Below are 139,831 nucleotides of genomic sequence, written 5' to 3' on the forward strand. Positions count from 1 at the left end.
ATATTGAACGTTGAGCCTATATTGGTGATAAATCACTTCCTCTATCAAAGTTTTTTCAGCTTTGTCACTTCCTCATACCCGTAACAATGAATCATTGTTGTCAAAGCTTAGTAGTTACACCGGACGAAATTTGTCGTTGTAAATAGGGGGTCGCGGATTGCCTTTCGATGATTATCAATCTTGCATGGTCGGTCATCTTCATCTTCAAAAGCGAGAAACATGACGAGATCGATGATTTGTCTAAAGGGAGGATCTGTTCTACATTTTTTATGTTAAACTTAGGATTTCTTGTTATATGTATACTTATCCATGAATCAACACATCCTTCTCGTCTCCGACAAATTCTGAGTAATAACGAAAGTATCGACGATTATGTTGTCATAGGAAAATTGGTATTTGAAATTAGAGTCATAATAGGGTGTTGTTATTTGCTAAACTATCTCGGTGCCGATTTGAATTTTTGGTTATTGGCTGCTGATTTTCTTTTCGGTCTAAATGCAATATGTTTGTCTATTGTTTTGACGAGTATGAATTTTGGACTAGTTGCTGTTATTGCAGGGCTAATCATGTCTTTTGGTATAAGTACGAAAACTCTTGTTGGATATATGTGCGGGATATTTTTTGGAGAACTAATTTGTACGTTGAAAGTCTTTTTCGAATGAAGAGATCAAATATTGAAAGAAGCGGAACTTCAGAATATAAGATGAGAGAACACCCAAATACGAGTACAGATCGGTGGTTTACAACAACCACCACAAATTTTTCGAGTTTTAAATTATTTTATCAACACAGATCCTAATTTTAAAACAAATATTAAGTAGAGATAAATGCTAAATTTAACCCTAACGTTTTAAAGAAATTACACATTTAGTTATAACTTACGAAATGATACAAATTTAACTATAGATTTTCCAAACAATATCAATTATAACAATACTTGTCACGATCCGTGTCTAAATTTAACTATAGATTTTTCAAAAGATATTCTCCAAAGACTGGACGCCTTGCCTAGTACAACTTTTGTTCAAAGGGGTACGTGTACCATAGAGTAGCTGACACGTGTCTTGATGGAAACCCGTTGGTGATAGAATTCGAGAAAGGGGACTAGGTATTATGTCACGTCAAACAGCAAAAAAAACTGTGTTATTCAATTAGACTTTAAGTGTCTTTTTCGTCTTCATGTCACCTCTGAAAATTATGTTACTGTACAAGAGAAAAAAGAGTTAAACTTTAATGTTAAATTCAGTAAAGTTAAATGACCATGGGTGTAATTTACCCCAATAAAAAAACGAAAGCTAGGGACTAATAATGATTTTTACATTTATTATTATATATAAATCTCTCCCCACTCTTGTTCATCGTCTACAAGTTTCTTCATCTCTTTCAAAGTTTTTCTAAGATTTATCACTTCCTCTATCAAAGTTTTTTCAGCTTTGTCACTTTCTCATACCCGTAACAATGAATTATTGTTGTCAAACCTTAGTAGTTACACCAGACGAAAATCGTCGTTGTAAACAGGGGGTCGCGGATTGCCTTTCGATGATTATCAATCTTGTATGGTCGCTCATCTTCATCTTCAAAAGCGAGAAATATGACGAGATAGATAGTTTGTCTAAAGGGAGGATTTGTTCTACATTTTTTATGTTAAACTTAGGATTTCTTATTATATGTATACTTATCAATGAATCAATACATCATTCTCGTCTCCGAATTTTTTTTAGTAATAACGAAACTATCGACGGTTATGTTGTCATATGAAAATTGGTATTTGAAATTTGAGTCATAATAGGGTTTGTTATTTGCTAAACTATCTCGATGCCGGTTTGAATTTTTGGTTATTGGCTTCTTGTTTTCTTTTCGGTCTAAATGCAATATGTTTGTCTACTGTTTTGACGAGTATGAATTTTGGACTAGTTGCTGCTATTGCGGGGCTAATCATGTCTTTTGGTATAAGTACGAAAGCTCTTGTTGGATATATGTGCGGGATATTTTTTGGAGGACTAATTGATACGTTGAAAGTCTTTTTCTAATGGAGAGATCAAATATTAAAAGAAGCGGAAGTTCAGAATATTAGATGAGAGAACACCCAAATGCGAGTACAGATCGGTGGTTTACAACAACCATCACAAATATTTTGAGTTTTAAACTATTACAAATATTTTAATTGCTAGAAAATTGATTTTTGACAAGAACATTAGCAACAGATCGGAGTTGTTACGAAAACTACATAGTTGCAAAAAAATAAATTTGGCAACAATTTGGTTCGTTGCCAAAAATAAATTTTCTTATAGTATATAGAAGCTTTTATCGAATTGCATTAGAAATTAATTAAGTGGCTTTTATTTTATGCAGTCCCTAGATGCTTTGGTGGGTGTTTAGTAGGTGTGACGCTTTTGGACAGAAGCACGAATAAATTTGGATGTCTTTTTCGTCTTCATGTCACCTCTGAAAAATTGTGTTACTGTACAAGAGAAAAAAGAGTTAAACTTTAATGTTAAATTCAGTAAAGCTAAATGACCATGGGTGTAATTTACCCCAATAAAAAAACGAAAGCTAGGGACTAATAATGATTTTTACATTTATTATTATATATATATCTCTCACTCTTGTTCATCGTCTACAAGTTTCTTCATCTCTTTCAAAGTTTTTCTAAGATTTATCACTTCCTCTGTCAAATTTTTTCAGCTTTGTCATTTCCTCATACCCGTAACAATTAATCATTATTATCAAAGCTTAGTAGTTACACCGGACGAAATTCATCGTTGTAAACAGCGGGTTGCAGATTGCCTTTCGATGATTATCAATCTTGCATGTTCGCTCATCTTCATCTTCAAAAGCGAGAAATAGGATGAGATAGATGGTTTGTCTAAAGGGATGATCTGTTCTACATTTTTTATGTTAAACTTAAGATTTCTTGTATATATATACTTATCCATGAATCAACACATCCTTCTTGTCTCCGAAAAATTCTGAGTAATAACGAAAGTATCGACGGTTATGTTGTCATAGGAAAAATGGTATTTGAAATTGGAGTCATAATAGTGTGTTGTTATTTGCTAAACTATCTCGATGCCGGTTTGAATTTTTGGTTATTGGCTGCTGGTTTTCTTTTCGGTATAAATGCAATATGTTTGTCTATTGTTTTGACGAGTATGAAACTTAGACTAGTTGCTGCTATTGCGAGACTAATCATGTCTTTTGGTATAAGTAGGAAAACTCTTATTGGATATATGTGCCGTAAATTTTTTGGACTAATTTGTACGTTGAAAGTCTTTTTTGAATAGAGAGATCAAATATTGAAAGAAGCGGAACTTCCGAATATGAGATGCAAGAACACCCAAATGCGAGTACAGATCGGTGGTTTACAACAACCACCACAAATTTTTCAAGTTTCAAACCATTACAAATATTTTAATTGCTAGAAAATTGCTTTTTGACAAGAACATTAGCAACAGATCGAAAGTTGTTACGAAAACTACATTGTTGATAAAAAATAATTTGGGCAACAATTTGGTTCGTTGCTAAAAATAAATTTTCTTATAGTATATAGAAGCTTTTATGGAATTGCATTAGAAATTAATTAAGTAGCTTTTATTTTATGCAGTCCCTGGATTCCTTGGTGGGTGTTTCGTAGGTGTGACGCTTTTGGACAGAAGCACGAATAAATTTGGATGTCTTTTTTGTTTTCATGTCACATCTGAAAAATTGTTTTACTGTACAAGAGAAAAAAGAGTTAAACTTTAATGTTAAATTCAGTAAAGCTAAATGACCATTGGTGTAATTTACCCAAATAAAAAAACAAAAGCTAGGGACTAATAATGATTTTTACATTTATTATTATATATATCTCTCTCACTCTTGTTCATCGTCTACAAGTTTCTTCATCTCTTTCAAAGTTTTTCTAAGATTTATCACTTCCTCTATCAAAGTTTTTTCAGCTTTGTCATTTCCTCATACCCGTAACAATTAATCATTATTGTGAAAGCTTAGTAGTTACACCGGACGAAATTCATCATTGTAAACAGGGGGTCGCAGATTGCCTTTCGATGATTATCAATCTTGCATGGTCGCTCATCTTCATCTTTAAAAGCGAGAAATATGATAAGATAGATGGTTTGTCTAAAGGGAGGTTTTGTTCTACATTTTTTTATGTTAAACTTAAGATTTCTTGTATATGTATACTTATCCATGAATCAACACTTCCTTCTTGTCACCGAAAAATTCTGACGTATTGACGGTTATGTTGTCATAGGAAAATTGGTATTTGAAATTGGAGTCATAATAGGGTGTTGTTATTTGCTAAATTATCTCGACGCCGGTTTGAATTTTTGGTTATTGGCTGCTGGTTTTCCTTTCGGTATAAATGCAATATGTTTGTCTATTGTTTTGACGAGTATGAAACTTGGACTAGTTGCTGCTATTGCGGGACTAATCATGTCTTTTGGTATAAGTACGAAAACTTTTATTGGATATATGTGACGCAAATTTTTTGGAGGACTAATTTGTACGTTGAAAGTATTTTTCTAATAGAGAGATCAAATATTGAAAGAAGCGAACTTCAGAATATGAGATGCAAGAACACCCAAATTCGAGTACAGATCGGTGGTTTACAACAACCACCACAAATTTTTCGAGTTTCAAACTATTACAAATATTTTAATTGCTAGAAAATTGCTTTTTGACAAGAACATTAGCAACAGATCGGAAGTTGCTACGAAAACTACATTGTTGCAAAAAAATAATTTGGGCAACAATTTGGTTCGTTGGCAAAAATAAATTTTCTTATAGTATATAGAAGCTTTTATGAAATTGCATTAGAAATTAATTAAGTGACTTTTATTTTATACAGTCCCTAAATGCTTTGGTGCGTGTTTCGTAGGTGTGACGCTTTTGGACAGAAGCACGAATAAATTTGGATGTGTTTTTTGTCTTCATGTCACCTCTGAAATATTGTTTTACTGTACAAGAGAAAAAAGAGTTAAACTTTAATGTTAAATTCAGTAAAGTTAAATGACCATGGGTGTAATTTATCCCAATAAAAAAAACGAAAGCTAGAGACTAATAATGATTTTTACATTTATTATTATATATAAATCTCTCCCCACTCTTGTTCATCGTCTACAAATTTTTTCATCTCTTTCAAAGTTTTTCTAAGATTTATCACTTCCTCTATCAAAGTTTTTTTCAGCTTTGTCACTTCCTCATACATGTAACAATGAATCATTGTTGTGAAAGCTTAGTAGTTACACCGGACGAAATTCATCGTTGTAAACAGGGGGACGCGGATTGCCTTTCGATGATTATCAATATTACATGGTCGCTCATTTTCATCTTCAAAAGCGAGAAATATGATGAGATAGATGGTTTGTCTAAAGGGAGGATATGTTCTACATTTTTTTATGTTAAACTTAGGATTTCTTGTTTATGTATACTTATCCATGAATCAACACATCCTTCTTGTCTCCAAAAAATTCTGACGTATTGACGGTTATGTTGTCATAGGAAAATTGGTATTTGAAATTGGAATCATAATAGGGTGCTGTTATTTGCTAAACTATCTCGATGCCGGTTTGAATTTTTTGTTATTGGCTGCTGGTTTTCTTTTCGGTATAAATGCAATATGTTTGTCTATTGTTTTGATGACTATAAATTTTGGACTAGTTGCTGCTATTGCGGGACTAATCATGTCTTTTGGTATAAGTATGAAAACTCTTATTGGATATATCTGCCGCAAATTTTTTGGAGGACTAATTTGTACGTTGAAAGTCTTTTTCGAATAAAGAGATCAAATATTGAAAGAACCGGAACTTCAGAATATGAGATGCAAGTATACCCAAATGCGAGTACAGATCGGTGGTTTACAATAACCACCACAAATTTTTCAAGTTTCAAACCATTACAAATATTTGAATTGCTAGAAAATTGCTTTTTGACAAGAACATTAGCAACAGATCGGAAGTTGTTACGAAAACTACATTGTTGCAAAAAAATAATTTGGGCAACAATTTGGTTCGTTGCCAAAAATAAATATTCTTATAGTATATAGAAGCTTTTATAGAATTGCATTAGAAATTAATTAAGTGGCTTTTATTTTATGCAGTCACTGTATGCTTTGGTAGGTGTTTCGTAGGTGTGACGCTTTTGGACAGAAGCACGAATAAATTTGGTTGTCTTTTTCGTTTTCATGTCACCTCTGAAAAATTGTTTTACTGTATAAAAGAAAAAAGAGTTAAACTTTATAGTTAAATTCAGTAAAGTTAAAAGATCATGGGTGTAATTTACCCGAATAAAAAAATGAAAGCTAGGGACTTATAATGATTTTGTTATTTGAAATTTGAGTCATAATAGGATGTTATTTGCTAAACTATCTCGATGCTAGTTCGAATTTTTGGTTATTGGCTGTTGGGTTCTTTTCGGTCTAAATGCAATATATTTGTCTATTGTTTTGGCGAGTATGAACTTTGGACTAGTTTCTGCTATTACGGGGCTAATCATGTCTTTTGGTATAAGTACGATAACTCTTGTTGGATATATGTGAGGAATATTTTTTGGATGACTAATTTGTACGTTGAAAGTCTTTTTTGAATGGAGAGATCAAATATTGAAAGAAGCGGAACTTCAGAATATGAGATGCAAGATTACCCAAATGCGAGTACAGATCGGTGGTTTACAACAACCACCACAAATTTTTCGAGTTTTAAATTGTTTTATCAACACAGATCCTAATTTTAAAACAAATATTAAGTAGGGATAAATGCTAAATTTAACCCTAACGTTCTAAAGAAATTATACATATAGTTATAACTTACGAAATGATACAAATTTAACTATAGATTTTCCTAACAATATCAATTATAACAATACTTGTCACGATCCGTGTCTAAATTTAACTATAGATTTTCTAAAAAAATATTCTCCAAAGACTGGACGCCTTGCCTAGTACAACTTTTGTTGAAAGGGGTACGTCTACCGTAGAGTAACGACACGTGTCTTGATGGAAACCCGTTGGTGATAGAATTCGAGAAAGGGAACTAGGTATTATGTCACGTCAAACAGCAAAAAAACTGTGTTATTAAATTAGATTTTGAGTGTCTTTTTTGTCTTAATGTCACCTCTGAAAAATTGTGTTACTGTACAAGAGAAAAAAGAGTTAAACTTTAATGTTAAATTCAGTAAAGTTAAATGACTATGGGTGTAATTTACCCCCAATAAAATAACGAAAGCTAGGGGACTAATAATGATTTTTACATTTAGTATTATATATATCTCTCTAACTCTGGTTCATCGTCTACAAGTTTCTTCATCTCTTTCAAAGTTTTTCTAAGATTTGTTGGTAAATGTGTGCTCATTTATTAATCAACTCATCACTTTTGTCTCCGACAAATTTTGAGTAATAATTAAAATATAAACGAATAGGTTGCTATAAAAAGATTCGTAATTGAAGTTGTACTCATAATAGGGTGTTGTTCTTTGCTAAATTATTTTCGTGTCGGTTTGAATTTTTGGTCATTGGCTGCTAGTTTTCTTTTTAGTCTAAATGCAATATGTTTGTCTATTGTTATGACGAGTATGAATTTTGGACTAATTACTGCTATTGCGGTGCCAATCATGTCTTTTGGTATAAGTATGTAGATTATTAATGGATATATATGTAGTATATTTTTTGAAGGTGTAATTTGTGGATTGAGAATATTTTTCGAGTGTAGACATCAGATGTTGAAAGAAATTTAACTTAAGGATATAAAACAAGAGAACACCCGAATGCGACTACATATCAGTGGTTTACAACAACCACCACAAGTTCAACAATAGGTATTTATTTATTTTTATTTTTTTAGGAAAAAAAGATCTATTTTTTTTGTTATAGTAAATTTAAGGTTAATATAGATTATCTATTATATTATTTTAAACCATTACATATGTTTTAATTGTTATATGTATTCTCATTTATGAATCAACACATCACTATGGTCTCCGACAAATTATGAGTACATATCTTGTTTAATTATCTACAAATTTCATTATCACTTACTCATTATCTCAATCAAAGTTTTTCTCAGATTTATCGTAATAATATATTATCTTCAAGTTCAAAATTTGGTGGATACATCAGACGATATTCGTCAATCGAAAAGGTGGTTCGTGGCTTTCTTTTTCATTAATATTAATCTTGCGTGGTCGCTAATTTTCGTATACAAAATCACAAAATATAACGAAAAAGATGGTTGGTTTAGAGTCAGGATCTATTTTGCATTTTTTTCTATAAAAAATTTGTTAATACATGTATGCTCATTTATAAATTAACTTATCACTCTTGTCTTTAACAATTTTTGAGTAACTATGAAAATATAGACGGTTATGTTGATATAAGAAGATTCGTATGTAAAGCTGGACTCATAATAGGGTGCTGTTATTTGGAAAATCATGTCGGTGCTGGTTTGAATTTTTGGTTATTGTCTGCTAGTTTTCTTTTTGGTCTGAATGCAATATATTTGTCTATTATTATGACGAGTATTGATTTTGGACTAATTATTGTTATTGTGGGGCTAATCATGTATCTTGATATAAGTACGTAAACTGTTGTTGGATATATATATGGGATATTTGTTGGAGGAGTAATTTGTGGATTGAGAAGTGTAGAGATCAGATATTGCAAGAAATTTAACTTAAAGATATAAGACAAGAGAACACCCGAATGTGAGCATAGATCGGTGATTTACAACAACCACCACAAGTTCAACAATATGTATTTATTTATTTTTATTTTTTTACAGAAGAAAAGTTTTATTTTTTTTTGTTATAGTAAATTGAGTGTTAATATGGTGTATCTATTATATTATTTTAAACTATTACATATGTTTTAATTGGTTTTGGTTTCCGACAAATTTTGAGTATATATCTTGTTTCATTATCTACAAATTTCATTATCACTATTAACGTTTTTCTTAGATTTATCACTTTCTCATTATCTTTATCAAAGTTTTTCTCAGATTTACCGTAATAATGTATAATCTACAAGTTCAAAACTTGGTAGACATATCGGACGATATTCGTCAATTTAAAGGGGTTCGTGGCTTTTTTCCATTATTATTAATCTTGCATGGTCACTAATTTTTGTCTACAAAAGCACAAAATATGACTATAAAGATAGTTGGTTTAAAGTCTGGATCTGTTTTGCATTTTTCCTATAAACTTATGTATGCTTATTTATGAATCAAGTTATTACTCTTTTCTCCGACAAATTCTGACTAATAATGAAAGTATAGACAGTTATGTTGATATAAGAAGATTCGTATTTGAAGTTGGACTAATAATAGGGTGTTGTTGTTTGCTAAATTATCTTGGTGACGGTTTGAATTTTTGGTTATTGGCTGTTAATTTTCTTTTTGGTCTATGCAATATGTTTGTTTATTGTTATGACGAATATGAATTTTGGACTAATTGCTGCTATTGCGGGGGTAATCATGTCTTTTGGTATAAGTACGTAGATTATTGTTGGATATATGTGTGAGATTTTTTTGGAGTAATTTGTGGATTGAGAATCTTTTTCGAGTGGAGAGATCAGATTTTGAAACCCGAATGCGAGCACAGATCAGTGGTTTACCACAACCACCACAAGTTCAATAATAGATATTAATTTAATTTTTTTTTACAAAAAAAATTGATTAAAAGTATTGGTTTTCTTTTTGTTATATTAAATTGAGTGTTAAAAAACTGTATTTATTATATTATTTTAAACTATTATAATGCTTTAATTGCTGTTATAAGGATTGAAATTCTGTGCTCACAATATTAAAAGGTAAATTACATATGTGGTGTACAATATTTATCTATTATCACATTTTGCACACAAAAGTGTACAACCTTTTAGTGACCTCCCACTAAAGTTTACAACTAGTAATTATGACGGTCAACGCGGGTCAAACTGCCAAATCATCACTTTTCAACTCATTTCTTTAAAAAAAAATAGGACCCATTAAATATATAATTACACTCTCACCCTTAAATAATTATCTTCATATTCATATATCTAACTAATCTCTCTCCTCCATTTTTACACTTCTTTCTCTCTCTTTCATTTGTATCACCCTCTCTCTCCTCTAGTTCCACACTCCTTTCTCTCTCTCTTTCATTTGTATTACCCTCTCTCTCTAAATAAAATATCCCCTCTCTCTAAACTAAATATCCATGGCTAAATATGAAAAAGCAAAAAAAAATTCAATCACAACTAATAATTTTCTTCATTTCAAAGCTACAAATGACGCAATCGACACGCATTAGATTTCTTCATTTTAGAGATTTCTTAAAGGAGTGATTTTGATTTAATTAATCAAGACATAACCAAGTCAATGATGACATTTCTGCTTCCAAAAGTTATTCCTTTGCTAAAAAAACATCAAGCAAGAAGACAAAAGTCATTAGCTCTTCAGAAAAATTTCCTCCTGCTACAATTGAAAAAAATACCGAATATGGCTTCTTTGTGGAGGCTCAGTCTCCTAGTGTTGATTCGGTTGTACAAGGTATTGAATATACTAGGCATATTACTCTTGATAAATTTGATAATGGTCGATAGAAAAGTGTCTTCGGGCATATTACTCATCGATTTTATTGAAAACCAAGAGAAGAAGCGAGTCGGGAAGGCGATCAAAGTGGTCGATAGAAAGCGTCTCCGGCTCAAGGTAGATCCTGGAAGTCGGATCTAGAAGTTTGATTTGGGCAAAATCGAGAGCTAATTAAGAAAAGAAATAGAAAGATCTAGGTGAAGAGTAGATCTCAATTGTTATGACGAATATGAATTTTGGACTAATTGCTGCTATTGCGGGTCTAATCATGTCTCTTTGTATAAATACGTAGACTATTGTTGGATATATGTGTGAGATTTTTTTTGGAGTAATTTGTGGATTGAGAATCTTTTTCGAGTGGAGAGATAATATTTTGAAAGAAATTAAACTTCAAGATATAAGACAAGAGAACAACTGAATGCGAGCATAGATCAGTGGTTTACAACAACCACCACAAGTTCAACAATAGGTATTTATTTAATTTTTTTTACAAAAAAAAATTGATTAAAACTATTGGTTTTCTTTTTGTATAATAAATTGAGTGTTAATAAACTGTATTTATTATATTTTTTTAAACTATTATAAATGTTTTAATTGTTGTTATAATAATTGAAATTCAGTGGTCACAATATTAAATTGAGTAAATTTCAATGGCCATGGGTGCAATTTACCTTAATAAAAATAAACAAAACATATTATTATTATTATTATTATTATATATCTTGTTTTATCATTTAGAAATTTAATTATCACTTCCTCATTATCTTTATTAACGTTTTTCTTAGATTTATCACTTTCTCATTATCTCTATCAACATTTTTTTCAGATTTACCGTAACAATGTATCATCTACAAGTTCAAACTTGGTAGCTACATCGGGCGATATTCGTCAATGTAAAAAGGGGGTCGTGGCTTTCCTTTCCATTATTATTAATCTTGCATTGTCGCTGATTTTCGTCTACAAAAGCACGAAATATGACGAAAAAGATGGTTGGTTTAAAGTCAGGATATGTTTTGCATTTTTTTCTATAAACTTAGGATTTGTTGGTACATGTATGCTCATTTATGAATCAACTCATCTCTCTTATCTTTGACAAATTCTGAGTAATAATGAAAGTATAGACAGTTATGTTGCTATAAGAAGATTCGTATTTGAAGCTGGACTCATAATAGGGTGTTGTTGTTTGCTAAATTATCTCGGTGCCGGTTTGAATTTTCGGTTATTGGTTGTTAGTTTTCTTTTTGGTCTAAATGCAATATGTTTGTCTATTGTTATGACGCGTATGATTTTTGGACTAATTGCTACTATTGCGGGGCTAATCATATCTCTTGGTATAAGTATGTAGACTATTGTTGGATATATGTGTGAGATATTTTTTGGAGGAGTAATTTGTGGATTGAGAATCTTTTTCGAGTGGAGAGATTAGATATTGAAAGAAATTGAAATTCAGGATATAAGATAAGAGAGCGCTCAAATGCAAGCATAGATTGGTGGTTTACAACAACCACCACAAGTTCAACAATAGATATTCATTTAATTTTTTTTAGAAAAAAAAAATTGATTAAAGTATTGGTTTTTTTTGTTACAATAAATTGAGTGTTAATAAACTGTATTTGTTATATTATTTTAAACTATTATAAATGTTTTAATTGCTAGAAAATTGCATTTTGGCAACAACATTAGCAACAGACATTCTCGGAGCATCTCCAACCATTATCCCCATAATTTCATTCCCTATCCCCAATTCTCAATTTTTTATTCTCTAATCCGTATTGTTTCTCCAACACAATAATATAATTTTTTCCCTAAAAAAATTATCTTCTTTATTCCATTTCACATATAATATTTATTAATATTATAATACATTTTACAAACATTTTTATCATTAATTATTAACTTTATCAATTTAGGCTAAAAATAATTCTAAAAATCTTATATATAAATCAAAAAAAACTTATACATTAAAATGTAAAATACACAGAATATAATAATTGCTAATTTCATTTTTTAATTAATATTAGGAAACACTTACACATTAAACCAAAATAGAACTGGAAACAAACATAGAATAACGCGTACACATTAACAGAACTTGAAATATAAACCAACATAAAAATAAGACATCGATCATCGTTCACAAAGTTAAGTTAATTTTTACCTAATTGGCTGAATTAGAATGTTCCTCCCAAAGATGTTCTATTAGTGCATTACGAAGTTCGAAATGTTCTTTTTGATCTGTGATCTGTCGATGATGCTCGACGAATTCATTGAAGTGAGTATTATAATTTGGTCTCATTTGAATGTTTGAAGTTGTTTCATCTATCAATACGTCGATAAGTGCCTTTATATCACGTTCATCCTCAACTATCATATTATGCAGGATAATGCCAGTTCACATCACATCTTGAAGAACATTTTTCTTCCAAAATTACATTGGGTTACGAATAATTGCAAACCATGGCTGCAATACACCGAATGCATGCTCCACATCTTTCCGACAAGATTCTTGTTTCTTTGCAAAATGTTTCATCTTTAGAGTCTATGGATCCCAAATTGTTTGAACCAAAGTTGACCATTTGGGATAAATTCCATCAGTTAAATAATACCCCATATGGTATCTTTGTGTTGAATAGTGTAATGCACTAGAGGAGCAATACCATTAGCTCGATTGGAGAATAGGTGAGAGGACTCCAACACATTTACGCCATTATTCGTCTAAGCATACCAAAATATGCATGACATATCCATAAATCATAATCAGCAACTTCTTCTAGAATAATTGTTAGTGATCTAGAACGTGCACTATATTGCCCATGCCAAGCTGTAGGACAATTTTTCCATTGCCAATGGATGCAATCTAAACTGCCCAACATTCCAGGAAAACCATGAGATTTACCAATATGAAGCAATCGAGCAATATCGTTGGCATTTGGAGATATGAGATACTTCTTTGAGAAAATCTCCATAACAGAACGACAAAGTTTCTTAAAGCTTTCAATTACCGTTGACTCAGCAATTTTACAGTATTCACTGGCAGCATCGGCTATAATACCATATGCCAAGATTCTCATTGCAGCAGTTACTTTTTGAATAGATGACAAGCCAACTCGACCTACAACATCAGTACATTGTTGAAAGTAAACATTATATTGTAACTGCATCTATGATACTTTCGAAAAGAGTTCGAGACATTTTGAACCTTCTCCGGAAAGTGTTAGCATCAAAACGTGGATTACTACTAAAGTAATCGGTATACATATTTTGGTGTGCTTCTTCATGATTACGGCTGACAACTCGATGACCTACCACAGAGCCAATATAAGATGTTTCACTACTTTGACCCTTCAATTCATTGCTAACTTGTTGATTTTGCATAAATCGATCATGAAATATTTGATCTTCTTTCTCCATTGCATCGTAAGAAAATAGATAATCTTCAAGATTGTAATCCATGGAGTTATCTATTTATCTTATGGAGAAAGTCTGAATAAAATTCTTATGGAGTTATCCATTTATATAGGGAAGTCTTATGCATTATTGCAATTTTGGAGCCTTGTGCGTTATTAAGAGTGTGGTAGTGGGTTACACTGTAGCGTGCCATGGGTATTATTACAATTCTAGAGCCTGGATCTCTGTGGGTTCAGGTCCTCATGAGTAAGTATAAGTGTCAGTTGTATTTCGATGCCAGCATCAAACAGGGGAATTCGCACTCGCCGCTCTAGCGAGCCCTTCTGCAAGTGAGGGATGATGTTGTTGTTGGCATAAAATGGCACGTTGGTAAGGGCTCGAAAGTTCAGTTTTGGACTGACGCGTGGATTGGAGACATTGGCTTGCTTAAAGCTTTCACTACAGGCATCATTAGCAGTGCAGATTTGAACTTGAAAGTGAGAGATATGGTAGACAGCCATGGGAACTAGAATTTGGAAGCCTTTGTGGATCTCTTGCCTACTGCCTCTAATCTTCAGATTGCCGCCGCCCTACCCCCTAGGGATGAGCGTAGTGAGGACTACTACTTCTGGATTAGCACTTCGAATGGGAGTTTCAGTATTAGCTCGGTTTATACCCTCCAAGAGGAGTCCTTTGGTTCCATTCTCTCCACGGATTGGAAGTGGATATGGAGTTGGCCGGGTCCCCAACAGATTAGATGCTTCCTCTGGATGGTTCAGAAGGGAAGGATTCTTACCAATGTTGAAAGATGTCGTAGGCACCTCTCCCTCTCTAGCTCGTGCTCTATCTGTGAGCTTGGCGATGAAGATATAATCCATGTTCTTCAGGATTGCCCAGGGGCGCATATGGTCTGGCTCCATTTCCTCAGCCCAATGTGTTGAAACACCTTTCTACATGATTTTGATTTGACAAAATTATTTAACAAGAATTAAATCTCCATGATAAAAAATATTACAACACATTAAATTTAAATGCTTTGATTTATACTAATGTGTTTGTTCAATGTTGAGTTATTTAATTCATAAGACATTAAGTTGAATGGCCCAAAGGCCCACAAGAGAAAGGCAATCCCAAGTCAACGAATCAAAGCCTCTCGGCCCAAGCAGATCAAAACGCAGTTCGTACTGAGTAAAACGCAAGCCCAACAATGAGAAGGATCGAGAAGCCTTCGACCAAAAGCTTCAAGACAAAGCTGCTGAGTTGAGCGATAAGAAATTCAGGTCAGCGGCTAACCTGAATAAACTTGAGGACAAAGTATTTCTACTTTGGGTAAAGTTCAGAAGACGCAAAAAGCTGTCTGGAAGACTTTACCATAAATGTGGAGACATTCTATTTTGTCTGACAGAAAGCTGCTGAGCACTGCCGCAGACAGAAGATACTAGAATTTGAATGGCCGAGGACACTGAGCACGTACTGGGTGAAAGCGACAGGAAGACGTTTCCCTCCAATGGTTATTTCGAAATTCGAAATTACCGGTGCATCAAGTGTCACTGTAAATAGGCCACTCAAACGCTTCATTCTATGCAGATCTTCAATCAAGTCGAAACGCTGTCTAAATTGATATTCGAAGTTTTGTGAGAAAAGCAAAGCAAATCTTACACCAATTCCAATTCCGTGTAAAAGTCTAGAGTGATCTAAATCATCTAAAGTGTCTTAGCAATTGTTGTTTAGGACAAACAAACACTTATCATTTCTAGAAGTATAGAAAGGAGAAGCTGAGTACTCGGTCATAGTACTCAGCGATAGAAATAGGAGTGAGTAGAGGAAAAGAGGAAGGTGCTCTTGTATACTCAGCTTTCTATTGTAAAAGGTTTGTGCTCTACCTTTAAAGAGCTCAGTAGAGGATTCTAAAAAGCTCGGAAGGAATTCCGGGGACTAGACGTAGGCGGAGAGGCCGAACCAGGATACGTCTGCTGAGTAATATCTTTCTAACCCTTATCTCCTTAAATTATTGCTTGCTATAACATTGCTTAGTTAAACGCTAAAAAGAACATAAGCTGAGTTGAGTGAACTAAGAAGCTGAGTTCAGGAATAGACTCAAGTGCTATTTCCTGACTCAAGGATAGATTCAGGCTTAGTCACCAGTTGACTAAGCTTGTATCTAAAACTGACTCAGTTTCACCGTGCTAAAAGACTTTGAAAATGTCTAAGTTAAAAATTAACAGTCAGCCATACGTGAATTTTTTTAAATAGTTCCTAACCCCCCCCCCCCCTTGGAACTAATATTGTCACGTTACACAGGACAAACAAGTGGTATCAGAGCTTAACAACTCACTGAACAAGATATAACTATCTTGAGCTGATCCCCACAATGGCTGAGAACAACACTCGTTTCCTCCCAGGAAATCAGACAACTCAGATTCTTCCTGAGGGATTGTCCATTACTAGGCCTCCTCTGTTCTTCGGGTCTAACTATACCTTTTGGAAGAATAGAATGAAAAACTTCATTCAGGCAACAAACATGAGTGCATGGCTTTCCATAGTCTAAGGCCCATTTGTTCTTGTTGACGGACAAACGTCCGTCAAAGCTGAGGCTAAGTGGTCAGTGGATGACCTCAAGAAACTGTAAAATCATGCCTCTGCTATAAACATGCTTCACTGTGCGTTAGATGCTGCAGAGTATAATAAAATCTCAAGTTGCGAGTCAGCACAGGAGATATGGAAAAAGCTGGAGATCATCTATGAAGGAACCAGTAAGGTCAAGGAATACAAGGTGAACCAACACATGATGTTGTACGAGTTGTTCGAGATGAATAATGGTGAAGGTATTTCTGACATGAACTCAAGGTTCACCAACATTATTAACGAACTCAAGAGGCTCGGTAAGAACTTCACTGAGGAAGAGCAAGTGAAGAAGATATTAAGGATTCTTCCCCAAAGCTGGCAAGCGAAGAAGACAGCCATTGAGGAAGCCTGATGCACCTCACGGTGTTCGGTACCACAAGGCTCACTAAGGGATAAGTGTACCTCGTCGTTATCAAGTAATAAAATTCTGGAAAAGTCCAGGTATCATCCACAGGATTTATTTCTGCAAGTATCGGATTACTTGGTTTCGGGTGTTATATAGACTTAGGGGGTTTTGAGTTTGGTTTTTCTAAGTTAATCTACTCCTAGGTTGAATTATACTATTCCTAGCTAAGTTATTTGATTCTAACTAAGTTATTCTACGCCTAATTAAGTTACTCTACCCCTAATTAAGTTAAACTACTCCTAAGTGATCTTTTACCAATGCGATTACACAAAGGAACATGAAGGGATACGATGATAATGAAAATAGGTTGTTTAGATAACGGATTTAAAACCTAATCTAAGTCACTTGTGTCCGAGGCGATTAACCCGACCTATCCTCCTAAAGTCCCTAGTTCGTGATTCCCTTGTAAGGCCGAAACTAGCTCTAAGGCTCAGCAATTTGGGCTTAATCTTCTATAGTGTCGTCAATCCTATAGGCACTGACTAGGTCAGATTCAGCTCGCAATATGTGCCAACTTAATTTTGGGATTATCGAATGAGTTAAACCAATCAGACAAAGCGTAATACAAAGATTAAAGCAATAAAACAATTGAAGAAACAAAACTATAATATATATCAAAGATGAAAAGTATTGTCACGAAGTTACAATGAGCCTAGGATTCATAACATGTATCAGAGGCTAGACAGAATATAAAAGAAGAAAAATCCCTTTCAGGGAACCTGTCTACCAATGCAGGCGTCTTCCTAGGACTTAAGGATGGAGCTTGAGCAATCCTCGGTGAGCGGATCTTCGGAGGTGTCTTCAATGGAGGTTTGAAGGATATGGAGGAGGTGGAGAGGATTTCTCAAGGTGAAAAGCTAAGGAAATTACAAAGATAAAAGATGATCATAATTCCTAGCAAATGGAACTATTTATAATGAAAAACTAAAACTTATTCCTAATGGAAAACTAATTAATAAAAAGCTTTCCTAATGAAAGACTAATTAATAAAAAGCTTTCCTACCGAAAGACTAATTAATAAAAACCTATTCTAATGGAAAAATAACTCTCCAATTATTATCTAATAAAAACTAATTTATCTTTGGGGATAAAATATCTAATTAATTAAATACAAAAAGCCCAAAGATAATCCCTAAAAATCTGCCAAAATATTCTGCATGACTTTTATTTGAATTTGATGCGCCGAGTGGGTCCTTGATTCTGATCCTTAAAAATCTCCATGTTTATCTCTAAAAATCTGCACATAATCTCATAAAATATTATTTAGATAATTCACCCAAAATTAATTAATTATTCTACCAAAAATCCTTTTTAATTACCAAGTCAAATTTGATTTATTTTTGGTAGGTTAATTTCTTAATTTTGGGTACAGATAAAGCTCAAAATAACAAATAGAGATTAATTTATTAAAAGTGACAAAGTATTTGACATAAGTTAGGAATATTTAATAAAAAGCTAAAAAGTAATTTAAAAACCTAAAATTGACAAAACAATAATAAATTGCTATTAAAGTAAATAAAAAGGAAATAAAAGATACAAAATAGTTCCTAAAACCGTACTAAAAGATAGGGGTTTTTGACCCCTATCAAAGCCCAAGACCTAACCACCTACAAGTATGATGAGCTCATCGGATCTCTGCTGACCCATGAGATATCGATGAAGAACTTTGAGGTGAAAGAAAAAGCTGAGGACAAGAAGCAAAAGTCTTTTGTCATGAAAGCTGACTCCACTGATGGTGACTCATCTGATGATGAAGAAATGGCCATGTTCACAAGAAAGATGAAGAAGTTGTTCCTCAAGAATGACAAGTACAGCAGAAAGCCATTCAAGAAATATGACAAATACAAAGCTGAGTGAAGCGATAGCAAATACAAGAATGAAAGCGCAAAGCCTATCACATGCTTTGAATGTCATCAAACTGGCCATATCAAGTTAAGTTGTCCTACTCTAAAGAAGGACAAGAAAAGTGGGAGAAAAGAAATGGTGGCCACATGGAGCGATAGCGATGAATCATCCTCATCTAGAGCTGAAGCCATTGAGTCAGCAAACATCTGTTTCATGGCAGATGAGGCTGCTGACCTTTGTCCTTCTGAGCAAGCTGACTCATTATGTGCATCCGATAATGAGGAACAACCAACTGAGGTAACAACTCTACCTTTGCTTAGAAACGAAATGATTAATTCCCTGAGTGATCTTTACACTTGTCAAAAAGTGTAACAAGAAAGTACGAGCACTCATTCGGTGATGTGATAAGATTGAAGAGATCAAACTGAGTGATCTCCGCCATCTTCTCCAGGACAATACTAGGCAAGACGAGAACTTACAAATCATGCATAAGTATGTCACTGAGGTCCAATCAGATTCTAAGAAACTGAGAAAGGACATCACATCTATCCAAAACCAACTAAAGGTTCCAAATAAGAAGAGTTTCCATCATTACGCTGAGTACTCAGGTACTAGTCAATGGAAATGGACTCCCCAACGAAATGTCCAATGTGACTTTTGTGGGAAGAAAAGCCACACTACTAAGGTATGTTGGCATGCTCAGCACAATGGTGTTGACCCACCAATAAGGCGTCCACAAAGAAAGGTCCATTGTGACTTGTGTGGTAAGACTGGCCACACCACCAATGTGTGCCATCATAAAATGAAATATGATGTATCACCTGCTGTGCCTAACAAACGAGGACCCAAAAAGACTTGGGTACCTAACAAACGAGGTGTGCGAAGAAGTCAAAATTGTGGTACATTGACAGCGCATGCTCGAGGCATATGACAGGTGATGAAACTCAGTTCATCACACTTGAGCTTAAACGAGGAGGAAGCGGTTGTTCTGTCATTAGGCTTCGTACCTCTGTGATCTTTGACTTTAGTCGAACTACATCCTCTATACCTATCATGGTAAACAACGTAAGTTTTGGAGACAACAAAAAGGGTAAGATAGTAAGGTCAGGAACCGTTGGTGGTAATTCTACTATTGAGTCAGTCTCCCTTGTCAGAGGACTTGAATATAACCTACCGAGCGTAGCTCAACTGTGCGATAGCGGTAAAAAGGTTATATTCGATGCCACTGGATGTAAAATACTCTAGGGGAAAACGAATGAATTGATTTTAACCGCCCCTCGTGTTGACAATGTCTTTATGCTGAATTTAGAAAAGAAATTTTCAAAAAATATATGCTTAGTATCAAAGGAAGAAAATTCATGGCTTTGGCACAAGAGACTTGGTCATGTAAGCATGGACCTCCTGGCCAAATTAGCAAGAAAGCAATTAGTTGAGGGATTGCCCGAACTTAAGTTCGAAAAGGATCAATTGTGCAATGCTTGTCAGCAAGGAAAACAAACCAAAAAATCTTTTCACATTAAAACATCGTCCCAACTAAGCGTCCACTAGAGTTGCTACACTTGGATCTCTTCGAACCAGTCCAGCCGATGAGCTTGGGTGGTAGGAGATTTTAATTGGTCATTGTAGATGACTTTTCTCGGTACACTTGGATCATCTTACTGAGTAGCAAGGATGAGACCTTTGAGACATTTTCAACATTAGTTAGAAAACTTGAAAATGATAAAGACCTAAAACTAGCTCACATCCGAAGTGATAATGGTGGAGAATTCAAAAACCAACAGTTTGTTGAGTTCTGTGAAGCCAGCGGCATTGACCATAACTTCTCTGCTCCTAGAACTCCTCAACAGAATGGGGTAGTTGAACGGAAGAACAGAACCTTGGTTGAATAGCTAGGACAATGCTGAGTGAGAATAGGCTTCCAAAATACTTTTGGGGTGAAGCTGTCAACACACCCTGTTATATACTCAATAGGGCTCTAGTTAGACCCATATTGAAGAAAACTCCCTACGAACTTTGGAAAGGACGAAAACCCAACATTGGATACTTTCGTTCCTTTGGATGTAAATGTTTTATTTTAAATACTAAAGACAACCTTGCTAAGTTTGATTCAAAAGCTGATGAAGCTATCTTTTTAGGCTACTCAACAAACAGCAAAGCATATAGAGTTTTCAATAAACGAACTCAGGTCTTAGAAGAGTCAGTACACATTGAGTTCGATGAAACTAACCCTGCAGGGAAGGTCAGTCAACCGACTGAGGATGATCCATACTCAGCAGATGCTGACCAAAGTGGAGCCGCTGAGTTACCACTTCAAGGGTTGACCAAAGGTAAAAACGACACTCAAATTATTTTCACTGACCAATCCATACCTGCAGAGATTGTTGAAACACAACCAGCTCAAGACATCACACTATTGAAAGAAATCAGAATCCCAAGAGGACACTTTGAAAGTTCCATTCTCGATGCTGCTGAGAATACCCTGATGATAAGGAATCAACTCAGAAGATACCTCATCAATGTAGGCTTTGTCTCAGTTCTGGAACCAAAGAATTTTTCAGAAGCTGAGAACGATGAGTTCTGGATGGGTGCAATGCAAGAAGAGCTTGATCAGTTTAAAAGAAATGAAGTTTGGGATGAACAAGGGAATGTAGTCAGAAACAAAACAAGACTTGTAGCTCAAGGCTACAGTCAGTAGGAAGGTATTGACTACAGTGAGACCTTCGCACCAGTGGCAAGGCTTGAAGTAATTAGAATATTATGCGCATATGCCAGTTTCATGAATTTTAAATTGTTTCAAATGGATGTTAAGAGTGCATTTCTTAATGGAGTTATAAATGAGGAAGTCTATGTTAATCAGCCTCTAGGGTTTGATGATCCTAAATTTCCAAACCATGTTTATAAACTCAAAAAGGCTCTATACGGTCTCAAGCAAGCAACATGTGCTTGGTATGAGAGGTTGGCCAATTTCCTGCTGACTAGAAATTATGTCAGAGGCAAAGATGATACAACCTTATTCATTAAGAGAAAGGGTAAAGACACCCTGCTGGCTCAAATATATGTTGGTGACATCATTTTTGGTGCTACTAATGAATCTATGTGCAAGGAGTTTAGTAAGCAGATGCAGACTGGGTTTGAAATGTCAATGATGGGAGAACTCAACTTCTTCCTTGGACTTCAAATCAAACAAGGAAAGAATGGCATCTTCAACAGTCAAACGAAGTATGCTAAGGAGATATTGAAGAAATATGAACTTGAAAACTGTAAGCCAATATCTACCCCAATGGGCACTGACACTGTCCTCTATGTTGATGAAAGTGGTAAGTCAGTAGATAGCAAATTATATCGAGATATGATTGGCTCTTTACTTTACTTAACAGCTAGTAGACCTGACATTCAGTTCTCAGTATGTTATTGTGCTAGATATCAATCTAACCCTAAGGAATCTCACAACATAGCTGTAAAAAGAATCCTTAGATATTTGCAAGGCTCGGTGAATGCAGGTTTATGGTATCCCAACACTCATGATTTTACACTTCTCGAATACACTGATGCTGACTATGGACGAGACAAGCTGGAGCGAAAAAGCAATTCAGGAGGATGTCATTTCCTTGGAAGTTGTCTTGTGTCTTGGTTCAGTAAGAAGCAGTCGTCAGCAGCCTTGTCAACCACTGAAGCTGAGTAGATTACTGCTGAAAGCTGTGTTGCCCAAGTCCTTTGGATCAAACAACAGCTAGAAGATTATGGTGTTCAGACCAAAATGATTAAAGTCAAATGTGACAACAAAAGTGCCATTGACTTATCAAAGAACCCAATCCAGCACAGCAGAATGAAGCATGTCAGCATAAGGCATCACTTCATCAGAGACCATGTACTCAAAGGTGAGATCAAGCTGACCTATGTCCCAACGGATGAGAAGCTTGCCGATATCTTCACCAAGCCGCTGGCTCGTGAGCAATTCAACATACTTAGAGAAGCTATCGGTATGTTTAATCCTCTTCAATAAATTCTAAGTATAATTCATGCTGAGTGATTTGTTACATGCTGAATTGCTATGCATGCTGAGTGCTTTTACCATACAAAGTTATAAAACTGACTTATACACTTAGCAATTGAACTGCTGAGTAACTACGTTGCTGAGTAAAGCAACTTGCACAATTAGGGTTTGCACGCGTATTTAAGTAGCCTCTAGGATGACATAAGCGTCATCATTAGTAAAACCACGCATCGTTTCTCGCAATTAATGTTAGTAATGACTGACTATCGATGGTTCAAATTCCCACTGTTCTTCCCGACCTATCAAATCAACACCTACCGGCTATAAATAGTGAAAGATTTCTCACTATTCACTTTCTACGCTTGATTTTCGCACTCTCTCTCTCTCTCTCTCAAATCTCAAACTCTTCGACAAATTCCTAAGAACTTTTCAAGAACATCATGTATGATTCCCAGAACCTCTCCGATGATCAGTACGAAGACAACCGATCATATATCAATCCTGGCTCTCCTCCTGAGCAGGAGTATGATGAAACCTCAGAAGAAGAGGCTCAAACTGGTCATGGTCGGCACGATAAACCCATGGATGAAGTCAGCATCCTTGGAATTGACCCAAGCACCGAACACTCAACTCCTTCAAAGAAGAAGAAGAAGGAAAATGGTAAGAAACCTAAGGAGAAAACCTTTTAATCTGTGTTCTCAGATGTTGAGGGCCTCGATGTCATCGCTTCACGATGGTTCTCTAAGAGCTTCGTCGAAGTTGAGAAACCCTACAGGGACTAGGGCTGTAAACGAGCCGAGCCGAGCCGAGCTTTGGCCTACTCGAGCTCGGCTCGGTAGTTTCTTATCGAGCTCGAGCCGAGCTTCGAGCTCGGCTCATTTAGCAGCTCGATTGTTCACGAGCTGCTCACGAGCCGAGCTCGTTTAACGAGCTCACGAGCCGACAAATGGAGAACTGAGATGAGAGAAGAGCACTGAATCGGAGGGTACAGTCCAGCGGAAATAGAGATCGCGGAGTTAGTCGGCAAGAGAACGACAACACACGGAGTGTGACTGTGAAATTAGAGACGGAGAACGAGATACAGAGAATGCTGGACGGAGTATTAAGAAGACGGTCCGACGAAAAGCGATTGCGATACGAACTGTAATTCGCGAAGAAGAAAGAGAAGAGGAAGAGGTGGCTGGCTGGGGTTTAGTCTTTAGATAAGAGGAAAAGAAGGGGAGGCGGCAGCATAGAGTAGAGATGGAATGAAAATTGAACCCTATCTTTCTAATTATTATGGGCCTATCTTTCTAATTATTATGGGCCAAGGCTGATGTTTCTAATTAATTCTATATGGGCCTTAAGTTATAATTTTTATTATATTTAAATTATCATTTTCATTGTATTTAAATATAATTTATATTATTCACGAGCTTTTATCGAGCTTGTTCACGAGCCTCTAATCGAGCTTGCTCGCGAGCTTTCGAGCCGAGCTTTCGAGCCGAGCTTTGGTCTGTTCAAGCTCGGCTCGTTTATAAACCGAGCCTGAAAATCGTGTTCACGAACGGCTCGTTTACAAATCGAGCCGAGCCGAGCCGAGCTTTTATCGAGCCGAACGCCGAGCTGCTCATGAGCGGCTCGGCTCATTTACAGCCCTAACAAGGACTGGATATCTAAGAACGGATGGACCAAACTCTTTTCTCTCAACGGCCTAACTTACCCAAGACTAGTGACTGAGTTCTACTCAAACTTGCTAGTTACAAAAGACGATGTTGATTTCATGGTCACATATGTAAACAAAAAGAAAATCATCATCGACCCCTCATACCTGTCCACTCTTTTAGACCCAAAGGCGGAAGGAGCTGAATTAAGAAAAACCAATGACTATAAACGAGTCAAGTACACAGTTGAGTTCTGTAAGCCAGAAGGTCACGTCGGTGAAGTTTCATGCACTTCACTAAGTCAGCATCAATGACAAGCCCACTACATCCTGACCAACTACTTGTTTCCAAAGGTCAATGCCACATCCTCTGCATCCAACTTCGAGCAGAGCTTCCTATGGCACATGCTAAACTACAAACCTCTAAACATGCCTGTGTTTTTTATCGGAGTATTTCAATGAAGCACTAGAGCTCTTCAGATGGGGTCACTCATCACCGCGATCCTCAAGGATTATCAGATCAGCTTCAAAGGTGAAGAAAGCGTAGTAGGGACATAAATCACCGTTGAAATCCTAGCTGGACTTGCACACAATCTTCCTTTCAAATCCAAATCAAAGAAAGGAAAGGAAAACTGTGATAGAAGATGAAGAGTGTTGGTCCCTTATAACGTTACAAGTATATTTCCAAGGGGGGGTTAGGAACTATTTAAACTTTTTGAATTTGGGGCAGACTTCTTTTCTTAAAAGAAAAGGTTCTTAACAGCGGCGCTGAGTAAACAGCAAGATACTGGCTTAGTCAACGGGTGACTAGGTCAGTTTCTTAACTTGAGTCAGGATATAGAACTTAGAGTCTATTCCTGAGCTCAGATGTTCGATGCGCACAACTTAGCTTGACCTCTTTACTTGGTCAGTTTTTGGTTATTTAAGCAAGCAATATATATAAGGAGTTTAAGGTAAGAAATACGTTACTCAGCAGATTTATCCAGGTTCAGCTTCTAAGCCTACGTCCTGTCCCCGGAACACGTTCCGAGCTTTTGAATCCTCTACTGAGCTCTTTAAAGGTAGAGCCTCAAACCTTTTACAAACTTAGCAACTGAGTATAACAAGAGTACCTTCCTCTATACCTCTACTCAATCCTAATCTCTTGCTGAGTACTATAACCGAGTACTCAGCCTCTCCTTTCTAATCTCTAGAAATGATAAGTGTCTGTCCTAAACAATGATTGCTAAGACACCTTAGATGATTGAATAATCACTCTAGACTTTTACACAAAAGATATGAAATTTAGTGTAAGATTGCTTTGCTTTTTGCTTGCAGAACTTGCGTAGAAATTTGGTCAGCGTAATGGCTTGATCAAGTTCTGTCTTCTGTCCTCGATCAGCTTTTGGTCAGCTCGGCAGAATGTCTCTCCTTTTATGGTAAAGTCAACTGGACAGCATACTGTGTCATCTGAACTTTACCCAAAGTGGAAACACTTTGTCTGGAAGTTTTCCTTAGCCAGCTGCTGTCTTGTACGGTTTGTCGAATCAACTTAGCAGCTTCGTTCCGAAGTTGTTCCCTGAAGGTCTTCTAGATCCTTCTTCCGCTGAGTTGCGTTTTGTCCATAACGACAATGTTTTGACATACGCGGGCCGAGTTGTCTTGAACCGTTTGACTTGGGCTTTGACTCTTGTATTGGGCTTGGGCCTTTTAATCCTTGTGTCTTATAAACAATTTAACTCAACATTGAACAAACACATTAGTAGAATAAATCAAAACATTTAAACTTAGTGTGTTTTAGAATATTATACTTAAACAATTTTGTCAAATCAAAATTATGTGGAAAGGTGTTTCAACAAACTCCCCCATTTTGATGTTGGCAAAACTATTCAGCGAAGAACTCAGTATTGAGCCCCCCCATGATATTTGACCTAATATTCTTAGTAAACTCCCCCGTAAGGGTTGAGCTACTGACTTAGTTTTACTCTAAACATTTAAAGGTTTTAATCGAGTAAGTCTAAGGTCAGTTTTCAGATATAGGTCAGCTCATGGATCATATTCTATCTTACTCAGTGTTTAAGCGGAAATTATAGCATTCAGAGAGCGCTGAGTAATTTGTTGTTCAATGAGTTTTATAAGACGATGTTTTATAAACATTCAAGTCAATGTCAAACATGTTATCAGCATTGGGTTCAATCAATAAATTTTATAAGCCTTTAAACATAGCTAATTTAATTGAAGATACATAATGACATATTACACAGCGTCGTATAAAAACAATTCATAACTCAGAGTTTGAACAGAAGATGCAAGTATTGATATTTAATATAGGTAGTCAGCGTTTACAAACAAAAGTTCAAGACAGGCATAGAAACTACATACTTAGCCTATACTGAGCTAGCCTATATCTATTTATTTCTCTTCTGTTTGGACTGACTAGACTCATGCTGTGTTCTCGCTTGTTCTTTCTCCCCCGTTTTGTCATCATCGGGAGGAGGAATCCTAAAGGCGTCGGTTAAGACGGCTCTGGTCAGTTCTGTGGACAGCGCTTTAAGTCTATCGGCGCTTTCATTGACACCATCAAAGATAGCCACTCCATTATCTGAGACCTCGGAGGGTATATTAAGTTCAGCAGCGCTGATCATGCTGACTATGAAAGCTTGAGATTTACCGACCCAAGTAAGTGCATCAGTCAGACCAGCAACGACTTGATGGAATGTTTTGAGTAGGGAGGTGTCATAGTATTGACGCTGAACATTGCTGTGACGTATGTGGTTGAAGGTTTGTCTGGTGATAGACAGCATTTCATTTTGCTTTATAGCGTCAGTATCCATCTCTAGCTTGTTCAGATTCAGCAATCGAACGGCCTCACCAATTTGCTCCACTGAGCACTGAGAATAAGAGACCATTTGCTCATTGGTTTTGATTTGCTCGGTGTGAAGCTGAGCAAAGAGCATTTTAACTTCATCAGAAGTAGCATAGCGTGTGTTCGCAGCTGACAAAGTCTGAACTTGTTGTTGAAGAGCATTTAGATGTTGAACTGTTGTCAGCTGGATCTCAGCCAGCTTTGCGATGGAATCCTGCTTAGCTTGCTGTGCTTGAAAAGTAATGATGACATTCAGCAAATCCTTGAATCCCTTAACTTCGTTGAGAAGCTAAGTGACTTGGGAAAGCTGAGTTGTCTCAATAGTGGAGGAGCCAGCAGCAAGAGGAGTAGTTTGTTGAAGGTCTTTGATCAATGCTTGCATTGAGTCGATTATTCTTTTGCCAGACTCAGTGGCATTTAAGTAGTTTTGAGATCCTTCATTAAGTTGTCCAGTGACATCAGTATGACCGGTTGGAAGAGGAGTGAGAGGAATGACATGGTCAGTGACTGGAGTTTTGTTTTCAATTTGCACTCGATTAGATTGGGAAAGAGTTTGATCGGCAGAGATGTTGAGTATAGAGGAAGTAATCTGGATGTTGTCGGTGCTAACTGAGGCAGGAATGTTCTGAGTCAGCACAGTACTTGGATTGACAGCATCGACGGGAATTGATTCCACTTGACTCGTAGAATTTGCGGAAGCATTCAAGTCAGCATGTTCCCTTTGTGAAGAAACAGAGGCTTGCTTTTCTAGAGAAGCCGGTGGAGTAGAGGATGGTTGCTTTCTGAAAAATTTCAGCTTAACTGCAGAAGGGTCCTTGGTCGGCTTTTGAATAACAAAGTCAGGAAGAGTTGGTTGTTGAACAGGAATGTCAATGACTATCTTCTGACTTGCCTTAACCAATCTTCTTCTGCGAGGAGGAGTGTCAGCTTGAATAGACTCTCCTGAGTGAGATGGAGAAGTTTCTTCTTGTTCAGCATTAAGCTAGTCAGCTTGCTCATGTACTTGATCAACATTGTGTTGGTCATGTTCTTGTTCTTCTCCAGCAGCCAACTCAGTATTGGCTTGCTCAGCTTCAACCTCACTGGTTGTCTCCTCATTATCCTCAGCGTCATCCTGACCGCTGGCCTCTTCTTCTTCTTCATCTGAACTGTCACCATCTAACTCTTCCTCAACTTGTGCAATGAACTGATCGTCCAGATGCACCTCATCTTCTTGATGCTCAGCTATAGTTCCTAGACACTGTGTGTAGTGAGAGTCACCAGGCACAACAACGTCAGTAGGGATATCATCAATGGGAGTCAGTGAAGAAGACTTCTGCTTCTTTTGAGGTTGCTCATCAGCATCTTGTCTTTCCTCAATTTCAGGCTCGTCTTGCCTGCTCCTTTTCTCAGCTGACTTAGGTCTCTCCTGACCTAGTTCAGCAACTGACTTAGGCTTCTTTGCCTTAGGCTCAGCCTTCTTTGAAGGGGTCTCAACAGCTTTCCTCTTGCAGGAAGCTGGAGCCTTAGTTCTTCTCTCTTTCTTCGGGACAGCTGTTTCCTCAGCTTGTTGTTCACCAGCAACAGCAGTTTTTCCTTTCTTCAGAGGCTAATTGAACTTCAAATCCCTTAGCGAAGCTGCTGTGATTTCAGATCCTCTAGCTTTAACTTCATCAGTTAGGTCTATTTGATGATCAATGAAAATCCTGGTGATGAGCGAGCCCAGCCTGAGAGTTCCAGTGCTCCTCAGGAACCCAATAATTAGGAATACTGGCATGTTGATCGGTTTGTATGTCAGCATATGCCATATGAAGCATTGCTCAAAATTTGTTGCTGAGGTGGTGCAGTTAATCTTTGGATAAATGAAGTAGGTCAACAGATAGTGAGCCATCTTTTGATGCTGGCCCATAGAGGAACTAGAGACTTCTCCTGAGTGGCCTTCAGGTTTACAGAAGGTGACTTCGTACCCAGTACCGTCATGATCTCTAGATCTTCTTAGATTTGCTCCTTTATTTTTCAACTTCAGCAAATTCGCCAAATAGGTGGGATTGATGAAAATCGTTTTCCCCCTTACTACTGTTGCCAGATAGTCCTGGTTATCATCAGCGACTTGGAGGTTCTTGTAGAATTCCCTTACTAGGTCAGGATAGGTGTGATCCCTAATAGAGAACAGCTCGGTCCATCCATTTTGCGATATCCATTCGCAGAAGGGTTGCTCAGAAGTCACGAAGTTCTCAGAGACCCATCGTGAGAAGTCCACCTTCCATTTTCTAATATTATCAAAAACCTTGGTATAGGTTCTGATTTTGGTCGGTTTTTCTTTGGAGGAGGTAGCTTGCCCAGTTTTTCTTTTACTCGGCGTAGAGACCTTGGTGGTTTCAGGCACATAAGTTTGCTTGGAGGGTTCATCAGAGCTGGTCTTAGGGTGACCGGCACCGGAGATGTTGACGGAAACTTTAGTCATAGTTTCAGAACAAGTTTGGGAAGATTTGAGAGTTTTTAGAGAGAAAGCTTTGCCTTAGAATTCGGTAGGTGTAAAGAAAATAAGGAATGGGGATTTACCCATTATTTATAGCGGTGAAGTGTGGATCTTATCGAATCCATATGTCAGTTTTGCCTTGGGATTGTCAACCGACAAAGATCCTAGCTTTTATGACACATTCGGCGCATACGTCATCCTAGTGGCTATTCGCGTGCTTAAGCATTTAATGCAATGGATCTAACACTCAGCGTTTAGAATACTAAGCGTTTTGGATTCTGAGTGGTCAGTAGTATATGACAGGATGATTTCCCAGTTTAAGATTTACTATTCGGTGTGCATATTAACTCAGTATTGATGTGTATTCTGTTTTAAGTACTCAGCATAACAATCACTCAGCATGCATTTGCGTAAATCATTCAGCATAGTAATTCACTCAGCATAAATTTACATTTTAGAACAGGAATTTACTAAAGAGGATTAAACATACCAATGGCTTCTCTCAGTATGCTGAACTGTTCACGAGCCAGTGGCTTTGTGAAGATATCCGCAAGCTGCTCATCTGTTGGGACGTAGGTCAGCTTTATCTCACCTTTGAGTACATGGTCTCTAATGAAGTGATGCCTTATGCTGACATGCTTCATTCTGCTGTGTTGAATTGGGTTCTTTGATAGATCAATTACACTTTTATTATCGCATTTGACCTCAATTGTCTTTGTTTGAACATCATGGTCTTCAAGTTGTTGCTTAATCCATAGGACTTGAGCAACACAATGACCAGCAGCAATGTACTCAGCTTCAGTGGTAGACAAGGCTACTGACGCCTGCTTCTTGCTAAACCAAGATATAAGACAGCTTCCTAAGAAATGACATCCTCCAGAGGTGCTTTTTCATTCTAGCTTGTCTCGACCATAGTCAGCGTCAGTGTATCCAACGAGTGTAAAGCCATGTGTGTTGGGATACCATAAACCTGCGTTCACTGAGCTTTGCAAGTATCTAAGGATTCTTTTTACAGCTATGTAATGAGATTCCTTAGGGTTAGATTGATATCTAGCACAGTAGCATACTGAGAACTGAATGTCCGATCTACTGGCTGTTAAGTAAAGTAGAGAGCCTATCATACCTCGATACAATTTGCTGTCTACTGACTTACCATTCTCGTCAGCGCAGAGGATAGTGTCAGTGCCCATAGGAGTGGATATTGGCTTGCAATTTTCCAAGTCATATTTCTTTAATATCTCCTTGGCATATTTAGCTTGACTGATGAAGATGCCATTCTTTCCTTGTTTTATTTGAAGTCCGAGGAAGAAGTTGAGTTCTCCCATCATCGACATTTCAAACTCAGTCTGCATTTGTTTACTAAATTCCTTGCCATTGATTCGTTAGTTGCACCAAATATTATATCATCAACATAAATTTGAGCCAGCAGGGTATCTTTACCCTTTCTCTTAATGAATAAGGTTGTATCAGCTTTGCCCCTGACATAATTTCTAGTCAGCAGGAAACTGGTCAGCCTCTCATACCAAGCACGTGGTGCTTGGTTGAGGCCGTACAGAGCCTTTTTGAGTTTATAAACGTGGTTTGGGAATTTTGGATCCTCAAACCCTGGAGGTTGATTAACATAAACTTCCTCATTTATAACTCCATTAAGAAATGCACTCTTAACATCCATTTGGAATAATTTAAAGTTCATGTAAGATGCATATGCACATAAGATCCTAATAGCTTCTAGCCTTGCCACTGGGGCAAAGGTCTCACCATAGTCAATACCTTCTTGCTGACTGTAGCCCTGAGCTATAAGCCTTGCTTTGTTCCTGACTATATTTCCTTGCTCATCCAGTTTGTTGCGGAAGACCCACCTTGTTCCAATGGTCTTCTGACTCCTTGGATGTGGCACTAGCTCCCATACATCGTTTCTTCTGAATTGGTCGAGTTCCTCTTGCATTGCGCTCATCCAGAATTCATCTTCCTCAGCATCAGCGAAGTTCTTAGGTTCCTGAACTGAGACAAAGGCTACATTGCTGAGGTACCTCCTGAGTTGATTCCTCGTCATCAGGGTATTCCCAGCAGAATCAAGGATTGCACTCTCTGAGTGCCCTCTTGGAATCCTTATCTCTTTAGGTAGATTTATGTCTTGTGCTGTCTGTGTTTCAACAATCTCTGCAGAAGTAGACTGGTCAGTGAAAACAATCTTAGGTTCACTCTTACTCTTGGTCAGCCTTTTAGTAAATGACTCAGCAGCTGGTTCTTGGTCAGCGGTTACTGAGTGTGGATCATCCTCGGTCCGTGGCTGGTATCTACCTGCAGGGTTAGTCTCGTCGAACTCAACATGTACTGACTCTTCTAAAACTTGAGTTCGTTTATTGAAAACTCTGTATGCTTTGCTGTTTGTTGAGTAGCCTAAAAAGATAGCCTCATCAGCTTTTGAGTCAAATTTTGCTAAGCTATCTTTGGTATTCAAAATAAAACATTTACAGCCAAAGGCACGAAAGTATCCAATGTTGGGCTTTCGTCCTTTCCAAAGTTCATAGGGGGTTTTCTTTAATATAGGTCTAACTAGAGCCCTATTAAGAATATAGCATGTTGTGTTAACAGCCTCTCCCCAAAAATACTTTGGAAGCCTATGCTCATCCAGCATTGTCCTGGCTATTTCAACCAGAGTTCTGTTCTTCCTTTCAACAACCCCATTTTGTTGAGGTGTTCTAGGAGCAGAAAAATTGTGGTCAATGTCGCTGGCTTCACAGAATTCAACAAACTTTTGGTTTTTGAATTCTCCACCATTATCACTTCGGATGTGAGCCAATTTTAGGTCTTTATCATTTTCAATTTTTCTTACCAAATTTGAAAATTTCTCAAAGGTCTCATCCTTGCTACTCAGCAAGATGACCCAAGTGTACCGAGAGAAGTCATCTACAATGACCAAGGAAAATCTTCTTCCACCCAGACTCAGTGGCTGGACTGGACCGAAGAGATCCAAGTGTAGTAACTCTAACGGACGCTTAGTTGAGACAATACTTTTGCTGTGAAAAGATTGTTTGGTTTGTTTTCCAGCTTGGCAAGCGTGGCATAATTGACCTTTTTCAAATTTAAGTTCAAGCAGTCCCTCAACCAATTGCTTTCTTGCTAATTTGGCCAGGAGGTCCATGCTTACATGACCAAGTCTCATGTGCCATAGCCAGGAATTTTCTTCCTTTGATACTAAGCGTACAGTTTTTGAAAACTTTTTCTCTAAGTCTAGCATAAAGACATTATCTATGCGAGGGGCAGTTAAAATTAACTCATTTGATTTACCCTCGTATATTTTACATCCAGTAGCATCAAATATAAATTTTCTCCCATTGTCATATAGCTGAGCTACGCTGAGTAAGTTATATTTGAGTCCGCTGACTAGGGAGACTGGCTCAATAGTAGGATTAACTCCGATGGTTCATGACCCTACTATCTTACCCTTTTTGTTGTCTCCAAAACTTACACTTCCTCCTCGTTTACGCTCAAACGTGATGAACTGAGTTTCATCACCAGTCATATGCCTTGAGCATGCGCTGTCAATATACCACATCTTTGACTTCTCAGCACATCTCAGGCTTACCTGTATTATAACTAGTTACTTTTAGGTACCCAATTCTTTTTGGGTCCTTGCTTGTTAGGTGCAACAGGTAAAGCATCATATTTTATTTTATGGCGACATACTTGGACAGTATGGCCATTCTTTCCACAGACGTCACAGCTGACCTTCTGTTTAGGTTGTCTCACCGACTGGTCAGCACCCCAGTGCTGAGCATGCCAGCACACCTTTGTGGTGTGACCTTTCTTCCCACAGAAGTCACACTGGACCTTCCGCTGGGGATTCCATCTCTGCTGAGTACCGTGGTACTGAGTTCTCAGAGGAATGTTTCTTTTATTTGGAACCTTTAATTGGTTCTGGATAGTTGAGACGTCCTTTCTTAGTTTCTTTGAAACTGATTGGACTTCAGAGACAGACTCATGTATGATCTTCATGTTATCATGCAAAGTTGAGTTGTCCTGAAGAAGGTATCTGAGGTCACTCAGCTTGACCTTTTCAACCTCGTCACAGCGCCTGCCGAGTGCTCTAATTTTCTTATTACACTTTTTGACAAGTGTATAGAGATCACTCAGAGCATTACCCATTTAGTTTCTGAGCTGGGAAAGTGATATTACCTCATTTGATTGCTCCTCATCGTCAGATGCAATGGAGGGGTCAGCATGCTCAGAGACGCACGGCTCAGCAAGTTCGTCAGCCATGAAGCATATCTTCGCTGACTCGGTGGCCTCAGCTTCTGTTGATGAAGACTCATCACTGTCGCTCCATGTAGCCACCATTGCTTTTTTACCGTTCTTCTTATCTTTCCTCAGCGTGGGGCAACTTGACTTTATATGGCCAGTTTGATGACATTCAAAGCATGTAATGGGTTTTGAGTTGTCTTTCTTGTATTTGCTGTCGCTGGAGTCAGCTTTATACTTATCAAACTTTCTGTAAGGCTTCTTAGAATATTTGTCATTCTTCCTGAAGAGCCTTTTCATCTTCCTTGTGAACATAGCCATCTCCTCGTCATCTGTTGAGCTCCCATCAGTGGAGTCAGCTTTCATGACAAGAGACTTCTGCTTCTTGTCTTCAGATTTTTCCTTCACCTCGAAGTTTTTCATAGATATCTCATGGGTCAGCAACGAGCTGATGAGTTCGTCATATTTGTAGGTGGTTAAATCCTGAGCTTCCTCAATAGCGGTCTTCTTTGCTTGCCAGTCTTTAGGAAGACTCCTGAGTATCTTTTTGACTTGTTCTTCCTCAGTGAAGATCTTCCCAAGTCTCTTGAGTTCATTGATGATGTTGGTAAACCTTGCATTCATGTCAGATATGCCCTCATCATTGTTCATCTCGAACAGCTCGTACAGTCTCATCTGCTGGTTCACCTTGGACTCCTTTACTTTATTGGTTCCTTCGTAGGTGACCTCCAGCTTCTTCCAGATCTCTTGCGCCGACTCACAACCTGAAATTTTATTATATTCTACAGCATCGAGCGCACAGTGAAGCATATTAATAGCCGAAGCGTGATTTTGAAGCTTCTTGAGATCATCCTCTGTCCATTTGGCCTCAGCTTTTACAACTGTTTGGCCAGCCACAACTTCGACAGGTACAAATGGGCCTTGCACTATAGATAGCCAGGCACTCATATTTGTAGCCTGAATGAAATTTTTCATCCTATTCTTCTAGAAGGTATAGTTAGACCCGAAGAATAGGGGAGGCCGAGTGATGGACAGCCCCTCAGGCAATATCTGAGTTGTTTGGTTTCCTGGGAGAAACCGAGTACTGTTTTCACCCATAGTGGGGATCAGCTCAAGGTTGTTAAACCTTTTACAGTTAGCTTTTAAGCTCTGATACCACTTGGTGGTCCCTTATAACGTTACAAGTATAGTTCCAAGGGGGGGGGGGTTAGGAACTATTTAAACTTTTTGAATTTGGGGCAGACTTCTTTTCTTAAGAGAAAAGGTTTTTAACAGCGGTGCTGAGTAAACAGTAAGATACTGGCTTAGTCAACTGGTTACTAGGTCAGTTTCTTAACTTGACTCAAGATATAGCACTTAGAGTCTATTCCTGAGCTCAGATGTTTGATGCGCACAACTCAGCTTGACCTCTTTACTTGGTCAGTTTTTGGTTATTTAAGAAAGAAATATATATAAGGAGTTTAAGGTAAGAAATACGTTACTCAGCAGATTTATCCAGGTTCGGCTTCTAAGCCTACGTCTTGTCCCCGGAACACATTCCGAGCTTTCGAATCCTCTACTGAGCTCTTTAAAGGTAGAGCCTCAAACCTTTTACAAACTTAGCAACTGAGTATAACAAGAGTACCTTCCTCTATACCTCTAATCAATCCTAATCTCTTGCTGAGTACTATAACCGAGTACTCAGCCTCTCCTTTCTAATCTCTAGGAATGATAAGTGTTTGTCCTAAACAATGATTGCTAAGACACCTTAGATGATTGAATAATCACTCTAGACTTTTACACAAAATATATGAAATTTAGTGTAAGATTGCTTTGCTTGCAGAACTTGCGTAGAAATTTGGTCAGCGTAATGGCTTGATCAAGTTCTGTGTTGAATGAAGCTTCTGATGGCACTATTTATAGAGACGTCTTGAGGCATCGATCATTTTGAATTTCGAAATAACCGTTGGAGGGAAACGACTTCCTGTCGTTGTCATCCTGACTTGCTTAGAGCTCTCGGCCAATCAGATTTGAGTATCTTCTGTCCTCGGTCAGCTTTTGGTCAGCTCAGCAGAATGTCTCTCCTTTTATGGTAAAGGCAACTGGACAGCATACTGTGTCGTCTGAACTTTACCCAAAGTGGAAACACTTTGTCTAGAAGTTTTCCTTAGCCAGCTGCTGTTTTGTACGCTTTGTCGAATCAACTCAGCAGCTTCATTCCGAAGTTGTTCCCTGAAGGTCTTCTAGATCCTTCTTCCGCTGAGTTACGTTTTGTCCATAACGACAACGTTTTGACATACGCGGGCCGAGTTGTCTTGAACCGTTTGACTTGGGCTTTGACTCTTGTATTGGGCTTGGGCCTTTTAATCCTTGTGTCTTATAAACAATTTAACTCAACATTGAACAAACACATTAGTAGAATAAATCAAAACATTTAAACTTAGTGTGTTTTAGAATATTATACTTAAACAATTTTGTCAAATCAAAATTATGTGGAAAGGTGTTTCAACAAAGAGGACATTGAGCTGCCCAGTAAAGGGAAAAAGAGAAAAGCAGACACGTTAGCTGCACAGAAAGCTTAGCCGATAATCCAGACTGCCAAAAAAATTAAAGTGGTACTGGCCAAACCCTCTCCTGCTGAGTCAGCTAAGAAGAAATCTGAGCCTGCTAAGGTCTCTCAAAAACGACCTGCTATCCAAGAGATTGAGGATGAACCAGAGGACACTGGGAAACCCCTAGAGAGGAAGAAGGCTTCTGGAGTTACACCATTGAATGCAACTCCTTTGGATTTTGCTGTTCCAGACAAATCCTTCTTCCTGCGAGCTCAGGAACCTGATAAAAGTGGACAAACTCCCATTAGTCAGTAGAATAAGCCTGTCTCTGTTGAGAAGACAACGAAGACTGTACCGAGCAACTCAACTACCAAAGAACCGGCCACTGTGCCTGAAACTGAGTCCCCAATTGTTGACACCACAACTATTGAGTCTGAGGACGTCCATCTTGATACCTCTCCTAAGTCAACAAACACCATCTCTGCTGACCAAACCCCTTCTCCAAAAGTATCCAAAGACGGCGGTGATAAACGATTCAAAAGGAAGTCACGCAAACCACCTGTGTTCGATGTACTAGACGACTCCCCTCTGCGTGATCCTATTGTCAACTTGACTGCACTGGAGTTCAACTTCTTCTTCAAACCAATTGCAAAGCCCACACCAATCAAGGAAAAACAAGCCTCTGTTTCTCGCAGTCAGGAACATGCCAAAGCTGACGCTCTTCAAGGTCAGAAGTCTGCCGACACCGCTGCTCATGCCTCAACTGAGCAAATGATCGAAGAACATACTGTTCAAGAGAATGAACAAGTATGTGAGAAAACTCCTGCTTAGGACAACCTCGAGCCGACTCCTCCATAAGTCCATACTTAGCTCCAGAATGATACTCAGCAGGTAGATAATGCTACTGCACCACTTAATCCTCCTACTAAGCAGCCAGTCAGCACCTGCTGCTGGCCTCAACACTGAGTCTGCCACTCCCATTTCTCAACCTTCACTTAATCAAGAGGGCACCTCCATTCCTGATGAGCAATCAAATATCCCAACACCTGCTGCCAACTAGAATTCAGTTCCTGAGAATCCATCAGCTGACCCCTTGCGCTTCCTAACTACTTCCCATTTTGAAAAAAAAATCTACAAGCTGCTCAAGAACTGATCGCAGACATCCAACGCACTCATGCCTCTGATGTTGAGTGTCATTCTGCTAAGCCTACTCAACTAAGCACCATAATGCAACTTCTGACTGAACTCAAAAGTCTTAAGGAGATTTTGTGTGTGCTAACCGATATGGTCGCTCAGCAGCCAAAGCAGGAGTTTGCTACAAAGATGGCTAACCTTCATCTGCACATGGTGCACCACATGGATACCATTGAAGGAAAGCTGAATGCCTTATCTGCTGTAAACTCCGGTGTAGCTCAGTCAGCCCAAGTAGCTCAAGTCTTCACTGAGCTGACTGCAACTAGAGACTTGGTTTCCTCTTCCTCTCAATGTACTATAGAGCAAATCGCTGAAGCTATTCGCATGCTCAGCCTATCCAGAGAAGAGACGCAAACTAACCAGGCAAAATCATCTGAAATCTTCCAACTCGCCAAGTCTACTTATCAGCATGTCACACATCAATCCAATCAGCACCATCACTATGATGTTGCACTGCTCAGGATGTATCATCAGTCCTATGCCAAAATGACGGACTCCATTACCTGGATGGGCAAGTCACTTGAGTTCATACTCAGTGTCATCAGCTCTCATATGAATATTCCGGCATCCAATATGGCTGGTGGTATCCAAGTTTTTGAGGGACTTAAACACAGCACGAGCCAACTCCAATAGTATTCAACACTGCTAACTCGTGCTGTTGATCAAGGGAAGTTTTATGCTGCTGTCCCTCAGCCCATTGATGCTGGCAAAAAGGGGGAGAAAAACAAACATCCGGTAGACGGAACTCAGAAGAAGAATCATCCTGGTTCTACTTCTGATGTCCATCCCAGCATGCAACCTCAGCACCAAGATACAACGAAGTCCAGTCAGCAAACCAAGCCCAAATCGAACCAAGTTTCTGTCAACATTAGGCGATAGATATTTTAACTTGTGTAAACTTAGTATTTGCTGATGACATGTTTCTTGCTTAGCTGAGTTAATATATTATCGTATCTTCTTCTAAACAACTGTGTCATCTGTTTATCGCTGTATGCTTATCTGTTGTGTTAATCTAGATTCATGTCCTTTCTCACATGTCTTCTTATTTAAATCTCCTTAAACAAAGTAACTGGAGCTTGTGAACATAAAAAAAAATTAATCAAGTACTTGGCCACTGAGTAAAACTACTCAGCCCCAACTAATTCACTCAGCCTACTCTGATATCTGAACTTAATCTTCCGCTTAACTTAATATCAAAACTGAGTAAAGTGAAAATGTTCCAAGTACTGACCTTACTCTAAAATTGACCTTAGACTTACTTGATTAAACCTTGAAATGTTTAAAGTAAAACTAAGTCAGTAGTTCAACCCTTACGGGGGAGAATCTTAAGAAGTTAAGAAAAGGTCAACCATCATGGGGGAGTTCAACACTGAGTTCCTTATTGAATATTTTTGCCAACATTTAAAATGGGGGAGTTTGTTGAAACACCTTTCTACATGATTTTGATTTGACAAAATTATTTAACAAGAATTAAATCTCCATGATAAAAATATTCCAACATATTAAATTTAAATGCTTTGATTTATACTAATGTGTTTGTTCAATGTTGAGTTATTTAATTCATAAGACATTAAGTTGAATGGCCCAAAGTCCCATAAGAGAAAGTCAAGCCCAAGTCAATGAATCAAAGCCTCTCGGCCCAAGCAGATCAAAACGCAGTTTGTACTGAGTAAAACGCAAGCCCAGCAATGAGAAGGATCGAGAAGCCTTCGACCAAAAGCTTCAAGACGAAGCTGCTGAGTTGAGCGACAAGAAAGTCAGGTCAGCAGCTGACCTGAATAAACTTGAAGACAAAGTATTTCTACTTTGGGTAAAGTTCAGAAGACGCAGAAAGCTATCTGGAAGACTTTACTATAAATGTGGAGACATTTTGTTTTGTCTGACGGAAAGCTGCTGAGCACTGTCGAAGATAAAAGATACAAGAATTTGATTGGCCGAGGACGCTAAGCACGTACTAAGTGAAAGCGACAGGAAGCCGTTTCCCTCCAACGGTTATTTCGAAATTATTGGTGCATCAAGTTTCACTATAAATAGGCCACTCAAACGCTTCATTCTATTTGAGATCTTCAATCAAGTCGAAACGCTGAACAAATTGATATTCGAAGTTCTGTGAGAAAAGCAAAGCAAATCTTACACCAATTCCAATTCTGTGTAAAAGTCTAGAGTGATCTAAATCATCTAAAGTGTCTTAGAAATTGTTGTTTAGGACAAACAAACACTTATCATTTCTAGAAGTATAGAAAGGAGAAGCTGAGTACTCGGTCACAGTACTCAGTGGTAGAAATAGGAGTGAGTAGAGGAAAAGATGAAGGTACTCTTGTATACTCAGCTTTCTATTGTAAAAGGTTTGTGCTATACCTTTAAAGAGCTCAGTAGAGGATTCTAAAAAGCTCGAAAGGAATTTCGGGGACTGGACGTAGGCGGATAGGCCGAACCAGGATACGTCTGCTGAGTAATATCTTTCTAACCCTTATCTCCTTAAATTATTGCTTGCTATAACATTGCCTAGTTAAACGCTAAAAAGAACATAAGCTGAGTTGAGTGAACTAAGAAGCTGAGTTCAGGAATAGACTCAAGTGCTATTTCCTGACTCAATGATAGATTCAGACTTAGTCACCTGTTGACTAAACTTGTATCTAAAACTTACTCAGTTTCACAGTGCTAAAAGACTTTGAAAAAGTCGAAGTTAAAAATTAACAGTCAGCCATACGTGAAATTTTTTAACTAGTTCCTACCCCCCCCCTTTTGGAACTAATATTGTCACGTTACACGGGACCAACACAATGCAGTTTGCGTTCTTTACTCAGGAAGCTATGGAATCGTGGTTTTTGTCGAATCTGTAGGGGTCATCTCAGGAAAGGGGCGCCAACCGGAACGTCCTTTTTGGGATCATCTGCTGGTTCCTCTGGCGTAACAGGAATGCTGAGATCTTTGAATAGGTGTCGAAGACTTGTGGTGAGCTCTACAATCAAATTAGAGCCTTTTGGCTGGAGGTTCAGCGGGCCAATGAAAGAGTGCGGATGTTAGCCCAATGTCGTCGCCAGCCTAGAGTCGAGCAGCTGATCTCGTGGAGGCCTCCAAGCTCAACGTTGATGGAGCTTTCAAAGGCCCCTTTTTTCGTGCTGTTGCGGGGGGCCTGATCAAGGATCATTCTAGGACTTGGTGGCTAGTTTTGCAAAGAACATTGGCAACTGCTCTATCACTAAGGCGGAGCTTTGGGGGTTGTTTGAGGGGCTAGTGCTTGCCTGGTCTTTGGGGTTGCGGTGGGTGGAAGTTGATTCTGACAGCCTAATAGCCATTGGCATGGTCCAAGGCAATGATCGAAGCCCAAATGAGCTTAAGAACTTGATCGATGCTATTAAAGAACTGATAAGCCATGACTGGATTGTCGCCATCTCCCACACGTATCGTGAAGGCAACAAATGTGCCGACAGAATGGCCAATCTGGTCTATAATCTTCCCCTGGGGTTACACCTTTTTTAGCAGCCCCCTGGGGCTCTTTTGGAGTTTCTACAGCAAGATACCCTGGGAGTTTCTTTCTCTAGGTTGTGTCCTTCATAGCCTTATCTGGCTACTCTTCCTAATAAAAAAAAATTAATATACATTATTTATAATACAATAGACTCAAATATAAAATAATTATACATACAAATAAACACTAAAACTAAAATATCCAATTATCAATTAATACTACATACAAATAAATCCCTAAAATAAAATACAACTAAATATATTTTTAATATATATATATATATATATATAATAAAAAAATAAAATTATATTAAAATAATGGTTCCCCATTAAACGGGAAACCATTTTTCTTCCCTTCTTATGGGGAAGAATCAGCGTCTTAAGAAGGGAACAACCCTCCCTATATCAGCATTTCCAATGCTCCAAATGGGGAGCGTCGGTGATGCTTATAACAATTAGAAGTTGTTGCAAAATCTATATCGTTATCAAAAATATTTTTGAGAACGACTTTGTTCGTTGCTAAAAATAAATTTTCTTATAGTATATATAAGCTTTTATGAAATTGTATTAGAAATTAATCAAGTGATGTTTATTTTATGCAATCTCTAGATGCTTTGATGTGTGTTTTGTAGGTGTGAAACATTTGGAGAGAAGCGTGGATGGATTTTGACATTTCGATGTGTAGATACCCATTTTATCCGGGGTAAATTTTTATTTTTTTTATAATTTTACCCTTCATAAATATTTATATTAAATGTATTTACTAGATATGCCGATATTTTGCTATATTTAGTATTTATATTAGGATATTAATTTGAAAGAATGTTACTTATGGTCATATCGAATGTGATTCGAACCCATAACATCATTGGTCATAGATAACCTCTCAATCACTATGTTTTTAGTTGAATATTAATGAGATAATATTTAATTTTTATTTTATATAGTTATATTCAAAATGTAAACATATACAACCTAGTTATAATAATTAATTTTTAGTTTTTTTTTTTTGAGAAATAATTAATTTTTAGTTATAAGCCTTAGTTAAGTAATAAAAAATTAATAATAAAAACCTCCATGCTAATTGAGGTTTATATTAGAAACTTTTTGGGTTAATATACATATTTGTCCCTGTGTTTTCGCGGAAAAACAGATTTATCCTTAAATCAAATAAACCCTCAAAACTATCTTTGAATTTTCCATAAACATGCAATTATATCCTAATCTGACGGACCTGCTAAATGACGATGACATCAAACCTTATTGTCTCCAAAAAAAATTAGATGACGACAATCAAAATTCATTTGGTTTTTTATTGTTTTCTATTGCTATTGCTTTTGGATTAATTAGGAGGTTTAGACGCCGTTTTATTAGGTTGATTGAGCTTTTATGAAAATGAATTTTGACCAATCTGTTATTCTAACTTGCTTTTAATCGAAATTGAATGTGCATATTTTTTTCTATTTGTGATTGATTGTTCTTTTCTGAAGTTTTTCTGGAGACAAGCATGTTTGATGTGAACGCCGTTTAACAGCTCTGTTAGATTAGGGTATAATTGCAGGTTTATGGAAAATTCAGGGATAGTTTTGTGGGTTTATTTGATTTAAGGGCAAATCTGTTTTTCCGAGAAAACATAAGGGCAAATATGTGTATTAACCCAAACTTTTAATTAACTTGTTGGTAGGATTAAAATGAAAAAAATTGGGAAATTTACATATAAATTCATATTTGAAAAACTATTTACAAATATATGAAGTCCTAATTTTGATTTATGTCAAACTAATAAAATCATTACTTTTAATCTATTTTAAGAATAAGAGTTTATAAATGATGGGTCTAAGATATATTGTTTAGAATTTAGAATTTATGAATTAGAGTTTAGAATTTTAAATTATGATGTAAAAGCATACTTTATTTGTTATATATAAAAAAAATAATTATATATTCAAAATTAAATTTACTAATCTGATTTAGTTGTAATTTTGTATTAGTTGTAATTTTGTAGTTAATTATGATATTTATGTAACTAACAAAAAAAAATGGAACTTCATTAATAAGCTTATATTTTTTTTACAATTAATAGCCCAAAAGACCAGTACAAGAAATCCAACACAATTAATAGAAGATAGAGTAAATTTTTTCAGGTGGCCAAGCAATTGACAGAAAATTCTTGGCGGCCAAGTAGTTGACACATCACACTACTCGGCCTCTAACATATTGTTTGATAACCTATCTAACATATTGTTTGATAACCTATTTAATGACTTAAATTAAAATAGGGAAAAGTACAAAAATAAACCTTGTGGTTTGGCCTATTTTCGAACTGCACCCTTGTGGTTTAAAAGTTTACAAACTGATACCTTGAGGTTCATTCCGTTAGCAAACACAGGCTAAATGGACTAACGGTGTTAAAAGTCAAAGGAAAAAGAGTTAAATTGGTCCTTATATTTATTTATTTTATAAATTAATCATTTTTATTATCTAATTATGACAAACAAACCCCAAAATAAAAAATAAAAATCAATTACACCATCTTTTTCATTTTTTTTTATTTTTCTTCTCCACTTCCTCTCCTCTTTTTCTCTCTCTTCTCTCTCTCATCTTTTCTAATTTCTCTCCAAAATCAACTGACTTAAAAGATATAAAATCAACCCAATATTCTCTCCTCTTCTGTTCTTTCTCCTTGCTGCTCTCCTCTTTTCTGTTGTCCATGCTCTCCGCCTTTCTATATTTAGTTCCTATTACTTTGGTATAAATAATTCTATTTTACTTTTTATTTTTTCAATTTCCTCCCTTCTACGGACACAGCATTTTCTGGACTCAGAATCTCGCGGTGAGTTCCTAAGCTCCGATGTGTTCTTTCGTTTTCTTGTGGGTCAGAAATTGGAGGTAAAACGGAAAGGGCTGAAAAAATCCTAGAAATGTTATTCAGTAATTTGTTTCTTTTCATGGTTTCGTAAAAGAGGCTTTTATTGCATGTGTTTATAAATTATTATTTTGAATATACCAATGAACAATACCATGCAGATTTTATTGAAGGAATTACCGATTACTGATTTTGTTTTGGTCTGTTCTTGTCTGCGAAATTTGAGATTGTTTGTAATTTGCAAGTTTAAGATGGTTTTGGTGATAAACTGTAGTAGGCGAAGGGCTGAGGGGTAGGATCAGAGTCCAGTGTTGGCCATGGCTGTGATTTCTTCCTTCATCACCAGTAAATGGGCTGATTTAGTTCAAAAGTAGCTAGACAATTTCCTGGACACGAGGACCCAATTGCTCTTGCTTCTCTCTGGGGTGCACCAGCTAGCATAGTTTCATGCTATCCGGTCAAGAAGAGATGTTTGTCAAGTTTAAAATCAACCCATTTTGAATATTGGGTTAATTTTAATGTTCAATCTTTAATTCAATTGATTGTAAAGATAAATTAAAAAAGATGAGAGAGAGAAGAGAGAGAAAAAGAGGAGAGGTAGAGAAGGAAAAAAATAAAAAATTAAGAGAGATGGAGAAGATAGTATATTTGATTTTTATTTTATATTTTGGGGTTTTTTTGTGATAATTAGATAATAGATGGGATTAATTTATAAAATAAATAAATATAAGGACCAAATTAACTCTTTCCCCCTTTGACTTTTAACACCGTTAGTCAATTTGGCCTGTGTTTGCTAACGGAATGAACCTCAAGGTACCACTTTGCAAACTCTTAAACCACATGGATGCAGTTCGAAAATGGGCCAAACCACAATGTTTATTTTTGTACTTTTCCCATTAAAATATTAAGCACTTATTAATTTAAGTGTGTTTAATAACAATTATTTCTACCACTTAAATTAGTAAATTAAGTTAAAAATCGCGTATTTTGGTAAGTCAAAATATTTAACTTAACACTTTAAATTAAATATTATAAACTGATATTTTTATAATAATTAAATTACTCAATATTTTCGGTACTTAAAATTCAGTATTTATTTTTTCAGTTTTATCAAACATCACCTAAGTTTGGCCGGCTCCATCTCTTTTTCTCCATCCCTTTTGTTTTCTTCTTCTTCTTATCTTCATCTTTCCATTTTAAGTTTTCCTTTATTGAAGGAGTTGAGAATTTCTTGGAAAGGATCTATGCTATACGCACTATCCAGAATTCTTTAAACAAGAACAGAACCCTTAGATGAAGGTAAGGATATGCTATATTCATACAAATCACCTAAGAATTTCTAAGCTCTGTATCAGCCATTCATTCTTTGAGCATCACCAAGTTATCATTACTTTAACGGGGTGTTTGTTAGAAGGGATATACGAGGTGTGATAGAGATAAAAAAAAACACGAGATAAGTTATTCCGTGTTTGTTTGATAGATAGAAGAGTGAGACGGATGAGGGATAAGCTTCTTATCCCTCAAATCCTATACCCATGAGGGGGTGGTATAAGGAGGTAGGATAAGCTCCTGCGATTTTAATATGATGGAAAAGTTCATCTTATCCCTCAAATTAATGTTATGTAGTTTAAATAAAGTTAAAATAGTAGAGTGTATTATTTTATCTCTATTTCTATTCCACATATCAAACATTGAATAATAATTACTATCCCTATTCCTATCCCTAAAACATTGAATAATAATTACTATCCCTATTCCTATCCCTATAGAATAGGGAACGTTCGTTCAGGATTTCTAAGCTCGGTATCAGCCATTCATTCTTCAAACATCACCAAGTTATCATTGCTTTAAGAGATAAACAAGTTCAAAATTCGTTTTAAATTGTTTCAAATATCAATTTGTCTTTATAAACTCTTTTTCCCTCTTGCTTAAAACCTAAATCCATTTGGATCAGGTTTTGATACAATCAAAATCATTAAGATTAATTAACACAAGTTCAAAAATCATTATGTTAATTTTTACTAATGATCACAAATAGACCTATCCACGGGCCCGGGTACCCGCCCAGCCCGACCCATAGACAGGTCTAATCACAAATAGGGCCGGCCCTGGGCATAGGTCCGGGGTGCGGCCGCCTAGGGCCCAAGACTAAAAGGACCCAAAAATTTTAATTTTATTGAATATATACTATTTTTTTTATATAAATTTAGTTATAATACCTACTAGATCTAAAAATTGATGAAATAATATGATATTTTTAGGTTTAAAATGGGTCCAAATTTTTATTTTTAGATTTTTTTAGTACAATTTTTTTTTATTAAGTACCCATTATATCCTATTTCGCGTGGGTCCCTAAAATGTCAGAACCCAGCAATTAGATACAAGAATAATATAATCTAACTTAAACAACAAAGAAAAAGGTATTGGTTATCTTCTTCTACCTTCAGGATGTGTTTTCCACAAAAAAAAATGAAAAATTCTAGATCTGCGAAATCAGAAACCAGATTAGTAGGCAGGAAATGGGAAAGAGATATGTACCAGAAAAAAGATAAAATAAGGAGAGCAGATCTGAAATAATAAAAAAAAAATCAGAATCAATACATCTGGAAGAAACCGAGAAGGAGAAAGGCAAATCGCAGAGAAGATAACCGAAAAGGAAAAGAAATAGAACCTTATCGGAGTTTGACTCGCCGACAATCTGGAACCACGGTGAATGGATAGCGAGATGATGATACAAAATGAACGAATCGCCGCCGAGGGAGGTCGCCGGAAAGACCAGGGAAAATTACACTGAAATTCATCATTTAAAAAACTATTTACAACTATATTATCTAATAATTTTAGGTTAGATTAAACTAATAAAATCAGTATTTTTAGAGGGCGTTTGGTTCGCACATGAAATCAAGAAAGAAAAACAATGAGAAAGGAATGGAATGAATCTGAATTACTTCTCTGTTTGTTTCGGTTCTACAAAGAGAATGATATACTCATGATTCCCATTGTGGCTGTTTGATCTCAAATGAGGAAATAAACTAGAGTTGTATTTTTAATAATAATTTCTATACATACATGTGTCTAAAGAATGGTACGGTGTACTACGCGTCCCCGCTGAGCGAGGGTCCGGGGAGGGGTCCCACCACAAGGGTGTATTGGGGGCATGCCTTCCTCTGTCAATTTTTGACAAGAGACCGCTCCTAAGACTCAAATAATATGATAAATATTCTATTTTAAAAATAAAATAATTATTTTAAAATAATTAGAAATAAATGCTAAAACCGAATAATATGATAAAAGAAAAATATTTGTCAAAAATATTTTTCAGAATAAACAATAAAAAAAATAAGTATAAGGATCAAAAGTTAGATTAGTATAGGAATAAAAAAAATATAAAAAAATATAAGAATCAAAATAAAAATAAAAAAGTAAAAATTAGTCAAAAATATTTGGTGAGAATAAATAAATAATATATATATATATATATATATATATATATATATATTTTGATAAAATAGTAGATATCATTTCATTAGATAAAGAAGTTCAGAGATACAGATACATGAAAAATGAGGAATACAACCTCATACCCATACAGGCTAGTGCCAGTACAAGATCCATTACAGGAAGAAAAAAGACTACAATTAGTAATAAAAGCCATTAAAGGTAGAAACAATACAAAGAAACTAGAAACCATATACTCTTTGAAAGTTGAATCTCGTTGAAATACTGCTGCAATCCGTTCTTCATCCTTCAAACTCTTCCGGTCAATCGGATCTGAATCCGTTTCTGTTGTGCAACCACGCAGATCTATAGATCTACGGATAAGATAAATCTTTTCCCCTTGTGCTAAAACCGAAACAAGGATAAAAGATAGAAATATGGCTAACAGATGTAGATCTGACGAAAAAAACTTCAAAAAAGTAATAGATTTCAAACCAACTAAAGTTACAAAACTAAGAAAATGCAAATCTAAAACATAGATGGGAGGAGGAAGAAGGAAGACATGCTTCCTTCTTCCTCCTTGGGATAGATCCGGTTAGAAAGAAGTTAGGAGAAAAGTAAGGAAAAGATGAAAGAAAGAAGAAAAGAAAAAAGAAAATGGAGATGAACTTTGAAGAAGAGGGAAGAAAGGAGAGAAGTGAGAACTTCTCACACTAGAAAGGTATAAATAATAAATATATATATAAGTATATGTTGAACTACGCTTCGAACGATCAATCAACCACACAGATAAACAAAGTTCACAAAGATCACAGATTGGATCTTGAAACAACAATCAAAAGAATACACACAGAATTTACCCTGGTTCGGCTTAACTGCCTACATCCAGCAACTTCACTAATCAATGGAGATTACAACAAGATTGAAACAGTTTCCTCTCAAGAAACCCTCGTGTTTTCCCAACCCCCAACTCAGTATATCACAGTGTACACTAATGACTTAGTCTAAGAATAATCTCTCGTGTAAAACTACTTCCCAACCCAGACCTTTTATAGCCTTTACAAGATTGTGAAAATACCCAAAATATCCTTACTCAAAATGTACTAACTCAGCAAGACCTACTGACCAGTGGTAACACAGCAAGACCATGTTGTCCTGAACACAACACGAACATGTTGACCTGTATTAACACCTCAGTACCATGCTGACCACAGCCATGCTGACTTGATAACTCAGCATTATACCGACTTATTGAATTACTCATGCTGACTTGATTACTTACAATCATGCTGACTGGTTGGCTTACAATTATGCTGATTTGATAACTCAGCACCATTCTTGTAACGACGACTTACAATGCTGACTTGTTGACTCAGCATTATCAGCAAGTGATAGAAAACAACGACTTACAATCTCCACCTTGTCTTTCTAATCACTCCATCAACTAGTGAAGAAAATACACTCAAGGATCACTGACCAACCTAACCAGTTTCAAGCAATGTTCAAATTTATTACTTGAAACAGATTTGGTCAACATGTCGGCTGGGTTATCCTCAGTTCCTACTTTCACCACCTGAAAAGTACCAGTGCTAATCACATCCCTGACGAAATGCATTCTCACATCTATGTGTTTGGATTGCTCGTGAAATACTTGGTGTTTTGACAGATGTATAGCTCCTTGGCTATCACAGTAAATCTTCAAACCATCAATCTGTGTCACTCCAAGTTCTGTTAAGACTCCTCTCAGCCACATTGCTTCCTTTACTGCCTCTGTGACGGCAATAAACTCAGCCTCGGTTGTTGACAGAGTCACAACTGACTGTAGACTTGCCCTCCAACTTATTATTGTTCCAAACACAGTGAATACGTACCTGGTTTGGGATTTTCTGGTGTCAATGCTACCAGCATAATCAGAATCAACAAAACCTGCTACATCATCCACTAGGGCTTCAGCTCCACCATAACTCAAACCTTTACTCAGTGAGCCTTTGACATACCTCAGCACCCACTTCACCGCTGACCAATGTGCTCTTCCTGGATTTGCCATGAACCTGCTGATGAGACTCACAGCATGAGCCAAATCTGGACGTGTACAGACCATCGCGTACATTAGACAGCCTACAACACTAGAATATGGCACCCTCTCCATGTCTTCCTTTTCCTCATCAGTTTGAGGACTTTGCTTACTGCTCAGTTTGAAGTGACTTGCAAGTGGAGTGAGAACGGCCTTTGAATTCGTCATACCAAAACGTTCTAACACCTTGCTCAGATAAACTGACTGACTTAGGAACAACTTCTTTCTTCCTCTGTCTCGAGAAATTTGCATCCCTAAAATTTTCCGTGCTGACCCGAGATCCTTCATCTCAAACCGTGTGTTTAGTTGTGCCTTTAACTGATTTATGGCTGCTTTGTTGTGACAAGCTATAAGCATGTCATCAACATATAACAAGAGATAAATCTTAGAGCCATCACTAAGGTCTCTACTATACACACACCAGTCATAACTAGACCTATGAAAGTCCTGACTTATCATAAACTCATCGAACTTCATGTACCACTGTCTAGGGGACTGTTTCAGACCATATAGAGACTTCTTAAGCAAACATACCCGCTGGTCTTTATCTCCTATTTCAAAACCCTCTGGTTGTTGCATATATATGACCTCATCCAGGTTTCCATGAAGAAAGGATGTTTTGACATCTAACTGTTCTAATTCTAGATCAAAACGAGCTACAAGAGAGAGAATAATCCTTATAGACCTATGTTTAACAACCGGTGAATAGATTTCATTAAAGTCTATACCTTCCTGCTGAGTAAACCCTTTGGCCACCAACCTAGCTTTAAACCTAGGTTTCTCTACACCAGGTATCCCTTCCTTTCTTTTAAACACCCACCTTGAACTGACCAACTTCTTATTAGGAGGTTTATCTACCAAAATCCAAGTTTCATTTTTATCAAGGGATTTTATCTCATCCTTCATAGCGTTAAGCCACTGTTCCTTGTCAACCGAATTCACAGCTTCCCTATAGGTTACAGGTTCAGATTCTTGTACTTCCTTAGCAACACTAAATGCATAAGCTACAAGGTCCTCAAAACCATATCTAACCGGGGCCCTAGGGACTCTTCTTTCTCGGTCTCTAACAAGTCTATAGCTTTGACTGGACTCAGTAGAATTACCATCACTGACTTCTTGCTCGGTTTTACGGGTGTTTTCACTATTTTCTTCAAGCTCCACCTCATTCTTAACACTCTCAAGGTTTTGAATGGACTCAGGACTACTCGGTTCTAACTGAGTTTTCTCTTGGTTTTTCTGATAAGGAAAATCCATCTCATTGAACACAACATTTCTGCTGACTATGGATTTCTTATAACCAGGTTCTAGGCACCACAACTTATAGCCCTTGACTCCTATAGGGTAGCCTATAAAAACACATCTTAGAGCCCGAGGTTCTAATTTTCCCTGTCTAACGTGTGCAAAAGCTGAACAACCAAACACTCTAAGTTTTTCATAATCCTCAGGGTGATCAGACCACATTTGCATAGGTGTTTTAAAACCTATAGCAGATGATGGGCACCTATTGATCAGGTAACACGCAGTTTGCACTGCTTCAGCCCAGAAAGACTTTGGGAGACTGGATTGGATTAACATGCACCTAACTCTTTCTAGGATAGTCCTATTATACCACTCTGCTAGGCCATTCTACTGTGGAGTTCCAGGAACGGTATGATGTTTGGTTATACCTGACTTCTTGCACAAAGTGATGAAATCTTTATCAAGAAACTCCAAACCATTGTCGGTTCTCAACCTTTTGATTTTCTTTCCTGTTTGGTTTTCCACTAACACTTTCCAATCCTTGAACGTTTGCAAAGCCTCATTCTTATGAGCTAGAATATAAACCCATACTCTTCTAGAGTAATCATCAATAAGGGTCATAAAATAGGTCCTCCCACCATGAGACTTAGTTCTTGTTGGCCCCCATAGGTCAGAGTGAATGTACTCAAGAATGTCCTGGGTTCTATGTATTGCTGACTTAGGAAACTTGACTTTACTTGACTTCCCTAAGACACAGTTCTCACAGAAATCTATCTTTCCTATGTGATCTTTACCAAAACAACCCTGCTTCCTAAGTTCATGTAAACCAACTTCACTCACGTGACCTAGTCTAAGGTGCCAAAGATTGGTTCTATCAGTTTTAGACTCGGTGAGATTTGCTGTAGAGACTAACACAGTACTACCTAAGAGTGTGTATAGGCCATTACTCATGGTACCTTTCATAACAACTAAAGATCCTCTAGCTATTCTTATGATACCCCCTTCGGCTCTATAATTGTATCCTTGTTTATCAAGCGTACCCAAAGAAATTAAATTTCTTTTCAGTTCTGGCACATACCTCACACCGGTCATAATCTTTTCTTGACCATCGAACATCTTCAGCCTGATGGAGCCTTGACCCAGTACCTTGCACAACTTGTTGTTGCCTAGAAGAACCTTCCCACCTTCCTCTTGAAAGTCTTCGAACCACGTCCTGTTGGGAGTCATATGGAACGTACATCCGCTGTCCAAGATCCAGTCAGTGTTTGGATCTTTATCAGTGACAGCAAGGACCTCAGCGCTCTCATAACCTTCTTCTACCACAGCGGCTTCGCCTTGATCTTTAGGCTGACCTTGACTATTCTTCCTCTCAGGACAGTTTTTCCTGAAATGTCCTTCCTTATGGCAGTGAAAACACTTGTAGACCTTGCCTTCTTTATTGCTTGAGGATGGAGTTTTGGACTTTTTCCCGTTCTTGTTCTTTGGCTTGTGAGAGTCCTTTTTCTCAGACCTTCCACGAACAAGCAATCCTTCTGCAGCTTCAGTGTTGGTGCTGGCCTCAATCTGTTTTGACTTTAGAGCCATAAGAACTTCTTCCAGACTTAGTGTTTCTCTAGCGTACTTCATGGTTTCAACGAAATGACTGAAAGACTGGGGTAAAGAATTCAAGATCATTATGGCCTGATCTTCATCTTCAATCTTTACCTCTATGTTTTCTAGGTCAATTATGATCTTTGAGAAATCATCAAGATAGTCTTCAACTGGCTTGTCCTCGTTCATCTTGAAGCCGAAATGCTTTCCCTTAAGATAAACCCGATTGGTGAGTGTCTTCGTCATGTACAACTGTTCAAGCTTGAGCCAAACCCCAGCAGCTGAGGTTTCCTTCGAGACTTCTCTCAGCACCTTATCGCCAAGATACAGGACGATCGTACTGTAAGCCAATTCAAGAAGATCTTCTTTCTCCTCCTTCGTCATTGTCGCCGGAAGTTCTTTCTCGCCCTTCAGAGCCTTCGCAACCTTCATTTGAACCAAGATTGCTTTCATCCTCTGTCTCCATAGAGCAAAATCTCCCTTACCATTGAAACGCTCGATCTCGATCTTTGTAAAACCCATTGCTCTGTTCTTGATTGGCTCTGATACCAATTGTTGAACTACGCTTCGAACGATCAATCAACCACACAGATAAACAAAGTTCACAAAGATCACAGATTGGATCTTGAAACAACAATCAAAAGAATACACACAGAATTTAGAGGTGGCAATTTCTGACACGAAAACACGATTACAGAGCCAACCCGACTGACACGACACGATTGACACGGAAATCATTTTTCTAGCATTTATAACGTATAAAACCATATGGAACATAAAAATGAGATAACACGATTTTGACACGAAACACGAAATTGCCACCTCTTAACAGAATTTACCCTGGTTCGGCTTAACTGCCTACATCCAGCAACTTCACTAATCAATGGAGATTACAACAAGATTGAAACAGTTTCCTCTCAAGAAACCCTCGTGTTTTCCCAACCCCCAACTCAGTATATCACAGTGTACACTAATGACTTAGTCTAAGAATAATCTCTCGTGTAAAACTACTTCCCAACCCAGACCTTTTATAGCCTTTACAAGATTGTGAAAATACCCAAAATATCCTTACTCAAAATGTACTAACTCAGCAAGACCTACTGACCAGTGGTAACACAGCAAGACCATGTTGTCCTGAACACAGCACGAACATGTTGACCTGTATTAACACCTCAGTACCATGCTGACCACAGCCATGCTGACTTGATAACTCAGCATTATACCGACTTGTTGAATTACTCATGCTGACTTGATTACTTACAATCATGCTGACTGGTTGGCTTACAATTATGCTGATTTGATAACTCAGCACCATTCTTGTAACGACGACTTACAATGCTGACTTGTTGACTCAGCATTATCAGCAAGTGATAGAAAACAACGACTTACAGTATAAAGATCAAAAGTGAAATTAATTCAAAGATTAAAAAAGTAAAAATAAATAAATATATAGACCAAAATAAAAATTAAAAACAAAATAGAGACTAAAATGAAATTTTATAAGGAGAATAGATGTTTAAATTAGTGAGAGATGGGGGAATGGGAATGGAAAACCTTAGGAGGTTGGGGGGAACGAGATTAGAGGAGTTATGGGTAAATCCAAAACTAAAAGAGAGTAAAAGGAATGATTGAATTGATAAAACAAACACCAACAAAAAGAATGAAACCTCCTCATTCTCTTACCCTTACCTGAAACCTCCAAAACAAACGGCCCCTTAATATATTTTAAGGATTATAATTTATAAATTAGAAGTCTCGAATATATTTTCTAGGGTTTGTTATTTCTGAATTGGGGTCTAGAATTTTTAAATTATAATGTAAAATCATAATATATAGAGAATAATGACATATTAAGAATTAAGTTTGATGATATGACTTAGTTGTAATTTTATACTTAATTATAATATTCATGTATTTGACCCGGAGGGAAAAGATTAGGAAAATGGATGGGTTAAGTTAGTTGATTGGGCTTTAATTACACTCGGCCTGAATTTATTATGGACTTTTATAATTCACTACAAAATTACATCTAAATCATATCATCAAACTTAATTCTCAATATGTCGTTTTTTCTATATATACCAAATAAAATATGTTTTTACACCTAATTTAAAAAGTTTAAATTCCAATTCATAAATCCTAAACTCTTAACAATATATTCTAGACTTATAATTTATAAACTTTACTCTTTACAAATAATAATTTTATTATTTGACATAATTCAAAATTATGATTTGATATAGTTGTAAATAATTTTTTAAAAGTGAATTTCGATGTAAATTTCCCATTTATTTATATATATTCCTCTCATTTTTTTTATGTTATTATTATTTTTTTTTTCTTGATAAATAATAGTATGTTTTTATTATTACTACTACTTATCTATGAAAATTAATTAATAAAACTAACATTTCCCAAAAATAAAATCTCCTACTAATTATAGTTAATATTTCAATTCTAAACATAGATAATTACTGTGACGTTATAAAGGTAACAACAAACTTTTTGTAAATAATTTTTTTTTGAAAGATTGTAAATAAATTATTAATTTGTTATTTTAAAGTGTAAAATATAATAAATTTCGAAAAAATTGTAATTGTTAATTATTTGCATAAACTTGTCCAACTTATATCTTTACAGAGAGCGTTTGGTATTCTATTGGGACAAAGATAAAGATAAATGGTTAGGATAAGGATACAAATATGATAGTCAAGAATTATTATTCAATATTTGGTATGTGGGATAGAGATATGGATATGGATAAAATAATACATTTTACTATTTTAATCTTATTTAAACTACATAACATTAATTTGAGGGATAAGACGGACTTTTCCATCCTATTAAAATCGCAGGAGCTTATCCCACCTCGTTATACCACCCCCCTCTTGTGTATAGGATTTGAGGGATAAGAGACTTATCCCTCGTCTGTCTCACTTTTCTATCTCACAAACAAACACGAGATAACTTATCTCGTATTTTTTTATCCCTATCCCACCTCTTATATCCCTCCTAACAAACACCCCGTTATGTTTTAGAGGTATAAAGATGGTGGAAATAGATTAATTAATACGTGAATGATTCAATTCGTACACCTATGTCACAGGGGTATGAAAAGCAGTCAAAATAAAATTAATCGAAACGAACGACTCAGTTCGTACGCCTATGTCACAGGGGTATGAAAAGCGGTTAAAATAAAATTAATCGAAATGAAATGGTCTAATTCGTAAGTCTATGTCATAGGGGTATGAATAGACAAAAAAAATTAATTAAAATGAAACGACCCAATTTATACGCCTATGTCATAGGAGTATGAAATGGGTCAAATTAAATGATCCAAACTTGTACGCTTTTATTATAAAAAAATATAAATTAAAGAGAAATGAATCAGATAAATCAAATAAGCTTAATTCAAAGATCACATTTGTTAGTACCAATTTTGGGCAGGGTAGAGTGATCACTCAAGGTTTTCTTCCCTACATGTAACCGACAAACGAACCTACAATCTCAATTTCGCAGACATCCCTTATCCATTAAAATCTACCCAATTTCGGTATCCAATCACGACTTAACTTTGATTGGTGGCGACTCTAAAAAATAGTTTTAAAACATGGAACTACTATTAATCAACAAAATTTTAACGCCCGATGCCTGCGCTCGGAAGAATCCAGTTGCGACACAGTGTATACTTCGATAAGAATTGTCACTAGATACCCATCAAAGCATTAAGAAGTTTTTCCAGGTCCGCACAAAGCAAATCGGGAATGAGAAATAAGCTCATCATATAGGAAGGCAGTGCTTGTAAGATCGACTTAATCATGATCTCTTTTCCTGCTTTAGAGAGAACCTTTGACCTCCAATTATTAATTTTCTTCCTCAAGGAACTATCAAGATATCTAAAGATATTGATTTTTTCCCTCCCGATGAGTGATGGAAGGCCTAGATATTTTTCAGGTTCAAATGTTATTGGAATCTGTAACTTGGTGCTCAGTTCAAGACATAGTTGCGTGTCACAATTCCTGCTAAAAGAGATGGACGATTTATTGAAGTTTATATTTTGGCCAAAAGCTTTTTCATACTTAGACAAGGAAGAAATAATTGGATCACATTCAAGGTGGGAAGCCCGAAAAAACAGATAACTGTTGTCTTCAAAAAAAAAAAAACAAATGTGAGATAGGAGGAGCCCTTTAGGCAACCTTACAGCTATGAATAGCTCCACTTGCCTCCAATTTAGATAGTGATAAAGACAGTCCCTCTACACATAGTATGGAGAGATATGGAGAGATTGGATCACCTTGCCAGAGGCCAATGACGGGATAATAGGTTCAAGGACAATACTGCCTCCAACTATATGATGCCAAGTTGTGCTGACACATTGCATTATTAGATGAACCCAACGAGCATGAAAACCTAGTTGGATCATCATCTTTTTGAGGAATCCTCATTCCACTCTATTATATACTTTCGACATATCAAGTTTCATTAAGGCATAACCGACTTTACCTTGTGTTTTCCTCTTCATATAATGATTGACTTCAAAAGCCAGCATGACGTTGTCAGATATAAGTCTCCCCTTTATAAAAGCACTTTGTGTGTCAGAGATTATAGCAGGGAGTAGAAGCTTCAATTGATTAACAATATCTTTTGATAGAATCTTGTAGATTACGTTGCATAAAATGATGGGTCGAAGGTCTGTTACCAACTCCGATTTAGAGATCTTTAGAATAAGCATCAGGTTTGTTTCACTAATATCTTTTGGGAAGACTCTCAAATTAAGCCATTCTAGGAAAGAAGCAGTAACCTTTTCACCAACTATGTCCCATAATCGCTGATAGAAGTCGGCATTAAAGTCATCCGACCCTGGGCTCTTGTCAAGGCTTATGGAGAAGACAACTATCTTGATTTCCTCCACGCTAAAGGGACGAAACAACTCCAAAATTTGATCTTCATAAATTTTGGGTGTCACATTCAAAAAAACATCCTATGTATTACAACTATTAGTCATAAAAAATGGTGGAAAAGTAGTTTGCTAGTAAGACATCGAGCCCCGCTTGCCAGTCGTACCAGACCCCGCTTGTATCCCGAAGCTGAGTGATTTGGTTTTCCTACAACGATTTGTAGCAGAGGAGTGAAATTTTTTGGAGTTCATGTCCCCTTCTTTAAGCCATAACTGCTTGGATCGTTGTCGCCAATAAATCTCCTTCTGTAGTAGCAGACTATCAAGTTGTCTTCTCACCTCCAAAAATTGGGTCTGAGAATGAGAGTCAGTATGCCATTTCAATGCCTTCATTCGTCTCCGGTAGTCTATAATTTTATCCTTGAATTGATTATATAGGTGGTCACCCTAGTTCAGAAGGGTCTCTCCATAGTGTTTGATACGACATGGAAGCTCTGGTGTTGCAAGGTTGGTCCAACTATGGAGAACTTGCTCTCGACTATCCTCCTCTTGTGCCCAACAATTTTCAAAATGAAATTTACGAATGGAATGTGCAGCAGGTTGAACAATGGAGAGAAAGAGGCCTGAGTGGTCAGAGTACAAAGTATCCTCATTAAATATATGAGCTGTAGTAAAAACCGAATGCCAATCAGAGGTTGCTAAAGCATGATCTAATTTTTCCTCCACTAGATTTAACGAATTGCGACACTTTTTCATATAAATTGGTACCCGATCATTTTAACTTTCGCGGGACCAAAAAAAATTAACTGCCTCAGAAAAACCCCAAATCATTGAAGGAGAGTGATGTTTGCCTCCTCGTTTCTCTGATAGCATTAGGATATCGTTGATGTCTCCTATAATCACCAAATGGAGATTGGAGCATATTGATAGGTTCTTACGAAGTTGCCAAGAATCATGTCTTCTATTCCCTTTCGGGAATCCATAAAAACCTGTCAACCTCCACTATTCCAAACCCTCGATAGTCACTCGGACATCAATAAAATTTCATGTATATCGGAGGAGATGGACCTAAGTCAGTCTTCTTCCAAACCAACGCAATTCCACCACTTAAGTTACACGGATCAACACAAAAAAGCACCCTCATATACAATATAACCTTTAAGTTCCTCCATTTTTTTCGATTGCATTTAGTCTCCATCAGAAACACAAAATCGGGCATAAATTTCCGAACTAAATTAGCTATTAGTTGAACTGTCCGAGTAATACCCGCACATCGGTAATCCAGCTTAAGGTACTCATAATGGTCGGCGGGTCTGATTGCCAGAACTCGCCATATTCAAGTTTTTTTTTGTTCCAAGACATTGTTGTCGCAATCCATAGGCCCCTTTATGTGTTGATCTTTTAGCAAGGTATTCCCCTGGAGATAACAGTGTGTTCTTAGCTATTGCTAGAATCTGTTAGGTCAGTGTGGAGCTATGCACACGCAGAGGTGATGTTTGCATATGAATGTGACTTACAAGTTGGCCAACTGTATCTGCAACTACAGTAGATTCTAAAATTGGCGAAGATAACATAGGTGGTGTTGAAAGCAAATACTAAGATTGTAATAGTATAGCACTTCGTCTTGTCTAAGCACGCATCTAAGTGCCATAAACTCTTTCAAGTACATCTCTGGTTCTAGAATATCAAGTAAAAGATCACAGTATCTGTCTGAGTGTGGAGCTATCTGTCTGAGTGCCCAATCCGTCCACAGAAAAAATAAAAGGTCGGAAGCCGTTCATATTTAAAATGGACCCAACTAAAATCACCTCCAGTTTTTGCTATCTTCATTTTTCATTTCAAGGGGTTGAAGACATTGAGTGAAATTCGAATCCACATAAAGGCCCAACCAAGTCCTATGAAACTGTTCGAATCCGACTCTATATATTTTCCAATGGAGTTTCCGATATGCTTAGCCACACATTCAGACATAAAGCTAGTAGGAAGCTCATCAACTTGGATCCAAAAGTCAGTGGAATCAAGCCGTAAATGCGGATCAGAGCCTTCAGTCATAGGGGCAAGAATTAATAAGTGTTGTTCAAAAGTCCAGGAGCCACCTTTTATCACTCTGTCACATTCCAGAGCATGAAAAAATTTCAAATTGATACAGGGTGGGGCATAAGTCAGTAATACACAATCTACGTGAGGGGCGCCAAAGATCGACTAAAACGTTCTTCATCACAGGACCTTTAAGACCTAGGGTTGTGAGGAAAGACCCGATTATACTCCATGAAGAGGGGTGTGTTACAGCCACATCATCATCTTATTGTATTATCAGAGCAGGGGCATTCTCTTCCTCAAGCATTACCCGAGAAACCCTAGTTTCGAGCGGATCCATTGAAATAGAAAAGCGGTGGTGAATTAAAACGGTGAAAGCTATTCATATATTTATAATTTTTTTTCCGTCTAATCATATATTTATAATCTCTTACTAACTGGTGATAAAATGACACATATATGAAGTGTAGCTTACAAGATTCGTGAGCAAAAGGACTATTTGATAAATTATTTTTCATGTTGACCCAACTTATCAAAGTTAGATGTAAAATTGTTTTTAACTACTAATGATAAGGATAAAATTGTATCATTTTAAACAACGTTAGGGGTAAAATTATTTATGGCTGTAAAAGTTATGATATTCTAGCACATTGTCCTTTTATTAGATAATAAAATTAAATTAATGGAGAAAAAACAATCCAAAACGATATATAAAGCTAACTACAAGTTGCTCAAAGAATTTATATACCAAAAATTAACTCATATTAATTTTGTATCAATAAGTAATAAATAAATAAAAATAAAATCAAAGTTCTACTATAACTAAACAATGCATATTCTTTTTATTAAGTGTTAGTAGGTCTAAATACTAATTAATATTCCGGAGTCTAAAAGGTGTCTGAACAATCACGAACCAATTAATTAAACCCGATTACCAAATATTCAATTTTTCTTGTTATCCCTTGTATCCCATTTATCTTCCATTGAAGTACTAGTAAATATCGTTTCCATAGTGTTGCTACTACTACTCCCGGAATTAAACATCACATCTGCCAAATCTGCGACCAAATATTGATCAATCTCTTTACTATATCGGTTGCCTCCTCCACCTAGGACGGAGCTGGGGCCCGCACCATTGTTGCCTCCACTTAGACTAAATTCCAACCACGGTAACTGAGGATGATGATGATGAAAAGTCATTTGTGTCATCATTTCACGTGTAACAACCGGTTGTTGAAGCATCATTTCACGTGTAACAACCGGTGGTTGTGATGGAGGAGCGGAAGATGGTGCCGTGGCGGACATATGACACGTGTGATCGGCTCTATATGTAACTTCAAAAGTGAAAGGATCATCGTCTAATCTTTGAACTTGTTTCTTTGCTGGACACTGGTATAACTTTTGGTGAGTGCATCTGTAATAACCCCTGAAAATTAACCACAATTAATTATTAATTAATTAGTCCACAAACTCATAGGATAATATTATATTCCTAAACCTATAATTAAGCTCTTGAAACTTTCAGGGTTTTAAAGATTGAATTCATTATCATTTATTTTTCTGGATTAAACTTTGAACTTTAATAATTTTAAGGATTAAATCGCTAATTTTTAATTTTCTCACATATTGAGCCCCTTACTGAAGGTTTTATTATCTAAATCGTTATTGAAGGGCTTAATGTATGTGAAACTAAAGATCAAGGACTTAATTCTTAAAATCTTAAAGGTTAGGAGACTTAATTCTTAAAATCATGTGTTTTGATATTGTTTATTTAAGTCCGTTTGTTTGTCGGAAAATATTGGGTGAGAGAAAATTTTGTGTTGAAAAATAAAATATTACCCAGTGTTTGATACAACATTGGAAAAAATTATAAAAATATTTTTCTGCACTATATTTTATGGTAAACAAACGGGGGAGAAAATATGTTATCCCCAATTTGGTGTCTCCCTATCTCTCACATAAAAAGTCAATAAATTTATGTGTGGATCCTCCTGACCTATATAATATTTTATTTTAAATAAATAATAACTTTTTTTTATGTGAGAGGAACATAGAAGGAGATATCAAATTGGGGACAACGGATTTTTCCCCAACAAATAGAGCCTTAATCATTTATTATTTTTAACCTACAATTAATAAAAAAAAATTATATATATATATAGTGAGGCTATACATAGAGATCCCCTTACTTTTTATTTTAAGAAAAGAATAGAATTGTTATAATTACCAAACAATATTAGAATTATTAGATTAAACCAATTCAATTCAATTAAAATCCTTTCATTCTCTTATTCGATTTACAGTCCCCTCTCTCTCTCTCCTTTTTATCTTAAACCTCACGGCTCTCTCTCTCCTCCTTCTCTTAAACCGTTTCCGTTCAAAATTCCGGCTATAAATCGGTGAGAAGCATTCGGCCTAATGATATGTGCCACCAAAATTCAATGAAAACGTTAAATATAGGCCGAATCCACAAAATCAATGATTAAGAGTTCAATATGAAAAAATAATTGATCAGAGACTTGATCCTTATAATAGGTAAAGTTCACTGCTTAATTATGCTTTTTGCCTAAAATTTTCAACAAAACTTAATCATGGGGTTACCCAATTATTATTCTTAAAATTTTATTTTCAACAAACTTAGAAGTTTGAATTTTCAAACACAAATCATGTAATTTTTAAATTTCCAAAACTAAGTCTTAAAAAAAGGATTTTTCCATATATAATTAGACGTTTACTTAACATAATTCATGGTTTGATTAACGAGTCAATGACACGAACTGAGTCAAAATCGTGTTTGATCAAACTTTTTTTTGGTAAAAAATGGCATGAGAAAGAAAAAGGTCAACGCCATATTCAATGCCTTTAAAAAGAATTATGATTCATTCCTGAGCATTGAATGATTCATGCATTATATTTATATATATATTACAATTTAGTACCTTAACTTTCCATTTATAGTCAATTAAGGACTCCTAATGTTGTTGGAAACAATATAAGAGACTTATAATATACGGGGATAAGGTGCAAAAATACACTTGACGTTTAAAACCACAAGAAATTTTATCCTTAACTTCTAAAATTGTATAATTTTATCCCTGGCAGTCAAAAGTAATATTATCTCTAAAGTTCGCAAGTTGGGTCGAACTGAGACATTATTAACAAAAATACATATATTTTGTTCCTTATTCTGCACTAATTTATATCAGTTGGTTCTAAAAAAGATATTTCATATTTTCTCTGATTTAATAATAGAATTGGAGATTAACATTTATACATTTGGTGAAATATTTGAATTTTTTTGTCCAACTCGTACAAAATACAGTATATTTTTAAATTTTTTTAAATTTTTTTTTTAAATTTTTTTAAATTTTTTTTACGTCTAATCATATGTTTGTGATATGTTATTAATGAGTGATAAAATGGTGCACATGTGAAGCGTAAATGACAAGATTCATGATCGAGAAGACAATTTGGTGAATAATTTCTCAAATTGATCCAACTTGTCAACGTTATAGTAAAATTGCTCTTAGCTGCCAACCTTAGGAGGTAAAATTGCACAATTTTAGACACTAGAGGTAAAATTGCACAATTTTAGACATTAGAGATAAAATTGATTCTGACTGTAAATATTAAGGGTATTTTTTCATCTTATTCCTAATATATATACAGTATTCATATTAATTAAATTGGTGCAATATAAGGGCATATATATATTACTAATCTATTCTGGAGTAGATGACACGAGATAGAAGAATTAAGCAATAAGCGATTTTACGAAGGATGACGATGATGAGGTAGGAATTAACTGAATTTTTCATCAGAAAAGAAGAAAGAATGACTATGATTATTGTTGTCAAAATCAGACTCGTCAAAACCGGAAAAGGCGAAAGATCAAAGGTTAAAAGTTCAACTGGGATATAACCGAGTACCATCGGGATTCAAAAAATCATACGAAAACAATATATTTATTCATATTTAACCTTATAATATAATGAAATGTTAACAAAATTAATAAAAAAATTATACTAATAATAATACTTTTTAATTCCAATTTATAATATTGATAAATTGAATATCATAAAGTAAAAGTATATTAAAAATTTAATATAAACTGAAAATATAAAATATTTACTTTTTAGGGTAAACAGTTATTATTATTTTATTTTTATACATTTTAAACTTAATGTAAATTATCTTAACTTTTATTCTATATTTATTTAAAGTTTAAATATAAAAATAAAATTCAAAATATTTAAGATTAATTTTTTTTGAAATATAAAATAAAACATTAAAAAACAATTGATATTAATAATATAGTAAATATTTAATTAGGTCCAGTTTTCAGCTATATAAAAAAAATAGTTTCATCCCAATCGGAATCCTGACCAGTTTCGATTAAACCGAGTTGGACCATTCTGTCCGGTCTGATTTATACAACAATGACTATGATAGACTAGTAAGGTGACTTATAATCAATATAGAAGTGCTTTAAAGCTGTGATATTGAATAAGTGAGATTTGTGTCAAATCGGACAATATTTATATAATATTAGATTTATTGTGATCATGGTCGGCTTTGGACCTAGGTCTGAGTGCGTCGGCCTAGGACCCAGGACTGGAGGGGTCCAAAAAAAAAGTTTAGCTATATATATATATATATGAAAGTTGATTTTTTTAATATAAATAGGAATAAAATCATACGAAATGACCTATTTCTTTGTGAAAGTCTAAAAATAAAAAAAGGGATAAGATATTAAAATAGGTCTATGATTTTTAAGGAATTACCAATTTAGGCTCTACGTACAAAATAACACCAATATAGGTTTAACGTTTAAAAAATGATATCAATTTAGGTCTCCATAACGGATTGGATACGTCATTCCTATTACTCCGTTAAGTTTTGATTTCTCCCTCCACGTAGAACTTAACGGAGTAATATCAATGACGTGTCTCGTTCCGTTATCAATGCCTAAATTGGTACCTTTTTTTAAAGGTTAACCCTATATTGATGCTATTTTATAGGTGGAGTCTAAATTGATACTTCTTCAAAAACCATAAGTCTATTTTAGTACTTTATCCCTAAAAAAATTAAAAGGCTTATCCAATTTTTACAGGAGCCCTTATTTACTTATTTTACCTAGGGCCTTTGAATTGTTAGGCCCGGCCCTAGTAAAGTGGACGTAAACTAACCAAATTAGACCGTTTAATGGAACCGGGTAAAACCGTTCGCAGTTTACCCGGTTGGTTCAAGTGGTGGTTTTCAGCGATATAAACAATAGTTTCTTCTGAACCGAAATCCCTAATCGTTATGTCTGGTTGTAATAAATTAGTAAGATGGACTTCTAATCCTTATAGAAGCATTTTAAAGTCGTATGACCAATTTGTGTCAAATCGAGCAATAGCTAATTTCTATCGATTTCAACAATAATAAACAGTAAATATGAATAATTGAAGCAAACATATATATATACATATAATTTAAATTACCTGGGAAACTTAGAGCCTAAAATTTCTTTTTGGCCATATTTCCTCCAAGTGTAGCCATCCTCCGGTGGAATTTCTGTATTGCCCATTCTCGGAGCAGCTACCATCATTGTCCGTTTCTCTCCATCATTCTTCCTACATTCATTTTTATTCAATTCCACTGAATAAATTCCTATTCATACAAAAACAAAAGCTAAAACATGTCATGCAACACGTGGAGACGGAAGCGGATGGGACCCGGCGATGCATCGGGGTTGGATGTATGGAACGGTCACAAGCCGGTCTGCCGATCGGCTTAGATGTGGACCGATGTGGATTAAAACTGCGTAAGCCCAGGCTTTTGAAACGCATACGAAGATGTTGTCGTAGCTATCATGGAAAGCAACACGTGTTGTCATGGCATGCTTCGGCACCTACTTCTAGCATCGGCCAGCAAGCCTCGTCTTACAAATAGAAGTGCGTGGTATGTTTTGTTAACAACACAGTTTTTTTTTTTCTCTCAATCATTTTCTGGGCAAATAAAAAATACACTTTTGCTGTTCTACAATCTTCGACCTTGAGTGCACAGGTTCGAAGCTTTTCTGTGTTAACCTTGGGGAGCGACCGGAGTTACAGATTGCACCTCCGTCTGCCGAAATCGCTTTCAAGGCAGTGGCCTCCGCCACGGCACAGTTCGATTTCCGCTCTTACTTTCAATTCGGTTTATTCTGTAACCCTCTTTGTCTCTTACAATGTTCACATTTCACGTTTTTTATTTTACTAATTTGAAACTTTATGAACAAAATTGATGTTTAAGTTGAATTTCAGTTGCAATTCGATTTGAGGGTTGTGGTTTACTAATATGTAAAATATATTTTTCTTAAAAGATAAAAATGTTTTTAGTTATAGCCAGAATTTAATAGTGTAATTTAAAATAATATATTTTATATAGGGCTGTAATAGAGCTGAGTCGGACCAAGATTCGGCTTGCTCATGCTCGGTTCATTAAAAAATTGACAAGCTCGAGCTCAACATCTTGTTCATGAGATGCTCGTGAGCTTTATTCGCAAATTCTATTCATTTGAAGTTCGTTTAATACAAAACTACATAGTTTGCTACCTACAAAACTAAAGTTTATACAAAACTACGTAGTTTTACATTTCCTTCTTCACATAAATACTATTATAAAAAATCGAATAAAGTTTGCTTACGAGCGTGTTCATAAATATTATAATCGAATTTGTTTATTAGTTTGTTCATAAACCTATAATACAGACAGTAGCCGAATTTCGTCGTGTTCAATCTTTGCTGGTTTATAAATCGAACTGAACATAATGAAACTGAACAAGCGGTTCAGTTCATTTGTAGCCCTACATTCAAGTTCGATAAAACATTTGATTTTTTTTTTTGAACGTTTGCAATAAGCATCTTTAATGTTACTAATAAGTAATAAAATGCACTCGAAGCTCCGATTCTCGTAATTGAGAAAATAACTTCATTATGCTTACCTTTTTCGTGGTCTCTGATTAGATGAAGATGAAGCAGCCATAGCCTGAACATCTTCCATATCCATACCCATATCTGAAGAACCAGACTTCACTTCATAAGGCATAAGTTGTTGTGTCTGTGTCTGATTCTGAGTCTGATTCTGCAGCAACTCCATCATTGACTTTGCATAATATTCCTCCAAACTTATTGGAACATTCTCCTGCTTCTGCTGCTGATCATACAACCTTTCTCTAGCTTCCATGAAAACCCTAATTATTTCATCCAATTTTAACACCATCTCTTCCTGGTTAAAGTTACCTAATCTCTGCAACATCGGTTCCACTTGTTTTGCTAATCTGATTCCTTCAAGGATTATAGAAATTAGCTCACGATTATCCATTTCTGATAACGGAGTTTACAGAAACAGAAACCGAAACGTTATTTCTAAGAAAAATCAGGTTGGAAACAGTAATAGAAATGGAAATGGATATGAAACAAGAAAACGCTAATGAAAACAGAAGCAGATATCTGAAACGTTATTTCTAAGAAAAATTAGCTAGGAAACTGTAATAGAAACGGAAATGGATATGAAACAAAAACGGAAACAGATACGGGAAACTTTATTTTTAAGAAAAATTAGGTAGGAAATTTTAATAGAAACAGAAATGGATATGAAACGAGGAAACGCTAATGAAATCGGAAAAAGATACAGTAAACGTTATTTTTAAGAAAAATTAGGTAGGAAAGGTTAATAGAAACGGAAATGGATATGAAACAAGGAAACGCTAATGAAAATGGAAAAAGATATAGACCTTATTTCTAAGAAAAGTTAGGCAGGAAAGGAAAACGGAAATGGATATGAAACAAGGAAACGCTAATGAAAATGGAAACAGACAGTGGAAACGTTATTTCTAAGAAAAATCGGGTAGGAAACGGTAGTAGAAACAGAAATAGATATGAAACAAGGAAACACTAATGAAAATGGAAACAGATAGCGGAAACGTTATTAATATTTCTAAGAAAAATCGGGTAGGAAAAGGTAGTAGAAACGGAAATAGATATGAAACAAGGAAACGCTGATGAAAACGGAAACAGATACAGGAAACCTTATTTCTAAGAAAACTTACCTAGGAAAGGGTAATAGAAACGGACATCGAATGAAAAACGCTAATGAAGAAAAGTTTCCCTACAACATATGAGTTTATTTAAAAGTGTTTGTTTTCGTGCAACATAGTAGTTTACTTAATTAATTCATTTTCAGACATATATATGTATATATATATAGATTCATGTATTCAAAAGTGTTTGTTTTACACGGTAAAATGGAAAAATGAGACTAAGTCATGGTCTCCTTGGGGATCTCTAGACGAAGACTTCAGAGCCAGGCCAATGTTTGAAACTCATAATTCATTTTGTTGGAAGAACTTCCAAAGAATTTTCTTAGGGTTAAATATATAATTAGTCCCTCAACATTTACGAATACATTTATTTTAAAATGATCACTCAACTTCAATTTGTCTTAATAAAATCATTTAAGTTTAAATTTTTATCTCAATAAAATCACTCGGATGATTTCAAGAGCAAAAAAAAAAACATCGAAAAAGTGATGTGACGGCCATATGAGCAGTAGTCAATTTTCACCGTTGATCGAAACGGCACGTGGATGCCACCGAAACTCCATGTGGTTGTCACCTAGCTGACATGTGTCGGCTAGGTGGTAGTCACATGTCATCTAGGTGGAACCACATGTTCAAATCAACGGTAATAATTAACTACTGTTGATGTGGTAGCCACATCATTTTTTCGGTGTCTTTTTGCTCTTAAAATCGTCGGAGTGATTTTATTGAAACAAAATTCAAAGTTGAATGGTTTTATTTAGACAAATTGAAGTTGAATGACCATTTTAAAACAACCATGAAAGTTCGGTGACCAACAACAAAGATGCATTTTTAACCCATTTTCTTAGGGTTAAACCACTATTTGACCACGATTTATTCAAAATTTTGTCATTTGGACCTTGAATTATTTTTTAATCTCATTTGATCCCTAATTATTCCAATTGCTAAAATTTCATTCAATTTGAATTAAGATTCAACCAAATCGTTATCCATTTACGATACGTTGACACTTGTACTTTATATATTTTAATTTTGAGATTTATTTTTTTATTTTTTTTCTATTTTTTAACCTAATTAATATTTCCTTGTAAGAAAATATATATGATAAAAAAAACTTTAAGACATGTCACGTGTTAAGTTCAGGTCACCACGTATTAAAGAGATAACAATTCTATCAAATTTCTATCTAAATTAGATGAAATTTTACCAGTTGAGATAAATCAAGACCAAATATTAGGAACCAAATAACAAAATTATAGATAGATTGGGGGTTAAATAGTAATTTAGGTCAATTTTCTTACTTTGAATCTATGACTCTCACCAATTTTAACATTTTCTTCATCTTCTAGCTTCTTTTGAATTAATTAATACCGTTAATTACGTACCCTCATCAGTCAAACTTAAGTCCTTTGAAATAATTATTAATATATACTAAGTACAAACTAAGCTTTCAATTAATATAAACCATATATTACATATTGCAAATGATTAATGGATGTACTTTGTACAAAATTTAAAGTGTTTCCTGTTTCGTATCCGTGTTAGAAACCAAAACTTTTAAAAACTTGTACAAAATGTTTCGATTATGTTTTCGTAATTTTAAAATATTGGAAACTCGGTTTATAAAATTTAGAAATTTCTAAATTTTAAAACCGTAGGATGTAACGTGTTTTAAAAAGTAAAACCAGGATCAATGAGTTGCTTAAGTTGGAACTGTCGGGGTCTGGGAAACCCCCGAGCAGTTCGGGCATTGAGTGGGTTAATTAAAATCCACAATCCTAGTTTGGTTTTTCTAATTGAAACTTTGACTTGCAAGAATAAAGTGGTTAGTGTGCAGCGCAAATTGAATTTTCCGGGCATGTTTTCAGTTGACTGTGATGGTCGGAGTGGAGGGTTGGCTGTGTTGTGGAGAGACAGTATGAATGTGGTTGTAAACGGGTATTCGGATCATCACATCGAGCTTGAGATTGCTGATACAGTGAGAGGCAGTTGGAGGTTAGTGGGTTTTTACGGTCAGGCAGACAGGAGCAGACATCAGGAATCTTGGGATTTATTGACCAACATTGCAGAGTGTTCGATCCTCCCTACCTTGTATATTGGAGATTTTAATTGTATCCGGAAGCAGGAGGAGAAGAGCGGCGGGAATGCTTTTCCCATTTACCTCATGCGAAATTTTGATAATGCAATTGACAGAGCAGGGCTAAGTGAGCTAGAACTCAAGGGGGGGCCTTTCACATGGGAAAGAAGCCGCGGATCAGCGAGATGGATACGGGAACGGCTTGATAGAGGTTTGGCGACCGTAGGGTGGTTCGACAGGTTCCCTGAGGCTTGTTTATCGACTGTCAATACAAGCTATTCAGATCATCTGCCTTTGCTGCTGAAATTAGAGGCGGTTCAGCACCAGTCGACGCAAAGAAGGTTTAAATTTGAACAAGCATGGCTTAAAGAGGCAGATTTTACAGATTTGATCAAAAGAAAATGGGAAGCAGGGGGTTCGGGGTCTGTCTTAACAAAACTATCCGCCTGTACTGATTGTATGAATGTATGGGGTAGAAACTTCAAAACCAAATTTTCTGGGCAGATTCGGAAGTGTGAAAAACTCATGAATCAACTTCGACTAAAGGAGGATAGGTTGTCAGTAAGAAGGTACGAAGCAGCAAGGCGAAATTTGGAGCATTGGTTGGAAGTTGAGGAGACATATTGAAAGCAGAGAGCGAAGCAGTTTTGGTTGACAGCGGGGGACAGCAATACCAAGTTCTTCCACGCTAGTGTCCGGAGCAGGAAAGCAAAAAATCGCATTCCATCCCTCACAAGTACTGATGGAGCGATTGTTACTGATACAGCAGGTATTGCTTCTATTGCCAAAGCCTATTTTACTAATCTGTTTCAAGCCTCGCAGTTTCATTCTCAGCAGACAGTCGACGTCTTACCAAGACTGGTGACGGAAGAGATGAATTTGGATCTGATAGCACCGTTCAAGTTCGAGGAGTTCACTAAAGCGGTTTTCTCAATGCAACCGGATAAGGCACCGGGTCCGGATGGCCTAAATCCAGGCTTTTTTCAACATTTTTGGCCATTTATTGGGCAGGAGGTGTACCATGCTTGTGTCGGCTGGTTGGAACGGAAGGAATTCCCTGCCAATTTGAATGACTCAATTATTGTGCTGATCCCAAAGTGTGAAAATCCAAAGTTGATGACGGAGCTGGGGCCAATATCTCTTTGTAACGTTCTTTATAAAATAATTGCAAAGGTTCTTGCTAATCGACTGAAGGTATGTCTTCCTAGCATCATATCAAAAAGTCAATCAGCCTTTGTGCCTGGAAGGTCTCTGGTAGATAACGTCCTTATTGCGTTCGAATCACTACACTACATGAAAAGGAAGGCAAGAGGAAGGCTAGGAGAGGTAGCTCTTAAAATTGATATCAGTAAAGCCTATGATAGGATCGATGGAACTTCCTTGCTGCAGTAATGCGAAGAATGGGCTTCAATGATGGGTGGATTGACTGGATGATGCTGTGTGTAACCACCGTATCCTATGATGTATCGGTAAATGGCTCGTTAGTTGGTCCTATTACACCAGGGAGAGGGTTGCGCCAAGGGGATCCACTATCTCCTTACTTATTCATCTTATGTGTCGAGGTACTCTCTCGGCTCATTCAGAAAGCAGAAGCAGACGGAACTATCAAGGGGTGCAGAGTGTGCAGAGGGGCCCCGCGGGTATCCCACCTTTTATTTGCTGATGATAGCTTTCTATTTTTTGCAGCTGATATGATGGAATCACAACAGGTGGCTGATATTTTGAAAGAATATGAACTTGCGTCAGGCCATGCTATTAATTTAGCAAAATCAGGCATCTTCTTTAGCTCAAATGTTGATAGCGGAACTCGTAATGCTATATGCACTTTGCTGGGAGTGCACTTACCATTGGATACTGGTCGCTACTTGGGCTTACCTTCACTTATTGGTAAATCTAAGAGGGCCATTTTTGAGTTCCTGAAGGATAGGCTAAGGAAGAAATTCAGTTCCTAGAGCATGGAATTCCTATCAAATGCAGGTAAAGGAGTTCTTTTACGTTCAATTGCGCAAGCTATACCAACTTTTTGTATGAGTGTATTTTTACTCCCCAAGTCTACCTGCGATGATTTGGAAAAAATGATGAACTCATATTGGTGGGGTACGAAGGAGAATGGGAAGAAGAACATTCACTGGTGTGAATGGAGGCGGTTATGTAAGTCGAAGGAGAAGGGAGGACTGGGATACAAAGATCTACTGGATTATAACATATCTTTATTAGGGAAGCAGGGGTGGAAGTTTATTAATCAGCCACAAGCACTGGTTAGTCGTATTTTTAAGGCTAAGTATTTTCCTCAGGGCGATTTTGTTAATTCTAGCCTGGGCGCAAATCCAAGCTATGTTTGGAGGAGCATTTGGGGGACGAGAGATATGTTGAATAAAGGGCTCCGTTGGCGGATTGGGAATGGGGAGAAGATTGGTATCTGGTCTGACCCATGGCTTATCAAAGATAAGGAATTCCGAGTAACGTCTGACAGGGCCGTGGGAATGGAGGAAGCTAAGGTTTGTGATCTCTGGGTAGATGGAGCGCGAGTTTGGGATAGAGGCAAGGTTCAAAGCTGTTTTAGCAGAGAAGAAGCAGAGGTCATAAACAATATGTGTATTCCGATGGGAAATTCTGAGGACAAACTAATATGGCACCCCACGAGGGACGGGTGCTACTCGTCTAAATCGGGCTACCATGTTCTTCAACAAGATATCCCTCCTCTAGTTGGAACTCATGATTGGAATAAGATATGGAAGCTAGATTTGCCGCCTAAAATTCTGATGTTTATATGGAGATTGGGTAATAACTGCTTACCTACGAGATACAGGCTGTTTGAACGACATCTAGACGTGCCTTTGCACTGTTTATTCTGTGAAGCCGAGGTAGAACACGGCTGGCACCTCTTTGCGGAATGCCCGTATGCGAGAAAATGCTGGCAGGAAGCGGGGATGACGGTACCGAACGGCCAATGGAATAGGATTGAGGAATGGTTCTTCGCCTTTAGCAACAGCAGTTCATCAACAGACTCTTGTAAAGCTGCTGTAATTTTATGGAAGGTATGGGAGCAAAGGAACCAGTAGCTCTGGAAGCAGAAACATCTCCCGGCGGACAAGGCAGTGTCTGGAGGGTTGAACGTTTTGGCCGAATGGGATGCAGCACGGCTGCGTAGGGGTGATCGTCGAACTCACAGCCAAAGCAGGGAGAAGTGGAGTCCGCCGGAATCTGGTAAACTGAAGTGCAAACTCGACGCCGCGTTATTCACAGCAGCAAGGAAAAGCGGTGCTGGTGCTGTCCTAAGAAACAGTGATGGACTCGGAGTGGGATGGATGAGCTCGTGGGTGGACGGGTTATATAGCCCAAAGATTGCAGAAGCTATTGCCCTTAGAACATTAATACAATGGGCTGTTTCTCTTGGACTCAGCAACGTCGTCTTCGTGGTAGATGCGAAACTAGTGGCAGATAGTTTCAATATGATACAAAATGACTTGTCGGAGTTTGGAGGTATCATTCAAGAATGCCAACAATTATGCGCTCAGGCCGCTGATTATTGTGTTACTTTTTCGTCTAGACTAGCGAATACTGCAGCTCATGCAATTGCAAGGCAAGCGTGTTCCAATACTAGTCACTTTTCAAGCTCGGTTATACCACATTGGTTAACTGATATTCTTTGTAAAGACATTATTTCCTCTGGTTAATAAAGTTTGAAGTTTAAGATTCAAAAAAAAAAGTAAATCAATTTTAATTATATTTTCAGTAAATCTCTAATATTTTGATCGATCATTTTCTATCAGCTTTTAAAATGAACAAATTTATTTCTTTTTTTTTTGGTAAGAACAAATTTATTTCTTTTGTCACTTAAATTCTGTAACTTGTACGTAGTTTTTTTATAGGGTTAAAGTGCAAAAATACTCTTAACGTTTTGAGTCAGGAGCAATTTTATCCCTAACATTTAAAATGGTGTAATTTTAGCCCTAATGTTTGTAGCCAAGAGCAATTTTACCCCTAACGTTGATAAATTTGATCAATTTCAGACACTATTATAAAATACATTCTTTTTTTTCTTTATTTTGCACCAATTGCATATCAATTCGTTCTAAAAAAGGATATCATGTTTTTTGTAATTTAATAATAAAAGTGGAGATTAATATTTATAAATTGGGTGAATTTTTTGAATTTTTTTTGTCTAATTCGTACAAAGACCGTATATTTTTTATATATTTTTTTATTTTTTTCACATTCCAACATATGTTTGTGATTTGTTACTAATAAAATAACGCATGTGTGAAATGTAGATGACAAGATTCATGACCGAGAAAACAGTTTGATGAATTATTTCTCAAATTGGCCTAATTTATCAACGTTAGGAGTAAAATTGCTCTTGGCTTCTAATGTTAGGGGTAAAATTGCTCCTGACCCAAAACGTTAGGGGTATTTTGCACCTTAACTCTTTTTTATATAAAAAAATTACAACATGAAAATGTGAAACAGAATTTCACACAAATATAAGTTAAAACTGGTACAAGATCCACAAACTAAATAAAAACCATAAAAGTAACATCTAATACAAACAAAAAATATAAATCGTATACTTCATAGCAAATTAGGTGCATAATAACTATAATCTAAATACTTATAATTATCAGATTAATATTGTGATAATTATCCAAGAGATGATTGATTGATGATTATCTCTAACCATCTCAATTTTCATTATTTAGGACCTTCCACATATTCGGATTTGAGTCATTTCTACTGCAACCACGTAGATCTAGTGATCTATGAGCAAGATAAAATGTTTTCACTCTTGTTAAACCCGAAAAGGTATAAATAAAAGAATTATAGATAACAGATGCAGTTCAGTCGGAAAAATAGATCCAATAAATATATGGACTCCAAGCAAAATGAAATTAAAAAAAAAACGATACTTCAAATATAGGAGAAAACAAATAGATGAGAGGAAGAAGGAAGAGAGACTTCCTTCTTCGTCAAAGTAAATTGAGGAAGGGAGAAAATGTGCGGTGGCGGAAGGAAAAAACCTAAAGTTGAAAAGGTTAATAGCTAATACGCGGAATAAGTTTTACTGAATTGTTGGAAAGTGTCGGGAGTTTATTGCTCGAGTTTGGAAAGTACAGATTATTCATACGTGTCGTGAGGGGAACCATGTAGCAGATTGGATGACAAATTACATAAGACAATTGTCCTTAGGTCATCACGAGTGTGATGTGCCTTCTGCAGACATCTGAGATTTAATTTTTTCTGATATTAGTGGTTCTAATTTTCCTCGGATCATTAGGGCGCATATAGTTTGTTCTTTTGTTTCGAGGTCTTGTTCCCTACCCGTATAACCAAAAAAGAAAAAACTTGTACCTAATATATATATATATATATATATATATATATATATATATATATATATATATATTCTTATCATTTACAAAATTCATAGATATGTCAATATATTTTATCGTTACTATCATGTGCTGATTTTGAGAAATTATACTATGGACTAGAATCAGTATTGGTCATTCCACTTAAATGATATCACATCAACAGTTAGATTAACATGACATAATTTGAATGGTCTAGACCAGTACTGATCGTTTCGTATCCATTTCAATTTTTCATATGATATATCTTTATCATTCTAGAAAATTTAAAAGATGGAAAATAGTGTAAAAATGATAATTTAACGACCTCAAAATGAAAAATTGCAAGAATTAAAGTTGTTTAGTACCACATTTACTATGCAATCAAATTTTTTATTTTTCAAAATCGTCATTTTCAAAGCTTTCTGTCTCTAAGTATTTTTTTTATAAAAAGCCACACCATTTCATTAGATTAAAAATACAAATACATCACGAGAATAAAGAGGAATAAAACCTCCAATCCATATAGGTTACATCCACAAAGGGAAGAAAAAAGACTACAAAGAGCAGTAAATAGACTACAAAAAGCAATAAAAACTATAAAAGGTACAAATAAAACAAACAAAGAAATCATATCCTTCTCGTACGTCGAATCCCGTTGAAAAATCTATGTAATCAATGCTTCATCATTTAGACTCTTCTGGACATTCGGATCTAAGTCTTTACTGTTTTTACAACCACGTAGGTCTATAGATCTACGGACAAGATAAACCTTTTCCGTTCTTGCTAAGACCCAAAAAAGAATAAATGAAAGAAATATAGCTAACAGATGTAGATCTGACGGAAAAAGAAGTTCAATAAGGAATATAGACTTCAAACGAACAAGAAAAAATAGATCTGAAACTAAAAGCTAAATCTAAATACATATGGGAGGAGGAAGAAGGAAGACAAGCTTCCTTCTTCCTCCTCTAAAAAAACCTGATCAGAAACCAAGATCGGAAACGTTGAACGGCAATAACGGTGATGGAGATTAGGCACTACTCGCAACACTGTATCTATTTTTTCATCTTACAGGGGTCGACGATTCGCTGGAGAGGAATTAGTATATATGGCTGGCCTGAGCGGCAGTACAAACACTTGACTTGGGATCTTATTCAACATCTTAAAAGTAGAGACTCCTAACCTTTACTGGGATTTGGGGATTTCAATGAAATTCTCTGGACCTCGGAGAAACAAGGAGGCAGAATTCGAGATAATAAAGAGATGGAAGATTTTCAAGTGTGTTTGGAGAATTGCAGTCTTCAGGATCTTGGAGCAGATGGTAATGGTTTCACATGGTTTAATCGGCGTGGAGGGAATGACGGCATTTGGGAGCGTCTGGATAGATTTGTGGCTGATGAGGAATGGAATGTCTTACATCCAGTTACCAGGGTACAACACCTCCCACGCATCGCCTCTGATCATAATCCTATTTTGCTGGACACGTCGAGCACTAAACGACGATGGGGTAAGACCACTCGACGGTTTCAGTTCGAACAAGCTTGGCGACAGCACCCTGAATGTAGGGAGATTGTAACGCAGGCCTTTCTCTCTTCTCACCCAACACTTAAATGACCTCAAAATTAAAAAGTATAAGAATTAAAGTTGTTTATAACATCATCAAGTCTTAAAAAATTTCAATTTTGAAGTCATCAATGCTCATTTTAATTTTAAAGTCCTTATTTTTAATAAAGCGAAAAATCTCAATCGTTTCTAATCGCAAATAAAAATCACAGTTCTAATCTCAACAATGTTTTTTTCAAATACCAATTTGAGAAAAAGTGAAAGCACGGATTTTTTTTTTATTTTACCAAAAAAAAAATAATCAACTCAATTTGGCTAAATTTTCCATCATGTATTCCGTGGTCATTGGCCTATTCTTTTTCTTGTTATTTTCCAAAATTTAACATTCATGCTTTCCACATATATAGACCATAGGTATAGTTGGGCATTTTTTTTCGGCAAAAAGCATCCTGAGGCCTCTGATCTTTCATTGTTTGGTGCATTAAGTCCTCGATCTTTTATTTAGACACATTAAGCCTCTGATCTTTCATCATTTGGTGCATTAAGCTCTCGATCTTTCATTTAGACACATTGAGCCCTTGATCTTTCATATATGGGTGTATTAGGCCCTTCCGTAAATCAATTAATATATAGGTTTATTAAGGGCATGTTTGGTTAGGTTTATATAACTGCAGCGTTTCGCATTTTCTCTGGACACTGCAATATTTTGGAGCTTTTCACGAAAAGCTCTTTTCATAAACAGTTGTTTGTAGTTACTTGTTATTGATAAAATTACCCTTCTTATTTTCACACAATGTGCTTCAATTTTAACATTATTTTTATTTTTAGAACATAATTATCAAAAAACAAGGTTTTATTGTTTTCAATAAATTTTTTATTTTTTATTTAAATTATTTTTATTAATTTGTATAATATATTTTTTATTTTAGAATTTGTTATTTTTAGAACATCATTTGTTGTCACACCAAACATGCCCTTAATAAACCTATATATTAATTGATTTATGGAAGGACCTAATACACCCATATATGAAAGATCAAGGGCTCAATGTGTATAAATGAAAGATCGAGGGCTTAATACACCAAATGGTGAAAGATCAGGGGCTCAATGTGTCTAAATAAAAAATCGAGGGCTTAATACATCAAATAATGAAAGATCAGGGGCCTCAGGATGCTTTTTGCCTTTTTTTTCTTTCGCATCCTTCCTGTAAATTTCCATCTTCTATCATATGACTTGAAATTGACTAAACTCTTAATTAATGCTTATACTTATTGTTCATCTCATATTGGTCCTTAATTTTGGTATTGTAGATTAAGTCGTTTATGAAATTCTAGAACCATCCTACATGTATTGCTCATAATGGTATTGGAGTGATAAGGAATTTGGTTGCGGTATTTAGCAATACCCATTCAATTGTTCCACAATGGTATTGGAGTGATAAGGAATTTGGTTGCGGTATTTAGTAATACCCATTCAATTGTTCCACATGTCTTAGATTTTTTTATATAAAATGTTTTTTCATATATAAAAGTACGATATATCATTCCATTATATAACAAAGTAAGATAATTAAGAGGAATAAAACATCTCATTCATATGGGCTATAACCAGTAGGGCCAGCTCATGATCGTTTGAGGCCCTAGACGAGATAATTTATAGTTTTTTTTTATATAAATAAAATTTTAAAATTACATATATTTATATGATTTTAATTTGACGAAAAAATATATATTTTATAACGTTTTTTACTCTTTGTAGTCTTTTTATTCCCTTCGTGGATTTTATATTGGCTGTACTTGTGTGAGGTTTTATTCCTTACCGTTTTCTAGCTGTACCATTTTCATCTAATAAAATGACATAAGCATTTTCATTTTAAAAATGATGAAAAAATACCTTATAACTTTAGAATTTGTAAAAAAAGAAGAAAAAAAATTCATATAAACATAAAAATATTATTATCTAAAAACTGCTCAGTCCCTTTTAAATGCAAGTCACTAATTAAAATTCATATTCAATATTTTTTTAGTTTTTTTATAATTATTCCATAACATATTAATGATATATATTAAAAAAAATATTATATAGGGTCCATAATTTTTTGGGGCCCTAGGCAGCCGCCTCTATTGTCTAAAGGCAGAACCGGCTTTGACAATCAGTATAAGATTCACAAAGGGAAGAATATAAACTATAAAGAGCAATAAAAACCATAACAAGTACATATACAACAAAAATAGAAATCATATACTTCTTGTAAGTCGAATCCCATTGAAAAACAATTGTAGTCTATCCTTCATCATTTAAACTCTTTCGGACATTCGGATTTGAGTCTTTTTTTTTCAACCACGCAGATCTATAGATCTACGGACAAGATGAACCTTTTCTGCTATTGCTAAGACCGAAAAAAGAATAAAAGAAAGAAGTATAGTTAACAGGTGTAGATCTGACAGAAAAAGAAGTTCGAGAATGTATATAGAATTCAAACTAACAATGAAAAGTAAATCTAAAGCTAAAAACCCAAACTAAAACATAAATAGGAGGAGATCTTCTTTAAGTAGATCAAATTAGAAAACTAGAACAGAGAAGGCGATGGTGGTAGTAGCGGAGAGCTTGAGAAGAAGAATGAGCAAAAAAGAGAGAATCAACAATTCCTGAGATGTTAACCCAATTCTTACATGCATCAAACATAAACATATTGTATTTCAAGTTAATTTATGTGTTTCTGATAATAGTTTTGAACTCATATATGTTAAAAAAAAACAAGGTGGTTTGGATTGTTTAAGTGCTCGAAATAGAAACTGTATTCCAATTTTCTCCAATTAGTCTTTTTTAGCGGGTTTTTTTTTGTTCTTAACCGATTTTTAACTGTTTAGGCTCCGCATAGACTTCCTAGACGCTGCCTTGGCCGCATAGATGTTGCGCGAACCGATGATGAACAAAATCACTTTTTATTATTAATGTTTTTTTTTTGCTTTATTATAATTCAAGTTTGAACATTGTCGCATGGTTATTCATGAATTGTTTATTATTTTTTGATATATTGTTTAATAAGTTTTATTAGTGAATTATATTACTTGTGAACATTATATTTTATTTATGGATTAATTTTAAATAAATGTCTTGTAATTTCACATTTTTTTTTGCAGACCGGTATCTGTGGTTGAGAAAAAATTTAATTTTCCAAATTTGGTCGATAACGATCTCATAATGAAAATTTTCAAGAATTAAAGTTGTTTAGTATCATATTTACTATGGAACCACATTTTTTATTTTTCAAAATCATCATTTTTGAAGTTTTCTCTCTCTAAACATTAACTTTCTCTCTCATAGAAAAAACAACACCTAAATGATCTCAACTGTCACTCCCAACCCTAGATGACCTCAATCGGCATCGGGCGTGAAATAGAAAGATCATAATCAATATTTAGGAGTCTCCAATTTATCCAAATATCATAATATCATATTTATTTATTTATTTTGGCTTTCCTCTTCAATATATATTACTATCAAGGTATAAATTCTACAAATTTAGACACGGGCGTGACATCAAACCTAAAAATTTATAGAATTAAAGTTTCTTAAAATATTACTTAATTCTTGAAAATTTTCATTTTGAGATTGTTATCGACCAAATTTTGGAAAAATGAAAATTTTACCAACCAGAGATACCAAAATTTAAAATTAATCTTTTATTTATTTGAGTTGGTTCAATAATATTTTTAATTTCTAAAGATGTATGTCACAAATATACATGTATAATACATATTAAATAATTTATATTATTACTTTTAGATAATACAATACATATATTTTAATTGAATTTATATACAATTTTGTTGATTGACAAATAAAAATACAAAAAAATATAAATCCGATTAGTTTCTGATTAATCTCCGACTAATTCTCGAAAGCCTTATCCATCTGACCAGCCTTAGCGTTTTTTTACAATCTTACCCATGATTTCTTTCCATCTTTTCTTTCCATCTTTTGTTTGGTTTAAATATTTTATGACCATAATAGGTTTACTTGGATTTATATGATGAAAGACTAGATCACATAATAATTAATCTTGTAATAATCACGAAAAATAACGAGTATTGCTATTTACTGTTCCAAATTACTTATCACTGCCTCCATTTGGATAATTTTATCATTTTCATAATATTTTTTTAGCTCAAATATAAATTAATGATCTATTTATTATTTGAAATAACATTTAGGGTCTTTACAACAAACATTGGTTAATTACACCCATAACCCTTCAAGTATTAGAAATGAAATACTAATGTCACAAAATTAAGTTTCTTAACATCAAAATCATCCAACTTTACATTTGATTTCTCATTATCCTTTTACTCATATTCTGGTATAATTGGAAAAGACACGTAGACAACACATAAATCAGATTCTAATACATTAATTAAAAAATAATAATAAAATACATGTCATTAACCAGTCAATTTCATCCATCTACTCCCTTTCAATTTCTCATATCAATAAAACCTATCAAAGCAAAACTAGGTACTTATTTTATTTTTTGACCCGCGTGTAAAAATTCGGCTTACATATCGTCCACGTGTCCTTTTCAATGACTGTTATTGTCAGAATTTAAACAAATGGACTACAAGAGAAATCAACTGTAAAGTTGGTTACTTTTGATGTTAATTAATTAATTAATTAAGTTTTGTGATGTTAGTGTTTCATTCTTGATATTTAGAGGATCACATATGTAATTAACCTTAACAAACACCTATACAATTTAAACAAATTAAAAAATACGGTATACCAAAAATTAGGTAAATTACAGTTATGGTACATTTTTTTTACCATTTTTCACACTTTATTACTAACTTCATTTTTTCACAAGAAAACACTTGAACTTAAAATGGCTGGATAGTATAGTATCTATATCCTTCTACAACCGGTTAACCATTAAAAATATGGTTAATATACATATTTACCCATGTATTATCACGGAAAAACAGATATACCATTATATCAAATAAACCCATAAAACTATCCCTGAATTTTTCATAAACCTGCAATTATACCCTAATCTAACAGACCTGCTTATTTGGCATAAACTGCGTGCCTCTTCACTTTTCGTCCACCCAAACATGCATCTTCTACTCTTCCACCACCTATCTCTCTCCTTTTTTCTCTCTCTATCCTTCTCCTCTGTTACCGAACTCCAACTCCTACTCCAAATCAAAACCTCCCTTTACTCGCACAATTGCTTCTTAACCTCTTGGAATTCAAACTTCTGATCCTTGCTACGGTTCTTTTGAAGGCATGGCTTGCAACAGGGAAGGTCGTGCTGACTGGTCTCTCCAGCCAGATTTCGATGGCCATAGTCAGGCTTAAGAGCTTGACTGGTTTGTACCTCCATTTCAATGCACTGGTTTGAGTTCATCTTGCATTTGAACTTCTAGCTAACTTCAACGAGGTCAATTTCTATGTCTCAATCTGGAGCTGAGCATTTTCATATTTGATAGGAAAAGACGTAACCCCTTTACTTTTGGTGTATATGTACTTTTTGTTAGAACTACTTAACCAATTGGATGGTTTTGATTGAAGAGGAGATGTCAAAGTAATTCTTGCAACTAACCGTATTGAACTCTTGGCTAACATGCTAGCTGATGAATAGTTATTCAGATTCTAGAACTCTTGGCTAGTAACATATCTTTTGTTGGTTACTCTGCTGTTAAAATGGAAGTTTTAAATATAGATAACTCGAGTTATTGCCTTGGACAATTAGTGATTCGCTAGTTGATACCTATCATGAAACTTGTTTTCATACTCCCAGCCCCTTAAACGATTAAGCTCCGTGATGTGTGCATTATTGCTTGTAGATCATATAGGTGTCATGGTAATCATTCTGAATTGAAATTGTGTATTTTCAGGTTACACATGTGGACTTTAAGAAGGCAAAAGAAAAGATGATGTTCAAGAAAGAAAGGAGTACTAGAAGGACTTCATACTGACAATTGATTTTTCAATCAACTCAGGCATGAATTCAGCAACACATCAATAACATCAACGTCCATGTCCCTTGATGTAATTCCAGTCTAAAGAAATACAGTCTCTGCTCTGGTTAAGCACATTGCTAATTCATGAATTGGCATATATATAATCAGAAGACAACATTTGAGCTGAAAAAGAATGTGATATATACAATCTAAACATGTTCTTTTGGATTTGTGTCAATGGTAGATGCTAATGAATTACCAGAAAGAGGTCTAGAGAGATAACATGTAAGAGGTTTAGAGAGAGAGAGTGTGTGTGTGAAAGAGAGAGAGTTTTAGAGAGAGAACGTGTAAAAAATGTTTGTGCCAAACAAGCAGGTCAGTTAGATTAGAGTATAATTGCAGGTTTGTGAAAAATTGAGGGATAATTTTGTGGGTTTATTTGATATAAGGGCATATCTGCTTTTCTGTGATAATATATAGGCAAATATGTATATTAACCCTTAAAAATATGGTAATTTACAATCATGGTGCCTAAACTTTACCTTCTTTAGCACTTCGGTACCTATACTTCAGTTTTGCACAATAAAATACATGAACCTAAAATAACCAGACAATATAGTACTTATGGTCTGCTATAACCAGATAACTATTAAATGTTGATGTCGCGTTGTTAGACCAAGTCTTTAAGTTAAAGTGGGACTCACTTAAATAGTAAATACAATTTAGTCTTTCATTTTCATCTCTAATCTTTTCGTTCTTTTTTTTCGTTTTTTATTCTTCTCTTTTTAAAATAATTTCTTATCTCTCTGAATCTTTAAAAATTAAAGAAAATTAAAAATCAATGAAATAAAATTATGAACAAATTCATCTGCAAAATAATATCTGAAATCCACGAGGAAGAAAAGGAAAATGATGAAAATGAGTGAAACAATTATCAGAAAAAATACACAAAATTTAAAACAAAAACACTCTCATAGGGGAGAGACAAATACACTCTCACACGAAGCGATAAAAAACCCCACTATTGTGTTATATAATTTATATGTTTCACGTAAGTATATACTAGCTTTTGACCCGTGCATTACATGAATTTATCGTCACACTTCCATCAATTTTGTATATGTATGAAAATTATGTTAATATAACATAATTGGATAAATTAAAAATAGTGATAAAATATATTAATAATAAAAATGCAACAAATATTAATAGAGCATTTTCTTTGTTTTCTTGAAATTGTAATGTGGGCCGAATAATAGACCATAGGCCCAAAGTGGCCCAAAAGACGGCCTGCAATTAACAGTCTGTTAATCTGAGCATTGAATCAAATTCCAAACAGTCTCTGGTTCTCTCTTTCAGATCGAATCGCTTCTACCAAGCTTCTATTCCAATTTCCCTCTTTGATCATTACCATAGAAGAAGAAGATGTTCAAATTCCTGAAGGGAGTGGTGGCCGGATCTGGAACGGGACTCAAGGATCTCCCTTACAACATCGGCGACCCTTACCCCTCCGCTTGGGGCTCTTGGACTCACCATCGTGGCACCTCTAAGGTACTTTACCTTCACATTTCTCCATTTCTCCTTTTCAATTCTACTCATTCATATGTTCTTTCCCTCGAATGGATTACTTCTTGAAAGAATTTGTGTTATGAACATTGTCTATCAAGATTCAATTGCGTGATTGTTCTTCTTTGTTCTGCGATTCAAAATCAGCTTCTACTCTGGATTTTGTTTTTCTCGATTTGTAGAGCGCAGTAGGTTCAAGCGAGTCTGAGTTGAATCATAGAATTAGTAAAACTAGTAGAAAGCTCTACTCTGTGGGTTTGTAGTTAACAAGTGGTTAGCGAGCAAGTATTAATTGAGCATGAGTGTCATTTTATCTTTTTCTGTATAAAGATGCTTAAACTGTTTCAACCATCCATGTCCATACTGGAACGTGCTTTCTAAATTCTTACAAGAACTTTGCTTCCCTTACTTTGCTGTCAGCTTTCATTTGAAACTTGTGGTAGGGGAGTTTATTATTGTTTATTCTTCTTTTTGGGCATCAAATGGCTCACTTATCTCGGTTCTTCCAGTTGTGGTTAGTATTATTAATTACTATATCAATCAAGCAGAATTATTAATATATTAATCAACTGATATCCTGTTGTTTTTCTACTGGGGTAACACAAATATGTGATCAAGTTGGAGTTTGTGGTGTTGTCCTGCCTGGCCTAACAAATAGTCACTTATTAGAGGGTTTAACTTGAGATAAGATTTTCGAAATAATGGGCTATTGAAGTGCTATGTTGGTGTTTTTCTTTCAGTTCTGTTTGTCAAAATTTGATATGTGATTTAACTTTCAGGATGATGGATCTCCAGTCTCAATATTTGCGCTTTCTGGAAGTAACGCTCAGGATGGACATCTAGCAGCTGGACGGAATGGTGTCAAGCGTCTTCGTACCGTAAGTTTTTGTGGCGTTTGGTAGAAATGAGACTTTATTCTTATTGTGTTACTTTTAACTTTTTTAGGTGCTTTGTTATTGTTATTTTTTATTTGGATGATTGATTCTATTTAGGTGTTACTGATTTAAAATTTCAAATGAGGCAATTCTTCCTTTTCATAGTGTATATGCCAATTTACATGGCACACTGAAAGTTTTGCCCTCCTAATCATTTGGATATGTTTATTTATAACAGCCTAATTTTTCTCTCAAGGTTCTTTTTGTATCTTTAATTCAACTGACAATCAGATTCTTATTCCTTACGGACCTTACCTGATATCGTCAGCATGATTTAAAGTCGAAGTGTGTTTCACTTATATTATGTTTGAGAGAGATCTGGAAGACAAAGAAGAATATTAGCTTTCTAGGATTTATTGAAGTCAAAGATAAAAAAATAAAAATAAAAAAGGGAGGGTACCAGGGGTGGTACCCCGAACCTGTTGGAATTTTCAATAATGAGTATTACTCTTTTTGAGTGTGCTAGCTTTAGAGTTGGCCAATCTTTCTACTTTTTCGAATTAGGCTACATATAATAAAAGCTGCTTTTGTTTCTTTCAGGTTAGGCATCCAAATATTTTATCATTTTTACATAGTACTGAGGTTGAAAGTTTTGATGGTTCTACCTCAAAGACCACTATATATATGGTGACGGAGCCTGTTATGCCATTGGATGAGAAGATCAAGGAGCTTGGCTTAGAAGGCACACAGAGGTACACCATGCATTTGGCTTTTTTGCATGACAAATTCTTCAGAAAAAATTATGTCTCCCATCCCATGATTAGAATTACATTCTGTTAATCCTTAGATTAATAATTTAAGCCTATCCAGCTAAAAATCTCCGTTAATTGGGCATTTCTTACCAAGTTTCAGAATTAGAGTATTGACATGATTCCAGCATCTTGTTTTTGTTTAATAGACTTAAACAACATGCTCCAATATATGCATTCTTAGATTCTTTTATTATGATCATCTAATGATGTTTTTTCTCTATGTGAATGATTCAAAATGTACAGTCCATGCTATTGTTGAAGAAACATCCATTACATTCTCTACTTAACTGTCAGTTTGAATTGTTTTCCATCATTGGGTATTTGAAACCTTTCCACTCATCAATTGCTTATGAATTGATGGAATTACATAATTTGTTTTGCTTGTTGCAATTATTTTCTGGCAGGGATGAGTATTATGCTTGGGGGCTGAATCAGATAGCTAAAGCTGTGAGCTTTTTGAATAATGATTGTAAACTTGTTAGTACTCTCAACTTCTTGATTGATCAAATGTGAATACGTGTATTTACCTTTCTCTCTTTCCTTCTTTTTTTTTTCTTTATTCATTTTATCTTCTTTGTTTTCATCACTTCTGGCATGCTTTGGTTGCAGGTTCATGGTAATGTTTGCTTGGCAAGTGTTGTTGTAACACCAAGTCTAGATTGGAAGCTGCATGCTTTTGATGTTCTATCTGAATTCGATGGGAATAATGAAAATGCAACTGGACCTATGCTGGTAATATATATGGGACTGATGGTCCGATACAAAAAAAATTATATCATACAAGAATCGTATTCTGTTCAATAAAGAATAATCTGTTGTAATCTTTTCAAATTTCAACACTGGTACTAGTACTACTTAGAATTGGATTTTATTGCAAATGTATTCATTATATTTAGTTTTCCCATTACCCATTAGCAATATGAATGGCTAATTGGAACACAATACAAACCTATGGAGATAGTCAAGTCTGACTGGATTGCAATCAGAAAGTCTCCGCCTTGGGCTATTGATTCTTGGGGTTTGGGTGAGTCCTTTATAATACTTTCTTTTTCTTGTTTTGTTGTAGAGGGTGGTAGATTAACTTGTTTTCGGAATGTTATGCTTATGACTTTGGTACCAAAACAAAACCCACCTGCTTATGACTTTGGTACTGGATGTTTAATGTTTTGAACTTGGTTCATGAATTTAAATGGCTACATTCTCACATGTTTTTGAACAAAGATAATTGTGCGAATATAATAACGTTTCCCTAAATTTTCCCCCTTCTATAGAGTTTTTGTGCGAGTATAAATTATAACATCATTGGCAACTGTTATCTCTGCAAATGCTGCACGGAAATGTTTCTGTCAATGATAAATTGTTTGTTCTATTGATATATTCCTTGGTGAAACATATGATCGATTTGGGAAACTTTCTTGTTGCTTAATATCATTTGATTATATAGGATAACATTCTTGACAGTTGCGCTTGTGGTCACCAAATGCCATTCCACCTCATAATATCCCTATGAAGTTAAATAAAATTGAGTTTGAATAGTCGTCGATTTTTTGGATCCTCTATAATACCAATGAACTTCTGAAATATATTCAAACAACTTAAAACATCCTGGGGTAACCCTAGTAAAAATTTCCATGATTGCTCATTTCCAGCACATATAGTTTATCTAACTTATTTCTGGCCCACTTTATTCTACTGTCTTCCAATTTTATGCCACATTGCTGTAGCTCACAATTTCCCAATGTTCAACATGCTACTTAGATTTTTTTTTTCTTTTTTTTTTTTATCACTACCCGAATCATTTCGGGACTAAGGCTTTGTTGTTGTTGTTGTTTTCTTTTTATCACTTCATTATGTTCATATGCTATGTATTTTGTTTTGATGTTCTATGTCCTTCATTAACATTGCATAATTAAATTTCTGGTTAACTATTACACCTCTCTTTGTCATCCTTATGCATGTTTTTTTTGAACAACTATTATTTCACTGCATTTTCTCATTGCTAGTAAAGCAGGATCTAACTTTTCTTCCCTTTTGGGTTTTTATTCGGTAGGCTGTCTTATTTATGAACTTTTCTCTGGTATCAAGCTGGGGAAAACAGAAGAGCTGCGCAACACCGGTTCCATTCCAAAGGTTTGTCTTCTATGTTAGAGATGAGTTTACTCGTAGTTATTAACTTTTGATATGAGTCCCCTGTCTTCTTTTCTTCATCCCCCCTCCTTTTTTTTTCAATTTCTTCATCAAACTTTAGAATATTTTAATTCTATTTGAAACAATAATGTCAATGCATTGTATTTTATTTTTTTCAGAAAAGTACAAAAATAAACCTTGTGGTTTTGACCATTTTCAAACATAGTCCCGTGTTTCAAAACTTCACAAACAGGTAACTTGAGCTTACAACCATTAGCAAAAACAGTCTAAAATACTAACGTCATCAGAAGACGATGATGTGGCAATATTAGTCAAATGGTCATAGGGGTTTATTTGTCTCTTCATTATCTTGTTTAGGATTTATTTTTGTCTTTTCATTATCTTGTTTTGGGTTTCTTTTTTATTTTTCCTCATAACCAATCTTCCTTTTACACCTCACCCTCACCCTCATCCTCTTCACACTCTCTCTCCCCTCACCTCACTAATCAACGCCAAAACTTCCAGTAAATTCCAGTTTCTATTGAACAGAATCATTCAATTGTGACATTGAAAACGGAATTGATCCAACTATGTTACTTTATTCCAGCCTAACTATCAAAATATAGATGAATAAGATAAAATTGGTCATCAAGTGAAATGTTTGAATAAAGTTTCGAATTTAACTATTTATTGGAGGATCTCCATTTCTTCTCACATCACAGCTCAATGATTCAAGCGACGGAGTGGAGATTTTTGTTCCAAGTGATGATGCTTTTTCGAGCATAATCAAAGAAGCCGCTTAATGATCTAACCCCAACCCAAACTACTGAAACATTTTAATCATCTCCATCTTGTTTTAATTTCACTGAAAAAAAACTAGAAGCCAAGTTTTGATCTCAGATAGGCAAATCTCCTCCCTGTGTCTCTATCCCAAAGCCCCATTTCCATTTTCCACGATGTGCTACGGTCATCAACGTTCTTACATCAACGACTATGCATCTGCTAGATGATCTTCGTGGCTGCCACATCGAGATCGAGGCTCTTTTAGATTGAGCTAGAGCTCGATAAGCAAAGCTCAGTCTCTGTTCGTCTCCATTATGGAGATTTGAGTCCTACCTGAAGCAAAGGTTTCGCGAGCAGCAGCGACACATCTCTCGGCTCTTTCTCCCCCTTACAGGCAGTGATACAACTCCTTAAATTCAATACTGGAAAATAAAAAATTTGTATCTAATTTAAAGCAAATTATCCTCAAGTAAGGACAGTCAAAAACTATACCTGAATTTGTTATATTTAAATTCTATAATTTCTCTTTTCCTTATTTGCATTGTTGTAAGTTTTGACCTCAAGTTCATGTTCAATAATTTCTCTTCGTGGCTGATGCTACTGGTTTGAGAGCGAGAAAATAAATTTCAGAGATGAGGGTGAAGAGAGAGTATATTGCACAGATTAGATGGAGAATCAAGAGAGAGAGAGTGAATGGTAATGGTACGAGAAGAAAATAATAAATGGAGGGATGGGATTAAAAGGAGGGAGAGAATGACAAGTTGAGGGTAGATATTAGAACAACAACAACAACAACAACAACAAAGCCTTAGTCCCGAAATGATTCGGGATCGGCTAACATGAACCATCATATAAAACCGTGAAATCAAGTCAGTGTCAGCGACACAAATTCTCTCCCTCCACTCTGTCCTATCCACTACCATATTTTCCTCAATCCCCAATAAACTCATATCACTCTCGATCACCCTCCTCCAAGTTTGCTTAGGTCTTCCCCTACCCCTCACCACTACATCCCTTTGCCACCGGCGCATCAAGCGCTCTTCGTCTTACATGGCCAAACTACCTTAGTCGGTTTTCCCTCATTTTATTCTCAATAGATGTAACCCCTACTTTTGTCCTAATTATTTCATTACTCACCCGATCCTTTCTCGTATGACCACACATCCATCTCAACATACGCATCTTCGCCACCGACATCTGTGACAGTGTTTCACTACCCAACACTCCGTACCATATAACAATGTTGGTCTGATTGCCGTGCGGTAGAATTTTCCCTTCAATCTATTAGGCATGCCGGGGTCACAAAGGAAACCCGTAGCACTCTTCCACTTCGCCCATCCAGAATTAATCCTATGAGCAACATCTCCATCTACTTCTCCATCCGTTTGGATAATAGATCCTAAATACCGAAAGCAATCCGATGCCTGAACATCTCTCCCATCTAGGGTGATTGTCTCTCCCTACTCTTATCGCTGCTAAACTTACACTCCAAATATTCCGTCTTACTTCGGCTCAACTTAAAGCCTCTAGATTCTAAAGTTTGTCTCCGTAGTTCCAACTTCCTCTCCACGCCTTCTTTCGTCTCATCAACCAACACAATATCATCTGCAAACAACATGCACCATGGTATACCATCTTGAAGTGAACTCGTTAGTTCATCCATAACGACGGCAAAAAGAAATGGGCTTAGTGCAGAACCTTGATGCACTCCAATCGTAATAGGGAACTCTTCAGTCTTCCCAACACTGGTACGTACATTCGTGCATGCTCCCTCATACATGTCCTTTATGATGTCAATATATTTCCGCGAAATGCCTTTCCTTATTAAGGCCCACCAAAGTACTTCCCTTGGTACCTTATCATATGCCTTCTCCAAGTCAATGAAAACCATATGCAACTCTTTCTTCTTATTTCGATAGTGCTCCATTAATTGTCTCATTAGATGGATGGCTTCCATAGTTGATCTTCCCGGCATAAAGCCAAACTGATTTTCCGAGATCTTCACCGTCCTCCTTAGCCTTTGTTCGATCACTTGCTCCCAAAGTTTCATAGTGTGACTCATTAATTTGATTCCTCGATAGTTGGCACAATCCTGGACATTGCCTGTGTTCTTATACAAAGGGATTAGGATACTTTTCCTCCATTCTGATGGCACCTTATTGTTTCTCCAAATTTTGTTGAAGAATGTCGTCAACCATTCAGGATATTAGAATGCTAAAAATAAAATAAATACAAAAGACAAAAATGGCCCTCATATTTTTTTGTCAAAGTGCCACGTCATCGCTATTTAACGGTGTGATTATTTTTGTTTCTAATTGCTAACGGTTGTAAGCTCAAGGTACCTGTTTGTCAAGTTTTGGAACACGGGACTGTGTTTGAAAGTGGTGGATACAACTGGGTTTATTTTTGTACTTCTCCCTTTTTTTGTGTATGCATTTTTCTGTAATGTTGTAATTTGATTGAATTTTCGCCTGAGTGCTGATTTCCATTTGTATCTCTGACTCTCTGTATTTTTTTTTTCTTATAGTCATTGCTTCAAGATTACCAGCGGCTACTTAGCTCTATGCCATCTCGCAGGATGAATACAGCAAAACTTATAGAAAATGGTGGTGAGCTCTTGTTTCTTTATTTGTCTTTGTATGAATGTCATACACCTAAGGGGGGCTAGTACGAGATCAAGTCTCTTTCTCCATTTTATGGTTTATTGTAATTCTTGTTGTAAATAAGTGTTGGGCCATCTTGCTTTCAAACAATAAAGGATAAACAATTATTTATGGTCAGATGCTGTTCTTTCTTGAGTGAAGATAAGTTTGGAAGATCTTTTCACAGAATTTTATTGAACCAAAAGTTCAATCACTTAAGGAAGCAATGGACAGGGAAACAAATTTTATTTTCTCTTGTGTTATATGACTTTCTTTTGCTGTTTTTTACCATTTGTTCTTTGATTTCTGTAAGTTTTATTATTGCACCTTTCTTTCCTTTGTTAATTAAGCTTGCAACTAATTTATTGGCAGAATACTTTCAAAATAAGTTGGTGGACACTATACATTTCATGGAAATTCTTACGTTAAAAGATAGTGTTGAGAAGGATACCTTCTTCCGGAAACTTCCAAACTTAGCAGAGCAGCTCCCTCGTCAAATCGTGCTGAAAAAGGTGTGAAAATTCATTTACTAATTATTCTCTTCATGCTCTTCTCCTTCCCATTTGTCATTTTTTTCCCCTCAATTTTACAGCTCCTTCCTTTATTAGCTTCTGCACTTGAATTTGGTTCTGCTGCTGCCCCTGCTTTGTCTGCATTACTGAAATTGGGATCCTGGCTTACAGCTGAAGATTTTACTGTCAAGGTCATGGCCCTTCTATTTTTAAGAATGTATGTTATCTTAATCAGCCTCTTTCTTTCTTTTGACTGAGGTAAGTTGCTTTCTCTATATAGGTACTGCCAACTGTTGTGAAACTTTTTGCCTCAAATGACCGTGCCATTCGAATTAGTCTCCTGCAGCATATTGATCAATATGGAGAGTCATTATCTGCACAAATTGTTGATGAGCAAGTAAGCTCTTTTTAAGTTCATGACAACAACTTCAGCATCTCCTTCAAAGTTTAAGCATATTAGTTACTTTTGTTTGATATATATAATGTACACAAATATTAAGTAGCATTACTGTATATAGGTTTACCCACATATTGCTACTGGGTTTTCTGATGCATCTGCTTTCCTCCGCGAATTGACCCTCAAATCAATGCTTACTTTGGCACCCAAGGTACTTTTGATACTTGTGCAGTGAGAATTTTTTCTTCTTTGGATGTTTGACTATGGTATTGATTATATTCTGCTTATTTTATTATTTTAACTCTCAAGTGCTGCTATAATTCTTGTTCTATTGATGAATAGTGTGATATGATCATTCATTCTATTCTGTTGCTTGTACCTACTGGTTTTGAAGCCTTGACTTATAACTCTGTCTTTGAGCAATATGTTGGTTTCAAGAACATATTTTACTTTGCATCTGGAAGCTTCATAACTTAATACTGAGGTTCTATGATGCGAGTATAATTTCTCATGATGAAGAAAAACGCTTTTGAACTTCCTGTAGAGGACAAAGTTTGGAAGATGATAACATGTCTGCATGCTCTATCAGGTTGTGTAGAAAGGAATGAGTTGAAAATTAGATATGATAAGGAGCAACACATAAGTGTATGTAGGATTTACGTTAGAAAAAGTGCTGGAAGCATACTGTAGACTTGCACATCGTAATAATGTCACCGAGATAGGCAGAAATATAATGGCATGTGGGTGATTTTACTTCCAATGAGATAAACCTTGGTGTAGGAAGAATAAAGGAAAGGAAACTAAGTGGAGAAGAGAATGTTCAATTGGGATGTGTGGTGTAATGAAGTGTAGGGGCATGATGGAGCAATAATGATAAGAGGACTCTTATAATTGTTTCTGGGTGACTCAGAAGATAAGCCTTGTGCTGGGCTAATTAGATGTAATGTTTGATATTTTGCTGATATACGGCTGTTGTGAGCTTCAATTCAAGCTTCTTTGTATCATGTTTTGGACTTTTAGTCTATGGATACTCATTATTTCTATATATTATGATGTTTATGTGGTTGTCTCCTCCATCTTAATGTTTCTTGCATTTGACCTGGCATTACAGCTTTCTCATCGTACCATTTCAAGCTCCTTATTGAAGCATCTTTCAAAGTTGCAGGTATAAAATCATTCTTATGTTGATGAAGTAGGATCTGTTGAAATTTCATTTATATTATTGTTGATCTTGATTCATCTCTTTTAGTGATAGTCATTCATCTGAAAGTGGAAATGATTTTGTTTCATCTTTTTATTTTCTCCCCTATCAGGTTGATGAAGAACCTGCAATTAGAACAAACACCACCATATTACTGGGAAATATTGCAAGCCACTTAAATGATGGGGTAAGCTTGAGCAAATTTTCTTGATTTATTTTGTGATACCCTCAAGTTACATCATAAACAGGTTTCCTGTTTTCCTCTCCCTCTGTTTTTTTTTAATGCTTGGACTACAATGCAGACAAGGAAGCGAGTATTAATTAATGCTTTTACAGTCCGTGCATTGCGCGATACTTTTTCTCCTGCCAGAGGAGCAGGTATAAAATTTATATGTGTTGTTTATTAGTGATTAGATATTTATTATTGCGAAAGAAATTGGTATACTTCAAGCCTTGTTTGCTGTTCTATTATTGTAAGAATTGAGTTATCCTTAAATTAAACTTATATCTGTTACTTCATTGTTGTAATGCCATTCTCAGATCTTAAGATTTAACGTATATTAATGACCTACATTGCAGGAATAATGGCTTTGTGTGCAACTAGTTCTTATTATGACGTCAATGAGATTGCAACCAGAATTCTGCCCAGTGTTGTCGTACTTACAGTTGACACTGACAGGTCAGCTTTCATGAGGATGGTTTACACTTTCTTTCCCTTGTTAATAATAGAGGGTCCTTACATGTTAGTTTTATAGCCTGAACTTAAATGGAATGGGATTGCAATTCTTTTCTTTGAGCAGTGATGTTCGATCAAAAGCGTTTCAAGCTGTTGAGCAGTTCTTGCAAATAGTCAAGCAATATTATGAAAAGGTGTGATTTTGAATTCTTGTTGTTCCTTATTTCTAGTGGTTTTGTTTGTTTATCATATGCGCATGCATGAGGAATATGAACAGTGCAAATTAAGTACTGCGGAATTTATGCCTTCCACCAAGTGTGTTTTCTGATTCTCACTAATTAATCCACATGCTATGCCTGGTTAAAGAATCTGCTGGTTTTAGCATATTCCCATTCTATTTTACCATGGCCTGCCAGGAAACGTTAATGCCTCTTTAGCACCTATTTTGATGCGGCTGACATATGCGGGGACTCTAGCGCACACCTGCATGACCAGAATTTTAGGATGCGAAATGAGTCTGAGTTTTTTCTTTTTTGTTAGGTTGTCAGCCTTGTACTTGTTGCTGCATTACATATTTGCTTACTGTTAGATGTTGAGGATTGCTTGTCCAAAAGTTCCCTTATGGATATTAAGATGACAGCTTGAAGCTATTCGTTAGATGTTTTAGATTATGTATAAAATCTGTGTATACCTTAGTAATGACCTCATATTAAACAGTAAACCAATGTCAAACCTAGCTGTTAATAGTGTTGGTTATGAAGTTCAAGGATCTTAGACTTGCTTATAATATGAAACCACGTAAGTTGTTGGTTTCCATCGCCTCATTCTGCTGCATTTTCTTCTCTCCTGTTTCAACATTGAATGATTTCCTGGTGATATTTCAAACTGTGAAGTGGTTCAGGTTTGTTGAAGTTTTGTGTACTTGCAATTATAGTCTCTAATTATATTGATTTTCCCCTCTTTGATTATCCACAGACAACTTCTGGAGATTCTACCGTAGCTGCAACTATGGGAATTTCATCTATACCAGGAAATGCTAGTTTATTGGGGTGAGTTTATTTTTGTGATTTATCATATTGGATAATGTTAAATTGCAATCACTTTATGCTGGTCCTGGTTCAATGTTTTAGACACTCTGTAGATCGCCTTTTTACTATAGGTTTTAATTTTAATTTTTATAGTCGATATCTTGTATTTCCAATATATTTTTTTTAACCTTTCCCTGCCTTTCTGAGCAGTGTTGTCTTTTCACTATCAAGTCGAACACTGTTGTCAACCCACCTCTTCCGCCATTTATTAACTGAAAGGAACAAAAATCATTATTACTTTACCATCCATATGATTTTAATTTTGCAACGAACATGTTTCAAATGAAATAAAACTTGCATTTTATGTTATGCAGTTGATAGTGCATTGCATTATGTCCTACCAGCCGGCTTAACTGTAACAGCATTACATTCTAAAGAATTTGAGTCCTGTTTTTCTTTTGGCTTATGAACATGTCAAGTTTAACTTGTAGCTTTTCACATGGGATGTATCTTCCAAGATGCATTTGACTGATTAATGGCGTCCAGTGGTTATATGTAATTTTAATTTTGCAACGAACATGTTTTGAATGAAATAAAACTTGCATTTTATGTTATGCAGTCGCTTATAGTGCATTGCATTATGTCCTACCAGCCGGCTTAACTGTAACAGTGTTTTAAGTTCTAAAGAATTTAATTCTGTTTTTCTTTTGGCTTATGAACATGTCAAGTTTAACTTGTAGCTTTTCACATGGGATGTATCTTCCAAGATGCATTTGACTGATTAATGGCGTCCAGTGGTTATATGTAATTTTAATTTTGCAACGAACATGTTTTGAATGAAATAAAACTTGCATTTTATGTTATGCAGTCGCTTATAGTGCATTGCATTATGTCCTACCAGCCGGCTTAACTGTAACAGTGTTTTAAGTTCTAAAGAATTTGAATCCTGTTTTTCTTTTGGCTTATGAACATGTCAATTTTAACTTGTAGTTTTTCACATGGGATGTATCTTTGTATCTTTCAAGATGCATTTGACTGATTAATGGCGTCCAGTGGTTATATGTATTCCTTTTCCAATTAGTCGGTGCTTAGAGTTAGTTTGATGCATGGCTCCATCTTGTAGTGCATTTTTTTAAGAGCCACATAGTTGAAATTCGTTCTCTTCTCTTTTTTTCACGTCTTCTGACCATGATGTTTTGCTTAAACTCTTCACACTTGTATTTTGCAGCTGGGCCATGAGCTCTTTGACTCTTAAGGGTAAACCATCTGAACAAGCTCCACTTCCTCCTGTAAATTCTAGTGCATCCTTGACTTCTATGACATCTTTGACTTCTATGGCATCTGATACAAGTTCAGGTATGGATCTCCGTTTACTTTTTTGGTACTTCATACGACTGTTGGAAAAAGAAGAAAATATCATTTTGCCTGGAATCAGTTACATACGAAATTTACTCGTTATAACCACCTAACACTAAACAACAACAAAGCCTTAGTCCCGAAACGATTCAGGGTCAACCAACTAACACTAATTACGGAAAATGATGGCTTTTCATAGAAGTTATGTCTACTTGTTGGTTAACTGGATTCCATATAAAGTTTATGATTTGGATGTACAAAGATTGTTTGAAGAAAGCTTAGGAGCAGGATTGACTTTTCATAATGTATTAGAGGAGTAGATAATATGCAACATAGAGTATAAATAGCAGCTATGTTGCACAGATACGGACACAGGCACTGGAAACGTTATTTCTAAAACATAACCTTCATAAAACAGCCTTCAAACAGAAAGCAGACACGGGCTCGAAACGGACAAGGACATGGACACGAAACGTGGAAATGCTACTAAAGAGAAGTGTCCGTGCAACATAGAACAGCAGTAAAGCAATGTCACTTAAAACTTAAGAAATATTTAAATGTCAGTTAAAATGAGGGAGGATAATGGTTTCTGCTTATCAATTAATTCTTTTATTTTAAATTGTAGTAATGGATATTCCAAGTATAGCACCTACCCGTGTAAATTCTAGCATGGACTTGGCGGATCAACCACAGCCTGTGTCTCCTACTTCAACTGATGGTTGGGGAGAAATTGAAAATGGTATTCATGAAGAGAATGATAATGACAAAGATGGGTGGGATGATATTGAACCTCTTGAAGAGCCAAAGCCGATTCTTGCAAGCATTCAAGCTGCTCAAAAACGGCCAGTCGTACAACCAGTCTCACAGTCTAAACCACAAGGTAATGCTACCATACAATATCTATTAATCAAAATGTTTAATTTCCTACTGAATAGTCCCATTTATGATTCGTGCTCATGCGTCTTTTGGATGAACATTATCTAAAATGCCCAGGCTCTAGCGGTTGCATATGTAGGGTTGCAACTGGGACGTAGGAGATTTGCCTAACGGGACGGGGAATCCCCATTTACTTTTTCCATGGGGTGGGGATGGGAAAAAAAATCCCCCCCACCCAATGGGGATCCCCACCCCCACCATGTCCCCACGAAGATTCCCCGTGTGGATTCTTATATATAAAAGGCCGCTCCTAAGACTCGAACCCTTGACCTCTCGGTCACACGGGGATTCTTATATATATATATATATATATATATATATATATATATTAATAATAACATTATTATTCTATTTCTACATATTCCATAAAATAATTTAATTATAATCTATATTAACATGAGGGCGAGCCTAGGCGCAATGGTAAACGTTGTTGTCGTGTGTTACACCCTCGTGGTGGGACCCCTGCCTGGACCCTCGCTGAAGCAGGGACACGTAGTGTACCGGGCCACCCTTTTTTTATAATCTATATTAACATAAAAATTATTTTGGTTAAAATTCAAAAACATAATAAACTATAGCCCAAGTGCCCATACGACAATTTTAAATTATACTGAAGAAAATGTTATTTAGAACTTGACTAAAGGGAATGGAGATTCCCATGGGGACAATCTTTTACCATTGGGGACGGGGATGGAGATTCTCCATCTAGACGGGGACAGGGATGGGGGGAGTAGTCCTCATCCCCACCCCACGTCATTTGCAACCAGAAATACGCATATCTTTTAGTTTACAGATTTTTGTTTTTTTGCATGTCTACTCCGTTATAATATTACCCTGTCATGCCAACATTTCGCCCTTTTTTCACCCCTTCTTCAGCCACAAGTCTGCGACCTAAAACGACAGTTAAGGCGACAAAAGGTGAAGATGATGATTTATGGGGTTCCATAGCTGCCCCTGCACCAAAATCCACCTCAAGGGCGACAAAAGGCGAAGATGATGATTTATGGGGTTCCATAGCTGCCCCTGCACCAAAATCTACTTCAAGACCTTTGAATGTCAAATCAGCCTCAGCACTTGATGATGACGACCCGTGGGCTGCAATTGCGGCTCCTGCACCGTCTACAAAAGCTAAACCATTGCCATCGGGTAGAGGTAGAGGAGCTAAACCTAATGCTCCAAAATTGGGTGCACAACGGATTAACCGGTCATCTTCAGGAATCTAATTCTTTGGGACAAGGATATATAGGAGAGCGGAAAGATCGTCTGTAAATTTCTCTTTTTTCTTTTTTGCCCTTTTTCGGTGAATGTTTTTCAGATTAAAAAACCTGAAATTCACGTCACCTTAAGTTGTATCTGCAACTTATCAATATATTTGATTTGTATTATCATTTTTTGCTACAAAAATTATCGTTATTGATTTCGTTTCGTCCCCTAAAGAAACTCACATGTCTGTATTTCTGTACTGTAATATAAATTAGTTTCTGAACAATCTGGACTTTTGTAGAGGTTTGTAGACATTTGAAATGTAATGCCATTTTTTTAAAAGAAAAGAAATAGAAATTTAGTTGTTTCTTTGGATGTTTGTAGTTAGGGCTGCAAACGGGGCTGGGATTTCCTGTCCCCGTTGGGGATGGGGAATCCTGATTAGAATCCCCGTGGGAAAGGGACGAGGATTGTTCCCTATCCCGTGGGGATCTCTTACCCATACCCAATATTGCTACCACGGGTGTGAATTTTTTGATTAATTTTTCGTTTAACATTTATTTCTTGTGATTCTTTTGTAAGTTATTAGGTCAGGTCAATTTTGTTCTTTCTTTCCGTCACTCGATTCAACCTCAATCTTATATTTTGGTGTTATATTATGCCATGTGCAAAATAGAATAAAAATGATCCATGCAAGATGTGTTACACTTACCTTAAAATATTACAAAATTCACAAAATAGAAAAATGAAGTTCTTATTTATTTTACTATAAAAACTTATCTTTCCAACATTAGAACACATCTTGGCTTTATTCGTTTTACTTTTTTAAAGACGCGTGCAATACATATTATGCATTTAACTTGTTTTTCTTTTTTGTTGCAACTGAATGATTAATTGATTACGCAAGTTCAGGGTGCTAATCAAGCAGTTTATGCAAGTTGAGGGGACTATCGATACACTTTGAAAGTTCAAAAAATAAAACAGGGAATGAGGATACCCACGGGGTAGGGGCAGGGACAATTTTTTCCGTTTAGGTTTCGGGGATGAGATGAGGAATCCTTGATAGGTCGGGGAGCGGGAATGGGGAATGTAATCCTTGCTTCGCTTCATTTACATCCCTATTTATAGTTAGTAACCCAAGCTCTATCTTTAAATCTTTTTCGAGGTTGTATTTGTATATAAGTAGATATGATAAGATATAAATTTAGTCTTATGATTATTGGGAAAACGTTGCTTTAATCTACATGTATAAATAGTGTAATCTTAAGTTTTTGTGAGTAATTTCATATTTTGGTCACTATTCAACCTCTAGTGTTTTGGTTACTAAATAAGATTTGAAATTGCACATCTTCTATTAATGAAAACAAAATTTGCTTCCGTTAATAAAACTTGGAATTGTAGTGTTTAATAAACGTTAAGTTTAAATTTGTATTGTTTTGTACGTAATGATTAATTTCGCTCTCCCTCAACGATATAATTTTGTACGTTATCCCAAACACTAAATGAATCGTGAAACTTTTGATATAAAAGTGCCCATTTGATCCTGATTTTCTTCCATGCATGTTAAGTTTTATGGGTAAAATACATTCACAGTCTTGAACTATCACGCTACTAACATTATGGCTTATGACTGTTTGTGACAAAAGTTCTTAAACTTTACAATATTAAAAATGCAAAAAAAGCATAATTAAGCCACTGAACCTGTTTTAAGGATCAAACCTCTGATCAATTATTTTTCCATATTGAGCCTTTAATCATTGATTTTATTATGGATTCGGCCCTTATTTAACTAGTAAAAAGTCAATTTTTTTTTTTTACAGAAATCGATGCTGGAAATCGTGGAATGGGAGAGGAAAAGATCAAACTTAGAAGAACATACTGGTAATTGATTTCTGTAATTTCTTTTTACTTTCTATCTATCCTAATCAATAAACTCTTATTTTAATTTATCAACGTCAATAAGCTGAATCGACCTATGATGTGTGTCGTCCAAACTCGACGGAAAAGTTAGATAATGGCTAAATCCATAACAGAATCAATGATCTGAAAATTATTGATTAGAGGCTTGATCCTTAAACAGATAAAGTTCAAAGGCTAATTATGCTTTTTCCCTATTAAAAATTAAAGTTCTAATCAAAAGAAAATCCATTAAAAAACAAAATAATGATCTGAAAATAGGTATATGTCTATAATTTACAGTGACGTTAATAAAAAAAGTCAATAACGTAATTTATTCAAGTCATCATTTCGTTAATTTCTTTTAACACATTTTCTAAGAGTTCGACTTCAATATTAAATTATGTAAATTTCAAGGATATGTTGTTACGAAATGAAGTTTTGGAGTCATAATGTTTATAGAGTTATAGTTTAACGATTCATAATGTTTATAGAGTTATAGTTTGACGAGCGGTAATGTATTTTATCCCTAATTTTATATAAATTACAGAAGAGAATCTTCAGATTGCTTTGCAGCAGTAGAATACGAGCTTTACATTTATTCGTCGCATTATGCAATCTTTGTTCCATATTTACAGAGAAATTCATCCTCAAACTACGAAGCTAAGTAAAGAATGTTATGCAACAATAGTTGCCTAGTTGGAATTTTACACCCGTCTTTCGAGCTTGGTTACTAGATCTCCAACCACCTTAACTCCACCAGACAGAAGGACACTCTCATCATTTTCGTCCGTGATCTCTCCCGAAACTGTATACCTGTATAACGAGAATTTTGTATCAGTTGTACCATCATCAACAATAATGGAAAGCCATTTTCAAAATAAGCTACTAAAACAATTCCGAATCAAAAGTTCGACTCATTTAGCGTTAAAAAATCACATCATACTATCAATGATGAGTGTTTATCGCTAAAGTGTAAACATTAGGCAATAGAATACTGCTGGAGAAAAGGAGGCAAAAGAGCCATAATGGCAAACCACTTCCAAAATAATCTGCTAAAATAATTTCCGAATCAAAACTTCGACTCATTTGGCGTACAGAAGTCACATCATACTATCAACGACAAGTAATTATTCGTTGCTATAAGCGTAAACTTCAGGCATAGCATACTGCTAGAGAAAAGGAGGAAAAAGAGCCATAATGGAAAACCACTTCTAAAATAATCTACTAAAAATAATTTCCGAATCAAAAAGTTCGGCGCATTTAGCATACAAAAGTTGCATCATACTGATGAGAAATTATTCTTTCGCTATAAGTGTAAACTTCAGGCAATAGCATACTGCTGGAGAAAAAGGGATTAAACCTCTGTTTGGGACTGATTTGGGAGATAAATAGGGAGATAGGTATAGTTAGAAAATAATTTCAAGGGAGGGGCTGTTTATTTCCCAAATCAGTCCCAAATAGAGGTTTAATCCGAGAAAAAGAGCTAAAAGAGCCATAATGGCAAGCCATTTACAAAATAATATACTAAAATATTTTCCGAATCAAAACTTCGACTTATTTAGTGTACAAGTGTCGTATCATACTATCAATGACACGTAATTATTCGTCGCTATAATTTACATTTCAAACAAAAGCATACTGCTGGAGAAAGAAGCATAAGAGCCGTACTGGCAAGCCACTTCCAAAATAATCTAGGGGTAGAGATCAAATTTGACCTCTAAATTTTTTAAAGAAGTGGTGATTTAGCCCTAACGTTTCTAAGCAAGATTAATTTTAGCCATACGTTACCCAAAATTTGAAAAAACTGGTTTGACTGTTATTTAGCTGTCACATCAAACCTTCCAAACAAATTTGTCAATAAACTGAAGCAGTTTCATATCTTTTTTGTTGGTTTTTTTTGTAACTATAGCAACACAGTAAACATTTTACACTCATTGACAAAAAACAATTGTGATTAACTTGTATCTATCACACTTAGTTAGCATTTTAACAGATTTTTTGTAACCGTCTTAGTGCCACATTAAATATATTAGACATAATTAATATTTGGAAGCTCCGATGTGACAATTAAATAACAGTCAAACCAGTCTTTTCAAATTTTCGGCGATGCAATGTTAAAATTGATATTCATTGGAAACGTTAGGGTTAAATTTGGACCATTTCGTACTATAAGGCCAAATCTGCACTTCATAGAAAAAGTTAGGGTCAAATTTGGCCCTTATCCCAATAATCTACTAAAATATTTTTCGAATCAAAACTTCGACTCATTAGAGAGGTCGTATCTACTATCAGTGACAAGTAATTATTCGTCGTTCTTAAGTGTAAACTTCAGGCAATGGCATTAGAAAAAGTGGCAAGGTTTTAGCAAGTACCTTGTTGGATTAAGTGATGGAGACCAAAGAAAACATATGACAACTAGAAGAACATATTCAAGTAAGCTCCAGAAAACCGGGATGATCCATGCTCTTCTCCACTTTTCGCCCAATGGATCGGTTGCGTTGAAGTATAACTGAACCAGAAGAGGAAATTCATACAAATGAATGATACGATAAGTATAGGGTCAAAAAAAGAAGTCTTAATGCATAATTTGCCCCTTAACTTGTCCAAAAAACTTGATCGCCCCCTCAACTTGCTTAAAATGTAGTCAATTAATAACTCGGTTTGCAAAAAGTAAGTTGCATGCAGTAGGTGTATTGCACATGCATTGAAAAGTAAAACGATAAAGGTCAGGTTAACGGGGTTCTAATATCAAAGAGGATTATGTTTTACAGTTAAACAAGTAAGAACTTCCTTTTTAACATGTTTTAGTTTATTCTATGATTTATGTAATAACATTCCAAGGTACGTGTAATACATCTTCTACATGCAACTTACTCTTGTGCAACCGAGTGATTAATCGATTACATTTTAAGCAAGTTGAGCGACTATCGAGACTCTTTAAAAACTCAAGGATCAATCAAGTTTTTTGAACAAGTTCGGAGGGCGGATAATGTATTAAGCCAAAAAATAAAAAAGTGTAAATTGAAACCTCATAACCAATCCATGCAATGGACAGCAGAACTGCTACTGCAAGCAAATTTGTGAACTTCTGGTAAAGTGCAAACTTCACTACACTTCTTCTTACCTGTGACAAAAAAAAAAAAAAAAAAAAAAAAAAAAAAAACTCTTAAACTTAAGATAGTATATAATGAAGGTATAATGGCTATGAAGATAAGAGTCCGTTTGGGTAAATTGCACACGAGGTCTCTCAACTTTTCACTTCTTTCATTATGGTTGCTGAACTTTGCACTTTACTAAGATAATGACCCGTTTTACTGTTTATCAAGATGACCATTCCAATAGAGGTAACTCTCATTTGTAGAGATGATGGTAATGATATATTTATTTCTTAGTCCGACTGGCGAGTTGACTAAGTGCCTGTTTCGTTCTCCTATATGTAGCTTCTTCTTGTTGTTTTACTCTAAACAATAAATATGAAGTATTTGGTTAGGACTGAGAAACGTGTGTGCAAATAGTTATTTTGGAAGGAAAATCAAGTAATATCTACCCCGCCTATGTTACAGGGAAACAGATACAGACAGTGAAATGGAAAAAAAAAACAAAACCAGGGAAATGATATTTGTAAAAGACATAGGAAATGGAAACGTGGGAAAAATGTGTAAATATATGGATATATCTATAAATTTTTAAAAATTATGAGAATGTATGTTATAGAGGGCGAGCCTTGGCGCAACGGTAAAACGTTGTTGTCGTGTGACCAGAGGTCACGGGTTCGAGTCTTAGGAGCGGCCTCTTGCCAATTAAATTGACAAGGGAAGGCTTGCCCCCAATACACCCTTGTGGTGGGACCCCTCCCCGGACCCTCGCTCAGCGGGGACGCGTAATGCGACCGGGCCGCCCTTTTTTTTTTTATGAGAATGTATGTTATATACATATAAATGAACTTACATACAAGTCACACAATAGAGGAAAATGAAGAACTTTTTTCATTTATAAAGGTCGTAGAAAGATGATATAGAAAATATTGGGAATTTACTAAACATGCGATTAACATTGATTCATCTTTGGAAACACGAATTTCCAAATTCTTTTAAATTACGAAAACGTGACCCGAAACATTCCGTACGATTTTCCAAGAGTTTCAATTACTGAAACAGAGAAGCGTGAAACATTTTAAAAATCAAAGTAGAATGTAGCGAACAACTACCATCTAACAACAACAACTGAACTAAAATTACCAAACAAACCTTAAGTATATATAGTAAATATTTACAAGCTACCAACAACATTAAACATTAAACATTTAAGACAAAATGCATGCTGAAGTCGCATCTTTCATCTTTTAGTTCATTAAGCCATTGATCTTTTATTTGGACACATTACGTCATTGATTATATATTTTTTGTCACGTTATGTCATTACTTACCAAATTAGTTAGTTGTGAACATCTAATTCCTTTAGTTACATTACACACATCAAACACATTACACACATCAAAAACTGTTTTCAAACTGTGAAAAATATAAGTTTCAAACGCATGTGAAATGAGTAACACTCTTTAACTGAGTTTTATGTTCAGAGCTGACTTAATGTCACAAAAATAAATGATCACTGACTTAATGTGTCCAAATAAAGTTTTAAGAGCTTAGTGAACCAAAAAATGAATGATCATGAATCTCCGGATGCTTTTTGCCAACATTTAACAACAAAACGTCAACCAATTAGCAACATCTGAACCAAATATAACACCTTTTCTCATCAATCAAATATGCAATCAATACACAGTATTAAAGTACGTGTAAATTGCACCAATAGCCACTGAAGTTTAGGGTCAGGTTTAAAAAGGTCATTAAACTTTGCTTTTTATTTCAATAAAGTCATTTTAACCAATTCAGACAGAAAAAATCACTGCAATTCTGAACGTGGTTGTCATGTCACTACTCAGATGATTTTTTTTGTTGTTGTCTGAATGGCCGGAATAACTTTATTGAAATAAAAATGAAAGTTCACTGACTTTATTGAAACAAAATGAAGTTCGATGATATGCTGCTATGTTGTACGGACACTGACATGGGACGAACGCCGGGAAATGTTAGTTATAAAACATAACCTTCATAAAGTAGCCTTCAAACAAATTCGGAAACGGATATGAAACAAACATGGGCATGAACAAGAAACGTAAAAACGCTACTAAAGAGTAGTGTCCATGCAACATATCTAATCAATTAAATATGCAACCAATTGACAGTATTGAAATACCTGAAGCTTCTCCAAAGTTTGAGATAATGATGAAAAGATCCAAATGATGAAGCAAGCATCCAAAAGAGCAACAGCCAATACAAGTAGCAACCTAGCTTTCCCACAAAAATCATTAATATTCCCCAAATTTTCAACCAATCCAAGTGCTTCTGAAGCCACTAAATAACTCAAACCAAGTACTAAAACTTTTGAAGTTATCCCATAAAGTGTAGGCTTCACAACTCCATATCCCATTGAAACCACCAAAAGAAGCAACCTTGAAATACTCTTCTTAACTGCACTAAAACTAACTGCCCAAACAGTTATTCTCATTGGCCTAATTCCATTTGAATTGAAATTTGAATACTCAAAGTACCAAAGTGCCATTTCACACATTCCAAATCCAATCACTGCTGTTATATGATAATGTAGTTGAATTATGTCTTTCCAGTACTTAACAAACCAGAGAAACCACACAATTCCTAGAGCAAGATAAGCTAATGACATAAGCCCCGTAAACGTCATCATCGGTGCCATTTTTCCCGGAAGATAACCATCGGGGTTCCTCCAGACTGTTTTACCACTGACTTTAATGCCTTTGAGCTGTGGATCACAGAACATGAAGTAAAGATAGTACATTCCTGTGCTGTTTATCTCAATTGTTTGAAATACCATTTTCGCTTCTACGTTGTTTCCTTCGAAGAAAGTTTGGAGTCGTTTCGGTCCGTCGGTGTTACCGGATTCTTTGTGGATGATTATTTCTCCTACATTGCAGGATACACTCTTGGCTAGGTTAGGGGTGCAGCATATTGCAGTGGAATTCAAATAAGAACCCCCAATTTTATCTCTGTCTTTTACCTTAACTATTAGAGCTTCGATTAGTCCGGTTTTCTGCTGCATCTCGTTTCTTTGTGCTGCAGATTTTTTGGTTCTCCGGAATGTGATTGATTCAAACCTGTGATCACAAATTTAATATCAGTATCTCATATTCATCTCAACCTATGTTGCATGAACATGCAAACAAATACGGACACAGACACCGGAAACGTTATTTCTAAAACATAACCTTCATAAAATAGGCTTCAAAAATAAGAAACGGACACGAAACACAGAAACACTACTAAAGAGAAGTGTCCATGCAACATACTCAACAGATGAAAAAACATCAAATCTTTACTCGCTAAAATTTCTTAATGGAGAGTGATTCAAACCTGTGATCACAAATTTAATATCATTATCTCATATTCATCTCAACCTACGAAGTAGCAACACTTCTAGGAGGTTAATGTAGGAGTGTTGCACACTGCGACACTCCAGGGACACTTGGGGACACACACCCGACACTCCAAAATAAGTGTCTCCTCTTTTTCTTTTTTTTTTTTTTTTTAACGGGGACACTTCTGGAACACAGATTCTAAGTTAATTAAGTACAATATAGGGGTATTCTTTAATAATTTCACAAAAAGGAGGAGTTGATATAAAATAAAGCCTTAATAAAATCAAAATCTAATGAAAAGAATTTAGCAGCCGCCCTTTTTTGACAGTTTAAATAGTTTGAAGTATTAAGTGTTTCTTTTTTATGAATTAATGACTTATTATGGATGTTATTTATGGTTTAGAGTTATTAATAAATGTTATTATATATATATGTATATAGGGTTACTAAATTTGCCCCATGAACTTGTTGGCACCCCTAAACTTGATTAATAAAAGATGTGTTGCACGTGCCTTGGAAAAATCAAACGACCAACATCGGAGTATAGGGTCCTAATATTAGATAGCACAGATTTTACATTTTAGCAAGTAAGAACTTCCTTTTTAATATGTTTTAATCCATTCCAGTGAATTATGTAATAACATTCCACATTCCAAGACGAATGCATCGCACATTCTGCATACAGTTGATTAATTGACTACATTGCTGTAAGCAAGTTGAGGAGCTATACACTTTAAAAGTTCAGCCCGAATCAAACTTTTTGGACAAGTTAGATAATGCATTGAGCCTATATATATGAATTTGGCGTGTTCCCGCTGTAGGCGTCTCTCATATTTTTTAAAAAATGCGGTTTGCTGCACCCTGCACAGTAGGCGTGCTTCCTAGATATCAACAAACGAAAAGATCAAATCTATACTCGCTAAATTTCACAATAGAAACTGATTGATCTCTATTCTACTTATAAAATTCTAATCCCTGTGTTTCATAAAGAAAGATTCAATCTACAACCATTCCCATTCCCAAACACGAACACAAACTGTTCGATAAAATGCCGCACAGAAAAACAAAAACAAAAGAAGAATTCAAATCGATAACCTGATAAAGGACTTGCCATTGAGGATCTTATCATCCTGAGAAGAGAGTTTTACAGGAAGTTTAGAAGCATAAAGGCCTTCACTACCACCATGGAAGAAGTACGAATTAGAACGACGAATAAACGCTTCGTTTTTGTATTCATGGATCGAAGCATTCACTTGGCTCATATACAATATAACTAAACCTAAAATTGATGATAGAGAATGCAACATTTTGTTTCCTTTCTCTCCTTTCTTCCTCTACAATTTCAGTAACAGAAATTTGATGCATTGAGGAAGAAGAAGGAATGGAAAATGGAATTGGGAACCAAATTGTTATTTTTGTGAATATGATTTTGGGAGTCAAATGGAATTTAATTATATTTGTTGTTTGTTTCAGTTGAGATTTCTTGCCAAAAAATAGAGAATTTAATTTTTCAAGAGAACGATCCCCATAAAGAAAAAGAAAGAAAAAATGCAAAAAGAAATGCAAAACTTTGGTGCAATTTTATTAGGGTTTTGCTATTCATCGCCCCCGAATTACTTATCACCACTCTCTTTTGGACATTTTCGCCTTTTTCATTTTTCCATTCAAAAACTTAATATCCTCTCTCTCCCAAGCCAAAAATTGGATTTATGAAAAATGGACCCGAGAACGTCGAGGAAATCGAATAACTACAGTTCCTATTTCACTAATTGAAATTCGTCTCCAAAAACTAACCGATTTAATCAATATATATATATAAAAATATCATCCAAAATGTGCTAAACGGGTGATTCACACCATTCCGCCTATCCGTTTCTGCCTAGAGAAACGGGTGGATCACCCGTTTCTTCCTAGGCGGAAACGGGTGATCCGTTTCCACCTAGGCAGAAACGGGTGATCCACCCATTTCCGCCTATTTCATCCGTTTCTGCCTAGGCGGAATGGTGTGAATCACCCGTTTAGCACATTTTGGATGAATTTTTTCTCCAAATTCGGAGATGAAACTCGTGTTTTCAATTCGATTTTCAAATAAAAATACTTATCCGGGGAATCATTAGTCTTTTTTCTTTACCGTGTTTAAGTCCCATGAATGTTGTTCGGATTTTTGAATTTCGAAGAAATTTGAGAGAATTTCAGTTTTTGAGTTTAAAAAATGAAAAGGGCAAAAGTGTCCAAAAGGAGGCGGTGATAAATAATTTGGGAGCGGTAAATAGCAATCCACTTTTATTAATGTTAAAAAAATGCCATTAAACTTTACTTATTTTCATGGTCTGACCATTAAACTTTAATTAACGCTTTAAAATGATAATTGATGACTTCAAAGTAAATAATTTCAAGAATTTTTTTGGTAAACACAAACGAAAAAAAAAAGACTAAGGCGGAATCATCCTTAGAAAGCTAACACTCAAAAGGTCATCTAACAATAGCCTTCGAACCTTCTCTAGCAGGGAAGAAAGAATAGAGACTCCGAATTCAAAATCATGAGCTATACCAACCAAAAAATCAGCAATCCGATTCTACTCTCGGAAAACATGATGAAACCGAACACACTCAAAATTCCTGATAGGATGCTTAATACCTTTAAAGAGATTCCGACCAATACAACCAGCAAAGTCATCTTCATTAAGAGTATCCACAATCTCGGAATTATCCATTTCAATTTCAATCAAACGGTAGCCCTTATTCAAAGCAAGAGAGATACTAGAGAAGGGCCCCCAAAGCTCAGCATCATAGGAGGACTCTTTACCAATCTTCTGACTGAATCCAGCCACCCAATCCCCATGACAGTCACGAATGACTCCGCCAGTCAAAATGGATCCGTCACTCATCCTCGAGCCATCAGTATTAAGTTTGAGCCACTCCACAAGAGGTCTCACCCAGTGAACATTAGTCTCAACATGAAAAGGCCCACAACTATCTTCCCTCGAGTTATTCCATGCCGCCTGAAAATCATTAACTGTTGAATGGATTACCAACAAAAAGTTAGAGGGGATTTCCTCTTTTCTATACTAAACAATTTTAATATTCAACCTTTTCATTTTAAGGTTATTTAGGTGTTGTTTGGTTAAGTGATAGAAATTGAATGTTTAGAGGAAATAGTGATTTTGTAAAATAAAAAACAACTTTAATTCTTGGAGGTTTTTCTTTTAAGGTCGTTAATGGTCATTTTGAGCGTTAATCAAAATTTAGTGGTATAATGTTAAAAAAATATAAAATTAAGTGACTTTTATATTACGTTTTGAAGTTTAATAATGATATAGTAAAAATGAGTAAATTTCAGTAACCACATGTGTAATTTATCCAAATATAATTTGCAGCTAGATCACTGCAACTAGGGCTGTAATCGAGCCGAGCCGAGTCGAACTTTGGTCTGCTCAAACTCGACTCGCTATAAAATTAACGAGCTCGAGTCCGAACCGAGCTTTTGCTTGCTCAAGCTCGGCTCAGCTTATTAGAAAATAAACAATCTCGAGCCTTGTTTCGAGCTCAAAATCCTCTTTGAACTTGGTTCATTAAAAAAATTATCTAACCATGAATTGTTTATAAGTAAATTGTTAATTATATTTATGAAGTTTGCTCGCAAATAGCTCTTAATTGTGTATATAAATAAGCTCACAAGGAAAGTTCGTGAATAAATAAACAATATACTTACAAATAGTTTGTCTATTACTCATTTATTGTGTTTGTGAACGAACTCATCTAACATTATAATCATTAAACTTCAATTAACGCCTCAAAATAATTCAAATATTTAAGGGGTTAAAATGTTGAATAGAATAAAATTTAGAGACTAAATAATGTATTATTAGAATACTAAACAATGTGCTAACTAAAAATGTAAAATGCTGAGACTAATAAATTAGTTATCCAATTTTCTAACATTTATGACCCTTAAACTTCAATTAACGTCTTAAAATGACAAATGACGGCCTAAAAGTTGAAACTTCCAAAAATTAAAGTTGTTTAGAACTATATTTACCATGGAACCACACTTTTTTATTTTCCAAAATCACCATTTCCAATTTTTTCTTATCCTAACAATTCACTTTCTTTTCTAACCAAACAACATTTAAATGACTTCAAAACAAAAGGTTTAAAGGTTAAAGTTGCTTAAAATATATTAATTTTTGAAATATCCTATTTTGACGTCATGAATGGTCATTTTGAGGTGTTAATTGACGTTTAATGGCATAATATCAGAAGTATAAAGTCCAGTGATTTTTATGCCGCGTCTTGAAGTTTGATGGTCATGCCATGGAAATGAGAAAATTCAGTGGCAATGGATGTAATTTACTCTAAAAGTTACTCAAATGTATTATTTCTAACATTATGACACTAAACTTTAATTAACGCTTCAAATTGACCATTAAGGACCTATAAAAAATTTCAAAAATTAATGATATTTTAAAAAACTTCGATTTTTCAACTTTTTCATTGTTTGGTTAGGTAAGAGAAGCTGATTTTTGTAGAGAGAGATTTGGAATTGGTGATTTTAGAAAAAAAAAAAAAAACGTTGTTCCATGGTAAACGTGGTCTTAAACAACTTTAATTCTTTGACGTTTTCATTTTGATGCCGTTAGCAATTATTTTGAGGTGCTAGTTAAAGTTTAGTAGCTATAAGGTTAGAAAATATAAAATTAAATTACTTTTCTATTACGTTTAAAGTTTAGTGGTTATATTGTAAAAATGAATAAAATTTAGTAGATATGGGTGTAATTTAGCAAATATAATTTGAATGACAGCATTGCAGTGCTACCAAAAAATGTCAATACTCAACAATTTGTGGGTGACAACTACTGGCCAGAAGATCAACCTAAAAATTTATTAACTTCGCCAACAAACAAATTCTGGTTAATTAATTTCTAAGACTGGAAAAATATGTTTTAGGTAGTTCTTTAATTGCGTATATTAGGATTCAAACTCGAGTTTTGTACTTTAAATACTAACAATTCGGTCTTGAGAAGTGGTATCGAGATGGAAAATATAAGTAAAGGGTGATCTTTGAGAGCATGAATGAATTGAATCTTACATTGGAAATGAAAGTAGTGATTTGGTCCAATAACATACCGATATTGTCCGAATTAATGCAAATATTATTCCTTACGGCCTCACGGCTTTTAAACATAGATGCATAGTGATGAAAGCAAAAATGAACTTTGACATTAGAGAGGAGCACTGTTCAAAACGAAGTCGTCTTGACCGTCTAGGCGCTCGAATTTTCTTCGATTAGTTCTCTAGGCGTTTTTAGCCATTTGGGCTCCGCCTAGGCCACCTCGACGCCGTCTAGACCGCCTAGGCACCGTCTAATCGACGATCAAGAAAATTATTTTATATTGTGAATTTATTTTTTTCTTTATTATAATTCACTTTTGAGTTGTTTCAATAATATTGTTGTTAAAATATTGACATTTGCACATTTTTAAAGATATATGTTCCAAATATACACGTTTTTCTATATTAAATAATTTTATACTATTTTTTCGATAGTATAATACATATTTTAATTGAATTTATATAATAATTTATTGATTAATAAATAAAAAATATAAAAATACAAATTCGATTAATCCCCGACTAATCTCCGATTAATCCTCGAGGGTTCTGTCCGTCCGATTAACACCTAGTATTTTTTACAATCTTGGAGAGGAGTGACTGAAATTTGATATCATATAAGTATTATCTGCTTTAGTCCAAGTCTCGTATCTCATTTCATATGATGTAACTACTTTAAGATATACATTTTGAGATGTCAACTTTGAGTCGGACACTAAAGTTGTTGTGTATGCTATCAATTTGCATGAGGACTTGTCCGAATTTGGATCCATTATTGCGGAGTTTTTCTTTAGTTAGAAGCGACATTTCCTTTAAGATTCATTTTATTAGACGATAAGCTAACATGGTTACTCGTACTCTTATTAGAGCATCCAAGTTATATGTGACATCTTATCCCGTGATTGCAACCCCGTTTCTTCTAATTTATGTAACAACTAGCACTCTTTTTCCTCTATTAAGCCTCGTCTGCTTGGCAAAGGTTTTTTTTATTGAGGTTACGCCTTTAAAAAACCTACTAATATAGTTTAGTCACTCCTTTTCATTTTCGATGTGAAATTCCATTCATTCTTATCTCATTGCCATGCATATTTTAGAATCACTTCTTATTCAAGCCTTCCACCTCAACACTAACTCCTTATAAACAGATTGGTACAAAAATGATTTTAGACTCTTAATCATTCAAGAAATATCTGCTCGTAATAACTTGGATTGTGTGGGTTAAGTATAGATTCAAGTTTATATAATTAAGTAATTAAGATAAATTCGTTTAAAAAAACAGTAAATAAGATAAATAGGAATTCTATCCAACTAAGAGTTAATTAGAACTAGACCTGTCACAGGGCCGAATATCCGCCCGGCCCGTCCATGTCTGTGTCTCTTGGGCCGGATTGGGACAATATAAATTAAGTTTAGGCCCAGTCCGGTCTAGGCCCCCTAATATCCGTCAATTTTTTGGGCGGGCTTGAGATTGATTAAAATAGCATGGGCTGATCCAGCCCGGTTCGCCTATTAATATTAACTAATTAATTTATACATTTATATATTAAATATTTACTTTTAAATATAAATTTTATTTTTTATAATTAAAAATTATGTATATATATTTAGGTGGGTTTATATGAGCTGGGCTTGGGATTTGATTTTTAAGTCTGATCCCAGTGCAGTCCAGTTCGAACCCGTCTAAATTTATAGCGGGCTAGGTTGGGGTTGGACTGAGTACTTTTATATAAAATTCTGATAGGTCCGGCTCAAGCCCGACCCATGGCCAGGTCTAATTAGAACCATGGTTAATTAAAAATTTACTGAAATCTATAAACAACGACTTAGACAGACATAATTAACACAACACGTCACATAAGAGCAGAAATTCATCTTTCTCATATGCAGTGCTTTCTCTCTCTCTCTCTAGATGTTGCACTTAGTTCGGAGAACAATCACTCCTCCTCTTGAATAACCTTGGCTAAAAGCAATGTGACTGATGATAATACAAGTTCGTGGTTCAATTTCTTCTGCTGCTATCTCAAATATAATTTGTGCTTAACCTGATAAACCCGTATTGAAACTCCTATAATTATTTGAGAGCCAACAAAACAATTAGATTTGGCAATTCGTGCTCTTTCTTCCACTCTTTTCTAGAAAAGAACAATAGAATTATAGTGGGTAAACTACACCAATGGTACCTGAACTTTACATAGTTTACACTTTGGTACCTAGATTACATTTTGTCCCAAAAATATATCTGAAGTAACGATGACCGGACAATTTAGTATATTTTTACCGGTTATGACAGGTCAACGCGAGTTTCATGAGTTAATTACATTAATGGTACCCGAACTTTACCATAATTCACACTTCGGTACCTGGATTTTATTTTATCCTAAAAACATAACACAAGTAAAGGTGACTAAAAGGTTTAGTTTATTTGATCGGTTAGTGACCGGGTAACATGAACTAAACATTAGGATTCACCATACACTCAATTAACATAAAAATAGAACTAAACATTGAGACTCACCATACACTCAATTAACATAAAATTATAATATTGTCATTTACATAAAATTATAATATTGTCATTTCTAAATGACAATATTATAATTTTATGTTACCTGAGTGTATGATTGGTCTTAATTTTTAATTTAAAATGGTCAAACTCGGATTTACCAATCACTGATCGGTCAAATATACTAAAATATTGAATCATCTTTACTTGAAGTGTATTTTTTGGACAAAATGAAATCTAGGTACCAAAATATGAATTCTGGTAAAGTTCAGGTACCATCAGTGTAATTTACTCGTCAAAATCGCATTGACCGGCCATTAACCGGTAAAATATACTTAATTGTCCAGTCATCGTTACTTCAGGTATATTTTTGAGACAAAATATAATCTAGGTACCAAAGTGTGAATGAGGGTAAAGTTCAGGTACCATTAGTGTAATTTACTCGAATTATAGTTGACAAATTGGGTCAGATTTGAGAAATAAATTCATCCTACTATTTTCTTAATGCTGAATCTTGTCATCTACACTTAACACGTGCGTCATTTTATCACTAATTAATAACAGATCACAAACATATGATTAGACGTGGAAAAAATTAAAAAAAATATTTATTTATTTTGTAGGAGTTGGACAAAAAAATTCAAATATTTCACCGTGATTTAAAAATATTAATCTTCAATTCTATTTAAACTTGCCAACTTTAAAGATAAATTTGGTATCAGTTGCCAATATTAAAAGTAAAATTGCACCATTTTAAACGTTAAATATAAAATTACTGACTTTAAAATTTAGGGGTTTTGCACCTTATTCAAAAAAAAAAAAAAAAACATCAACCTTATTACTCACTTCAATCCTACTGAATCCAGGTATCTTTTTCAATCATTTTTCTTTGGCCTGAATCATACGCAGCCCCTTAATTTTGTCACTTTTGATCATTTTGCCCCCTAAACTTATGGAACGACCTATTTGCTCCTTCAACTATTTAAAAGTGGTATTAGCAACCTCCTATTTTCATTATAACGGAAAAAATCATGACATGTTCTCATTGCAAGCATCAAGGCAATAATAAAAAGGGTTGTGCACTACTAAAACAAGCTGCAAATGAGGTTAGTATAGACAATATACATAAGTTCTCTTATAAAAATTGCATATCGTTTTAACTCTTTCTAAATCGTATGTAGAATGGTTCCAATACTTCCATGAACACTTGTACTAATGTTGGAACATGTCATGATTGTTTCCGTTATAATGAAAATAGGGAGTTGCTAATACCACTTTTAAATAGTTGAGGGGGCAAATAGGTTGTCCCATAAAATTCAGAGGGACAAATTAACCAAAAATGACAAGTTCAGGGAGCTACATATGATTTAGACCATTTTCTTTCATTCATTCTCTATAGAAATTCATCAATGGACATAGTTGCTCCCTTTTCTTGGCTCCATCTCCAACCTTTGGCAAGAAGCCACGAGTTTATGGGTGACCTCTTATCCCGTGATTGTAACCCCGTTAACCTATGCAACGGCTAGCATTCTTTTTCCTTTGTTAAGCCTCGTCGGCTTGGCAAAGGTTTTTCTTATCGAGGCTACGCCTTTAAGAACCTGTTGGCCCAGAAGATCAACCTAAAAATTTATTAACTTGGCCAACAAACAAATTCTGGTTAATTAATTTCAAGACTGGAAAAATATGTTTTAGGTAGTTCTTTTATTGCGTATATTAGGATTCCAACTCGCATTTGTAATTTAAATACTAACAATTCGGTCTTGAGAAGTGGTATCGAGATGGAAAATACAAGTAAAGGGTGATCTTAAAAATATACGATGAGAGTATGAATGAATTGAATCTACATTGGAAATGAAAGTAGTGATTTGATCCAATAATATACCGATATTGTCCGAATTAATGCAAATATTATTTCTTACGGCCTCGCGGCTTTTAAACATAGATGCATAGTGATGAAAGCAAAAATGGACTTTGACATTAGAGAGGAGCACTGTTCAAAACGAAGGTCGTCTTGACCGCCTAGGTCCCGCCTAGGCGCTCGAATTTTCTTCGATTAGTCCCTTTAGGCGTTTTTTAGCCACTTGGGCTCCGCCTAGACCACCTCGACCAGGCCACCTCGACGCCGCCTAGACCGCCTAGGCACCGCCTAATCGACGATCAAGAAAATTATTTTATATTGTGAATTTATTTTTTTCTTTATTATAATTCACTTTTGAGTTGTTTCAATAATATTGTTGTTAAAATATTGACATTTGCACATTTTTAAAGATATATGTTCCAAATATACACGTTTTTCTATATTAAATAATTTTATACTATTGTTTTCGATAGTATAATACATATTTTAATTGAATTTATATAATAATTTGTTGATTAATAAATAAAAAATACAAAAATACAAATTCGATTAATCCCCGACTAATCCCCGATTAATCCTCGAGGGCTCTGTCCGTCCGACTAGCACCTAGCATTTTTTACAATCTTAGAGAGGAGTGACTGAAATTTGATATCATATAAGTATTATCTGCTTTAGTCCAAGTCTCGTATCTCATTTCATATGATGTAACTACTTTAAGATATACATTTTGAGATGTCAACTTCGAGTCGGACACTAAAGTTGTTGTGTATGCTATCAATTTGCACGAGGACTTGTCCGAATTTGGATCCATTATTGCGGAGTTTTTCTTTAGTTAGAAGCGACATTTCCTTTAAGATTCATTTTATTAGACGATAAGCTAACATGGTTACTCGTACTCTTATTAGAGCATCCAAGTTATATGTGACATCTTATCCCGTGATTGTAATCATGTTTCTTCTATTTATGCAACAACTATCACTCTTTTTCCTCTATTAAGCCTCGTCGGCTTGGCAAAGATTTTTTTAATGAGGTTACGTCTTTAAAAAAACCTACTAATATAGTTTAGTCATTCCTTTTCATTTTCGATATTAGATTTCGTTCATTCTTATCTCATTTGCCATGCATATTTTAGGATCACTTCTTATTCAAACCTTCCACCTCAACACTAACTCCTTACAAATAGATAGGTACAAAAATGATTTTAGACTCTTAATCATTCAAGAAATATTTGCCCGTAATAACTTGGATTGGGTGGGTTAAGTATAGCTTCAAGTTTATATAATTAAGTAATTAAGATAAATTCGTTTTAGAAAAAATCAGTAATTAAGATAAATATGAATTCTATCCAACTAAGAGTTAATTAGAACTAGACCTGTCACGGGTCCGAGTACTCGCCCGACCCGCCCATGTCTGTGTCCATTGGGCCGGGCTGGGACAATATAAATTAAGTTTAGGTCCAGTCCGGTCCAGGCCCGTTAATGCCCATCTATTTTTTGGACAGGCTTGAGATTGATTAAAATAGCACAGGCCAACCTAGCCCGACTCGCCTATTAATATTAACTAATTAATTTATACATTTATATATTAAATATTTACTTTTAAATATAAATTTTATTTTTTATAATTAAAAATTATGTATATATATTTAGGTGGGTTTATATGAGTTGAGTTTGAGATTTGATTTTTAAGTCCGAGCCCAGCCCAGTCCGAGCCCGCCTAAATTTATAGCTCATTGGGATGGGCTTGGACTGAGTACTAAGCCTGATAGGCCCGGCTTGAGCCCGGCCCATGGCCAGATCTAATTAGAACCATTGTTAATTAAGAATTTACTAGTTTGACTCAGAGTTAGGACGATTAGTCCTAACTGAAATCTATAAACAACGACTTAGATAGACATAATTAAAACACCACATCACACAAGAGTATAAATTCATCTCTTTCCTATGTAGCGCTTTCTCTCTCTCTAGACGTTGCATTTAGTTCGTGGAACAATCACTCCTCCTGAACAACCTTAGTTAGGAGCAATGTGACTGATAATACAAGTTCGTGGTTCAATTTCTTCCGTTGCTATCTCAACGATAATTTGCGCTTAACCAGATAAACCTGTATTAAAACTCCTATAATTATTTGAGAACCAACAAAACAATTAGATTTCACAATTCTTGCTCTTCTTCCACTCTTTTCTACAAAAGAACAATAGAATTATAGTTGACAAATTGGGTCAGATTTGAGAAATAATTCATCATTTTTTATGCTGAATCTTGTTATTTATACTTGACATGTGCGTCATTTTATCACTAATTAATAACAGATCACAAACATATGATTAGATATGTAAAAAATTAAAAAAAATATATATTTATTTTGTAGGAGTTGGACAAAAAAATTCAAATATTTCACCGTGATTTAAAAATATTAATCTTCAATTCTATTTAAACTTGCAAACTTTAAAGGTAAAATTGGTATCAGTTGCCAATATTAAAAGTAAAATTGCACCATTTTAAACGTTAAAGATAAAATTTCTGACTTTAAAAGTTACGGGTTTTGCTGTTTTCTCCTACATTTCAGATTCTCCATAGAAATTCATCAGTTGGACATAGTTCCTCCCTTTGATTGGCTCTATCTCCAACCTTTGGCAAGAAGGCCCCGAGTTTATGGGTGACCTCTTATCCCGTGATTGTAACCCCGTTAACCTATGCAACGACTAGCATTCTTTTTCCTTTGTTAAGCCTCGTTGGCTTGGCAAAGGTTTTTCTTACTGAGGCTACGCCTTTAAGAACCTTAAAGATACAACTCAGTCACTTCTTCATTTTCGATGTGAGATTCAGTTCATTCTCATTCCGTCGACATGCATCTTTTAGGATAGTTCATTGTTCAGACCTTATACCTCAACGCTACCTCCTTACAACTAGATCATTGCAAAAATAATTTTGAACTCTTAATCACTCAGGTCAATCTCGATTCCTAGGCCAATAGATATGGGATTTCTTGCTCTTGCACTTTTATATGACGACTCGAACTCGAAGTCTCTAGACTAAATTGTAATAACTCAGTCTGTAAGAGATGACATTCATCCTGAGCAAGAAGTGGTCTTAAAAGATACATAACAATATGAGCAAGAAAAAAGTAGATCCCATCGAAAATGAAGCGTGACCGGGGTTTCTTTTGTTGAAATACCTTTCCACATAATTTTGATTTGACAAAATTGTTTCCTAAACACACTAAGTTTAAATGCTTTGATTTATTCTACTAATGTGTTTGTTCAATGTTGAGTATAAATGTTATAAGTCATAAGGATTGGAAGGTCCAAGCCCAATACGGAAACCAAGGCCCAAGTCAAACAACTCAGTACACTCGGCCCGCGTATGTCAAGACGCTGCCGTTTTTGTTCAAAACGCAACTCAGCAATCGGAAGGATCTAGAAGACCTTCGGGAACAACTTCAAGATGAAGCTGCTGAGTAGTCTCGACAAAGCGTACAAGACAGCAGCTGGCAAAGGAAAACTTCTAGACAAAGTGTTTCCTCTTTTGGCAAAGTTCAGACGACACAGTATGCTGTCCAGTTGACTTTACCATAAAAGGAGAGACCATCTGTTGTGCTGACCGAGGACAGAAGATACACGATTATGATTGGCCGAGAGCTCTGTGCAAGTCAGGATGACAACGACATATAGCCGTTTCCCTCCAACGGTTATTTCGAAATTCGAAATGACCGAATGACCAGACGTCTCTATAAATAGTGCCATCACAAGCTTCACAATACACAGAACTTGATCAAGCCATTACGCTGACCAAATCTCTACAAGTTCTGCAAGCAAGAAGCAAAGCAAATTTCTTACACTACATTTTCATATTTGTGTAAAAGTCTAGAGTGATTGTAAATCGTCTAAAGTGTCTTAGCACATCTTTGTATTAGGACAAAAACACTTATCATTTCTAGAAATAGAAAGGAGAGGCTGAGTACTCGGTTTTAAGTACTCAGCGGAGAGATTAGGATTGAGTAGAAGTATAGAGGAAGGTACTCTTGTCATACTCAATTGCTGATATTGTAAAAGGTTTGAGGCTCTACCTTTAAAGAGCTCAGTAGAGGATTCGAAATCTCAGAAGTGTTCCGGGGACAGGACGTAGGCTTAGAAGAAGCCGAACCTGGATAAATCTGCTGAGTGAAGTATTTCTAAACCTTAACTCCTAATTTATATTGCTTGCTTTAAATAATCAAAACTGACCAAGTAAAGAGGTCAAGTTGAGTTGTGCGCGTTGAACGTCTGAGTTCAGGAATAGACTCCAAGTGCTATCTCCTGACTCAAGCTGAGGAACTGACCTAGTCACCTGTTGACTAAGCCAGTATCTTGCTATTTACTCAGCGCCGCTGTTCAAACCTTTTTCTTTAGAAAAAGAAGTCTGCCTAAATTGCGAAAAAAGTTTAAATAGTTCCTAACCCCCCCTTGGAACTATACTTGCAACTAAACAAGGGGCCAACAAGTGGTATCAGAGCTTAAAAGCTCACTTTAAAAGGTCTAACAACCTTGAGCTGATCCCTACCATGGGCGAAAACAGCACTCGGTTTCTCCCTGGAAACCAAACAACTCAAATACTGCCTGAGGGGCTGTCCATTACTAGGCCTCCCCTATTCTTCGGGTCAAACTATACCTTTTGGAAGAATAGGATGAAAAACTTCATTCAGGCTACAAACATGAGTGCCTGGCTATCTATAGTCCAAGGGCCGTTTGTACCTGTTGAGGTTGTGGCTGGCCAAACAGTTATAAAAGCTGAGGCCAAATGGACAGAGGATGATCTTAAGAAGCTTCAAAACCATGCTTCGGCTATCAATATGCTTCACTGTGCACTCGATGCTGCAGAATATAACAAAATCTCAGGTTGTGAGTCGGCACAAGAGATCTGGAAGAAGCTGGAAGTCACCTACGAGGGAACAAACAAAGTAAAAGAATCCAAGGTGAATCAGCAGATGAGACTGTACGAGCTGTTCGAGATGAACAATGATGAGGGCATTTCAAACATGAACGCAAGGTTCACCAACATCATTAATGAGCTCAAGAGACTTGGGAAAATCTTCACTGAGGAAGAACAAGTCAAAAAGATACTCAGGAGTCTTCCAAAAGACTGGCAAGCAAAGAAGATAGCAGTTGAGGAAGCTCAGGATTTAACCACCTACAAATATGACGAACTCATCGGTTCATTGCTGACCCATGAGATATCCATGAAAAACTTTGAGGTGAAAGAAAAATCTGATGACAAGAAGCAGAAGTCACTTGTCATGAAGGCTGACTCCACTGACGGGAGTTCAACTGATGATGAGGAGATGGCCATGTTCACAAGAAAGATGAAGAGGCTGTTCAGGAAGAACGAAAAATATTCTAAAAAGGCTGACTCAAGCGACAGCAAATACGGAAAGGACAGCTCAAAGCCCATTACATGCTTTGAGTGCCATCAAGCTGGCCATATTAAGTCAAACTGCCCCACGCTGAGGAAAGACAAGAAGAGTGGGAAGAAGGAAATGGTGGCTACTTGGAGTGACAGTGATGAATCTTCATCAACAGAAACTGAGGCCACCGAGTCAGCGAAGATATGCTTTATGGCTGACGAACTTGCTGAGCCATGCGTCTCTGAGCATGCTGACCCATCCATCGCATCAGATGATGAAGAGCAATCAAATGAGGTAATTTCTCTTCCCCAGCTCAGAAACGATATGGTTAATGCCCTGAGTGATCTCTATACACTTGTTAAGAAGTGTAATAAAAAGGTTAGAGCACTCAGCAGGCGCTGTGACGAAGTGGAAGAGGTCAAACTGAGTGACCTCAGATACCTTCTTCAGGACAATTCGACTCTGCATGATAACATGAAGATCATGCATGAGTATGTGTCTGAATTCCAGTCAGTTTTAAAGAAACTAAGGAAGGACGTCACAACCATCCAGAACCAACTAAAGGTTCCTAAGAAAAATAACATTCCTCTGAGAACTCAGTACCAAGGTACTCAGCAGAGATAGAATCCCCAGCGAAAAGTCCAGTGTGACTTTTGTGGGAAGTTAGGACACACTACTAAAGTGTGCTGGCACGCTCAGCACTGGGGTGCTGACAAGTCAGTCAAAAATCCTAAACAGAAGGTCAGTTGTGACTTCTGTGGAAAGAATGGCCATACTGTCCATGTATGTCGCCATAAAATAAAATATGATGCTATACCTGTTGCACCTAACAAGTCAGGACCCAAAAAGAATTGGGTACCTAAAAGTAACTAGTTACAATGCAGGTAAGCCTGAGATGTGCCGAGAAGTCAAAGATGTGGTATATTGACAGCGCATGCTCAAGGCATATGATGGGTGATGAAACTCAGTTCATCACGTTTGAACGTAAACGAGGAGGGAGTGTAAGTTTTGGAGACAACAAGAAGGGTACGATAGTAGGCTCAGGAACCATCAGAGGTAATCCTACTATTGAATCTGTCTCCCTAGTCAGCGGACTCAAATATAACTTACTCAGCGTAGCTCAGCTATGTGACAATGGGAGAAAAGTTATATTTGATGCTACTGGATGTAAAATATACGAGGGTAAAACTAATGAGTTAATTTTAACTGCCCTTCGGATAGATAATGTCTTCATGCTAGACTTAGAGAAAAAGTTTTCAAAAACTGTGTGCTTAGTAACAAAGGAAGAAAATTCTTGGCTATGGCACAGGAGACTTGGTCATGTAAGCATGGACCTCCTAGCCAAACTAGCAAGAAAGCAATTGGTTGAGGGACTGCCTGAACTTAAATTCCAAAAAGATCAATTATGCCACGCTTGCCAAGCTGGAAAACAAACCAAACAATCTTTTCACAGTAAAAACATTATCTCAACTAAACGTCCGTTAGAATTACTACACTTGGATCTCTTTGGTCCAGTCCAGCCGCTGAGTCTGGGTGGAAGAAGATTTTCCTTGGTCATTGTAGATGATTTCTCTCGGTATACGTGGGTTATCTTGCTGACCAGCAAGGATGAGACCTTTGAGACATTTTCAAATTTGGTTAGGAAAATTGAAAATGAAAAAGACCTAAAATTAGCTCATATCCGTAGTGATAACGGTGGAGAATTCAAAAACCAAAAGTTTGTTGAATTCTGTGAAGCCAGCGGCATTGACCACAATTTTTCTGCTCCTAGAACACCTCAGCCAAATGGGATTGTAGAAAGGAAGAACAGAACTCTGGTTGAAATAGCCAGGACAATGCTGGATGAGCATAGGCTTCCAAAGTATTTTTGGGGAGAGGCTGTTAACACAGCATGCTACATTCTTAATAGGGCTCTAGTTAGACCTATACTCAAGAAAACCCCCTATGAACTTTGGAAAGGACGAAAGCCCAATATTGGATACTTTCGTGCCTTTGGCTGTAGATGTTTTATTTTAAATACCAAAGATAGCTTAGCAAAGTTTGATTCAAAAGCTGATGAAGCTATCTTTCTGGGCTACTCAACAAACAACAAAGCATACAAAGTTTTTAATAAGCGAACTCAAGTTTTAGAAGAGTCAATACATGTAGAGTTCGATGAAACTGACCCTGCAGGTAGATACCAGCCGCTGACCGAAGATGATCCAAACTCAGTAACCATCGCTGACTCAGAACCAGCTACTGAGTCATTCACGAAAAGGCTGACCAAGAGTAAGAGTAAACCTAAGATTACTTTTACTGACCCATCTACTTCTGCAGAGATTGTTGAAACAGGAACAGCACAAGACATGAATCTACCCAAAGAAATAAGGATTCCTAGAGGGCACTCCGAAAGTGCAATCCTTGATTCTGCTGGGAATACCTTGATGACGAGGAATCAACTCAGGAAGTACCTCAGCAATGTTGCTTTCGTCTCAGTACAAGAACCGAAGAATTTCGCTGAAGCTGAGTACGATGAATTCTGGATGAACGCAATGCAAGAGGAGCTCGATCAATTTCGAATAAATGATGTATGGGAGTTAGTGCCTCATCCAAAGAGTCAAAAGACCATCGGAACAAGATGGGTCTTCAGGAACAAGATGGACGAACAAGGAAACGTAGTCAGGAACAAAGCAAGGCTTGTAGCTCAGGGCTACAGTCAGCAAGAAGGTATAGACTACGGTGAGACCTTTGCCCCAGTGGCAAGGCTGGAGGCAATTAGAATATTATGTGCATATGCATCTTACATGAATTTTAAATTATTCCAAATGGATGTCAAAAGTGCATTTCTTAATGGAGTTATAAACGAGGAGGTTTATATAAATCAACCTCCAGGTTTTGAGGACCCTAAGTTCCCAAACCATGTTTACAAACTCAAAAAGGCTCTGTACGGCCTCAAGCAAGCACCACGTGCTTGGTACGAGAGGCTGACCAGTTTCCTGCTGACTAGAAATTACGTCAGGGGCAAAGCTGATACAACCTTATTCATTAAGAAAAAGGGTAAAGATACCCTGCTGGCCCAAATTTATGTTGATGATATAATATTTGGTGCAACTAACGAATCAATGTGCAAGGAGTTTAGCAAACAAATGCAGACTGAGTTTGAAATGTCTATGATGGGAGAACTCAACTTCTTCCTCGGTCTTCAAATTAAACAAGGGAACAATGGCATCTTCATCAGTCAAGCAAAATATGCCAAGGAGATCTTAAAGAAATATGACTTGGAAAATTGCAAGCCAATATCCACTCCTATAGGCACTGACAGTGTCCTCTGCGCTGATGAGAATGGTAAGTCAGTAGACAGCAAGTTATATCGAGGTATGATAGGCTCTCTACTTTACTTAACAGCCAGTAGACCGGACATTCAGTTTTCAGTATGCTACTGTGCTAGATATCAATCTAATCCTAAGGAATCTCATTACATTGCTGTAAAAAGAATCCTTAGATACTTGCAAAGCTCAGTGAACGCAGGTTTGTGGTATCCAAATACTCATGATTTTACACTTATCGGATACACTGACGCTGACTATGGACGAGATAAGCTGGAACGTAAAAGCACCTCTGGAGGATGCCACTTTTTAGGAAGCTGTCTTGTATCCTGGTTCAGCAAAAAGCAGGCGTCAGTAGCCTTGTCCACCACTGAAGCTGAGTACATTGCTGCTGGTCACTGTGTTGCTCAAGTCCTGTGGATCAAGCAACAACTTGAAGACTATGGTGTTCAAACGAAGACAATTGAGGTCAAATGTGACAACAAAAGTGCAATTGATCTGTCCAAGAACCCAATACAACACAGCAGAATGAAGCATGTCAGCATCCGACATCACTCATTAGAGACCATGTACTCAAGGGTGAGATTAAGCTGACCTTTGTCCCAACGGATGAACAGCTTGCGGATATCTTCACGAAACCACTGGCACGTGAGCAGTTCAGCATACTGAGAGAAGCAATTGGTATGGTTAATCCTCTTCAGTAAATTCATGTGCTAAATGAATATTGAATGTTGAGTGAATTACATGCTGAATGATTTATTGTTTGCTGAGTATCTCATTGAAACTGACTGAATATACAATACTGAGTAAACTTGCACACTGAGTAAATTAGTTTAGAACTTGAACTTAAAATCATCCTTAAATAATGCACTAACCACTCAGAATATCAAACGCTTGACATTCTAAATACTGAGTGATTAATCCGTTAGCATAAATGCCAAGCACGCGTATAACCTAGGATGACGTATTCGCCGTAATGTGTCATAAATGCCAGGATCCTTGTCGGTACATGATCCCAAGGCAAAACTGATACATGGATTTGGTTAAGATCCACACCGTTCAACTTGTCTATAAGTTATGGGCATTTCCCCATTTTTTACTCTTTACGCTTAACAAATTCTTAAGGCTAAGAAATTACTCAAATTTCTCTCTCTCAAATACCTCTATCCTCTCCATCTTAAAAGAATGACTAAGCTATCCTTCAACGTCTCCGGTGCCGGCCACCAAAAGTCTAGCTCCGATGAACCTTCACGAAACCCCTCTACACCTAGCAAGGGTAAAACTGGCCAAACCTTTGGCCAAGGGAAAGCTGTTAAGATCAGGACCTACTCAAAGGTCTTCGACAATGTATGTGAATGGAAGGTAGAACCCTCCAGATGGGTTTCGGAGCACGTTGTACAGAACGAACAGTCATTTGCTGAGTGGATTTCCAAGAATGAATGGACTGGGCTGTTCTCGGTCAGGGATGAGACATATCCTGACCTAGTGAGGGAATTTTACCACAACCTCAAGGTTGCCAGTGACTCCGCCGACTACCTGATCACTGAAGTAAAAGGGAAAACCATCTTCATCAACCCTCTGTACATAGGAAATCTACTCCAGCTCAAAACTGAGGGAGTGAGGCTGAGAAAGTCAGGAGATCAGGACAAGACCGACTACGTCCATACCTTCTGCAAACCTGAGGGTCACTCAGGAGAGATCTCAGCATCTTCGATGGGACAGCATCAGAAGATGGCTCACTACCTGCTGAGCTATTTCATTTACCCAAAGATCAACTGCACTATATCAGCAACCAACTTTGAACAGTGCTTCATATGGCACATGCTGACGTACACCCCCATCAACATGCCAGTTTTCTTAGTTGTTGGGTTCCTACGCAGCACGGGTACAATGAGGTTAGGATCAATCATCACCAGGATCCTCATCGACCAAAAGATTAACCTCGAAGGTGAGGAATCTTTCAGAGGAACCGAAATCACAGCTGCCTCGCTGAGGGCACTTAAATTTGGACAGCCCTTGAAGAAAGGAAAAGCTGCTGCTGCTGCTGGCCAAGCTGATCAGACTGAGGAGACTATTGCTGAGCCTAAGAAAGGGCGAAGAACTAAGGCCCCAGTTTCTCGCAAGAGAAAATCTGCTGAGGCACCTAATGCTGTGTCTCCAGCAAAGAGGCAGAGGTCAGCTGAGAAGAGAAGCAGGTAAGATGAGCCTGACACTGAGGAAGCTGCTGAGCTACCTCAGAAGAAGCAGAAGTCTTCAACACTGGCACCTCTCGACATCATGCCGACAGATTTTATTATACCGGGTGATTCTCATTTCACTCAATGCCAAGGTACTGATGCTGAGGAACCTGAGGTCCAGTTAGATGACCACTTCATCTCCCAAGTTGAGGAAGAACTTGATGGAGATAATACTGAAGAAGAAGAAGAAGACGATGAAACCAGCGGTCAGGATGACGCTGAGGAGTCTGAAGAGTATGACAGCGAAATTGAAGCTGAGGATGCTAACACTGGGTTAGCTGGTGGAGCTGTGCAGACTGACACTGAGTTAGCTGCTGGAGTTGAACAAGTGGATCAAGCTGATCAGACCCATACTGAGGAAAAAGAACCTACTCACTCAGAAGAACCTGCTCATCATACCTCTCCACCACGTAGAAGGCGAAAGCTGGTTAAGGCCAGTGAGAAAATGGTCAGTGAACCCCCTTTGCAATCACCATCTATTCCTGAACTTGTCCTCTCCAAGACAACAAAGGATCCTTCTACCGTACAATTAAAATTTTTCAAACGGCCCTCAACTTCCTCAACTACAACGCCGTTGGAAAAACAAGCCTCTGTTTCTTCTCAACAGGAACATGTCGAGCATCATACATCCACTACTTCAACCAGTCAGGTTGAACCGACCACTGCTCATGTTGTCTCCTCAATCATGGTGCTGACTCCCCATCCTTCTGCCGTCAGCACAGACAGTGTTCGAGTTAACACCTCTACAACCAATCTCTCTGCCGATCACATAATAATTCCTCCATCTCAAGTGCAGATTGAGCAAACTCATCCTCTCACTGACCAGGGTACTCCTCTCACACCCTTCTCTTCTGGTCATACGGATGTACATAGGGATGCCACTGAGTCCGGCAAGAAGCTCATCGACTCCGTGCAAGCTCTCATCCAAGATCTTCAACAGTCTGCTTCACCTGCTGCTGGATCCTCATTCCTAGAGACAACTCAGCTCTCCCAAGTCACTCTACTTCTCAACGAAGTCAAGGGACTCAAGGACCTGCTGAATGTCGTCTTATCATTTCAAGCCCAGCAAGCAAAGCAAGACTCACTTGCCAAGTTGGCAGAGATTCAACTGTCCACAATTCAACATCTGAACTCGCTACATCAGCAAGTCCGGAGGTTATCTGCTATGAACACTAACTACGCCACTTCCTCAGAACTGAAGATGCTTTTTGCTCAGCTGCATACTGAGCAACTCAAGACAAATGAGCAAATGGTGTCCTATAGTCAGTGCTCAGTTGAGCAAATCAGTGAGGCTGTCAGGCTACTTAACCTGAACAAGCAAGAAATGGATACTGACGCGTTGAAGCAGAATGAATTGATGTCCCTCGCACAACAATCCTTCAACCATATCCGTCATAATAATATTCAACAACATCACTATGACTCAGCACTTCTAAAGACATTCCACCAAGTCTTCGCTGGCCTCTCTGAAGCTCTCATCTGGCAAGCCAAAGCTCAAGCCTTCAGTGTAAATATGCTCAGTGCTGCTGATCTTCATATACCAGTAGAAGTCTCAGCTGATGGGGTTGCCATTTTTGATGGCGTGAACGAAAGTGCTGACAAACTAAAAGAGCTTTCACAAGAACTTTCTCGTGCTGTCTTAACCGATGCGTTCAAGCTCCCTGAAGTTGACAAAATGGGGGAGAAAGCACAAGCTGCCAGAGCTCAGCATGAGCGACGTCAGTACGAGCGAAGTCAGTCACAGGGCAAGAAAAAGAAATAGATAGACTAGCATGCTTAAGCCACATCTGTGTAACCCAATTTGTCTAGTTTACTTCTTTTGTCTATATACTTGCTGACTTCTCTCAATATATATATCATACTTTATTTCCTGATTTCAATACTGAGTTATGATATATGCTTTTATAGTACTGAGTTACTTTGTATCTTCATCAGCTTTGTTTAACACTTATAATATTTGACTAAATGATATGCTGATAACGTGTTTGACATGAACCTATACACTTATGAAATATTCTGATAAGAACTCATTGAACAACAAATTACTCAGCGCGCTCTATATGTCTAAAAACTTCCGCCTAACACTGAGTAAATAGAATATGTGATATAGCTGACCTATATCTAAAAACTGACCTTAGACTTACTCATTTAAATCCTTAAATGTCTTAAAAACTAAGTCAGTAGCTCAACCCGTACGAGGGAGTTTGCTTAATTATACTAGGTCAACTATTATGGGGGAGCTCATACTGAGTTCCTTGCTGAACAGTTTTGCCAACATCAAAATGGGGGAGTTTGTTGAAATACCTTTCCACATAATTTTGATTTGACAAAATTGTTTCCTAAACACACTAAGTTTAAATGCTTTGATTTATTCTACTAATGTGTTTGTTCAATGTTGAGTATAAATGTTATAAGTCATAAGGATTGGAAGGTCCAAGCCCAATACGGAAACCAAGGCCCAAGTCAAACAACTCAGTACACTCGGCCCGCGTATGTCAAGACGCTGCTGTTTTTGTTCAAAACGCAACTCAGCAATCAGAAGGATCTAGAAGGCCTTCGGGAACAACTTCAAGATGAAGCTGCTGAGTAGTCTCGACAAAGCGTACAAGACAGCAGCTGGCAAAGGAAAACTTCTAGACAAAGTGTTTCCTCTTTTGGCAAAGTTCAGACGACACAGTATGCTGTCCAGTTGACTTTACCATAAAAGGAGAGACCATCTGCTGTGCTGACCGAGGACAGAAGATACACGATTATGATTGGCCGAGAGCTCTGTGCAAGTCAGGATGACAACGACATATAGCCATTTCCCTCCAACGGTTATTTCGAAATTCGAAATGACCGAATGACCAGACGTCTCTATAAATAGTGCCATCACAAGCTTCACAATACACAGAACTTGATCAAGCCATTACGCTGACCAAATCTCTACAAGTTCTGCAAGCAAGAAGCAAAGCAAATTTCTTACACTACATTTTCATATTTGTGTAAAAGTCTAGAGTGATTGTAAATCGTCTAAAGTGTCTTAGCACATCTTTGTATTAGGACAAAAACACTTATCATTTCTAGAAATAGAAAGGAGAGGCCGAGTACTCGGTTTTAAGTACTCAGCGGAGAGATTAGGATTGAGTAGAAGTATAGAGGAAGGTACTCTTGTCATACTCAATTGCTGATATTGTAAAAGGTTTGAGGCTCTACCTTTAAAGAGCTCAGTAGAGGATTCGAAATCTCGGAAGTGTTCCGGGGACAGGACGTAGGCTTAGAAGAAGCCGAACCTGGATAAATCTGCTGAGTGAAGTATTTCTAAACCTTAACTCCTAATTTATATTGCTTGCTTTAAATAATCAAAACTGACCAAGTAAAGAGGTCAAGTTGAGTTGTGCGCGTTGAACGTCTGAGTTCAGGAATAGACTCCAAGTGCTATCTCCTGACTCAAGCTGAGGAACTGACCTAGTCACCTGTTGACTAAGCCAGTATCTTGCTGTTTACTCAGCGCCGCTGTTCAAACCTTTTTCTTTAGAAAAAGAAGTCTACCTAAATTGCGAAAAAAGTTTAAATAGTTCCTAACCCCCTCTTGGAACTATACTTGCAACTAAACAAGGGACCAACATCTTTAACCCCAGTCTTATTCCGTAGGGCCTCACAACTTTTAAATAGAAATGCATGACATAGTGAACCAGATCTTACATCAAAAGTGGAGATGAGTGACTCCGGTCTAATACCATATAGATATAGGTTGCATTAAGCCAAGTCTGGTCCTTTAGGGCGTCACGACTTTAAACGCTAATGTATTGGAAACGAGCCTTACTAATCTTACCTCGGTCACTCCCTCTCTATTTCTGACGTGAGATTCAGTTCATTCGTGTACCATCTCCATGCATCTTTAAGAGTCACTCCTTGTTGAAACACCTTTCCACATAATTTTAATTTGACAAAATTGTTTAAGTATAATTTAAAATACATATTCTAAACACACTAAGTTTAAATGCTTTGATTTATTCTACTAATGTGTTTGTTCAATGTTGAGTTAAAACTGTTATAAGACATAAGGATTAAATGGCCCAAGCCCATTACGGAAGCCAAGGCCCAAGTCAAACAACTCAGTACACTCGGCCCGCGTTTGTCAAAACGTTACCGTTCTAAACAGAACGCAACTCAGCAAACAGAATGATCTAGAAGACCTTCGGGAACAACTTCAAGATGAAGCTGCTGAGTAGTCTCGACAAAGCGTACAAGACAGCAGCTGGCATAGCAAAACTTCAAGACAAAGTATTTCCTTTTTGGGCAAAGTTCAGACGACACAGTATGTTGTCCAGTTGACTTTACCATAAAAGGAGAGACAGTTTGCTGAGCTGACCGAGGACAAAAGATACACAATTCTGATTGGCCGAGAGCTCTGAGCAAGTCAGGATGACAATGACATGTAGCCGTTTCCCTCCAACGGTTATTTCGAAATTCGAAATGATCGATGCCCAGACGTCTCTATAAATAGTGCCATCACAAGCTTCACAACACACAGAACTTGATCAAGCAGTTACGCTGACCAAATTTCTACAAGTTCTGCAAGCAAAGAAGCAAAGAAAATTCTTACACTACATTTCTTATATCTGTGTAAAAGTCTAGAGTGATTGTTAAATCGTCTAAAGTGTCATAGCAAACCTTTGTATAGGACAAAACACTTATCATTTCTAGAGATAGAAAGGAGAGGCTGAGTACTCGGTTTTAGTACTCAACGGGAGATTAGGATTGGGTAGAAGTATAGAGGAAGGTACTCTTGTCATACTCAGTTGCTGATATTGTAAAAGGTTTGAGGCTCTACCTTTAAAGAGCTCAGTAGAGGATTTGAAATCTCAGAACGTGTTCTGGGGACAGGACGTAGGCTTAGAAGAAGCCGAACCTGGATAAATCTGCTGAGTGAAGTATTTCTTACCTTTAACTCCTTATTTATATTGCTTGCTTAAAATAACCAAAAACTGACCAAGTAAAGAGGTCAAGTTGAGTTGTGCGCGTTGAACGTCTGAGCTCAGGAATAGACTCTAAGTGCTATCTCCTGACTCAAGCTAAGAAACTAACCTAGTCACCTGTTGACTAAGCCAGTATCTTGCTGTTTACTCAGCGTCGCTGTTCAAACCTTTTTCTTTAGAAAAAGAAGTATACCCTAATTGCGAAAAAGTTTAAATAGTTCCTAACCCCCCCTTGGAACTATACTTGCAACCTTACAAGGGACCAACAAGTGGTATCAGAGCTTAAAAGCTCACTCTAAAAGGTCTAACAACCTTGAGTTGATCCCTACCATGGGCGAAAACAGCACTCGGTTTCTCCCTGGAAACCAAACAACTCAAATACTGCCTGAGGGGCTGTCCATTACTAGGCCTCCCCTATTCTTCGGGTCAAACTATACCTTCTGGAAGAATAGGATGAAAAACTTCATTCAGGCTACAAACATGAGTGCCTGGCTATCTATAGTCCAAGGCCCATTTATACCTGTCGAGGTTGTGGCTGGCCAAAGAGTTGTAAAAGCTGAGGCCAAATGGACAGAGGATGATCTTAAGAAGCTCCAAAACCATGCTTCGGCTATCAATATGCTTCACTATGCGCTCGATGCTGCAGAATATAATAAAATCTCAGGTTGTGAGTCGGCACAAGAGATCTGGAGAAAGCTGAAAGTCACCTACGAGGGAACAAATAAAGTAAAAGAGTCTAAGGTGAATCAGCAGATGAGACTGTACGAGCTGTTCGAGATGAACAATGATGAGGGCATTTCAGACATGAATGCAAGGTTTACCAATATCATTAATGAGCTCAAGAGACTTGGGAAAATCTTCACTGAGGAAGAACAAGTCAAAAAGATTCTCAGGAGTCTTCCTAAAGACTGGCAAGCAAAGAAGACAGCAGTTGAGGAAGCTCAGGATTTAACCACCTACAAATATGACGAACTCATCGGTTCATTGCTGACCCATGAGATATCCATGAAAAACTTTGAGGTGAAGGAAAAATCTGATGACAAGAAGCAGAAGTCACTTGTCATGAAAGCTGACTCCACTGACGGGAGTTCAACTGACGATGAGGAGATGGCTATGTTCACAAGGAAGATGAAAAGGCTATTCAAGAAGAGTGACAAATACTCTAAAAATCCTTACAGAAAGTTTGATAAGTATAAGGCTGACTCAAGTCACAGCAAATACAGAAAGGACAGCTCAAAGCCCATTACATGCTTTGAGTGCCATCAAACTGGCCATATTAAGTCAAACTGCCCCACGCTGAGGAAAGACAAGAAAAGTGGGAAGAAAGCAATGGTGGCTACTTGGAGCGACAGCGATGAGTCTTCATCTACAGAAACTGAGGCCACCGAGTCAGCGAAGATATGCTTCATGGCTGACGAACTTGCTGAGCCATGCGTCTCTGAGCATGCTGACCTATCAGAAGACGAGGAGCAATCAAATGAGGTAATTTCTCTTCCCCAGCTCAGAAATGGTATGGTTAATGCCCTGAGTGATCTCTATACACTTGTCAAGAAGTGTAATAAGAAAATTAGAGCACTCAGCAGGCGCTGTGACGAAGTGGAAGAGGTCAAACTGAGTGACCTCAGATTCCTCCTTCAGGACAATTCAACTCTGCATGATAATATGAAAATCATACATGAGTCTGTCTCTGAAGTCCAGTCAGTTTCAAAGAAACTGAGGAAGGACGTCACAACCATCCAGAACCAACTAAAGGTTCCTAATAAAAATAACATTCCTCTGAGAACTCAGTACCAAGGTACTTAGCAGAGATGGAAACCCCAGCGAAAAGTCCAGTGTGACTTTTGTGGGAAGTTAGGACACACCACTAAGGTGTGCTGGCACGCTCAGCACTGGGGTGCTGACAAGTCAGTAAAAAATCCTAAACAGAAGGTCAGCTGTGACTTCTATGGAAAGAATGGCCATACTGTCCATGTATGTCGCCATAAAATAAAATATGATGCTATACCTGTTGCACCTAACAAGCCAGGATCCAAAAAGAATTGGGCACCTAAAAGTAACTAGTTACAATGCAGGTAAGCCTGAGATGTGCCGAGAAGTCAAAGATGTGGTATATTGACAGCGTATGCTCAAGGCATATGACGGGTGATGAAACTCAGTTCATCACGTTTGAGCGTAAACGAGGAGGAAGCGTAAGTTTTGGAGACAACAAGAAGGGTAAGATAGTAGGGTCAGGAACCATCGGAGGTAATCCTACTATTGAATCTGTCTCCCTAGTCAGCGGACTCAAATATAACTTACTCAGCGTAGCTCAGCTATGTGATAATGGGAGAAAAGTTATATTTGATGCTACTGGATGTAAAATATACGAGGGTAAAACAAATGAGTTAATTTTAACTGCCCCTCGGATAGATAATGTCTTTATGCTAGACTTAGAGAAAAAGTTTTCAAAAACTGTGTGCTTAGTATCAAAGGAAGAAAATTCCTGGCTATGGCACATGAGACTTGGTCATGTAAGCATGGACCTCCTGGCCAAACTAGCAAGAAAGCAATTGGTTGAGGGACTGCCTGAACTTAAATTTCAAAAAGATCAATTATGCCACGCTTGCCAAGCTGGAAAACAAACCAAACAATCTTTTCATAGTAAAAATATCGTCTCAACTAAACGTCCGTTAGAGTTACTACACTTGGATCTCTTCGGTCCAGTCCAGCCGCTGAGTCTGGGTGGAAGAAGACTTTCCTTGGTCATTGTAGATGACTTCTCTCGGTATACGTGGGTTATCCTGCTGACCAGCAAGGATGAGACCTTTGAGACATTTTCAAATTTGGTTAGAAAAATTGAAAATGAAAAAGACTTAAAATTAGCTCACATCCGTAGTGATAACGGTGGAGAATTCAAAAACTAAAAGTTTGTTGAATTCTGTGAAGCCAGCGGCATTGACCACAATTTTTCTGCTCCTAGAACACCTCAGCCAAATGGGGTTGTAGAAAGGAAGAACAGAACTCTGGTTGAAATAGCCAGGACAATGCTGGATGAGCATAGGCTTCCAAAGTATTTTTGGGGAGAGGCTGTTAACACAGCATGCTATATTCTTAATAGGGCTCTAGTTAGACCTATATTAAAGAAAACCCCCTATGAACTTTGGAAAGGACGAAAGCCCAACATTGGATACTTTCGTGCCTTTGGCTGTAAATGTTTTATTTTGAATACCAAAGATAGCTTAGCAAAGTTTGACTCAAAAGCTGATGAGGCTATCTTTTTAGGCTACTCAACAAACAGCAAAGCATACAGAGTTTTCAATAAACGAACTCAAGTTTTAGAAGAGTCAGTACATGTAGAGTTCGACGAAACTGACCCTGCAGGTAGATACCAGCCGCTGACCGAAGATGATCCTCACTCAGTAACCACCGCTGACCAAGAACCAGCTACTGAGTCATTCACGAAAAGGCTGACCAAGAGTAAGAGTGAACCTAAGATTACTTTTACTGACCCATCTACTTCTACAGAGATTGTTGAAACAGAAACAGCACAAGACATAAATCTACCTAAAGAGATAAGGATCTCAAGAGGGCACTCAGAGAGTGCAATCCTTGATTCTGCTGGGAATACCCTGATGACGAGGAATCAACTCAGAAAGTACCTCAGCAATGTTGCCTTCGTCTCAGTATAAGAACCGAAGAATTTCGCTGAAGCTGAGTACGATGAATTCAGGATGAACGCAATGCAAGAGGAGCTCGATCAATTCAGAAGAAACGATGTATAGGAGCTAGTACCTCATCCAAAGAGTCAAAAGACCATCGGAACAAGATGGGTCTTCAGGAACAAGATGGATGAACAAGGAAACGTAGTCAGGAACAAAGCAAGGCTTGTAGCTCAGGGCTACAGTCAGCAAGAAGGTATTGACTACGGTGAGACCTTTGCCCCAGTGGCAATGCTAGAGGTAATTAGAATTCTATGTGCATATGCATCTTACATGAACTTTAAATTATTCTAAATGGATGTCAAAAGTGCATTTCTTAATGGAGTTATAAACGAGGAGGTTTATGTAAATCAACCTCCAGGTTTTGAGGACCCTAAGTTCCCAAACCATGTTTACAAACTCAAAAAGGCTCTGTATGGCCTCAAGCAAGCACCACGTGCTTGGTATGAGAGGCTGACCAGTTTCCTGCTGACTAGAAATTACGTCAGGGGCAAAGCTGATACAACCTTATTCATTAAGAGAAAGGGTAAAGATACCCTGCTGGCCCAAATTTATGTTGATGATATAATATTTGGTGCAACTAACGAATCAATGTGCAAGGAGTTTAGCAAACAAATGCAAACTGAGTTTGAAATGTCCATGATGGGAGAACTCAACTTCTTCCTCGGTCTTCAAATTAAACAAGGAAAGAATGGCATCTTCATCAGTCAAGCCAAATATGCCAAGGAGATATTAAAGAAATATGACTTGGAGAATTGCAAGCCACTATCCACTCCTATGGGCACTGACACTGTCCTCTGCGCTGACGAGAATGGTAAGTCAGTAGACAGCAAATTATATCGAGTTATGATAGGCTCTCTACTTTACTTAACAGCCAGTAGACCGGACATTCAGTTCTCAGTATGCTACTGTGCTAAATATCAATCTAACCCTAAGGAATCTCATTACATTGCTGTAAAAAGAATCCTTAGATACTTGCAAAGCTCAGTGAACGCAGGTCTGTGGTATCCAAATACTCATGATTTTACACTCATTGGATACACTGACGCTGATTATGGACGAGATAAGCTAGAACGTAAAAGCACCTCTGGAGGATGCCACTTCTTAGGAAGCTGTCTTGTATCCTAGTTCAGTAAAAAGCAGGCGTCAGTAGCTTTATCTACCACTGAAGCTGAGTACATTGCTGCTGGTCATTGTGTTGCTCAAGTCCTATGGATTAACCAACAACTTGAAGACTATGGTGTTCAAACGAAGACAATTGAAGTCAAATGTGACAACAAAAGTGCAATTGATCTTTCCAAGAACCCAATTCAACACAGCAGAATGAAGCATGTCAGCATCAGACATCACTTCATTAGAGACCATGTACTCAAAGGGGAGATCAAGCTGACCTTTGTCCCAATGGACGAACAGCTTGCGGATATCTTCACGAAGCCACTGGCCCGTGAGCAGTTCAGCATATTGAGAGAAGCAATTGGTATGTTTAATCCTCTTCAGTAAATTCCTGTACTAAATGAATATGAATGCTGAGTGAATTACTATGCTGAATGATTGATTGTTTGCTGAGAAACTCATCGAAACTGACTGAACATCAAATACTGAGTAACTTGCACACTGAGTAAATTAGTTTAAACTTAAACTTTAAAATCATCCGTAAATGCATTACTGACCACTCAGAATATCAAACGCTTGACATTCTAGATGCTGAGTGTTAGATCCGTTAGCATAAATGTAAAAGCACGTGTATAGCCCTAGGATGACGTATTCGCCGTATGTGTCATAAATTCCAGGATCTTTGTCGGTACACAATCCCAAGGCAAAACTGACACATGGATTTGATTAAATCCACACCGCTCATTCCGTCTATAAATTATGGGTAATTTCCCATCTTTTATTCTTTACGCTTAATCAAATTCTAAGGCAAAGAAACCTTCTCTCTCAATCATTCTGAACTTTCCCAATCCCTGAAAATGACTAAGTTATCTTTCAACGTCTCCGGTGCCGGCCACCAAAAGGCTAACTCTGATGAACCTACTCAAAATCCTCCTACGCCGAGTAAGGGAAAAACTGGCCAAAACTCTGGTCAAGGAAAAACTGTGAAGATCCGAACCCACTCCAAAGTTTTTGAGAACGTACGAGAATGGAAGGTTGAGCCCTCCAGATGGGTTTCGGAACACTTCGTACAGAATGAACAGCCTTTTTGCGAATGGATTTCCCAGAATGGATGGACTGGGCTGTTCTCGATTAGGGATGAAACTTATCCTGACCTAGTGAGGGAATTCTACCACAACCTCAAAGTCGCAAATGACTCCACCGACTACCTATGCACTGAGGTAAGAGGCAAAACCATCTTCATCAACCCTCTCTACATAGGAAATCTCCTCCAGCTGAAAACTGAGGGAGCAAGGCTGAGAAAATCGGGAGATCAGGACAAGACTAATTATGTACACAGCTTCTGCAAACCTGATGGCTACTCAGGAGAAGTCTCATCATCATCAATGGGTCAGCACCAGAAGATGGCTCACTACCTGCTGAGTTATTTTATTTACCTAAAGATAAACTGCACTACATCAGCAACAAACTTTGAACAGTGCTTCATATGGCACATGCTGACGTACACCCCCATCAACATGCCTGTCTTTCTCGTTGCTGGGTTTCTTCGCAGCACTGGTACAATGAGGTTTGGGTCAATAATAACAAGAATCCTCATTGACCACAAAATTGACCTCGAAGGTGAGGAGAAATTTAAAGGAACTGAGATAACAGCATCCTCGCTGAGGGCACTGAAATTTGGACAGCCTTTGAAGAAAGGCAAAGCTGCTGCTGCTGCTGCTGGCCAAGCTGAGGAAGCTGCTGGGCCAAAGAAAGGGCGAAGAACTAAGGCCCCAGCTTCCCGCAAGAGGAAAACTGCTGAGACTCCTTCACAAAACGTTGAGTCTCCAGCAAAGAGGCAGAGGTCAGCTGGTAAGACAGCTGAGAAGAGAACCAGGCAAGGTGAACCTGGAACTGAGGAAGCTGTCGAGCAACCTCAAAAGAAGCAGAAAACTTCAACCTTGACTCCTCTGGAAGCCATACCGACCGACTTCATTGTACCGGGTGACTCTCACTTCACCCAGTGTCAAGGTACAGGTGCTGAGTCTGAGGAGCCTGAGGTCCAACTAGATGATCACTTCATCTCTCAAGTTGAGGAAGAACTTGATGGAGATAGTACTGAGGAAGAAGAAGAAGAAGAAGCCAGCGGTCAGGATGACGCTGAGGATTCTGAGGAAACTGCCAGCGAACATGAAGCTGAGGATGCTAACACTGGGTTAGCTGGTGGAGATGTGCATGTCGACACTGAGTTGGCTGCGGGAGTTGAGCAAGTACTTGACCAACACACTGTTGATCAAGTTGAAGAGCCAGCTGACCAGACTCACACTGAGCAACAAGTATCTTCCCCCACTCACTCAGGAGAACCTGCTCATACTGACACTCCACCTCGAAGAAGGCGAAAGTTGGTCAAGGCCAGTGAGAAGCTAGTCAGTGACCCTCCTGTGCACATACAAACTATTCCTGACTTTGTCATCTCAAAGACAACTAAGGACCCTTCTACCGTCCAACTTAAGTTTTTCAAACGTCAATCCACTTCCACTACATCGGCGCCTTTAGAAAAACAAGCCTCTGTTTCTTCTCAACAGGAACATGCCGACCCCAATGCCTCTGCAACATCAACCAGTCAGGTTGAGCCGCTTACTGTTCATGCTACTTTCTCAAGCATGGTGCTGACTCCACATACCTCTGCCGTCAGCACAGACAGTATTCGCATTGCAAGTTCTCAAACTCAACTCTCTGCCGATCAATCAACTATTCCTTCAACTCAAGTGCAGATTGAGACTTCTATTCCAGTCACTGACCAGGTTACCCCCTTCACTCCACTTCCTTCCGGTCATACTGATGTCCCTGA

At 36.5% G+C, this 139,831-nt stretch overlaps 3 protein-coding genes across 3 annotated transcripts; 1 reads left to right on the forward strand and 2 right to left on the reverse strand.

The window, feature by feature from the left end:
* Nucleotides 1-60,063: 60,063 nt before the first annotated feature.
* On the reverse strand, nucleotides 60,064-67,521 carry LOC136225761 (WRKY transcription factor 55). The gene is made up of 3 exons (XM_066013870.1): nucleotides 66,314-67,521; nucleotides 64,830-64,961; nucleotides 60,064-60,769 (listed from the first exon to the last, which is right to left on the reverse strand). Exons 1-3 carry the CDS (start codon nucleotides 66,691-66,693, stop codon nucleotides 60,286-60,288), a joined length of 996 nt encoding a protein of 331 aa, XP_065869942.1. The 5' UTR covers nucleotides 66,694-67,521; the 3' UTR covers nucleotides 60,064-60,285.
* Nucleotides 67,522-83,701: 16,180 nt separating this feature from the next.
* On the forward strand, nucleotides 83,702-98,765 carry LOC136226215 (uncharacterized). Its single transcript, XM_066014565.1, has 21 exons — nucleotides 83,702-83,916; nucleotides 84,711-84,809; nucleotides 85,407-85,558; nucleotides 86,023-86,095; nucleotides 86,228-86,350; nucleotides 86,534-86,642; nucleotides 87,669-87,748; nucleotides 91,056-91,137; nucleotides 91,543-91,682; nucleotides 91,763-91,873; nucleotides 91,963-92,079; nucleotides 92,201-92,290; nucleotides 93,191-93,244; nucleotides 93,393-93,467; nucleotides 93,583-93,658; nucleotides 93,860-93,959; nucleotides 94,081-94,150; nucleotides 94,932-95,005; nucleotides 96,213-96,340; nucleotides 96,966-97,220; nucleotides 98,153-98,765. The coding sequence occupies exons 1-21, from the start codon at nucleotides 83,791-83,793 to the stop codon at nucleotides 98,497-98,499; spliced, it is 2,481 nt and encodes an 826-aa protein (XP_065870637.1). The 5' UTR covers nucleotides 83,702-83,790; the 3' UTR covers nucleotides 98,500-98,765.
* A 2,112-nt stretch (nucleotides 98,766-100,877) lies between these two features.
* LOC136225664 (uncharacterized) lies at nucleotides 100,878-108,337 on the reverse strand. The gene is made up of 5 exons (XM_066013771.1): nucleotides 107,928-108,337; nucleotides 105,638-106,571; nucleotides 103,407-103,502; nucleotides 102,751-102,887; nucleotides 100,878-101,191 (listed from the first exon to the last, which is right to left on the reverse strand). Exons 1-5 carry the CDS (start codon nucleotides 108,137-108,139, stop codon nucleotides 101,083-101,085), a joined length of 1,488 nt encoding a protein of 495 aa, XP_065869843.1. The 5' UTR covers nucleotides 108,140-108,337; the 3' UTR covers nucleotides 100,878-101,082.
* Between the last annotated feature and the right edge of the window lie 31,494 nt (nucleotides 108,338-139,831).

Source organism: Euphorbia lathyris, chromosome 4 (assembly GCF_963576675.1).
Source record: "Euphorbia lathyris chromosome 4, ddEupLath1.1, whole genome shotgun sequence".
NCBI classification, from domain to species: Eukaryota; Viridiplantae; Streptophyta; class Magnoliopsida; order Malpighiales; family Euphorbiaceae; genus Euphorbia; species Euphorbia lathyris.

What these genes read in the sequence shown, in the direction of transcription:
- LOC136225664 (XM_066013771.1), bottom strand. Translation starts at nt 108,139, where the DNA reads ATGTTGCATTCTCTATCATCAATTTTAGGTTTAGTTATATTGTATATG. An exon ending in AATGGCAAGTCCTTTATCAG is followed by an intron (nt 106,572 to 107,927) that starts GTTATCGATTTG and finishes TTGTGATCACAG; the next exon opens with GTTTGAATCAATCACATTCC. An exon ending in TTGCATGGATTGGTTATGAG is followed by an intron (nt 102,888 to 103,406) that starts GTTTCAATTTAC and finishes CTTCTGGTTCAG; the next exon opens with TTATACTTCAACGCAACCGA.
- LOC136226215 (XM_066014565.1), top strand. Translation starts at nt 83,791, where the DNA reads ATGTTCAAATTCCTGAAGGGAGTGGTGGCCGGATCTGGAACGGGACTC. An exon ending in TGAATAATGATTGTAAACTT is followed by an intron (nt 86,096 to 86,227) that starts GTTAGTACTCTC and finishes CTTTGGTTGCAG; the next exon opens with GTTCATGGTAATGTTTGCTT. An exon ending in GGAAATGCTAGTTTATTGGG is followed by an intron (nt 95,006 to 96,212) that starts GTGAGTTTATTT and finishes TGTATTTTGCAG; the next exon opens with CTGGGCCATGAGCTCTTTGA.
- LOC136225761 (XM_066013870.1), bottom strand. Translation starts at nt 66,693, where the DNA reads ATGGATAATCGTGAGCTAATTTCTATAATCCTTGAAGGAATCAGATTA. An exon ending in AATCAGAGACCACGAAAAAG is followed by an intron (nt 64,962 to 66,313) that starts GTAAGCATAATG and finishes AAATGAATGTAG; the next exon opens with GAAGAATGATGGAGAGAAAC. An exon ending in TTAGGCTCTAAGTTTCCCAG is followed by an intron (nt 60,770 to 64,829) that starts GTAATTTAAATT and finishes GTTAATTTTCAG; the next exon opens with GGGTTATTACAGATGCACTC.